Below are 141,723 nucleotides of genomic sequence, written 5' to 3'. Positions count from 1 at the left end.
TCCACATGAGAGGGCATTGTTTGGGCTGGTGTCCCTCTCGCACTTACTGACAATGTCAACATTATTCAGTGACGTCATCACTGTCATACATTGGGGATACCAGCCAATTTTCAATGTTACTACCAAATCTACTATTACCCATGTGAAAGTACTTTTTAATTTTACAAATCTTTGATTTATATGCGTCAAAATAATTACATTATAATTATTTTCCAATTCTTTAAAATATATCGAAACTCTAGTTTGAATATAACACTAAAATTATATAAGAAGTTATAAAGTCAGGTAATATACAGATAAAAATACTACTACTATGGTAACCTCATTAACACTGGCCACACGTGCGAGAGGGACACCAGCCCAAACAATGTCCTCTCATGTGGACCGTTTTCGCTAGTCTGATACGATCACCTTTCTATCTCAGTGATAAGGTTCAATTTAGTATATCAAAAAATATGATTCCGCTGTCCCCTGTAAAGGTCTTTGAAAATAAGCCACAAAATTGCAAAAACACACATGGATGTCTTCTTTCATAAAGTAGACATGTGGAGAGTACTACGACTACTCCAGTCGATAAATATTACAATTAAATACATAAAGTTACAATGTCGCAAAGATCTTCAAAAACCGGCCAAGAGCGTGTCGGGCCACGCTCAGTGTAGGGTTCCGTAGTTTTCCGTATTTTTCTCAAAAACTACTGAACCTGTCAAATTTAAAACAATTTTCCTAGAAAGTCTTTATAAAGTTCTACTTTTGTGATTTTTTTCATATTTTTTAAACATATGGTTCAAAAGTTAGAGGGGGGGGGACACTTTTTTCCTTTAGGAGCGATTATTTCCGAAAATATTAATACTATAAAAAAACGATTTTAGTAAACCCTTATTCATTTTTAAATACCTATCCAACAATATATCACACGTTGGGGTTGGAATGAAAAAAAAAAATCAGTCCCCACTTTACATGTAGGGGGGGAACCCTAACGAAACATTTTTTTCCACTTTTTATTTTACTACTTTGTCGGCGTGATTGACATACCTACATATTGTTACCAAATTTCAGCTTTATAGTGCTAACGGTCACTGAGATTATCCGCGGACGGACGGACGGACAGACAGACATGGCGAAACTATAAGGGCGAAACTGTAAGTTGACTACGGAACCCTAAAAAGGAGTGTACAAGTTTCTAATGGGTCGGCAACGCGCATGTGACACCTCTTGATTTGCAGGCGTCCATAGATTACGGTGACCGCTTTCCACCAGGCGGACTGTATACCTGTTTGCCATCGACGTGGTATTAAAAAAATCATGAAGCTTTTTTATTGCTAGTCCAGAGGGCCTTCTTGGCCTCTGCATTAATATACTGTTACATGACGGTCTTTCCATATAGACATTAGGTATGCATTCTAACGTAATATTGTAAAGAGAAGTACTTGAGGCCTCATAATGACTAAGGTGGCTACATAATACACACAAAGTTAGTACAGTCAAGTGTAAAAATATGGGTGCGTACAACTTATCAAAAATATATCCCATAGCACTTTATGTCGGCGGAATAAGGTCTCGGTACATATTTTTGAGCGGATAAAATCGATACGTAAGTATTTTTGCACTTGACTGTACCTACGTAATATTTAATATTGCTTCAGTTTTATAATAATTTTATTACCCCTATTAAATACCACCAATGAGTTCCTGTAATTGGCTTAAGGTACAGCGAGGCAAATCTCGACTGGGGGGCAATTATAACTGATCCATTTTTTCCATTATTACACTATGATGTTGAGTTCTACATGTATCCACTGAACACGCCTACCATATATAACCGGCGGACACTCTGTTTAATAATAATAATGCAAACATTGTAAAACATGGAAAAAATGGACCAGTTACATTTGCCCTCCAGTCGGGATTTGCTCCGCTGCACCTTATATCATAGCTGTTGGATCTCCAAATAAATAACATAAATAAGTGTTCTGTAACTATACACTAACATATATTATACCTACAAGTTTGACAACTATTTCTAGTACTGGCACAAGTATTATTTGAACTAATAAGTTATAATTTATAATGTAGGCCAGAGTTTATCATACTTAATTTCAAAGTGCCGTATTCCTATTGGCTGCCAATGAGGAGGCACAATCAACAGATGGCGCCACCTTATTAGTCCATTGCACAGATAAAGAATTTCATACGTGAGAGCCAGATCATATTTTTTCTCTCTCTCTCACATATGAATGACAGTGACATGCCCTAGGCACTTGCACAGGCGCCGCCTGGCGGGATAAAATGTCAGTGTGCCTCCTCATTCCCACGCCACCACCGGACATGTAAATCGGACGTCTCTTACCATTACCATATAGACGGCTGAATGTCGTGTAAATCGGTTGTAACTAAAACAAGTGCGAGTCGGACTCGCTCACCGAGGGTTCCAAAAGGGGGTACAAACTTTCAATAGTTGAATCATCTAAATGTTATTCATAGAACTCTACAGATTTGACTAAATCCCTCAAGACTCAATTTCCCACATAACAAATAATATTTTAATATACAATGTTATTGTTAGACAACGTCCAAATAAAATCAAGACCATTCGACAATTTAGACATCAATAGTTTACGACTTACGACATGTCGCAAGGACGCTCCTGAACCGACCTCATTATATCAGGAAAAACGCGATGAATCGGCCTAGTATGGAAGATGATTTTTATGGAATAATAAAATTGACTCTATTTGAAAGCAGGTAATTTTATTATTTTGTTAAAAAATACACGTACAATCATTATATCAGGATACGTGAAAACGCGATATAAGGGGGAGGGGGGGGGGGGAGGACGGTATTTTTTTACATTTTCCTTCATAATTCTTTTTTTTCCACAAAAAAAAATATATAAAAAATAGTTTTGATATGTACCTACAATTTGAGCTCTTTTTAACGATACCCCACTTGACATTTACAATTTGCCCCCCTTTCGTATTGGCCATTTTGTATAATTAATATTAATAAATAAAATAAAAAATCCTCTTCATAACTATTCCAAATTTCAAGTAGATAGCATAAGTAGTTTTCGAGATATTTTAAAAATGTGACAGATGGACAGACGCACACGCACAGAGTCGCACCATAAGGGTTCCTTTCGTACCTTTTTGGTACGGAACCCTAAAAATTAGCTAATTTCTACTTGTTATACATAGGTATTATTGAGCGCTTATATCCGTACCCGTCCAATTTAAACAGCATTTTGGTTATAAACATGTCACGAGGATTAGCTGTCTATAATATATTATTAGTCTATGCCTACCTATTTTTAAAAGTTTTCAATGGCATAGAACCATACACAGTTATTTCGTTTTACAATAAGCACCATTAAATGTCTATTTTTTAGACAATCACACCTTTCTAAATATTACAACGAAATAAAACTTTCACGACTATTCGAGAAAAATACTTATTGGTATTGAGATTTGGTAAAATGATTAACTATTTATCAAAAATTAAAAACTAAAATATCTATCCTGCGAACCATCATACAAACTATGACTTTTATGAGACCACTGCCATTGCACTGACTACCATTTCGCCAGACGGTAACGGCCTGTCAGTTTTTTTATGCGATAGGAAGTAAAGTTCGCCTGATGGTGAGCGATTACTGGCGTTCATGGATATCTTAAACACCAGAAGGGTTGGAGCTGCGTCGCCGGCCTTTAAGATGGGTATGTGCGCTCTTTTCTTGAAGGTCGTATCGGTCTGGAAATACCGAACACGACAGTTCATTCCACAGTTAAATAAAGTGAGTAAAAATTAAACAGTGGCAGCTCAAGCTCCTTGCCGTCCGGAAAATAATAGTCAGTGGGTTCCTTTAGACGGTTAGATACTAATTATTACTTTATCACCTAAATAAAATTAATACCTAAGTTATTTGGTTTCCAGTAACGAATAGTATGATTTCTTCATCATAAACATTACCATAATATTTCATATTTATAAATAAGCATATTTTAAAGATTTAGATAACAAAATATCACCACACGTATGAACAAATAATAAAATTATTATTGTATCTTTCACTAATAAAAATAAATTCCCCAATTTGAACTCAAAGCACAGGCAACACACTTTATGCTTACTGCAGCTACTTACTGGTATAGTCAGAAATGTCAGATCCCAGCGTAGATTTCAACGTATTAAAACTGTAGGTACATATATAGTTGAAATCAATTTGGCCATCGCTATAAATTACTTCATGCATAGAAAAATGCAAAAAGACTTACTAAGATAAAATGCATATGTTATTTCATAAAATGTATTGTTTCATGGAGCTTATTCCAAAAACTTCGTTCTACTAAATTATTAAACCAAAATGTTTTAAATTAAAAACAGTATAATAATAATCAAAATGCAATTGATAGCAACTGCGTTTTATAATACATCCCATCTTTATATTCGATAAACAGCGTGATTTCTCTCTTATATACAACAGTACGAAGCATGACCTTCTGGATGCTTCAGGTCTTAGGCCCTACGCGGTGCTCGGAGTTAGTCCGTTTTCACATTATCCGATCCGATAACGGATGTCGGAAGGATTTCTATGGAAAAACCCAAGATGACGCCTGTAATGTATGGGATATCGGTCCTACATCCGATATCGGATCGGATAATGTATAAACGCACTTAGGCCAACACCTTTAGACACTTACCCCCTATCATAAACGTGCTCTAAAGTTATCAAGCCGATAAAGTTCGTTTGTCCTTTTCTATCACACCAATACGTCGGAAAGGGACAAACGAACTTTATCGGCTTGATAACTTTATAGAATACGTTTATGAATAAGGTAGTAACTATTTATTATTGTCCTGCGTTTGAGCACTTCGGTTCTACGTGGATCTCAGCCCTCGGCCGTCTCTATAGCGGTGGTTCACACCACGTTTCACGCAACCATTGAGGCTGTGTACCTGACGCAGCCTGTCCTAATGTTTCCAGCGACAGAGATTCCTGTGTGGCTACCATAGGTACGTTTCACGTTACTCGATAACATAAACATCACTGAAAATTACATTCAATGTATGCAGGAAGAGAACAGCAACCTCAAATAGTTACCTACTTACTAGGATTGTTACGGCTAGTAATGTATCCTAAAACTCAGGTAGTAGGCATTAGAATATTAATTTATGCTACAAACGTTCGTTCATTAAAAAGAAAATAAGTGGATCTTATCTCTTACTATTAAGGTGTACAATATTGTCATTGCATTTAGAGACACATGAACCCGCCGCCAATAGCAGCACTCCGCCTTTAAATCGCCATTCTTGAAATAAGTAATTGCGAGTAGAATTTTGTATATAAAAAAGTTTTATACTAGCTTTTATTTAATTTTAAGCTGCGGCTAAATTCGCGTGACACTTAACAATCAAGATCTACAAGAGAGAGGCAACTCTTTAAATTTTATACCATTTTTAGAATTATAAGTTATAGTAGATAGCGATAGCTTACTACTATTCAGTTCAAACTTCCTCTAGTAAGGGCTTCTGATCTTTACCCTTTGCGGATTCATCTATAATCGCATTATTTACTGGATTTTTCATATACATTCCCACCGCTATACTGACTAGACATATAGATATCACCGTACCCCAAGTGATCAAAATATTAAACAATAAATAACAAACTACCGCTGTTATAATCAGTTCTAACGCACTGGCGTAAGTTTTCAATATAGAGTTAAGATTCTTTAAGAAAAAGCTAGTCACTATACCTACAACGGCACTATTTACAATAATAAGTATCACAAAAATATTCGCTAACGAGCTGAAATCGTCAAAGACAGTTCCTAGTTCGCCTTTAAGCATAAGTATGAAGAAATTACAGATAACGGAGTCTAGATACATGAATACATTTTGTAAGAATATGTCTACGCTGGCGCCTTGTTTCTTGAGAAGGTATTCGTTGTAAGTGCCGGCTAGGCATGAGCAGAAGTTCTGGAAGTTGATGGATAGGAAGTATATGTTGAATACGTGCGACCAGAGGCTGGCATCTGCGGTCTTGGACTGGACGGAGGCGGCGTCGAAGTTCTTGAGTATGCAGCCGAGGGTCAGGATGCCAAGGGAGACCCATTGCATTAATGTCAGCTTCCTTTGGAAGAGACACTGAAACCAAGGGATTGGCGGTATTGAGTACCTATACCTACTTTCTCTGTTGCTGGCTAGTTTAAGATAATCAGTTATATACATCCTATAGAGGACGGCATATACCCATTCTATGATAAAACTAATGAATGACGATAGTCCAAGTATCTGTTACCATAACTCGAGTCTGTGCTTCATCAAGCCAGAGTTGTAAAGGAAAGTATCAAATCGATTCGCCATACCCAGCTCACGCTTCTAAAGACATTTACCTACTTGGTTACTTGAAACAGTGAGCTCGACCCCGAACTGTAATAGTAAGCAGTAGGTTGGGCCATGGTGGGAGAGAGAGGTTCACAAAGGCCAAGTTGTTGTAGAAGTAGTATATTAGCAGCAGCGGCTTGTAGGTCACCGTAACGTTCGAGTCTAGCCGGTAGCTTCTTCCAGCCGCTAGTACGAAGATATCAAGTCCCAGGCCCAGTCCAAGCCCGTGTAGATATTTTACCTACTTGGTGGTATAGTGACCTACCTGAAATAGTATAGCAGTGAGCACGACCCGGAACTGCAGCAGTATGTAGTAGGATGTCGGGTCGTAGTGCGAGAGGTTCACGAAGGCCAAGTTGTTGTAGAAGCAGTACAGTAGCGAGGGGATGAAGTACAACAACAGGAGCTTGTAGTTCAAGGCCACTGCTCGGAAAATGTGGGGCTTGTCACTGTAACAATGTTATCTTATTGTATAGTAGGTACTATTAACTGGCATGTTATACCTACTAAGTAGTATAACGTACTTTCATATACGTTCACTAAAGTTATCAAGCTGATAATAGTACATTGTGCAACAAGGGGAGGAAGCTGAATATTACTAACGAGAGTAAGTTAAATCGCGACGGCTTGCCGCAGCGATTTAAAGACTCGAGTTAGGTAATATTAGTAATATTCATACTCCCAGAGTTACACACAATGTTTTTCATCACACTCGCAGTGTAACAAATATGTAAATAGATGTAAAAAAGTTAAGTACGGTACAAGAAATTTCATTATTCCCTTGGGAGAACGATTTTTCTATAACTCACGCTCCGCCTGCGTGCAATAGCACATTTAAAGTGCGGTGTGATGAAAAGTTCGTTTGTCCCTTTCTATCACACCAATATGTCGGAAAGGGGCAAACGAACTTTATCGGCTTGACTTTAGTGAACGTTTATGAATAAGGGGGTTAATATAGACTGGTGTTTAGCTATACATGTGTAATTAGACACCAGTACAGCTCAGGATCGTGCAAAGTGGAAAAGGACAAGGAAGGCTGATCTCAAGTAGGTACCTATATGGGATACAGGTCTAGAGAAAAAGTAAAGGAGTGGAAGCCCGCTAACACCCGCGGTAGTGGCAAGCCACCCCTGAGATGGAAAGACGACATCTGCCACAAGCTGGCGAGAACTGGTGGCAGATGGCAATGGACAGGCTTGGAGGAATGGAGAGGAGGCCTATGTTCGAAGACGGGCGCTTTTAAGGCTGGTATAGATATAGATAGATACATACAATCATACATACATACAATCACGCCTGTGTCCCATAAAGGGGTAGGCATCAGAGCACATGAAATTACTAAAGCTTCAGTGCCACTCTTGGCAAATAAGGGGTTGAAAGAAAACGAAACTGTGGCATTGCAGTGACAGGTTGCCAGCCTCTCGCGTACGCCACAATTTAACCCATATCCCATAGTCGCCTTCTACGACACCCACGGGAAGAAAGAGGGTGGTGAAATTCTTAACCTATATTATTAGAATTCTGCCAATAGCCAAGCAAATAAATTGTGGCGTAGGCGAGAGGCTGGCAACCTGTCACTGCAATGTGACAGTTTCGTTTTCTTTCAACCCCTTATTTGCCAAGAGTGGCACTGAAGCTTTAGTAGTTTCATGTGTTCTGCCTACCCCTTTATGGGATACAGGCGTGATTGTATGTATGTATGTATGTATGTAGATAAAGGAAGTTTAATAGGATGGGTCATATGTGTAGAGTAAGCTCAGAGAGATCTTTTTTTTTTTTTTAATAAAATAACGTAAATTGATAGAATAGGTTGTAAGCATTTTATAAAGTAGGGTTCTGTCAGTGTAGCATAGAGTGTAGCATCATTACATGTCTCGGTGAACATTTTCTTCGGGTTACAAGAATTGGGATAAACAATACTAAAGGCCATGTGACTTTAATAAGCACGACTAATTTTACAAAAGTACCTACATTGTCTACTGATAAGAACTACATAAATTACATAGGTAATAAAGCAGCAACAACATTGTATTAGAAAATCCATATTTCAAAACAAGTTAGCACAGACATGGGGTCTCATCCGGAACAGTGCAAAATTATTTCCAAATAGATCTCATAGATGGCGCTAAGTGTCACGATTGACGATTATTATTTTTTTATCAAATAGATTTAAAGGTATTTGAAGCGTCATAAATTAAGTACATTATAAATTAAATACAAACATCGATGACAACACAAATTTAATGCATTATTTTAGAAATTTTCAAAGAAATAATATCACGTAATATATTGCTACTGACTATGACGCAACAACGTGAACAACCTGCGCGCGACAGTATCGAGCTACCTAAATTTTATTGCATATTGTCACTAGATGGAGCTGTCACTATCTACAGTATACTGCCAACGAAACGGTGCGATTGTGTGCGTTCCGTTTATTGAGATATATGTACTACGTACTATAGGCGACGTTGCCAGACGAAAACTCTGCACAAGCTGACAAATGCGCGGAGTGCGCGAAGCGGTAATTTACGCGTAGAGTAGTAAGTCCACCATCAGATGTGACACATTATTATATTCCGCCTGTCAAAATTATTTATTTATTTATTTACAACTTAAAAAATACAAAGTAAGCGATCACTGCCGCCCATGGACACCCGAAACACCAGGGGTGTTGGAGGTGCGTTGCCGGCCTTTAAGATGGATGTACGCTCTTTTCTTGAAGATTTATCTTCTTTTTTAAAATACAAATATATACTTATATATAATAATATATATATAGTGCGGTCAGTTTTTTTGGACAAAGCGTAGGTATCCATTGTTCTCTTTTTTCATGACCAGGCCAAAGAAAACAGCAAAAAGTGAGCGTGCTAAAAATACAATTTTACTCAATAACTGTTACCAATCAATAAACAAATTAACTTTTTTTTTTTTATATTATACATAGTAACATAATTCATAAAGTAGTAAGTAGTAAGTAGTTACCTAATAATTTTCCAAATTGAAATAAATATATTTCGCAAATCTATTAGAGGTGAAACACATTAGTAGGAACAATGAAAATGGCACATCTGCGCGGTTAACTTTTTAGTCTATGATTGCGTCACCAAAATCGCGCAGCCTCGCTCCCGCTCGCGTGTTCGTAGAATATTCAGCTGTCAGCCGATAATATTTGTTTGTGTACGTTAATAATGTAGGTATACGTTTGTAGTAGTGTGCGTGACAAAAATGTCGTCTATTTCTATTAAACAGCTGCCAATGATCGAAATTCAAATTAGTTGAACAATTTCCATTGAAAAAAAAAGTTTGTAATGCATCGGTCCGAATTGTGGATACTAGTTTTATCATCTTTTAGTAGATACAATTGAATGTAAAATTATTTATTTTGCCTGACACTCTTGAGTATTTTTTATGCCGTTATTTTAATTTTACAATATAATATTTGGAATATGGTGCTTATAATTATTAAATATAAAACATTTTTTAAATACTTTTTGATACAAAATCATACTTCATTGATTTGGAACAATGCTTTTTATCGGACCTACAGTCAACCAATTGGAACCCTAGGCCACTGTAGAACTATGTCATAGTAACGTTATAAATCAGATTGTAAGAAACCTCTTACTGCTTGTCATTTTGACATGGTTGTAGAGTGGCCTAGGGTTCCAATTGGTTGACTGTACATCCGACACTATCGGAAGCGTTTATCGGATGTAGGATGTCGATCTGACACCCGATATCGGATCGGATAATGTGAAAACGGCCTAAGCATTAACCGTTAGTGCGTTTTCACATTATCCGATCCGATATCGGATGTAGGACCGATATCCCATACATTGAAGCCGCCATCTTTGATTTTTGCCTTTGAAATCCTTCCGACATTTGCTACATGCACGACCGATGCGATGCATGCGAAATCAAACCTTATCGATATGGAAGTATGAGACGCGACGATTGCCGACTGGCTAGGATTTCCGAACGCACACGAATGCGCGCTCGGTCGCCGATTTGCGGCGGAGTGGGCCTAGACCTCGACGCGACGCCGCACTTGCGTCGCGCGAAGCGCAACAGCATTTTAAAACATTATTTTTGTACAAATATAATTATTTATTAACCACATCAGCCCCCCCCTCCCCCCGACCAAACCAAACCAAAACACACTACATTTTTGCATTTTTCCCCTCGCTAGGTCGGAAACACGCGTTTTGTCCTTCAATACCAGCAGGTAAAAACCCACTAGTGGATAAAGTAATTTGACCTTGAATATAGTCATATAGTGAATCTAGTGATGACGATATGTTTTACCACCTGTGGAACTCCTGGAAGCAGTGATAAACGCGTTTTTTGCGTTGTACTTTCCTCGCTATAGTGAGGGAAAATGTTGTTGTGTATCGTGGTTCAACTATAGAATACTTTCGCTTGCTCGTTTTTCAATTCCACACTCGCCGTTAAAATACAACTTTGCACTCTTGTATAACAAATAACTATGTATTTTATATTTTTGAATATATTTTTTCAGACTGGCACTTAAAAAGAGTTTAAACGTTTTTTTTTTCTAAAAACCTAAATTTTTCAACAAAGGTTACCAAGGCTCGATCGGCGCGCCTAGTGGACGCCAGGCTTAAATTGTCTGGTCTTGGTGTTTTAATAATTTTATGTGTTTATAGTCGTAATTTATTTGCGAAGTATTAATTTTATATCTGTATTTTTAAATTACACTATGTTGTGGTACCGGGAAGCATATTTTAACTTAAAAGGACGTAATGACAACATTTCATACCATGTTTCAGAAAATAAATAGTTTCGGAGTTTAAATTAAGTTTGCAGTGTTTGCACAATTTTATGAATAAAAATATTACTCTCGAAAATGTTTTATCAAATACGTACTTTACATTTTGTTCATTATGTTTACTACATGTACATTCTTAGCTATTATACTTATGTATTTCTTACATAATAATATTCATTTCCATATTTCTAATTAACTACGCGCCTGCTTTAGAGTGCTTTAAATTTTAACAAATCAATGCATCCTTTGGTCGGGGGCTGGGGCCTCTCAACTCAAGGTCGCCGGCGCCGTGGTCGCGGGGCGCGGGGCGTGGGGCGCGGGGTGGGGCGCCGCGGATCTCGTTCATTCAATTCCGCTTACATGTGTTGCGGACAGAGCGAGTATATTATACGTACGCGGCGAGCACACATACAAGCCGCACGGCAACGCCATCTAGTAATGTTCGACTTTAAACGTCCATGTGACGTTATAGGTTTAGTGCGTGAAAGCTAAAACAGATGTCGCAAGATGTTGCAGTTTGATGACTATTTCGACGTAGGATACTGATAAGAGTTTTGTTGGCCACGCGTGGCTACTGGCGCCATCTAGCTCTTTGAGTGTGGATTAAATTTAGCCTACAGGTCTAGAATACTTAGGACGGCGCCCATTTTTAGTATGGGATTAGGTATCTGTACTAGTATTATTTGATCTGTGGCACAGATAACGTATTTTGATGTGCGTTACATTACAACCACAAAGTTGTTTAATTCCTACGTATCTAATTTGTAATTTCATGCACTCGCTACAGTGATTGCTGATAGCAAGTTGGGACGGCTAATCTACTCGTACGATTAAGTACTTATGCCAGTTATGTACATTAATAAAAATAATAAATATTCGGGGCGTTGCTATGTTGCAGTTTGGCGGTTATATTGGATGCGAAATCGCTCCGGTGTGAAAACGGGTTATTCCCAAAGATAGGACGCTTAAAACGAACATTAGGTACATTGAAATGCCTATAATTATCTTTTCCCCTCACTAGCTCGGAAACACGTGTTTTGTCCTTTAATACCAGTGGGTAAAAACGCATTTTATCCACTAGTGGGTAAAGTAATTTGACCTTGAATAAAGTCAAATTAACTGCTTTAAAATTATAAAAGTAGGTGAATCTAGTAATAAAGATGATTTACCACCTGTGGAACTACTAAGAAGCAGTGATAAACGCATTTTTGTAGTTTCCTCGCTATAGTGAGGGGAAAAGTGTTGTGTTACACTCGGGTGCAAATGTATTTTACATCTCGTGTGTTAAAAATCTCGCAAGTTCAGGATTCTATAGAATCCTTTCAATTGCTCGTTTTTCAATTCCACACTCGGCGTTAAAATACAACTTTGCCCCCTTGTATAACAAATAACTATTATCGCTCACACGTTGCTCATTGACGGGACATGATGACGGTCAATGATACCACGCGAGCAAAATATCCATTATGCACTTGCAGTGGAGATAGGAATAGGCGGGTCAATGTACGCAATTCCTATGGCTAAGAGGAAACATATAAATGAATTATGTTAATCTGAGTATGAGTGCTAGGGAAGCATAAGCATGTAGATTAGGAGGACCAGTTTTAAATTAAATTCTAACTATTATATTAATTAAAAGCATAAACACATCTCTCTTGAAGTGAATGTGTGCAATAAGCAGTTGACATGTTACACTACAAAAATACTACTACAAAACAAAGAAATATTCACGTAATCAAATAATCACATATTTTCAGCAGTAAGAGTGCAGCACTTAGAGGAAACCGGAAACTCTTAGAGTACCTTATAGGGTCATTGTGCGTATTTTTGTCCACAAGCGAAATAGCAAATAATTTGTTACTTAGTTTTTGTAATGTGCTAGTACGGAAACATAGTTTTTAGCTTTTCATATAGAAGATAGGTGCCAACATGGATTCCCATAAGTACGGCAAGTAAAGTTCAAAAACACAAACTCTACTTAGACTTATATTGACCGGGATATAAACTGTGATTACCTTTTTTTTTACCCAAACCCTACTATACGCCTAAAATATTTTTCGACAAGCTTTCATAGATTACTTTCACAAACAAATGGTATTGATGAGGTATTGATGCATTGAGTCAGTTTATCTATCATCTGTGTTAGTGACGCCCCCTAACCAAAGTTTTGCATAATACATGTATTTACTATTACTTAGTGTATGTATATAAAGGCCTGTGCATGAAAATACAACGAAAAATTCTACCCAAATGGTTTAATCAATCATTACTTACAATACACTTCATTGGCACCAAACGGAATTTCACATGAAAAGAAATGAAATTTAATGGAATTTAACAGGAAGCTTTATAAAAGTTCTAAAATAATTATTTATTTTTATACAATTTTTATACAAACATTTAACAGTAACTTAAAAATAAGTGCAGTGATATACACACATCAGCTATCAGCTGCTAGTGTATCAAATAATATAATATAATAATAATAATATAGATTGCATAGGAAAATATAATATAAATACTCTATGCTTGCAATTAATGTCCCCACCCTCCTACCTCAATAATAAATATGCATATAAATATAACAACCCACCACCAAAAATTATAGAACTCGACACACTAAGAGGCATAAGGAGCTGAAACATGTTGACTTTCATGCATTACCGCAAAGCCCAATTTCCGCATGGATGTCTAATTCTATTGATTTAGTATTACAAATATAGTTACTAGGTGGGTGAGAATTAACACTTTCATTGCTAGGCCAAAATCAAAGTCCTTCACTGAATGTTGGCGTAAATACAAACATATATATAAGACTCCCCCGTGGAGTCCAATCGCACACACGCAATGAACTCAATGAATAAACAACGCCACACGCTGAGTACTCCGCTGTGGAGTTCATTTATTTCTATGCCGTATGCTAGCGATTCCTCTAGGGAGTCCAGGGCTGTCACAAAGGACAAAATTCGCCATGCATGCATTTAGTTTGCAAAGTGAACATAAAAAATAAAATCCCACGGTAAGGAAAATAAGGCTTGTGTTATGGGTACCAGGCGGCGATGTATACAATACGTATAAACATCCATCCGTTTCATAAAGTTACAATTTACAATGTCACTGTTTGCGTCTCTTTCTATCCAATGTGTTAGATAGAGAAGGAAACAGCGAAATTGCAAATTATAACTTTATAAAACGCGACCCTGTACGTACATTCAGTTAGGTCTCCCCTGCCGACCTCTGGCAGTCGGTTTGTTTGTTCAGATGTTTTAGTACCTAATAAATATTTTTTTACATTTAAGCAAATAAGATTTAATATTCCATTGGTAACGTTATGTAGAAGAAAATGAGGAAAATATGCAAGCTTTTAAATTGTTTTTTTTCTAATTAAAAAAAAAAAAGCACGTGACAGCCCTGAAATTTTCTAATCCTAAAAAACGAGGTAAAGTGACAGCCCTGAAATATCGTAAGTTTCGTAAGAACTCGCTAGAGGAGTAGGATAGCATGGCGTTTAGTCATCTATAATTATATAGTACGAACTCCTCTCAGGAGTCGTGTCGCATGTGGACATAGTTTAAAACTCCACGGTGGAGTTCTTAGCAATGAAAGTGTTAAAATACTTTTTATGTACTGATAAACTAGCCCAATTGCAAGGATTCTTGTAAGAATTTTCAATAACAAACTAGGTGGTGGTCTCCTGTTGTATGAGATATGGATTCCTGTTGGCACTACATACAAACATGCTTCAAATGGGTGCTTTCGGTATAATAGTAATTTGTAAATTTTGTCATTATAAAACAAAATTACTTTAGATAAGTTTCTAGGTGTAATTCTGATAAATATAATTATCATTGCACAGGAATTTCAATGATTGACTTGACATTTCACAAATAAATAGCATTTATTCCTTTAAGCCCCATGATATAGAAAAAAGGTTGAGATGAGAAACAGTAACTGGGAAAATCAAATTTATTCTCTTTGGTTTAAAAATAGAATATTAAGGTTCCAGTCAACAGAAAAAAACTGTAGGAAAAATCCTTCAAAACATTACAGTAGAGTCCATTTATATTAGGTTGTTATATTAATATTTATTTAAGCAATATTAACACTTAATGAGTAAATACCCACAACAACTATTCCACAATGAATGTCTTGTAATAAAAGGAATTTACTTATTATTGATATAATAGTTTAAATGAAATTATTATAAATCATACTTTCGTCTATATGAGTAGAGTGTAGCGGAAGCCACAAGTTTTAACAGCTCAGTAAGAAACACCACCAGAGTCGTATTATATGAATATCCTCCATGCGCGTTCTTAGATGCAGTCACGAACACACCTGAAACGTAAAACAAAACAAAAATTCATGTAACAAAAAATAATACTCAATGCCAAAATGGCCTATTGTAGTACTAGTACTATAGGTATAAAATTCAAATTCCGGGAACGAGGAGAGGAAGTAAGCAAATCGATAACGATATGGTACATTAAACCAGACGTTTTTGATAAGGAAAAATAGTTGCCTACTGTAACGAATAGTGAATTGTAAAGCTTACCTTGAAATACAAATAATATTATGTACAGAGCAAATGTAATAAATCCCTCTTTATTAGGGAATAGATTTTGGAGTTCTTTCATTGTAAGTCCATCACTTCCTGTTCACACACTGTAACTAAGTATAAAACAAAATTCAATTTCAATTTATTTTAAAATCGGTTTTTCTGAAACGAGTCGCGAACTCGCGAACGAAACAAACAGCTAAACAAACAATTGAGCAAGATGGGATACCAGCAGTGGTCCGAATTGAAGAAGACTATGATTAATAATTATGGTTTGTTTAAAATTATATTGATGAATAAATATATACTTACTTACAATTATTCAACTGTATCAAAAACATTACTAAAAAGCCTCTTATTGGAGAATTAAAACATGTTATATATATAAAAATATGAGTCGACTATTATAGACAATAATTTAGTATGATGTGGACTGAGCCCATGTGACATGTGGCACTGACATTTTCGACATCATTCTAGACATTGTTTTAACAGCCGTGATAACCCGAGTTTTTCAACCTTCATTGACAGGTTGGTCTCAGCACTCTCAGCTGACAGCTAGTACTGTCATGTACGTCATGTACATGGCATTGATTTTATTGTTGTTGAAATTTCCTGAAAATGAAATGAATTGTTCATGAGTAAAGTGATATGTGATTTACCATCGCTACTCATATTATATTTGGTGTGGTGTACGCGATTCATCCGTGGTTGTTAAACACTAACAGTGGTTTGGGTCTGTGACAATGGAAGAAGACGACAGTACTTGGTAAATAAATGAACGCAATTGGTCGTCGTGTTATCCAGATTGTTACGATTGTATGCTTGTTATGATGCTAATGCTAATAAAAATGTCTAGCATTTATCTTTTCCTCAATTATTGGTGTATTAAGTATGACCTAATTGATTAAAATGTACATTGTAGGACTGTACTTATGGCAAGACATTTCTTATCTTTCTCGCGTCCATAACGCGATAAGTAGTGAGTGAGTCAATATTAAGCATTTAATTGGCATTTTCAGGTTGATTGAACTGGAATCGGCGCTTCTCGATGGTTGCTCTGCTCACGAAATAAACATGCTCACAAAAGGTAAAAAGATTCCAGAAAGCCTGCGTCCTGACGTTTGGCTCCTCTGTCTCAATTGCCAAGATGCTAGCAACCAGCTGTTGCTCTTCGATGAAATCTTTGATTTGACCAATCAGAACGAACTGAGAGATGATGTGAAGAAGTTTGTAAAAAGTCTGGGTAATGATGATGATGATAAACTCTCAGTCATTTCTGACATTGAATCAATTATCACATTTTACTGCAAGTCCAAATCCATTCAATACACGTCTAATAATGGATGGATTGAAATTTTATTGCCATTGTTGAGTTTAAAATTACCAAGGGCAGATACATACAATTTGTTTGAAAAAGTAATAAACCTATACATTCCAAAAGGCTGTACTAAAAATGGTGTACCATTTCATATACTGCGGTTGGTTCTACAATATCATGACCCAGAGCTGTGTTCGTTCTTGGACACCAAGAGGATAACTCCAGAGCAGTACTGCTTGCCGTGGCTCAGGTCTCTCTTTGCTGGAACATGCAGTTTGGATGTTGTTCTCTTCATGTGGGACTTGTACTTTCAGAGATCTGATCCCTTCTTCATTTTCTTTCTCTGTTTAATAATGATAATAAACTCTAGAGAACAACTGCTCCAAATGAAGAATGAAGACAAATCTGAAATAATTGAAACTCTGAGCAGAATGCCGGCTGATTTGGAAGCACCTGATGTTTCAGATTTTTGCTCATTAGCTCATTATTATTCCTTAAAAACACCAGTTTCATTCCGAGATGATGTCCTAGATGTTTTGTTTTCAACAAATGGCCTCGAGATTAACTCTAAACTTTATTCTCAAGCCCTCTGTCTTCCTGTAGCGGTCCATGAACTAATAGAGAGTGCCACCGTAGATGCATCAGACATAGATAGTGTTAAGTACTTCTTGGTTGATTGCCGGCCAGCAGAGCAGTACAATGCCGGGCACTTGTCTACTGCCTTCCATTTAGATTGCAATCTCATGCTCCAAGAACCAAATGCATTTAATACTGCAGTACAAGGCTTACTCAATGCCCAGCGACAGGCGTTGGCTGCTGGATCATTGGCAGCCGGTGAACATCTATGTTTTGTTGGTTCTGGTAGGACAGAGGAGGACAGCTATGCACACATGGTTATAGCATCATTCTTAAAAAGGAATACCAAATATATCTCAATGCTGGATGGTGGATTTGTAGCCATACATGACTACTTCGGTCCCCACATGACAGATTGCTTGGAAGAACACAATCCAGCCTCATGCTTAGTCTGTGCCCCGCAAAATAACAATGACGGAGTTGAATCACACCAAAGTAACACAAGAGACAATGCACCGGCCATACAGTTGTTTAGCAAACTTTCATCAGCGATGAAGGCTAAAAGTCAAGAAGTGAAAGGCAAGTTGATAGAATATATTGTGAATCCAAATGCTACTGGGGCTACTGGGGAATGGCACGTTTCCGCCAGCGACAGGAAAGAGCAGAGATACCGTAATGTTCCGCCAGTGTTCAGTATTAATGACGAAGACGATGATTCTCGTTCAGATTCCAGAAAGGACCTGGCAGACTCAGATATGTTGGAAGAAACCGTGGATCTTAACACATTCCTAAAAGAGCACAATGTCGTCGACAATTTCTTGTGTCAAGAGGTGCTACTCAATGGTTACATGTATGACTCCTGCCTAGTTGTTACCGAGACACATTTAATAGTTCTGCGGGACATTCCAAACAAGCGGGGCATGTACAAGGTGTTGTCTCGAAGGCCGCTCTCGACCATAGTGAAGATAACGGCAAAAAAGCGGCACCCAGAACTGATCACATTCAAGTACGGCGTGCCCGACGGAGATAACTTGCTAATTAAGGATATGGATCGTTTTTTGATACCCAACGCGTCGCTGGCGACTAAAGTGGTCTCCAACCAGATAGTGCAACAGCTGGACAACAAATAAACCATTTTAATGTAGAAACTAGAATGATTCCAAAAGGTACTATAAATTCGCCTCAGTATTCGACTTTGAACCCAATTAGTGTAGTATAAGCTTTATTATTATTAATTATACTTGTTGATAAATCTAGACGTGGATCTTTAATTTTACAAAATTATAAAAGTATTCGTAAACATTTGATAGGCTACTCAGCGAGAGTTAAAGCAATTTAATAGTTATTTGTTATACAAGGGAGCAAAGTTGTATTTTAACGCCGAGTGTGGAATTGAAAAACGAGCAAGTGAAAGGATTCTATAGTTGAACCACGAGCGAAGCGAGTGGTTCGAGAATAGAATCCTGAACTTGCGAGTTTTTTAACACACGAGAAGTAAAATACATTTGCACCCGAGTGTAACACAAAACTTTTCCCCTCACTATAGCGAGGAAACTACAACGCAAAAAAATGCGTTTATCACTGCTTCCAGTAGTTCCACAGGTGGTAAATCATCTTTATTACTAGATTCACCTACTTTTATCAATTTTAAAGCAGTTAATTTGACTTTATTCAAGGTCAAATTACTTTACCCACTAGTGGATAAAATGCGTTTTTGCCCGCTGGTATTAAAGGACAAAACACGTGTTTCCGAGCTAGTGAGGGGAAAAAATGTTTTTGTGATTACATGTTAATAGATTCACTTTGCTTTTCTTTGCACATACATATTTGATGTTAATTAATATCTTACTACCTGTATGTTCTGATGCATATTAGCTAAGTTACTTATACCTAGGTATTGAATATTATATCTAGATTTAGTGCTTAGTGCTAATAATTAGGTTCCTAGTTCAGAACTAAACATCAACCACTTTGAAGCATCAAATATACATAAGCACCCATTTTAGCTATTATTTGTTCTTGAATGTAGTTACCACCCTTATCATAATTAAATAACTCCTAAGTACCTATTAGTAGGTTATAATTCTACCATTTCATATAGTCCTTGCAAGATTCAATAGTATACCTACGTTTAGTGAATGACAAATCAATAGTAATTAAATTGTTCAATCTTATGGATATCTATGCATTTATTTCAATGTCTATGCTGTAATAAAAGAGTCTGATAGGTGGTAAATATTTTATATAAGGTATAGCGGGACAATTACGACTGGTTTTACAATGTTTGTAACGCGTGTTCAGTGGATACATGTGGAACTCAATAGTGGAAAAAATGAATCAGTTACAATTGCCCCCAGTCGGGATTTGTCCCGCTGTACTTTACTAGTACTTATTGACGCTAGTTTTTCTTGGTTTAGCATATTTTTTAATAAATTAAATGTTATTAACTTGTTGATGGTCACAGTCAGCTGTTGCCTTTATCGGAAAATCCTGCTAAGGAGTCCAAAGACGCTAACGATGGTTACAGCCGACGCGTCGCCAATAGATCACTAGTGCAAAGGGGACTTATACGCGACTCTGTAAAGTTTGATTTCGCATATGCAACCCCTGTAATTTCTGTGGTGTTCAAAGGTTAACCTCCTAAGTCCCGCGTTCCTTTAAAAATAACAAAACATATTCAAATTTTGAACTAAATACCTTACCAGAATTATATGACTATTGTCAAGAGGGACGCTGTTATTTTGATGTATGCGGTAAAAGTTTAGTTTAGTATGAAGAAAATAGTTCTAATGAAATTCCGCAACATGACGCGTAGTCATATTATATTTCCGGCAGGCGAGCATGGTCGCGCGATAAATGATACAACATCAGGCCGTCTCTTCCGCACTATTTGTAAGTGCGATAGGGACGGCCTGATGCTTTATCGTTTATCGCGCGTCCATGCTATCGGTGCTGCAGGGCAATCATGGTCGTGCGATAAATGATAAAGCATCAGGCCGTCCCTATCGCACTATTTGTAAGTGCGATAGGGATAGCCAAATGTTTTATCATTTATCGCGCGACCATAATTGCCTGCCTGGTCAAATGGGTCAGGCTTTACAATAGGATTAAAGTTTCAAATTAAACACCGATAAAATGAGTCTGGGTCTTAGAAAGTTGATTAATTTGTACACACTTAATCTTAATTGAGTTTACCTACCATTCCGATAATATTGCACAATTTACCTATCATACTTCTATGTTATACGTTATAACAATTTCTTGACACTTGTGTTTATTTCCAATGTGTGTAAAGTACCGCGTTAGCACGAAATTCTCTGTTCTAGCAGTTATAAAATTTATTTGGGTTAGCACTTCTACTAATACAAGTATGTATAATTGAATAGGCCCTTAACCCTGTAGACGTCTAGCAACTTTAAAGGCTGTATATACATGTAACATTCAAAGCAAATCTGTTTTGAGTAAGTTATAGAATACAGAATACAGAATCATTTATTTCTCCAACATAGGTGTACATAAGTTGTTACATTAGTACTTTACATTTCAGTTCAGTTTCACTATGTAGCGCCTTACGGCATACAAATTTGAGAGCATGCATGTCAAAATATAAATGAATAATTTGGTGTTGAGTTGAGTAAATTATAAATTAATACCTTTTTGAATTTCAAATAATATATTGTAGACGGGTTGTCATAGCGCGTATATATGTATAATTGTATACATATTGTCGTGCCATAATTTCCGTCAGTCGAAAAAGCTACAAATTTAAAAATGCACTCAAAAAGTGTTATCGTCCCATAGAACGATGTTATAATATCTTCCCTCAAATTAAAATGAATGAAAATTTGCATTTACAGCTCTTGGAAAAAACATAGGTTGCGAGAAACAACTATTTTTATTGGCTAAGTTTATTTATACCAATCAATCCAGGTAGTTTTCATTTTAACAAAGTGCATGGGAAAAGTTTTTCTCGTCTTGTGGCTTTTCTTTTTCGTTCCCATACAATCTATTAATTCTATATAAGAATGGCATAGATTGGCCTTTTGGGTTACCCTCATCTGGCAGAATAATTTTAGTCCGAAACACACTTCGCATAACATGTTTCGCAGAAACACTTTCAGTCGAATGGTAATTTTGCAGAAAACTTAGTTGGCGTTATTACTACCACGCATAAGATACATTTGGCAGAATATTGTTTTACAGAACATTACTTTGGTCGACTTTGGTTTAGCATAATTGTATGTACCATAATAATCTTATAGAATAATATTACATTAGCAGAATTATTACTCGCTATCAGAAAAGAAAAACTGCCCCAGAGTCACCGTTAGGTACGACGACGAGTGAAGCGAGGAGGGGTGTTAGGTATCTTGCATCCCCAACACATCCAACTCGCTATCAAATAGCAAATTACAACTTTATGCCGCCAAATATTATCTGCAAATGTATTGTTCGACTAGAAGACTATTATGCTCATCAACATTATGACAACAGACGATTCGGTATTACAAAAATCTGCGAAATGATTTGTGCCAAAGCATATTCTGCGTAAGGTGTTTCTGCCAAACTTGACTTCTGCCAAGAATACGAATCAAATATATGCGTAAAAAGTTTCTGCCAGATAATAGTGACCTATTATCGAAATAAGTGCAACCTGTATATTACAATCATATGTGAAGTAGGTATACGCAAATAATATTAATGCCACTGTAACGAGTTTTATGGCTTTTCTGCCTTAGAGAAACGGAGCGACTATACCAACTAATTATATTGGCCTGAGCAAAATTACAATAACGATTTTCTACCGATCAGAACCCTCAAAAAATATTGCAGTCAATTATTCCAAATAATATTACTAGTGAATGTGTGTATTGTATTGAACATTCTTTTAATAGTTAAAATGTCCATGTTAGAAAATATAGCATACTATGTTGAGAATGCTGAATTATGTACATAATTATTACATTTTTAATTATTCAATAAATTATTCTTGCGTTACTCAATTTAGACTTTCTTTTCATAATACATAACTAACCCTGCATGTTTTCTTGCGTTGTCATTCTGTTCGTTTAGACGATGAATTTAAAAAACGCCGAGGTGTATGCTTGTATGTTAAAATTGCTTAAACCATGGCTCTATTCTCTCCCAACCCCGGCCTGCTGTGATGTCCACGGTTCGACCCTTGGCAGCGGACGTCTTTGGGCGAAGGCATTTTACCTAATTCAGGCAATCGCGTGTGTAAAAGTGATCCGCGCGGAATTTTCTGAGGAGCACTATACCACAGTATAATAAAGAGTACTATCGTACAGTATGGCCACTCCTTTTCCCCGCTGAAAGTGCCGCCCACCCCCTCTCGGTCACCTCACAGTTACCACCTATCAAAAACGCGAACAGTCGGCCAGTCATACTTCACTCATACATAGCACGCGTTCGTCTACACGAGCTTAAATTGTGTGCTAGGAACGCGCCTCTTTCATATATTTGATCGCCAGTGTCCGAGACGTGACTATACTATACGGCCCTATACAAGTTTGGAGGCCTAGGACTGTACACACGTACCACGTACCGTAACCGAGAGTCGGTACTTTTACCTTACCATATCCAGCTTAGCTAAATTCGGCGATTGAATTTCGCCATAGAGACATGTCATTAAGTATTTATACTTAAAATAAAACAACCCCTTTATTGTAACTGATAAATTCTTTTAATTCTTAATTTAATCATTTAGTTGGATGATTTGAAATGTTTAATTACATAGAGAACTCTCAAAAAGAGTGGATAATGTAGACATAGCTATTTACAAAGTTTTAAATACTAAGCTTAACACTACAATATTTGATATGTTTCCGTTGCGATTCAGGCATCACATAAAATATAGAAAAGTACCTAATATAATTATACTACAGTCAGCGTCAATGATATATGTTGTCCACTATTTGTAATGCACTTTGCATCTTTTTTTTCAAACATGTTCAGTATCAGTGCACGTATATTTTTTAAATATTGCGAGTGCCTACCCAATCATACTTATATTATGCTGTTGACGCTTACTGTGTTACATATACAATATTTCGGGGCCTATAGACATGTGGCCAATCGCTAACGCTCCATGACAAACGATATACTAGAGGTATTTTCTGTCGCAATAGTAGTAGCGATAGAGAGTTAGAGAGAGTTGCGTTGCGTATCGCTCGCATTGCCAGATCGAGCCTCAGCGATTGACCACTTGTTTAACGATCCAGTTCTATCTAGTTTTTTCGTTGACATAAATCACAAGTAGGTACCTAATGATGTTTGTTTCTTAATAATGCACTCATATTAGGATAGGTGCAGACACTATCGAACAGGACATAATATTAATGTAGGTACCTAATTTAATTATTTATTTTTGCAAACAAAAACAAAATCACACATGCATAGATAGACGAGACTATTTTATCACTTATCACAAACTTTATGCGGTAAAATTTAAGTATAGGTACGCTACCTAACTTATCGGAATAGTATATGTCTAAAAAATCTTAGCATAGCAGAATATATATGTATACAATTTTAATAAAAACCACAACTACGAAAATATTTAAACGATAATTGATAGGTACCTAACTAATTGATAGTGTCCAAGCACCTAATATAGTGTTAAGACTGTTAAGAGTCACACGGACACGCTACTGATTCCTGAATAACCGGTCTAAAGTAAAGAAATTTAGGGTTTTTATGGTAAATTGCTAGCACTTTTCGTTGCTACCTTGCGTTTAGAGAAAAAAATAGCGCCAGTAAAAAGCTAAACAGTTTGTAAGATGTTGGAAAAGTTCACTCGCTCTATATAATTTCTTTGTGTTTTGTATTATTACATTTAGGAATGATATCTACTGACAAAAATAATATACGTCACTGGTTATTTCAAAGTGTCGTTATAAATAGAGCTTAACTTCCATTTAATTATCGAAGTTCGGTTTAGGTTCCCGGTACGTGTGACTCTTAAAGTTTTTCTTACTTAGAAATAACTAGGTATGTACATCTTATGCTCAATGAACCATAGCTCTGATTACTTATAATATTATAAACAAATGAATGGCAGTCATTATCACATTACTTAGGAAGTGAAAATGTATTAGTTTACAAGATGACGTCATAAAATCTATTTTATAAAACATACCTAAATATCGCATGGAATCGTTTAAAAATGTTCAAGAGTCATGGGTAAGCATGCAAACGACGTGCATAGTAAATTATACCTAAGTTTGAAATAATGTACCTACTTAGAATGGCTAAGTTGGTAATTGACAGGTAGTTTGTCAGATGCGTTCATTTCTAGATGTACTACGATTTCGGCTTTAAGCTCGGCTCGAGAATCCGTAATATCTGATAAAAGATGGTTGTCATTTGAATCATACTTCATACTAATGTAACACCAAAGATGACAATGTTCTAGTCGCGCGTCGTGTTTGCAAAAACCATGGAGAGTAAGGTACATAGGGCCAGTTGCATCATTTGTTCGTCACGCAGATGAAACTTCCCATACAATAAAATTACTACGATTTCGGCTTTAAGCTCGGCTCGAGAATCCGTAATATCTGATAAAAGATGGTTGTCATTTGAATCATACTTCATACTAATGTAACACCAAAGATGACAATGTTCTATCTGTCCTCGCTTCGCGCGTCGTGTTTGCAAAAACCATGGAGAGTAAGGTACATAGGGCCAGTTGCATCAACCGCATTTGTCAGACACATCATCGTCACGCAGCAGACGTCTATGAAACTTCCCATACAATAAAATTTAACGAACGCTTTAACGGTGACAGACGGTTTGATGCAACCGGTCCTTAGACTCTACTCGGTGGCGTCTTCGCAACGCAACACATATTCCTTGGGTGGATTTTAAACACGACCTAGGCATATAGGTACAGTCGACCAATTGGAACTTGGAACCCTAGGCCACTGTAGAACTATGTCATAGTGACTTTATAAATCAGATTGTAAGAAATCTCTTACTGTTTGTCATTTTGACATGGTTGTAGAGTGGCCTAGGGTTCCAATTGGTTGACTGTACAAGATATAGTGAAAGTGCGTTATCACATTATCCGATCCGATGTCGGACCGATATCCCATACATTACAGGCGTTGGGTTTTTTCTATTGAAATCCTTCCGACATCCGATATCGGATCGGATAATGTGAAAATGCACTAACTAGGATCAACCTTTAGTTTCAGACTTCGGCATACAGGATGGAGGTATTCTTATTGATGTCATATTCGTTTTTTCATCAAATATTTTAAAAACGTTTCATTTTCAAAAATTTCTAGTTAATATGTAAATAAGAACCTTTTTCGGTTATATCCTTCTTTGTAACACCGGAGAAGAATGTCATGTGTTATGACAGTTAATTTCAACAGACGATGTCATGGCGATGTGTTCGCCGAAAATACATAAAAATAAAATATTTAAATTCTATTTTATTTTTATAGAAACAGTGGAAATGTTGTGTGTTTAAAATAATCTGCAAATAATTTTTCAATGTATTAGATTTTCCTTGACAGATTTATTTGATTAGTGACTAAAATGTTTAAAACACTCAATCAAAACTTTTAATTGACTCGTGTCCTGGAAAAATGGTTTAAATATTAATGAGTCCCAGACATTACTTATTAATTGGCTATTTTGGCTAAAACATACCTATTGAACAAGTTTGTTTCGTCATTCGCGAGTGAATATTGTTAGGAATGTTAGGTATCTATTAAGTGAATACCGTAAACGCACACGTAACTGATTTTCCGAAGCTATTAGTGTTCTTATAAACCGGGAAAAACATTGATATAACCCAATATAAAATGTGACATTGCGTCTTGAAAATTGTGGACCACTTGTAGACCATAGTTGTGTTTACTGAATTGGGTTGTGTGGTTTTCTACGGTTCGTGTTTGAAGGCTGTGAGAAATCCAGGTTCTGGCCATACAACATGTAAACTTGGACGTTCAAAAGCCAAAGGTTAGTAAATATTATTATTTAATCGTTATTTTAGATTTGCCGCGTCACTTTTATCCGCTAGTATCGATAAGTAGTAGTTGATGTACCTATCCCCCTTATACAAGGCTTTCTTTCCAGTCCTGTTATTTGTATTATCTTCTAATATCATTCATATAACATTGTCAAGCATCAGCGCTATTCTACTCCTAACATAACTAGCATTTCTTAATATCGCACCCATATCGGTTCTACAAAAATAATTACTTCCGCCAGACATTTAATTTTGTCGTCCCTAGGGGACTGACAATTAAATGACTTTGGTTCTAACCAAAGATTTCAAAAGTAAGGATAAAGCAAGTCATATAATTTTGACTGAACATTCTTATGTGATGCGCTATGATGGAACGTTACAACTCTATGCGATTCTGACACATATAATTATTATTTTTTAAATAAATGCTCATTTATTCCATTATATTACAATTATAAATAATTAATTTAGGTACGAGTACTAGCGGGAGCCTGAAATGGCAATTTCGTTTTATTTTTAATGATTGTCTGGCTTCAAGTAAATAACGGCTGTTTGATATGGTAGGTACCTATAACAAATTCAGCTAATATCTTTATACAAAACAACGTACAACCAACATTTCTTATATCAATTGAAAAGTTTCGTAAATATCCTACAAAAGCACCTAATCACTTAGTTATAATTGATATGTTTTTTTTTCAAAGTACATATTTTGCAATAACGTTCATCTCTATTTGAATCTTTCTCACAGTAAATATCTGATTTATTTAATAGTATGGCTCATCGGCCAATTGTCTTCATAAAACGCGTGCCTTCCTAAATCTTGACGTCGCGTCGGAATCATCGACAATTAACTTTGAAGTGTTATGGCTTGTAAATGTAGGAGCAAAGGTTTAATTCCCATAGAAAATTTAAATTTCGCGCCAATTTTTAGTGCCAAGATTTGGTTGACCGTATAATAGATACGGACCTAGGTTTGTACAATAATCAACGACAATCCATATAAAACTCGTATCATACAAAGCTTACCTAACGTGCATCTTTGACGTGAACAAGTTGAAATGATATTGTGATTTGTGATGATCGCGGAACGGCCATGGCTAATTACAATGAAATAAATGCCTGACAAAATATTTACATGCAAAATCACGCCAACCAGGTTAAGTGAACGCATAAGTTTTTATCACAGCCCGTTTATTAAAATCTTGTCTTTATAGCTACATCTAGACTATGACGCGTATCTAATAACCTCAGTAAAAGAAAACGTCTTAAAATAACAAAAACCAAAGCTTTCAAGTACTAGTATTACCTAGTACTTATAACGTTTATTTTTGGCGTGTAAATTTCATTTTGCCGAGTACCTAACTTTATTGAGTTTCGGAGAAAATTCAGTAAAACGGGCACACCTCGAGGGATCTCAGGTTACGCAGATCTTAGATTAACATCGGAGATTACTGCCTGCCTCGCGTACGAAATCCGCCCCAGCTATATTAAATTCTGAGCATGTTTCAAAATTTAGCGACTAAATATCGTAAATACAGTCAATACAGGTTTACCAGCGGTAGTAAAACGGCACTAAGCCACAGAGGAACAATGCCATACCTACTTGATGTTGGGCATGAAGATTCTCTGTTTTTAGGCGACAACTACTTAGTGCCCTAAAAAAATCTATGAATTTTAGTATGTCCCAAACATTTTTTGTCAACACCATAAAAAGTCATCACGGAAGGAGAAATATTTCTCCTCATGTCCAAGCACAAGTAGGTATGACATAGTCTGTGCACTCCTCCGATTTCCGATGTAATGCGCCAATCGAAATCTGTCTTCTGGTGTAGGTACCGTGTATGTCTGATAGCGAAAGAACGTAAACTTGCATCACGCGTCACAGTCTAAACGCGTCAGCATCAGGCGTGAAGCAGCAGCACGGAGAGCAGCAATGAGGGCAGCAAAGAGGGCAGCGGGCTGGCCGCGGCCGCCGTCGGCTCCGGCATCGTCAGGTTGGCTGACGGCTGCGAGAATGTCGACGGCCGGATTGCGTCCACTGGGGAGAAAAAGTATTATGAATTTATTATAGAAAAGAAAAACATCGGGGCAAGCCAAGAGATACGCGAGGTATTTTCATACTGTCTCTCTTGCTCCTAGTAAACTAATAACGTACCTACCTATTTCTTACGCGATGCGACATTTTGGCCGCGTTGGGTATTCTCAAAAATTAATAGCGACATTAGCGACAAACGAGTGGTTTTGATAGAACGACTAACGCCGTGTCTTGCGTGGGCGACGGTCGCGCGACCGTCGCCATCGCGTCTTATACTTCCATATCGATAAGGTTTGATTTCGTATGCGTCGCATCGCCGACGCGCGACTATCGCGCGACCGTCGCCCACGCAAGCCACGGCGTAAAAATGTAAATTCAGATCTTGGCTCTGTTCGGGCACTGTTTACGAGATATCCTGCCATTTCATCCCTGGATCATACCGCTTTTCTTATGGTATTTCTTTTAAAAGGTAATAGAGACTGAAATATAATAATTACTCAATACTTTCACCTATCGAAGTAAAATTGTTGTCTTTAATTAAGCATCATTGTGCACACCATTTATCGTTTTGGTCGGACGTAGGTATACCTACATCATTCCTCCATGTTTTGACCAGGGACCGGAAAACCCCTTTTTAGGCTTAACTTCATCAATTTGCTTACCCAATCAATTTGCTTACCAAATACAATGGCAAGCTTTTTTAAAGGTAACCTTTTAAAAAGGTAAGCTTATTGAATCTGTTACAATGAGGTTACCATAACTACTAACTAAGTTAACTCCGAAACCCTATCGCGATAGGGTTTTTCAAACCTGTTTTCATTGAGTTATGGTAAGCTTTATCCGTCCCTTGTTGTTTTTCTACATTTAAACTGGTTTGCTATAGATAGAGCTTGTCTCAGACGCATGCACTCGAATTTACGGAGTTATTACCATTTGACTTACGTCATTTACTTTCTGTGTTTGATAGTACAATTATTTACCTACTCGTACTCATCAGGGACATGCTAGAAATAAATATCAATAGTATAAATTGTATATTATAAGGGAATAAAATGAAGTAGGTTTTTACAGCTAGCAAGGTTTTGTACCTACTTTTTAGTTTTAATTTTTATTTATTTTGAACTTCATTATCAGTCTCATAAAAATAACTATAACAATGCATGTGCTCAAAAAGTGCGTTTACAATGCATGTGCTCGAAAAGTACGTTTTTTACGAAGCAAAATCGTGCAGCAAGTTGTAGGTACTTTTAAAGTATTACTTTTCCACACTAGTTCTTTTTACTTTTAATTTTGAACTTCACTATCAGTCCCATAAAAATAGCTATAACAATGTATGTGCTCGAAAAAAGCGTTTTCTATAAAACAAAATCGTGCGGAAAGTAGTACATTTCCGCACTAGTGTTTTTTATATTCCAATTTTATTTAAATTTTGAACGCCACCATCCGTCCCAGAAAAATCTTTCGGAAAGTAGTACATTTTCGCACTAGGGTTTTTTACTTTTAATTTTTTTTAAATTATGAACTTCGCTATCAGTCCCATAAAAATAGCTATTATAATGTATGTGCGCGGAAAGTGCGATTTCTATGAAGCAACATTGTGCGGAAAGTAGTACTTTTCCGCACTAGCGCTTTTTACTTTTCAATTTTTTTTTAAATTTTGAACTTCACTATACGTCCCAGAAAAATCGTGCGGAAAGTAGTACTTTTTCGCACTAGTGCTTTTTACTTTAATTTTTTTAATTATGAACTTCGCTATCAGTCCCATAAAAATAGCTATTACAAATATTACAATGTATGTGCTTCGAAAGTGCGTTTTCTATGAAACAAAATTATGCGGAAACTAGTACTTTCCACCCTAGACCTTTTTAATTTTCATTTTTTTTTTAAATTTTGAATTTCACTTATCGTCTCCGAAAAACCGTGCGGAAAGTACTACTTTTCCGCATTAGTGCTTTTTACTTTATTTATTTTTTAATTTCGAACTTCACTGTCAGTCCCACAAAAATAGCTATCAAAATGTATGTGTGCTCGAGAAGTGCGTTTTCTATGAAACAAAATCGTGCGGAAAGTAGTACTTTTCCGCACGAGTGCTTTTTACTTTTCATTTTTTTTTTTAAATTTTGAACTTCACTATTCGTCCCCGAAAAACCGTGCGGATAGTAGTACTTTTCCGCACTAGTGCTTTTTACTTTATTTATTTTTTTAATTTCGAACTTCACTGTCAGTCCCACAAAGTCCCTACATGTAAAGTGGGGGCTGATATTTTTTTTCATTCCAACCCCAACGTGTGATATATTGTCAGATAGATATTTAAAAATGAATAAGGGTTTACTAAGATCGTTTTTTGATAATATGTTCGGAAATAATCGCTCCTAAAGGAAAAAAAAGTGCGCCCCCCCCTCTAACTTTTGAACCATACGTTTAAAAAATATGAAAAAAATCACATAAGTAGAACTTTATAAAGACTTTCTAGGAAAATAGTTTTGAACTTGATAGGTTCAGTAGTTTTTGAGAAAAATACGGAAAACTACGGAACCCTACACTGAGCGTGGCCCGACACGCTCTTGGCCGGTTTTTTTTAATTTTGAACTTCACTATCCGTCCCCGGAAAATCGTGCGGAAAGTAGTATTTTTCCGCACCAGTGCTTTTTACTTTTAATTTTGAACTTCACTATCAGTCCCATAAAAACAGCTATTACAAAAGTGCGTTTTCTATAAAGTAAAATCGTGCGGAAAGTAGAGTACTTTTCGGCACTGGTACTTTTTACTTTTATTTTTTTATTTTATTTTGGACTTCACTACCAGTCCCATAAAAATAGCTATTACAATGTATGTGCTCGAAAAGTGCGTTTTCTATGAAGCAAAATTGTGCGGATAGTAGTACCTACTTACTTTTTCGCACTTGTCACTAGTGCTTTTTACTTAAATTTTTTTTAATTTTGAACTTCACTGTCTGTCCCAGAAAAATCGTGCGGAAAGTAGTACTTTTCCGTACTACTGCTTTTTACTTTTTTTATAATTTTTTACTTCTCTATCAGTCCCATAAAAATAGCACTGTATGTGCTCGAAAAGTGCGTTTTCTATGAAGCAAAATCGTGCGGAAAGTACTTTTCCGCACTTGTGCTTTTTACTTTTTAATTTATTTTTAATTTTGGACTTCACTATCCATCCCAGAAAAATCCTGCGGAAAGTAGTATTTTTCCGCACTAGTGTTTTTTAGTTTTAATTTTTCTTTAAATTTTGAACTTCACTATTAGTCCCATAAAAATAGCTATTAGAATGCATGTGCTTGAAAAGTGCGTTTTCTATGAAGCAAAATCGTGCGGAAAGAAGTATTTTTCCGCACTGGTGCATTTTACATTTCATTTTTTTTATTTTGAACATCACTATCCGTGCCAGAAAAATAGCTATTAGAATGTATGTGCTCGAAAAGTGCGTTTCCTATGAAGAAAAATGGTGCGGAAAGTAGAGTACTTTTCCGCACTAGTGCTTTTTACATTTCCATTTTTTTTATTTTGGAGTTCACTATCAGTCCCATAAAAATCGTGCGGTAAGTAGGACTTTTCCGCAATAGTGCTTCTTACTTTTTATTTTTTTTTAATTCTGAACTTCACTATCAGTCCCATAAAAATAACTATTGCGATGTATGTAGGTACTCGAAAAGTGCGTTTTCTATGAAGAAAAATTGTGCGGAAAGTAGTAGGTACTTTTCCACAATAGTCACTAGTGCTTTTTACATTATTTTTTTTTAAATTTTGAACTTCACTATCAGTCCCATAAAAATCGTGTGGAAAGTAGTACTTTTCCGCACTAGTGCTTTTTAATTTTCAATTTTTTTATTTTAGTTTGAACTTTACTATAAATCCCATAAAACCAATGTCTTTCAAATTCGAAAATTGTACTAACATAACTTTTCATTTTAATAATTACTAAAGTATTTTGTCTTATTACGTTTTTTTATTTAGGTACTCGCACAATGCATAGTAAAGCATTGTTTGAAAACTTTGAAACATGTGCGCAAAGATGATTTCCGAAATTCCGACTCGTGTCGGCTTATATGACACTCACTGTCGATGAAATGAAATTATTTGAAACGTTGTCTTTGAAATAATATTCGAACAAGTGTCTGTCGGCGATTCAAGGGTAAACCGAGTGTCTCATCAGAAATCACCTACTTTCCGCACTTGTTGCATAAATAGCTATTTTGACATTTTTAACAAAGCCCAATTGAGAAGATGTTTTCAATTATCTAATTGTAAGATATCGATACAATTATTTGCTTTCTTTCACAATATTTTTTTTAGTTAGTTCTTTACTAAAATTTGCTCTCAAGTATGAGCGTCTTTGCTGAGATGGTCCGACGGCCAAACAAAAGGTTGATCTTTAAAAAGCCAAAACTATAATTGTTCGGAAACGCACAGATATAAACATAAAGATAGATAAACAATAGAACGACCCGGCGCGCGCTACGAATGCATTCAATGCCAAAACACACTATGATAATTCAGGTCAGTTATGTTTAATAAGTAGAACTTTATAAATAGGTTTTAAAGTCCAATATTGTTTGAATTGACATAAAGCGACGTTAAAACTTGTTTAGAGACGGACGTATGAGCTTGTACTCGCTATGGTTATTCAATAGTAAGTTGAATTTCAATGTGCGCAGAGATTAAAATTGCTTAAACGGTTTAATAACTAAAATGATAGGGTAACCTTTAAGACTGGGTTTGATTTTGGTTAGAGGTTAATTAAGTTAACTGTATCAGATAGGCTTACCCTATCAAAAAGTTACCCTTACAAAAGGTTACCATTATGGTTGGGGTTTTTAAAACAACTTCTAAAATAAGCCTATGAAAAACCCCGGTTATGGTAAGCGGTTCCGGTCCCTGGTTTTGACTCGCATAAAATGTTCGGGTAGTCCCAAACGCTCACTTACCAAAAAGGTATACATAGACCCAGCGATAAGAGAAATCATCAATATCACGGAATACGGCTTGACGTTTACTAAAAGTTACGTAACTCCAATACCCATTAGCGAGCCGCGATCAGGCAATTTCTATATCAAACTCCAAGTACATAAAACTCGATTCATATCTCCGGCCGAGGGTATATTATCAAGCGCCCGCCGAGAGGGTTCTTGCACAGATAGTGTCACATTATTTTCAAAGTTTCGCCCGCAAGCCCTTTCGGGCAGACCGAGGATTCTTCGCGCGATGAGCTATAAAGAACATCTCGGTTGCTCTTTTGGGGATATCTTGAACGCCAACCCTTGCTGGATTGTGATTTACAGGTTGTTTTCATATCATTTTGACAAAGGTAGACGTCCTAAATGAAAGTCCTGATTTTACTCTAGAAAATAGAGTAGGTGATGTTTTATAAAATGAAGCAGCATTTTGAAGTTAATTCACTCTTATTATTTATACTGCTTTGTGATGACCCCAAGTTTACAACTATCGCTGTTAATTTAACTACCTAGTAAATACGTTAACGATATAGCCGTTCAAACGGGTCGTTAAGATCACTAAAGAAATAAACCAACACCACTAAAGAAATAAAACAACACTACAATGCGATTTACAACCCATATAAACTTCCAAGCATTAAGGAAAGTAATTTAAGTAATGTACGAGTAAGTGCGTTTTCACATTATCCGATCCGATATCGGATTTCGGAAGGATTTCAAAGGCAAAAATCCAAGATGGTGGATCGGATCGGATAATGTGAAAACGCACTAACTGCCCCGCGATTTTCTGCCTATGTATTTGGCCAAAGAGGCGTTATTGATTTTATTTGTGAATCTGCTTAAAACAATATTCTTGACTTGAAATGCTATGGATATGGAACGATCGATTCCAGCTAGATACGCCGTGCGTAGGAAATTTATTACCTCCAATAATAACCAACGCAGCATCGACTGTAGTAGTAATAACAAGACTAGCGTCTGATGCAAATATAAGATTTTGAATATCAGAAGAAGGGCTGTTTTAACTTATCGCAGGTATATAGGTACATAACTGCCTACCTAGTAAATATGCACATGCAAGTCGACTGACAGTGTGCGTTTTTTATCTAGGAGCAAACGCAGCAGACGAAATACCCGGGTAAGTATTTACCAACGTATTTTTTTAGCTACAGAACTCAGAAGGATTTTTTACCGCTTGAAACACCGTCAAATCTTTAAGGACACTCACCAATGACAGTATCGTTCCTCTGGTCCGCGAACCTATCATGGATGCTCCGGAACTCCGGAATGGTGCTGACACACGTGATCTCGAGCCGGCCGGTGGCCACCAGTTGCAGTTCCGACACCGTGACGTACAGCTCCCGGTCCGGCCGGGATCGGGTCCTGCTCCGGTGCCGCGACGACGCATGGATGACGTTCGGCTCGTGGTCGTGCGAGTCGTGCAACTGGAAGTTTATGTAATAGACGGAGAGCTGGCAGGATTTTGGAGTAGGTCCTTGAGGCAACCTGGAAAGGTGCTCAGATGCTTCTCTGATCATAGCCAACATCAGGTCTGCAAGTCTGGCAGCTGGGGAGCGGGGCTTTATCGAGCTATGAATTTTTAAAGATTTAATTTTTTGAGGCCCAAAAAAGGTGTTTGAGGCAACCTGGAATTATTAAAAAGTGAAAATAGAGTTCCTCAGAAGTCGCATAGTATTTATGCCAGATCATTTGGCCGGGTCCTTCACCGTGCCAGAACGGTACAAAGTGGTAAAAAAAAAATTCCAAAAAAGGTTCTTGAGGCAGTCTGTCATTTTTACCAGTGAAAGATGAGGGTCTAAATAGCCATGGAAAAATAATGCCATGACATGAGGTGGGGTCCGTACCCTGCCATTCGATCTTGAAAGTCAATTTTTTAGTTTTTCGTAAATAACTTGCAAACGGTGGCCCACAGCAAATAAATATGTTAAACAGAAAATATCTACATAAAATTTCCTACAAGAAAGGTTATGTACGTTTTTTCGATAGGATCAATATATACATGGATAATTTAGTAAGAAAGTTTTTTTTAATCGATTACATGCTCCGTTTTTCGTCAATACCTCGTAAACGGTGGCCCACAGCAAAAAATTATGTTAAACAGAAAATATCTAGATACAATTTCCTATAAGAAAGGTTATATAACTTTTTTCGCTAGGATCAATTTTTTAGTTGGAAAGTATTTTTAAATAGATATTTGAGCCGTTCTTTGTTGATAACTCAAAAACGGTGGCTCACAGCCAAAAATAATGTTAGACAGAATTAATCTACATAATATTTTCTACAAGAAAGGTTCTATAAGATTTTTCGCTAGGATCAATATTTTAGTTGGAAAGTATTTTTAAATAGATTTCATGGGCAGTTTTTTGTTAATAACTCGAAATCGGTGGCTCACAGCCAAAAATAATGTTATACAAAATTAATCTAAATAATATTTCCTACAAGAAAGGTTCTATAACATTTTTCGCTAGAATCAATATTTTAGTTGGAAAGTATTTTTGAATAGATTTCATGGGCCGTTTTTTGTTAATAACTCGAAATCGGTGGCTCACAGCCAAAACTAATGTTTCACAGAATTAATCTTCATAATATTTCCTACAAGAAAGGTTCTTTAATATTTTTCGCTAGGATCAATATTTTAGTTGGAAAGTATTTTTCCAACTTCCCGGACCGCCGGCGAGTCCATCAGGGACGCTCCGGGCCTTAGGCCCTACGCGGAGCTCGGCCTTCGGCCTTCGCTCGGCTCGAAGCTCCACCGTTGGGCCTTCGGCCCGCCGGTTACGCTTGTTTAAGACACTTTTGTAAGGAAATTGTATGGGAGCACTTTATGCCCGCAGTGAAATTACTTTGATTTGGCCCGGGTAGGAGCCTAAAGGTGAGCTCCGTTCCTGCGGCCCTCCGCGGGGTCGGCCTTCGGCCTCCCACCCTGAAGCTCGCCCTTCGGGCTCGCGAAAATACTTGAAAAAATTATTTTGCCATAACGGCGGCCATCTTGGATTTTCGAAAAAATTTTTTTGACATTTGTATTCTAGGGGCCCATACCTCTCCGTATGCAAAATTTCAGCGCGCTCGGACCAACTAGAAAAAAAAAGTCGGCCATTTTGAATTTTTTTGATGCAACTTTTTTCTACTCGGGCTCCTGTATGACATTTGATCGAGCACCCCCCGGCTATCTCTTACGGTTTAAAAGTTGCGATACAAAAAAAGTGGAAATTTTTTTCCCATTTGTAGCATTTTTCAAATTTTTTTTATATCATTCTAATCTAGACCCTAGAGAGATTCTATGACCAAAATTTGAGCACTCTAGGATAAACTTGAAAAATCGACAAAAAACAAGTCGGCCATTTTGAAAAAAAAATGGCGGCCTCAAAAACTGCCCAGGGTCCTCTATGACATTTGGTCGAGCACCCCCCAATATCTCCCCCCGTTTAGCCAGGCCGTCCAACATTTTTTGACCCAAGAGTCGCAGACCAGATTCCATATTTTTTTCACACGTCTCCCCGCTCCCTCTATACAAAGACACTTCGACCGTCGAAATCGGTTCAGCCGTTCTCCAGATATAGGGAGAGGTTAGAAATCAGTGGGGTTGCAGCTATATATAAGACCGTATGCCTGTTTGCCACCCACGGGATCAAGATTTGTTAAGTCGCAGTATACAGCATTTCTCCGAACTATCTAGCTACTTACGAAAGCAAGGAGCGCCGGACGATCGAACGCAAGTCCGTTGTCTACGACCTACGAGCGCTCGGCGCAGACTGAGCGGGCCCGTATCAACACAGTGTATTTTATTCGAATTTTAGGTGCTTTAAAAAATAAAACCGCCTTCAAAAATAAGCGCGTTACAAAACACGGAGAAACTAAAAAGCCAAAAATAACAAACCTTTGAATTCAGATTTCTTATCAGATTGCAATAATCTAAACATCCAAATTATAAACAAATCAATTATTTTTGAAGTCGGTACCAGACCTGTTTGCCCCTCCCAACCATACGCAGGCTGGCCCCGCCTTCAAAAATAATTGATTTGTTTATAATTTGGATGTTTAGATTATTGCAATCTGATAAGAAATCTGAATTCAAAGGTTTGTTATTTTTGGCTTTTTAGTTTCTCCGTGTTTTGTAACGCGCTTGTTTTTGAAGGCGGTTTTATTTTTTGTTAAAAAGTTAATTTATTTGTTGATTTTTAGTGATATTATATGTATCAGTCCGAATATATGTACAGTAGTGAAAGAATTATCCTTTAACTCCTAACCATTGAGGAGTTGACCTTCCATCATCAGCTCAGCCACATAAAATTACTACCGTCAGGCGTAAATACTGGTGTACCTTTGAAAAATACACTAAAAACCTTACATGTGCCTATAACATTTGAAGAGTTCCCTCGATTTCTCCAAGATACCATCATCAGACCCTTTTTTAGGGTTCCGTACCTCAAAGAGGAAAAACGGAACCCTTATAGGATCACTCGCGTGTCTGTCTGTCCCTCTGTCACAGCCGATTTCTCCGAAACTACTGGACCGATTTACTTGAAATTTGGCACACGTATGTAAACCTGTGGCCCAAAGACGGACATGCAATATAATCAAATGAAATTAAACGAAATTTAATCATAAAAGGGCACTTTTGGGGGTAAAATTGAAAATTAAAAATCAAAGTTATTAGAACTATATTGTGATACATATCAAATGAAAGAGCATTTTATAAGCATTTCAAATATATTTTTTTTATAGTTTTTATTTTGGTAATTTAGAAGTTATTTAAGAAAAATTACCATTCCCCCCCCTTATCTCCGAAACTACTTAGCGTAAAATTTTCAAAAAAATACACGAGATAGCCCTCTACCTGTAGATTACAGGAAAACCTATTAGAAATCTACAGTCAAGCGTAAGTCGGACTTAAGAGAAAAAAACTCAAATTGAGATTTTCACTCACTGCCGCTGCAAGTACTTACTAAATGTTTTGAAATTTTGTGAGCGCCATGGACAGGTAGAAAGAAATTCATTTCTGTTTAGAAATTGTTAAAAATTTTAATCATTTGCCAAAATGACTTAAGTTCCTACTAAAAAAGAGGCGCTTAAGACTGTTTAGAACTGCACTGACCATAATATTGCCCTAATAGGTCCAAAAAATGGTGTATATATACGAAAACAAAAAAATTGTGCCACCGACAACCAAAATCTGAAGTCTATTTGCTCTATCTCTTATAGTTTCCAAAATATACGCAAAATCTTTAAAGTACAAATCTAGTGTACGTTGCTATCACATGTCGTCAGGCGCTCATGACCTTTTTGTATGGAAATGTCGAAATCCGACTCGCACTTTACCGATTTTCATAGAAAGTTGTGTTTTATTATAGTTTTGAAGGAGGTTTCTTGTTTTTAACCACCAACGCAAAAACGACGGAGTGTTATAATAATAATAGGTTTGACGCTTGACATGTCTGTCTGGCATCATAGCTCCCGAACGAATCAATCGATTTTGATTTAGTTTTTAATGTTTAAGGTGAATTCGTCGAGATTTTTTTTTTGTACCACGTAGGTGGCAAACATGCATACGGTCCGCCTGATGGAAAGCGGTCACTGTTACATATGGACGCCTGCCACTCAAGGAGTGGCACATGTGCGTTGCCGAGTCGACTCATTAGAAACTTGTACAAACCTGTACTTAGAAGGGGCCTGGGTGCCGACGACTCAAAGGACCGAAGGAAGGAGGAGGAAGGAAGGAAGGAGGAAGGAGGAAGGATCTATTGTCCTAATTACTTCCGTAGGTCCTCCAGTTGCGATACAGGCTGCCAACATTTTAATTACACTTTGTGCATTTTAATCTTTCGGGCCGCATGACCACGCCGTTGATAGTTCATAATTAATGGAAAAATACTTGAACAGGCATCCACGACTACTTTCCTAGGTTTAAAGATTGATCAGGGCTTAAAATGGGACCAGCAAGTAGATAAACCGTGTGGTAGTCGGGGCAGTGCGTGCTTTGCCTTAGGTCGAGTTGCAAAGTCTGTGGCTCCAGAAGTAGCCCGGACATGCTATTTCGCCACTGTCCATTCATTAATACAGTACGTTGCGGAGGTCTGGTCTGGGGATGTTGTCCTGAATGGGAGAGGGTCTTTCGCTTTCAGAAACGAGCTGTCAGGATCGTTGCTCAGGTACCTGTAGACAGTAGACACTCCGGCCAAAGAACTCTTTAAAAAATAAGAATCCTTAAGCTAGGAACACACTACGCGGACGTCCGTCGTAAATCGACCGCGGACGGGGATCTGGACAATGAATATACACTTAACCGTGCAAACTATCGGTCGACGGACGTGGACGTGGCCTTGAGCGCATGGACGTCCGTTCGAAATCTGGCTCGCTGGATGTTTTGTTCCGTGCACACTGTTCGGTCGCGGTCGCGGTCGATTTACGACGGACAATCGGACATCCGCGTAGTATGTTCCTAGCTTTACACTCATTACACTGCCTGCAATAGTTATCATGCAGGTAGCCATTTATGTAAGAGAGAACTTGGCAGCATACAAAACCAGGGGCGGCTCACTCCGCGATTCTATCGCCGCGCTACAAGTACATGTCAGCGGCCGCGAGTTCGCGGCCCATTCATTGGCGACGACCTTCGCGCGGCGCAATAATAGTTATTTGTATAATAGTTATTTGAAGAATCATGAACTTGCGAGTTATTTATAGAATCCTGAACTTGCGAGTTTTTTAACACACGAGAAGTAAAATACATTTGCACCCGAGTGTAACACAAAACTTTTCCCCTCACTGTAGCGAGGAAACTACAACGCAAGAAATGCGTTTATCACTGCTTCCAGTAGTTCCACAGGTGGTAAATGATCTTTATTACTAGATTCACCTACTTTTATCAATTTTAAAGCAGTTCATTTGAATTTATTCAAGGTCAAATTACTTTACCCACTCACTAGTGGGTAAAATGCGTTTTTACCCGCTGGTATTAAAGGACAAAACACGTGTTTCCGAGCTAGTGAGGGGAAAAATTCAATGTTGGCTGCTCGCGTGCGGTCCGTTTGTTAATGTAGGTAAGAATTTAGAATGGCGTCATCGTACTATTATACATAATATATTCTGTGACAAAACTAACAACATGTGTTCCAAGTACAACATTCGAAATGCCGGAAAGTTAGTAGGTATCGACCGTAAATTGGCGAAATCCAATTTACGGTCAAATTAACACATGTGATGGACCCTGCCGTCTATAATAAATTGCCGCAATATGTGGTTGAAGCGCCTAGTGTGTCGAACTTTAAGTACCTATCGCTTAAAAAATTGGCTGGTCGAGCACCCGTTCTACACTAATGACAATTTTTTTATTACCTAATTAGAAAAATATTTTTGTGCATTTTTTATGTGAATATTGCCTAACTTTTTGTAATTTCAATCTTCTGTCTATTTATTCTCTAAGTATTATTGCTGTATAAATATTATTTTTTTAAATCAAATCTTGACGTGTAAAATGGCGTTACAAATATGAATAAATGAATATGAGTATAAGTAGTATGATTATTTTAACCATTGAAAGTTTGTACGGAACTCGGTTGAAAGTTTGTACGGAACCCTCGGTGGGCGAGTCCAACTCGCACTTGGCCGGTTTTTACTACGAAATTTGAAAACGTCTACCGAAAAAACTGATTTGTTTTAAGTATAAAAAGACATATTTTAAAATATTATATTATGATTAACTAGCTTAAGATATGTTCTTTTAGGAACATTATCAGTTTTTTAAAAATCACTTAAGTATAGTTTCTTTATAGTTTTGAATGAAAAATGTTACATTTTGCAAAAAACGCTCTTCTTTAGGAATAAGGCCTCTTAACCTTGGTTGATTCCGTTTCGCGCTACTTTGATAGAGGGATGCAGGTGGACGTGCTGTACTTTGATTTAAAAAAAGCCTTTGATTGCGTAGATAACGACGTACTCTTAAGCAAATTATGCAGCATTGGTTTCTCGCCTAAACTGTTTTGCCTTTTTGCTAGTTATCTACGTGATAGACGGCAATATGTGCAGCACGGATGCTTTGTGTCGAGTGCCTACCCCACCCGTTCCGGGGTCAGTCAGGGCTCTATTCTGGGTCCTCTGCTCTTTGGTGTTATGGTCAATGATCTGGCCTTGGTGCCTAAGCATGCGCAATGCCTACTCTATGCTGACGACCTGAAACTAATTTACAGGGTCCAGGAAGATTCTGACTTACAATCTTTACAAAGTGATATTGATCGGGTTTATGAATTGAGTCTTGTAAACAAACTTCTGAAACTTCAGTTCAATGTTGACAACTGTGCGGTTATTACTTTTTGTAAAGCGCGTAGTCCCCTGTGTAGGCAGTATCTCCTGGGGTGGAAACCCATCGCCCGTGTCACATTGATACGGGACTTGGGGGTTGTTTTAGATTCCCACCTTAACTTTCATGAGCACATGACAATGCTTGCTGCAGACTGTTACCGCAGGCTTGGGTTTGTTGTCCGCAACGCCAAAGAATTTGACAATCCCAGGGACATAAAGCTTCTTTATACTGCCCTCATGAGAAGTAAGCTTGAGACAGCCTCAGCCGTTTGGAATCCCCATGAAGCGCCCTACATCCTGCTGCTCGAAAAGGTCCAAAAAAACATTTTTGCGTTTCTTTTATAAAAAAATGTACGGGTATTACTATTACCGATTCTTGTACCCAACAAATTTCCTTTTGGGGACGTTGGGTTTCTTCTCGTTAGAAGTTAGGCGTTATGTCGTGCTGATGTCTGTTGCATGTGGTATTTTGAAGGGGGAGTCAGATTGCCCGGTTTTAGTATCCCAGCTGGTCCGTCTATTTGTTCCCTCTGTGACGAAATATGCTTTTCGTGATGCCTACATTCACGAAAAGCATATAACCCCTACTGGCGGTGCCGGCCGCTCGAACCGTGTTTTGCCGCAAGTAACCGCTAGTTCGTGCACTGCAAATAGTGAATGAGTTTTTAGACGTGGCACCTAATGTTGATATTCTTGCGAGCAGATGGGCGTTTATACGTGACGAATGCATGAGGTTTTGTGTGGGATTGGATGCTAGGCCTTCATCTGTTATTTATTAGTTATGTTATGGTATGTAATGTTTTGATTTTGCTGTTTATTTAATATTTAATTTTGTGTTACTTGTTGTAATGTTTATTTGAAATTCACGGTGCTTTAGTTTTGTATACTGTCATACTGTGTAATTTTCTTTGTGTAAATAAATAAATAAATCTATTTAAATATAATAATATTTTTTAACGTTATCATTATCAATTTTAGGATTTTCCTAGCGAAAAAACGTACAAAACTTTTATTGTAGCAAATTTTATGTTTGTTATTCCCGTTGAAGATTGATTTAGCTGTGGACCACCGTTTTCGAGTTATTTGCAAAAAACGGCTCGTGTAATCTATTTAAAATACTGTCCTACTAAAATATTGATCCTAACGAAAAATCATACATAACGTTTCTTGTAGCAAATATTATATAGATTATTTCTGTTTTATATTATTTCTGGTAATGGGGCACCGTTTTTGATGTTATTAACAAAAAGCGGCCCATGTAATCTATTTCAAAATACTTTCCAACTAAAATATTGATCCTAGCGAAAAAACGTATAGAACCTTTCTTATAGGAAATTTTATGTAGATTTTATTCTCGTGAACATTTTATTTAGCTGTGGGCCACCGTTTACGAGGTATTTACAAAAAACGGCCCATGAAATCTATTTAAAAATATTTTCCAACTAAAATATTGATCCTAGCGAAAAATCTTATAGAACCTTTCTTGTAGGAAATATTATGACGATTAATTCTGTATACCATTATTTTTGCTGTGAGCCACCGTTTTTGAGTTATCAACAAAAAGCGGCCCATTTAAAAATACTTTCCAACTAAAATATTGATTCTAGCGAAAAAACGTATAGAACCTTTCTTGTAGGAAATCTTATGTAGATTTTTTTCTCGTGAACATTTTATTTAGCTGTAGGCCACCGTTTACGAGGTATTTACAAAAAACGGCCCATGAAATCTATTTAAAAATACTTCCCAACTAAAATATTGATCCTAGCGAAAAATATTATAGAACCTTTCTTGTAGGAAATATTATGAAGATTAATTCTGTGTAACATTAGTTTTGGCTGTGAGCCACCGATTTCGAGTTATTAACAAAAAACGGCCCATGAAATCTATTTAAAAATAATTTCCAACTAAAATATTGATTCTAGCGAAAAATGTTATAAAACCCTTCTTGTAGGAAATATTATGTAGATTAATTTTGTGTAACATTAGTTTTGGCTGTGAGCCACCGATTTCGAGTTATTAACAAAAAACGGCCCATGTAATCTATTTAAAAATACTTTCCAACTAAAATATTGATTCTAGCGAAAAATGTTATAGAACCTTTCTTGTGGGAAATATTATGTAGATTAATTCTGTTTAACATTATTTTTGGCTGTGAGCCACCGAATTCGAGTTATTAACAAAAAACTGCCCATGAAATGTATTTAAAAATACTTTCCAACTAAAATATTGATTCTAGCGAAAAAACGTATAGAACCTTTCTTGTAGGAAATATTATGTAGATTAATTCTGTCTAACATTATTTTTGGCTGTGAGCCACCGTTTTTGAGTTATCAACAAAAAACGGCCCAAATATCTATTTAAAAATACTTTCCAACTAAAAAATTGATCCTAGCGAAAAAAGTTATATAACCTTTCTTATAGAAAATTTTATGTAGATATTTTCTGTTTAACATAATTTTTTGCTGTGGGCCACCGTTTACGAGGTATTGACGAAAAACGGAGCATGTAATCGATTAAAAAAACTTTCTTACTAAATTATCCATTTATATATTGATACTATCGAAAAAACGTACATAACCTTTCTTGTAGAAAATTTTATGTAGATATTTTCTGTTTAACATATTTTTTTGCTGTGGGCCACCGTTTACGAGTTATTTACGAAAAACTAAAAAATTGACTTTCAAGATCGAATGGCAGGGTACGGACCCCACCTCATGTCATGGCATTATTTTTCCATGGCTATTTAGACCCTCATTTTTCACTGGTAAAAATGACAGACTGCCTCAAGAACCTTTTTTGGAATTTTTTTTTTTTACCACTTTGTACCGTTCTGGCACGGTGAAGGACCCGGCCAAATGATCTGGCATAAATACTATGCGACTTCTGAGGAACTCTATTTTCACTTTTTAATAATTCCAGGTTGCCTCAAACACCTTTTTTGGGCCTCAAAAAATTAAATCTTTAAAAATTCATAGCTCGATAAAGCCCCGCCCGCTCCCCAGCTGCCAGACTTGCAGACCTGATGTTGGCTATGATCAGAGAAGCATCTGAGCACCTTTCCAGGTTGCCTCAAGGACCTACTCCAAAATCCTGCCAGCTCTTGGACCATAACCGATTATTATAATTATAAACTGAAATAGAAATCATGCACGACAGAAAAAAGTAACCAAGCCCTCGAGCAGAGAAAAGTGGTGGTTAGTGCTCTAGGTTGCTGTGAGATAATTCTTGCTTTCTACTTGCGAAGAGCGAAGACTGAGCAGCTGCTGGATTCGTGCTCGAGTCGAGCATGTGGCGAGCACTGGCCGATGCGCGATGCGCGCAGGCCTGTGCCGCCTGTCTATTCTGTCTTCGTTCTGTCACGTCAAGAATTTGAATTGTATGATACATTTTGCGTATGAGTTATTTTCGACTACGTGAGAAGTGAATAAAAAGCTGTTAAGCTGGTGCAACAGTTTTATTCTTAATAACCCGAAAAACTATACTGTAACTATACAAGATTTCCAGAAGCACAAATCCAGCAGCTGCGTCGAGCTATGTCCCACATTGGCGCAGCAGTTTCATCTAGCACATACTTTAGCGTGCTCTCTTAAGGCTGCAGCCGCGAGTTCTCGTACCACCGTGCGAAGTGTGTTAACGTGAGCAGCGGCGGCGGCGTGTTTGACTCATCAAGCCACACTGCACACACTTATCAGTGATGAGTGTGATGACATCGGTTTCATCTAGAACTTACTTTAGCATGCTCTCTAAGGCTGCAGCCGGGAGCTCGCGTAGCAGCGTGCGAAGTGTGTGTTAGCGTCAGCAGCGGCGGCGGCGTGCTGGACTCGTGTTCGAGTCGCAGCCGTCGTCCGTTTCGCTCGCTCATAGGCACGCGGTACTTGTGCGAGTGGGCCAGCAGCTCGTCAGTCTAGAAGAACAATAATATCCGTTATTGTGACTCTAAAATGGATTCAGTAGGCCGGACGTGTTTCTCCGGAAAGGAGGTTGGGAAAGACTCCAGAACTCCAGAACACTCCCAATGAATGGAACAAGTGGTACCTTCTTTCCATTGATGAACCAGGTGATATGAGGCGCGGGGAATGCGGGGGCAGTCGTGCAGTTGGCCCGAAGGGTCTCTCCGGAGACGAGGTGGCGTGTTGGGAAGTCAATGCGTGGGTGATGTTTCTGGGGATCTGTGGAAAAAATATTATTTGTTCAAATAGGCTGATGAATATGCATGTGCATGTATGTATGTAGACACTTTATTGTACCTATGTACATAAGACAAGTTAGGGCATAACAATACAGTATAGTTTTACCCCTTTTTTATAAACGTTCACTAAATATCAAGCCGATAAAGTTCGTTTGTCCCTTTCTACCACACCAATACGTCGGAAAGGGACACACGAACAAAGGTGAATTTATCCCTATAAGGGATCTCTTCCAGTCAATATTTGAGCGAGTATGTTGGCCGGTTGAGGATTGTCACCTGTAAAAGAGAACAACATAACTTCAAATTATTTAATAACTAGGCTAACTATTATTAAAATTAAATATAAGGAAAAAAACGCAAACCCTTTCCCCAACTGGGAGATAAATGATTCACTCCTTAATTTAAAAATTGTAAACGATTTGGGCTTAAATAAAAGGCGCCCAAGGTAAAATATGTGTTCCATCGAGGAACAGAGATTTTTAGTTTTAATTTCTTTTCTTGATATAGTTAAATAGTTATTTCATTTTCATACATACAAGGCAACACAATTTTGAAAGAATACTTGTTTCCATGTATATGTAGCACAGTTTTTTGGAGCTGGCAATTACAGAAGTCCCAAAGCGACTTTCCGGTGCCCCACCACGCCACCTGGCGGATATATAAAAAAAAACTCTCTCTTCGACCGTGCGAGCGCCATGATCTGCGCTCCCGTTATTACGAATTAAAAATAGTTATCGGTGCACCGGCGCGACACAAACGTGAAAATTGACATTTTAAGTGATATTCCGACCAGTGACCTAAGCTTCCGTTTATATGTGACAATCGTTTTAGTGTGAGGATTTTCCCAAAGTGTTTCCACGTGGCCCCACAAGCGCCTCTGGACAAATGTAAGTAGCCTCACCAATTAAACGCCGCTACATATAGTTTTTTGATCCGTTCGATCCGGATTTTTCTTTCTCACGTTGTGTTGCCCGTGTATTTTGCGGTATTACGTACCCATCATTCCAATTACATACGTTTGTAGTTCAATTTTTCATTGTAATTTCCGCCATCTTTGCTCACGGCAAAATGGTACCGAATCCTACAGACGGTGTCGAAACCGACACATCGTGTATGACACAAGATTTATTCGAGCGAGATCTAATTCTCGACGAATTAAAACGAACATTACAGTTCGCAGCAACGAATATAGAACAATTTCGTTCAAGAACTTCCGATTTAACAGCGCACCAGCGAAAGTTTACCAAAATTCAAACTAAGATCGAAAAGGCATTAATTAAGTCTAATAGCTTCAACAAAGAAGCCAACATTAAGATTCGAAATGATTTCAACGATTTATATTACGCGATAGTTACGCATTTAAATAACCTAAAGGAGGTAGATGTAGAAAAGCGGCGAGCGAGCCGCATTCCTGTGCCTAGCCAACACGACACGTTTATGAACGACCGTCGAAACTTGCCTAAATTGTCGCTTCCTGAATTTCACGGTGAACCTACTGGCTGGCCCGCTTTTTTCGACTTATTTCAATCGTTGGTCCACAACAACAATGCCTACACTGACGCGGAAAAGTTTAGGTATTTACTACTTTCGGTTAAAAACGAACCATTTAATTTAATTAAATCAATTCCCATAACGGAAAGTAATTATTCAATTGCGATCGATGTTCTAAAATCCCGTTATGACAACAAACGCATTATTGCGTCACAACATCTAGATAAATTATTCGATATCGATTCTTGTTCCGCGCGCTCATCAGTTGTTGCTATGCGAAATTTGCTTAATGTTTACCACGAAAATATTAAAGCACTTGAAGTTTTGGAGTTTCCGGTTAAAGAATGGGACTTCGTTCTGTTAAATTTATTATTACGTAAAATTCCCGTTAATACGCGAAAAGAATATGAACGTTCTTTAACCAACCCAAGTGAAATACCTAAAGTCCAAACCTTAATAACATTCTTAGAGCGCGAACTTACGGCGGAACAGATGATTACAGTTTCCCATATACAGTCCACAAAAAATAATTCCTTAAGTACAACAAATAAAAATAATTTAATTTCAAATCAAATTACACCTAAACGGGTTTTAATTACGAATACGTCAGACCAAACTCGACCGTATGTCGATACGAATAAGGTTCGATCTTGCGTGAAGTGCAAAGGCTCGCATGCCCTTCACAAATGTTTGGAGTTTTTAAATTTGTCTACTAAAGATAGATTCACATTTGTTCAAACAAATAACATTTGTTATAATTGTTTATGTTCCGGACATGACTTACGTAATTGTAAATCAAGTTTTAAGTGTCGTAAGTGCAATAAGAAGCACCACACCTTAATTCATTTAGATTCGGACCTTACGCGTACGCGACCCTTCCCGGCGAACAATGAAGCCGCGGAACTAGTTGCCGTCTCGCTCGCTCTAACGGAGCAGTCGCAGCCCGGCGCGGGCGCTGTCCCGAGCCCATCAGCTGTTCACGGCGTGAATCAAAATAATCTAGGTTTAGGTATTGAGCCTCATACGGTGTTACTGTCAACTGCGTTGGTTGACCTTTATTACGAAGGTAATAAAATTGCTACAATTCGTTGTATGTTAGACGGGGGCTCACAAGCAGCTCTTATTACTGAATCGTGTATGCAACGATTAAATTTACCGCGACGAAATGTCAGCGAGCCGTTGGTAGGTGTCGGTGATTTACCGCTCAACCCTAGGGGTACCTTCGTGTGCTCAATTTCGCCCAAGGGCAAACAAAGTCCAAGTATTCCTTTGGAGGCTACTATTTTGTCAAAATTAACCCGTCAAATGCCTAGTGTACCACTAGCACCGTACGGGGAATGGCCTCATTTGCAAGGGCTCGCTCTAGCCGACCCTGAATTTCATAAACCTCAGCCGGTTGACATGATACTTGGCGAGGACATTTTCATGGATGTCATTCGCGAGGGTATAGTCAGGGGTAAACCTGGCACACCCACCGCAATCAATAGTGTATTTGGTTATTTACTAGGGGGTAAAGTCAACTTTACTTCTAATATTTCGACTCCACGCCATACTTGTTTTACGTCGTTCGACAACGACAATCTCGAGAAGTTTTGGGAGCTGGAGTCAGTTCCAGAGATGCGGAGTTACACTCCCGAAGAAAAGCTATGCGAATCCTTTTTCCAAAAGACGCATACGCGCGATGAGACAGGGCGATACATAGTTGCTCTGCCATTCAAGCCCGATGCACCGCCCCTCGGCGAGTCTCGGCAAATTGCTCTAGCACGTTTCCACAAACTGGAATACCGTCTAGAACGAAACCCCCAGCTGAAGGCGGAGTATCACGCGTGCCTCCAGGAGTATGTGGATCTTAACCACATGGAGCTCGCGGACGATAACCCCCGCTGGCGCGAGTTATTACATCCCGCACCACTCGGTGTCGAAGATTTCCGACACTACCCGAACTCGTGTTGTCTATGATGCTGGTTGTCGCACAACGAGTGGCTACGCGCTCAATGATGCGTTGCTAAAAGGGCCTAAGTTACACTTAGACATAGTAGATGTACTTCTAAAATTTCGAGTACATAAAGTTGCATTTTGTTCTGATATTAAACAAATGTATCGGAATATTCTTGTACGTGAGAGTGATAGGGACTTTCAGCGCATCCTGTGGCGCAAGTCGCCAGAGGAACCTCTGCGCGATTATAGGCTGCGTACCGTTACTTTTGGTATCAGTAGTTCCCCTTATCTCGCCTTGCGCACAATTAAACAGCTCGCGCATGACGAAGCCGAGCGTTTCCCGCTCGCCTCGCCAGTCCTCCTAAATGACGTGTTCGTCGACGATGTGGTGACCGGCGCAGATACCTTAGCCGAAGCCCTCAATCTGCAGCAGGAGCTGATAGGTATTTGTGCCACGGCCGGGTTCGAATTGCGAAAGTGGCAAAGTAACTCGCCAGCCATTCTCGCTGCCACGCGACCGACAGAGTTTCATGGTGAGCGGCGCGAAAATGTTCATTTTGCCGAAATGGAAAATGACAAAGGGGTCAAGGTCCTTGGACTTCAATGGAATCCAAGATCTGACGCATTTAGTTTCAAAGTTCAAAGTTCTTCGCAGGCCTGTACAAAGCGGGCGATTCTTTCCGAAATTGCAAAAATTTACGACCCCCTCGGGTTATTATCTCCGGTGACATTGTTTGCCAAACATTTAATTCAATTGCTATGGTTAGCCAAAATTCCCTGGGACTCAGAACCCCTATCGATATTATTAACTCATGGACGAGTTTTATTAACGAGCTACCGCTCCTATCGCAAATTTCTTTTCCTCGTCATATTTTCAATACTGACGACTTCGATTCAATCGAAATTCACGGATTTGCCGACGCAAGCAAAATTGCATACGCAGCATGTGTTTATATACGTCTGACGGACAACACCGGGCGAGTTCAAACCTATTTAGTCATGGCTAAAAGTCGCGTTGCACCTCTTCGGGTATGCCTTACTATACCTAGAATGGAATTGATGGGTTGTGTAATCCTATCAAAATTAATTGAAAGAGTTATGCATCTTTACGGTGGTCACATTCACCCCGATCAAGTGTACGCATGGTCTGACAGTTCCGTCGTGCTCGCGTGGCTTCAGTCACCCCCGCACGAATGGAAAACGTTTGTCTCGAACCGCACTAGTGAGATTTTGTCCCGTGTCCCGGCGCGCTGTTGGCGTCACGTCCCGTCAGCTGATAACAGCGCTGACCCGGCGTCTCGCGGTCTGCTCCCCGCCGCGCTCGTACAAAATGACTTGTGGTTCCAGGGTCCTACATGGCTCCAACAAAGTCGCGACTCCTGGCCTATACCAAAACCGGTGGTAAACACGAACGAGGAAAAACGCAATACACATGATTCGGCAAGTCTTAGTTACGCATGTGTGTCCACATTGCCTCCTTCCTCGGACGACGACACTCTTATAACGCGATTTTCGTCGCTAGGTAAATTAGTTCGCGTCACGGCAGTCATATTTCGTTTCTACAATAAATGCAGGAAACATAAACAAACATTCCCAAAGTACGTCACCGTACCAGAGTACAATTTTGCATTAAATCGACTAATATTGATTACACAACAAAAAGTGTTCGAAGACGACATTAAGAGGATTTCGTCAAATAAACTTCCGTCAATTCGTTTGCGGCGTCTCACGCCCATTATAGATAGGGATGGTTTGTTACGCGTCGGCGGACGTATTCACAAATCACTTTTACCTTTTGAATCAAAACATCAATTGATTTTACCTAAAAGACATCCTCTTACAAATCTTATCATTGACGATGCGCATATAAAGGAACTACATGCCGGTTCGCAGTGCGTGCAAAACTCGCTCTTACAGCGATACTGGATTATCTCTGGTCGTGATATTGTTCGCCTCCGCGTACATCGTTGTATCAAATGCTTCCGCGCTCGACCGACTCGCTGCCAGCCGCGCATAGGAATGTTACCCTCGGTTCGGCTACGCCCCGCACGTGTGTTTAGTAAAACGTCTTGTGACTTTTGTGGGCCATTCTACGTACGCGCTAATAAGGTTCGTAATGCAAAAATAATAAAATGTTACGTTGCAGTTTTCGTATGTATGAGCGTTAAAGCTGTACATCTTGAGTTAGTTTCCGAACTTTCCACGGAAGGTTTTTTAGCCGCGTTGCGACGTTTCACGTCCCGTCGAGGATATTGTACGGATATATATACCGATTGCGGACGTAACTTTGTTGGTTGTAATAATTACCTTCAGGAGTTATATACTTTTTTACGTAATGATTCGGTCATGAGTGCCCTTAATCAACAAACTTTAAAACAAGGATTAACTTGGCATTTTCAACCACCTTATGCTAGTCATTTCGGTGGATTATTTGAAGCGGCTGTTAAAAGTTTCAAAACTCATTTACATCGCGTAATAGGTACACAAACGCAAACATATGATTGTATGCACACTTTGACGTGTCAAATCGAAGCTGTATTAAACAGTCGTCCGCTCTGCGTTCTAAGTTCGGACTCCGCGGATCCTTTACCTCTTACGCCGGCCCATTTCTTAATCGGTGAGCCCTTAACGGCCCTACCGGACGTTTCTCTGATAGACGAGAACCCTAATCGTCTTACACGTTGGCGCTGGATACAGCAAGCTGTCCAGCATTTCTGGCGTCGATGGAGTCGTGAATATCTCCATCAACTGCAACAAAGTACAAAGTGGCTTCAAGACCGCGGTCCCGCCGTTCGTGAAGGTACTGTTGTTGTGGTATGCGACGACCACCTGCCGCCGCTGCAGTGGAAACTCGCGCGCGTTCATGCTGTCCATCCGGGCAGCGATCAAGTTATTCGCGTCGTAACATTGAAAAGCGGGAACACGTTGTTCAAACGACCTGTTGTGAAGGTCTGTCCCTTACCTTTAGAATAAACTTATACAATCGTTACGACTCTTAATGTTAAGTTAAATATAAGTTTCATAAAATATTTTGGTATACTTTCGTATGGTTTCTTTTTTTTATTTTCTTTTAAAAGTCACTCCGTGTCTTTTAAGGTGAGCGGCATGTTCCATCGAGGAACAGAGATTTTTAGTTTTAATTTCTTTTCTTGATATAGTTAAATAGTTATTTCATTTTCATACATACAAGGCAACACAATTTTGAAAGAATACTTGTTTCCATGTATATGTAGCACAGTTTTTTGGAGCTGGCAATTACAGAAGTCCCAAAGCGACTTTCCGGTGCCCCACCACGCCACCTGGCGGATATATAAAAAAAACTCTCTCTTCGACCGTGCGAGCGCCATGATCTGCGCTCCCGTTATTACGAATTAAAAATAGTTATCGGTGCACCGGCGCGACACAAACGTGAAAATTGACATTTTAAGTGATATTCCGACCAGTGACCTAAGCTTCCGTTTATATGTGACAATCGTTTTAGTGTGAGGATTTTCCCAAAGTGTTTCCACGTGGCCCCACAAGCGCCTCTGGACAAATGTAAGTAGCCTCACCAATTAAACGCCGCTACAATATGAAACAAAACATCTTCAAAGTATTAAGCAAATTACTTACAGTCAATCTACGGCTCAAAGGATTCCTGCTTGTTTATGTCAAGACTTTAGTAGTAGGTGCGCAGATTATTTTATAAGTATTCCGGCCGGGAGGTGCCGTCATTACGGCCGACGGCCTAACGGAGGAACTTGGGAGTCCGAGAGACTAGTGTGGAAATTCGGTTTTCTTTTTCTTTACATTTAAATATTATACAAATATTATGCAGATTTACGGCTCCCAGAGATATTCGAAGAAAATTGCTTCGTAAGATAGAACATTATTACCTAATTACCAGAGATCGGATTTTTGTGCGTCATCTCATACTAAAAGTCATTAAAATGACGTAAGTCACTAAGAATATCGCAAATCCGTCCGATCTCTGCTAATTACATAGCACCATTTCATAGTAATAATAATACATTACGATACAAATGCGGAAAAAAGAGGAAGTTCGATACGACCGAATACAGTAACGAATTTCCTCCTCGCACGTGTATTATACGACGTTTTTCAGTAATTATATTATGTCTCTTTGAAATTTCGTCACGACAGAAAATGTACTACATAATTTGCAAACTCGTGCGGGAAAAGAAACACTATTATTATTATTTATCATCATAATATGTATTGATAAAAGTTTTTCCACTTGGCTCTCGGTCTACAATGGACGCGGGCTTAACGACGCCGTTAAGAATCGTCGCCGAGATTACTGCTCACAGAAATACTTGACGGAAAAAGCTCCGAGAAAATAGCTATTCGTTTTAACGCACGTGCTAATATTGATACCCGAGCAAGCGAAAGATTCCAACATTGAATCGCGAGCGTAGCGAGTGGTTTAAAAAGTGGAATCTTGAGCGTTGCGTTCAAGGCACGTAGGTTTAACAAACTTTGCCACCGAGTGAAACACAAAAATTTTCACATCACCAACATGAACAAAATACTGACTATAAAACATCAAACTAAATCAAATCCAGCAATCTATTACATATTTATGATTCAAAATAATTATTTGTAGGCCCCGTGTGGTGCCGGGTTTTGGAATTTCACCACCCCCTTTCTTCCCGTGGGTGTCGTAGAAGCCGACTGTGGGATATGGGTCAAAATTGTGGCGTAGGCGAGAGGCTGGCAACCTGTCACTGCAATGTCACAATTTTAGTTTTCTTTCAACCTCTTTTTGCCAAGAGTGGCACTGAAACTTGAGTAGTTCATGTGCTCTGCCTACCCCTTTATGGGATACAGGCGTGATTGTATGTATTGTATGTATGTATGTATTTGTAGGTAAATTCTACCAGCCAGGTCAAGGCATCAAAGTTTTTTTTCTTTTTTTTTTGAAACACAACTTAAACTAATCTTGTTTCATTAAAAACTTGCCAAACTTTTACGTTTAATGGTAAGATGCGCTCATTTTTTAAACAACCTTAAATTGTATATCTTAACCTATTTACATAATTACATACATGCTATAGGTACTTACGCGTAGGCAAAAAAATTTTTTTTTTTTTTATTTATTTAGAACACAAACAGTCACATAAACAAATGAGTTGGTGTACTATTATAATGTTAAGGTTCTCGGCTGTTGTGTTTAAATACGTTAGCTTGCACCTGTTGAACTTGGCTTGTTATTGAGGAGAGAGGACCTCAGTTTCGACTTAAGCATTATTTATTTCGATTTAAGCAAAATTCGTATGAAATTACTTTGCACTCTAATGGATAAAATGCAATTTTGCTGTCCGTTTTCGAAAAGCAAAATTGATCTTTAACTGTTGGTGTGGTGAAATAGTTATTTGTTATACAAGGGGGCAAAGTTGTATTTTAACGCCGAGTGTGGAATTGAAAAACGAGCAAGTGAAAGGTTTCTATAGTTGAACCACGAGCGAAGCGAGTGGTTCGAGAATAGAATCCTGAACTTGCGAGTTTTTTAACACACGAGAAGTAAAATACATTTGCACCCGAGTGTAACACAAAACTTTTCCCCTCACTATAGCGAGGAAACTACAACGCAAAAAATGCGTTTATCACTGCTTCCAGTAGTTCCACAGGTGGTAAATCATCTTTATTACTAGATTCACCTACTTTTATCAATTTTAAAGCAGTTAATTTAACTTTATTCAAGGTCAAATTACTTTACCCACTAGTGGATAAAATGCGTTTTTACCCGCTGGTATTAAAGGACAAAACACGTGTTTCAGAGCTAGTGAGGGGAAAACATTTTTACATAGCAGTATTCAATAGTGTAGGTACTTACTTCATTTACCACTCAGCTCTCGGTCCACAAGGAAATGCAGGCTTAATGATACCGTTTAGACTAGTTGCAAAGATTGACAGCTCTTTTGCTGCTCTCAGATTTTTTCCGGGAGACAACAGTTTTTCGTTGTAGTATTCAACAGTATTTTTATTTCACAATCGGATCTCGGTCTACAAGGGGACGCAGGCTTAACGATACCGTTAAGAATCGTCGCCGAGATTTAATGCTCGCAGAGATATTTGACGGAGATTGCTCCGGGAGACAAAACATTTTTACTCCAATAATATCTGTGGAGCTAGAGTTGAGGAATTTCTTGAGGACGTTGGGGAGAAAATACTGTCGCCTGCGACATTACCTACGGTGAGGTAGTATTTTCATGCAAGCAATCTAAATGCCATGCTTCAATTCTTCAAGTAATTTTGCAGTTGAAACCTATATGATAACCACGCATTTAAAAAAACCTCTTGTATAAGTATACTAATACTCTTGAAGGAAAAAAGGTAACAAAATAAAAATCCCTTAAATGACTATGGTGCTCATGGTAATTTGCATCCTGGCCCCGTAGCCGAATGGCATTTCTCCGACGCCAAACGAAAGCGATACGCCGCTGGCTCTGTCGCGCCAATACGCAAGCGCGATAGAGATAGATATCTACTAGCGCTTCGTTTCGTGAGCGTTTCGTGAGCGATTGTGCCATTCGGCTAGCCACCCTGGTTCCATAACACCTCGCCTACAAGATTTGTCTGATATATGGTTTGAATCCTCTCATCCGTTTTCTGTACTGTAAAGACACACCGGGGTGAAATTTCTTTATATTTATCGTTCTCATGTGTCTTCGGGTATATTTATGCATATTTGCAACGCTTTCCACTCGTTACGCGTTTCAAGTATTCCTTTACGTCATATGAAAAGCAGTGGAAGTAAGCTAAGCACGTGAAGTGTTCAAGATTGTATTCACACCTTGTTTGATTACTCTTGTACCTGCATCTTAAGTATTACGATGGCTTATAGTACGATGGCTTATAGTGCTCATATTTTTATGAAATAAATAGGAAGGAGTTACAATAATTACAAAAATGCGTCATTATTTTAATATTCTATGACCTTGTTTAAATACAATATAAAGTAGTAAAAAAATATACTGAAAGTCTGAAAATGGTAAATATACGGTGTCCAAAATTATATTTCTTGGATTAAAACCTATCACACCATCTCACATTTTGACTGTTTGTATTGTAGGAACATTATATCATGTCATGTTCAAGGCACTAATCGGTCTCTATCAACAAACAACTGAAAACGTTCCTTTTAAAAATGTTTATCATACCAGTGATAGTATCTGCGTAAAGTGAGAATAATAAATCATCTAATTATAGAAGTTTCACAAATACGAGTAATTTCGGTCGGTCGGTCACCCAGATTTTAAACGATGCGTCGACTACGAGCCCTCGGGAAATTTGTCAAGCGTTCGATTTGACCGACAAACCACCGAGTTATTAAACTGCTGATGGGGATGCCTGTCACGAATCTCGCCAGAATAAGCTAGATTTCTTGATTAATGTCTCTGTTTCAAAATGAAGTCTTGTACCTAATTTGGGCACTCTAGTAAAAGACTTTTTAATAATGTACTTGGAACAAGTAATAACGGTACTGCCCGACGCATTAGACTAAGTATAGAGAAGTAATGTAGGTATCTCCATAAAAAAAAAATCCGGTACGATTTTAGCTATTACCAGAAATTGATTATCATCTTTCTGTTTCTGCAAATAGAACTCCTAAGATGCGATGCTTATTTTTAATGGGACCACTAACATAAAAAATATGTATAATAGGTATATTATTTTTAACATAGGCACCTAGGTATGAAAGCACAAGCTTTGCCTAATTACCAATCACGATGGTTTAATGCGGTAGACCTACTATAAGGTAGGTACAGATATTGGTTCCATTAGTCAATTTCCGAGGCCGAGTCATTTTGAATTTGCCATTAGCTTCCGGGGTGACACGGCACGGCTTGCTGGAAACTAATACGTTACTTAACGAGCGATAGACACTATTAGCAGTAATTACTGCGTTTATAACGATTTCTACGTTAAATTAATATTGACTAAAATTTAATCTCCTGCACATGATTTATTCTTACAATAATAAATAATAGAACAAAAACAACGAAACAAGATTATTCCTCAAATAAATATATTGTCATGGAGTTTCAAACGCTCTCGCTAGCATTACAAATGCAAGAGGATCCAATCAACATAGGAAGTAACTCGGGCAAAGGCAGACGGATGGCCCAGCTTGCATCCGTCGCTTGCGACGAATGAGCTCACTCCGACCAAGACGTTTTGTCCCGCGTTCTGCACAATCAGCGGCCCACCCGAGTCACCTCGGCAAATACCAACCCCTCCTTGCCCGCTCGTACAAACGTTAGACTCGGTTACCATACCGCCGTACACTCTAAAACATTCCTCATTTGTAATTATTCGGAGAAATACGTTCCTTACCATAGTGTTTGTAGTCGGGTTGGTCACGTCAGAATACCTTCCGTATCCTGACGCGTAAGCCCAAATGTTGTGTAGGTCAAAGTTTCTCCAAGGCCCCAAGGGCAGCACTACTGGTTGAACCGCGTGAGAGAACTGGATAGACGTAGGCAGGTAAAGAATAGCGACGTCGTTGGCCAATGTTCTGGAATTGTAGTTTGGATGGGGCGCTATGGAAGAAGCACGTGTTCTCAGCCCACCATGGTAGAGGAAAGCTGAGCCGAGCACGACAGTGAACCTCCAGGCTTGGAAGTTGCCGTCGTCCCAGCAGTGAGCCGCCGTCAGGATCCTGGTGTTGGAGATGACGGAGCCCCCGCAAGCCGAGTTATAAGGCAGACCGATGAGGTCCATGATCAGCCCGGCGAGGTACGGGTGTTGGTAGACGGGGGCGATCACTCCGCCCACGATTCTGTTGACGAATATGGCTTGTTCGGTTTGCCTTATTCTTTCTGCTTCTGGAATGCCCACCCTCCGGTGGTAGCCGGACCAGTCCACTGCCTGGGCCACAGTGCCACACAAGAGAATGATCACGAGCGCGCGCATATTTTTTGATATGATTAGTCCGAGGACAGTCGAGTGTTTATATATAAAACTTAATCCTTTATCTTTGGTTAGACGACTACTTGGATTTTGGTATTTTCAGTCTTAATCTGATTCTTTATTGCCTTTCAATCACGAAGACTTGTATCATATCAAACGGTATCATATGTTGTTTTGAAATGGAAAGTTCTCACTAGAAAGGGTTATATTATCATTATTTTTATCACATGTATTTTACCAACGAAAGTGGAATACATGTTGTATTCAGTATGAGGTTGGTTATTTTTAACCGACTTCAAAAAAAGGAGGAGGTTCTCAATTCGACTGAATGGTTTTATTTTTGTATGTATGTATGTCACTCGATATCTTCGAGAATCATGGACCGATTTTCAAAATTTTTTTTTCAATCGATCAGGTATAATTGACTGGTCCCCTGTACTCGAAGCAACCGCAACGGATACCAAAGTAGGTCTCTTTAACGCCACTATATTAAGAATCTTCGACAAACATGCTCCGTTGCACAGGGTTAGGGTCAAGCGGCCACCTGCGCCGTGGATTACTGAGGGTGTGCGCATGGCTATGCGTCGTAGAGACCGTGCCTTTAAGCGCTTTAAGCGAGACCGCACAGACGATAACTGGGCACTCTTTAAGATTGCGCGAAATCGGTGTAACCAGATGGTACGTTCAGCAAAGCGGCGGTTCATCCATCAGAATGTGTCATCATCTTCCATGGCTGACGTCTGGAAGTTTTTAAAATCTCTTGGTCTCGGCAAACCGAATAATACTCCCTTCGACGGTTTATCTTTCTCCCTTTCTGAACATAACAAGCACATTTCGTCCGCTCACTCCGTTGATGTCAATGCTAAAATTAACACCATTTTTGAAGTTTTAGCTCTACCCCCTATTGATATTTAACATTCTTGCCTTAAAACCCTCGCAACGCTCACGATTCCACTTTTTGAACCACTCGCTACGCTCGCAGTTCTTAGTGTATTGGAATATCTTTCGCTTGCTCGGGTATCAATATTGGCACGTGCGGTTAAACAACAACTTTGCCCTCTTGTAAAACAATTAACTATTTTACCTTTTATCCGACGTTTCGGTCAGGTTACACTAGCCGTGTGCCGTGTCAGCGAAATGTCAATGGATATGTAAACAACACCAGAGAAAAGAGACTAACAAAGAATGGGAACTCCGTAGTCCAATTTATATGTTTGACTCGTAAAACAATAGATGGCATTACTATACTCTCGCGACAAATGGTATTGTTCAATTCACGAAATAATTTCATTTAAATGACCCAAGTCGTAATATTTAAAAATTTGGAACTTGATCATACAACATTATCATTATATAACACCGAAATTTACGAAAACAATTAAGGCTGCTTTCAAAAAAAACGTCAAAATAATGTAAAATTGATAGTTTTAGTCGGTGAAATACTACACATTCCGTTATCCAATAGATTCATTTAATTCAAGTTTCAGTTAGAGCATCTTATTATCTTGATTTTTATAAGACTGGATTTTTGAAAACTAACTCACTAAATTAATTATGATTTTTTCTCTAATGCACGTTTAGAAAAACTCACGTATAGAGCTGAATCAGTCGATCTTATTTGTAAAATTTGGACAATTTTGAATACTAAAACAGGTAAATTTATAATTCGTATATCCTGTACTACAATCTTCTCAGACTAGATTTTTATTGTAAGGTTTTGAAAAAGAGTAAACGAGGCTAAGACGAATACAATTTTTTTCAGAAATTACGTAAAATTAAGTGACAATTTCTTTGAAAATCTATATCATATCGAAGTAAATTTTGTACTAAATTTATCTGCAGCGTTTACTTAAATTGCTATTATGCCCTAGTGATTATAAATTGCTATTATTTATTTTTGGCAATTTTTTGAAAACGAGCCTTCACCGGTACAATTATTACCACTTTTGGACATATTCTCATATTTTGTTAGACCAAGTAGAAAAAGTCCTATAATGTGATATATATTTGTAAACTATTTGCAAAGCCCTTTAATTTGATATCACACACGGTATGATCAAGCGCTCGGTTGCGATTTCACTATTTTTCACACGAAAGCCCTCTTAAGTATTTTTTTACCAATCGGGATTACAGATCGTACAGTTCGCATCAGAGTAAAGGACCTCCCCTAGGAAATGACATGTGTAAGCGTTACATTTTTTCGTCAGCATCGGTAAGAGGATAGTTAGTGTAGCGGCTACTCCGTCTGATTCGCAAACGTGAGGTCCCCGGTTCCAATTCCAAGAATGACATATCTTTTTGTATTTTTTCTTGTTTTACTCTGTTACTTTTTTATTATAATATTTATAATTAAGAAAAGTAACAAATTTTCTTTATTATAATATTTATAATAAAGAAATCTTTGCTTAAATGAACATGAGGTATACAGAAAAAGAAAGGCACTTTGCTAAAAATAAAATTATTTATTTACTTAAACATAAATTTTCGTAACGTTTATTAATAAACTTCAAAATAATAACACGAGCTTTTTTATAGTCATACTTGTTATGGAGAATTTCTGGCCAAAAGCTGCACTTTTGGATGGAAGCAAGCCGCTTTGCATGGTGATAGTAGACATCATAGTAAACGATTTTTTCCGAAAATATTGAAATTTCATCCCTTAGGAAACCGAGCGTAGCGAGGTGTTTTATGAAAATGAAAAAAAATTTTATCTTTTTATTGTATCGTCCGATTTTGACAAAACGTATCTCAAATGAAAGGTATTGCTTTATGTAATTAAAAAAAAAATGAATCAAAAATTATTATAAAAAAAAGTAAGAAAAAAATTAAAAAAAGTAAATTTACGTCTCACACTGAATAACTTCAAAGAATGACAGACAAAATGTACAATGTCGATATATGAGTTTTTTTATATCAAAGACAGATAAATTCATAGTTGAAAACTAAAGACCGATTAGCGTTTTTTAAGATACAAGTTGCCAAAGTTGGGAAAATTTGCTTTATATGGCCACTTTGAAATTCCTTTGCCAGAAAGTCAGAAATAATATATTTTTCTTATACCGGAAAGTATATAGTGACAGTACAACTCAAAATAAAATAAAAAATTCCGAGGATATCTTGATATAAAAAAACTCATATATCGACATTGTACATTTTGTCTGTCATTCTTTGAAGTTATTCAGTGCGAGACGTAAATTTACTTTTTTTATTTTTTTTTTCAATTTTTTTTTCAATTACATAAAGCAATACCTTTCATTTGAGATACGTTTTGTCAAAATTGGACGATACAATAAAAAGATAGAATTTTTTTCATTTTCATAAAACACCTCACTACTAGGGAATGCAGAACCGGTACCAGTCCCAGAACCGTGACTGAGATTTCCGGTACTGGGAAAGAACCGGTAAATCCCGGTTCTTCCGTACTTTTTGGTACTGAGGTTTTACTAGTACATTTGTTGAGGTTACATACCTACAATTTAATGTTCCTACTATACAACTCATGATTTAAATAATTCATATGACCTATTATTTTATTCCGTCCTCTTGACTTCGGCGGCAAGTGATTAGAGAGTCGAGTAGGTATAGGACCTATACCTATGGTTTTTATAAACAGACAACAAGTAGACGCGAACAATACTTACTTTTCTATGATTCAACTTCAAATCATACTTATTTTTCTAATATTCAATTATATATATAAAAAAAGTAAAAAACAACAATATAACTGTTTTTCAAACATATTAAATAAAATCCGGACCTGGGACAACACCAAACTACCCGATATCTGAGTATTCGAGGCTGGACTGTTTATTTAGCAGTAGGCAGTAAACTAAAATATGCGAGAGTTCGTCCTTTTACAGGGAGTTGAAGCAATTAAAACATTATCTTTTATCTAAAGTTAAAATAATAATATCAGAGTCGCACGACCTAATCCACCGCTTGACATTTTATTGTTATTAATTACGTTTTAATCTATCGGATTATCAAATTAACTTACTGATTAGAAAAATTAATCCGCTAATACTACTATATAAAATATACCTAAATAGATCTATAGGTATTACGTTAAAAATAAATATTTGCTATCGTAGATTTCGTTGAAACATTGATTGTAATGATTACGACAAGATTCTTTTTTTTAACCCCCGACGCAAAAATGACGGGGTGTTATAAGTTTGACGTGTCTGTCTGTCTGTCTTTCTGTCTGTCTGCCTGTTTGTCTGTCTGTCTGTCTGTGTGTGTGTCTGTCTGTGGCATCGTAGCTCCCAAACGGATGAACCGATTAAGATTTAATTTTTTTTGTCTGATAGCTGCATTAGTCGGGAGTGTTCTTAGCCATGTTTCATGAAAATCGGTCACTATGTCGCGGTCGGCGGTTTTTTCAAAATTTTAATTTTGTGGTTAGGTTATTACAACCTCAAGTGCGTGTTTTAATTAAAGTTTATATGTAGTTATAGTATTTTCGCGTAGAAACTTCTGCTCCTGACTGTACAAAGATAAATGCCCTTCGGAAGACGTATAGCGCTAGCCACGATTTCAGCCTTTGCCTAAGATCCGTCAGCTACGTAGTCTTCATTCACAACGCCAAGAGTATTGCCTCCGGCAGTTCATTTGCGATTACGCATGTAATACCCGTCCCGTGCTTTTAACGGCTGTCCTGTACAAACAGTGCTCTGGGCGGAAGGATTAGTATTATCATAAGTACTTTTCATGCAAGGTTGAGAGAGAGAGAGCGGAGACCAGCGTGTCCGTGAGCTATTCAACCTACCACCAAATAATTTTTAAGAAATAAAAAACCGCCGCTTTTGTGGTTCTGGTGAAAGTTACTTCCGAATGTTGGATTATGTAGAAATGTGTAGGTATTTTTAGGGTTCCGTAGTCAACTAGGAGCCCTTATAGTTTCGCCATGTCTGTCTGTCCGTCCGTCCGTCCGCGGATAATCTCAGTAACCGTTAGCACTAGAAAGCTGAAATTTGGTACCAATATGTATATCAATCAAGCCGACAAAGTGCAAAAAGAAAAAATGGAAAAAAATGTTTTATTAGGGTACCCCCCCTACATGTAAAGTGGGGGCTGATATTTTTTTTCATTCCAACCCCAACGTGTGATATATTGTTGGATAGGTATTTAAAAATGAATAAGGGTTTACTAAAATCGTTTTTTGATAATATTAATATTTTCTGAAATAATCGCTCCTAAAGGAAAAAAAAGTGCGTCCCCCCCCTCTAACTTTTGAACTATATGGTTAAAAAATATGAAAAAAATCACAAAAGTAGAACTTTATAAAGACTTTCTAGGAAAGTTATTTTGAACTTGATAGGTTCAGTAGTTTTTGAGAAAAAATACGGAAAACTACGGATCCCTATACTGAGCGTGGCCCGACACGCTCTTGGCCGGTTTTTAAAACTGCTTTTAATGTAAATCTTTGATTATTTGATGGAAACACAAATAAATATACGTATAAGTACCGTTAAGGTTTGAAGAGTTTCCTCAATTCCTCATGAATCCGATATCCGATTATAAGAAATCGAGCTTGACAAAATTTAAAAACTCAATATGGAAGCATAACAAAGAGAACAAAATCTTCTAACAAATAAATGTGACTGTTCTGAACGTAAATGCATGCTGTTCCTATAAAAATACGAAAGTCACTATAAGTGTGCCGTTCAGATTTGAGGAGTTCCGTTCTGATCATCATCAGAAGTTCCACTGCACCAAATGTCACTGTTCTGAACGTAAACGCGAGCTGTTCTTATAAAAATACCAAAGTCACTATAAGTGTGCCGTTCAGATTTGAGGAGTTCGGTTCTGACCATCATCAGCAGTTCCACTGTACCAAATGTCACTGTTCTAGACGTAAGTACATGCTGTTCTTATAAAAATGGCAAAGTCACTATAAGCGTGCCGTTCAGATTTGAGGAGTTCGGTTCTGACCATCATCAGCAGTTCCACTGCACCAAATGTCACTGTTCCGTACCTAAATGCATGCTGTTCCTTTAAAAACAAGCGTGTCGTTCAGATTTAAGGAGTTCCGTTCTGATCTTCATCAGCAGTTCCACTGCACCAAATGTCACTGTTCTGGACGTAAGTGCATGCTGTTCTTATAAAAATACCAAAGTCACTATAAGTGTGCCGTTCAGATTTGAGGAGTTCCTTTCTGTCCATCATTAGCAGTTCCACTGCACTAAATGTCACTGTTCCGTACGTAAATGCACGTTTTGTTCTTATAAAAACACAAAAATCACCATTATGTATGCCTTTCAGATTTGTTGAGTTCCCTCGATTTCTCCAGGATCCCATCATCAGAACTGGGTTTTGATAAAAATGGGACCAATCTGTATGCAGATACATTCAAAAAATAAAATTCAAAACCGGTCCTGTAAAGACGGAGATATCGTGGAACAAACATTAAAAAAAACATACAGACGAATTGAGAACCACCTTGCTTGAGATTTGGGGCGGTGGTTAATAAAATGTATGAGAATTTGTGGCAAATAAAAGATTGTTTGGCCAAGCTGACACGAACACAGCTGTTTTCGTTCAGTAAATAATTATTATTTGATCTCAGAGCAGTGTTTTTCTCTCTCAATTGGTATTGTACGATCACAAACTAAAACTAACTATTTTGGTTCAGTGATCCAAAGTGAATCTTGGCCTCCGGAATGAGAGCTCGCCACCTGTTCCGATCCTGCGCATAACCATCATACCTGAGTCATATTTTATTAATTTGAATCTGATTTAGCTTCACCCGAGGCGACACTTCTGCAACCTTCAGGAACGTAAACTCAGGTAATAGTGATAAATGAGCAGGCACGACGGTAATTCGCCAACCAGAGCATTAATAACACAAAGCGGGAAGCGGGGACGAATTTAGAAAAGCATGACTTGGTTTTGTTAATATTCAGAGGAACTAAAAAGGGCCGATATTCTTATCCCATAGTATGCTATGGGCACGGATCCGTGCGTAAAATTAGGTCATCTATTTGTATTTTTTTCCGGAACGTTTTTTTTTCACTACATAGCATAGCCGAGGTTGGAACCCACGATTTTATGACGCATCCGCATACGAGGGGTTAAAACTTGAAAAGAGAAATAAATAAACTAAAGAGCACTATAAACGGAACTTGTTAAAACGGACGTAAGACGCGCCCCAGGTGGCGTGGCGGCGGCATGGCGCGCGCCGCGCCGCCTGGGGGCGCGTCTTACGTCCTTCCTATACAAAATGTACTGAGGAGACGTTTTTTGAATTACATTCAGGCGGCGTGGCGAAGACGTCCGTTGCGCTCTGCGCGCGTTAGCCTCTCTCAAGTAGTAGTTGACATTATTTTATTAATGCAATGTAGTTTTAAAACAATATTGTTCATCGCACCAATAAATTGCTCGGATATTTAGAATAAGATGATAATCATAGGTACTACAATGTACATTGTTGACTATTTAAGTACACAATACAATACAAATATTCTTTATTGCTCACCAATATAACAAAATAAACATCCATACTATCCATACTCCATACTAATATTATAAATGCGAAAGAAACTGTCTGTCTGTCTGTCTGTCTGTTACGCTTTCCCGCTTAAACCACGCAACCGATTTTGATGAAATTTGGAACAGTCAATCTTTAGACCCTAAGACAGAACATAGGCTACTTTTTATTTCGAAAAAAAAGGGATGAAGGGGTTGAAAAAGAGGTTGTAAGTTTGTATGGGATTTCTTAATTTTAAAAGATAAATTCCTAATAAAAAATTCGTATAAAATTGTGTATCCCTTAACTAACTCGATTAATCTTTCTACGTTCTAATTCATGATGCCGCAAATCCGTCCGATCGCAACGCGCGCTGTGTTATGTGTGACTGGCGCTGACTGCACAAGCGTTCCGAGGGCGGACCGCTCGCGATGCGCCGGCGCGACGCCGGCGGAGCGCTCTGCCAACGCGCAGAAACAGCTCGCGTGCCGCTAAGCTGACGCAACGCTCTCGAAACGCGCCCGTGTGGCGGAGGCTTTAGATTTTTCGTTCATCGCGACATCTATTGACAAGTAGCAGTACCGATAATTTACGCTAGTTAACGCGTGATTGTCGCTAGATGTCACTTAACTATGCCTATACAAATAACCCGTATTTACTATTTACTGATGTATATAGTTACAACTCTTCCTTTAATTATTCCTCTATGGTGCTTAGGCTACCTATTTTAAGTACTCTGTGTTTTCTTAAATATTAGAATAGGTATTGCAAAGACCGAAAATAATGATTTACATTGTATACACTTTCTTAGTGAAAAGCAATGTAATGAATGAACCCGATTATAAACGTGAATGAATGTTTTGTTGATATTTAAATATAACCAGACAGGCAATTGGATGCTGATAAGCAACAATGTGTCAACCCACACGCCAACCATTTTGAGAAAATGGCGTCTAAAGATTTTTTCTCATTTTTTTGTGTTTCTCTTTAAAAAAAAATGTTTTTATATAGATTGTTTTGTTTTTCAGCTATAATACGTTCAGTAGTAGTGATTATTGTAGCTTAATTTCAAAACAAACTTCAATTTGACGAAATAATGCCCTTTTCTTTTATTGCGAATTGTTCGACGACGTCAAACTTTTTCAAGACTGTGTTATGATACTTAACCCACTTTTGCTAATTGTTTAAAAATATCTATGAGTCTTAAATAAACATGTTAAAGCACATAAATTGTTGTTGTAAAATACTCTACCTGTGCATATTTTTAACTTTATAAGTGTTAAGTAACATATCAGTCATGGTCACTTATGTTATTAGGTATGTAGGAATCAATACATTATTTATTAATCAAACCTTTTAATGATTTTTCTACTCCCGAACTGTTATTCGTCATTTACAGGATTGTGCGTATCGAAAAAACTGAAAACGCATTGTTTGGTTCTGTAATCATGGCAACGCATTGCATTAACGATACTCGTGTGTGCGCGGGAAGGCTTTGGGCAGCTGAGCTGACAGTGCAAACCTTTGCAATACAGGAAACAGTGTGAATTTCGCGAGAATTATTAAAAAAAACTATTAAAAACTAAATGCATGGTCGTTGTAAAAGTATTGTATGCAATGGTGTTTAACTGACTCCAAAATACTCGTGGAAAGTACGCCACTGATATTTCTTGACCTCCTTTAAACGCCTGTTGAATAAAATACTATAAATTAACTATTAGAGTAATGATCATTTCTAGACACATATTTAAATTATCTGTGCTTTTTCAACAAAAAATCGTTACAAAAACCAAATAATCATCTTTAAAAAAAATAAACTACTTATCTAAAATATACAACAAAATATTTTTTTACGCTAAGAAATAGACTAAGTCATTTAAATTATGAATAACTCATGACTTGTACAAGAACAAAACATAAAATATCTTTAACAAAATAATAAACTACCATTCAGTAAGTATTCAAAAATCAAACAATATTTTTATGCATACATTAACACGTCTTAATGTAATTAGTAATTATAAAAAAATAGTAGCTTATACTCGTATTAGATTTTTATATAAAAACATACTTGTAAAAAATGTTTGCAAATTATAATAACGAATATGTATATTCATGACTTAAAATGTTCAATTTCGTACTGAATTTACCATTCATGTGCAAAAATATACTAATGGACTAAGTCATAACTTATTCAAACATAAATTAATATGAACAGTTATATTTTACAATATAGTGTCATGGTACTTACACCAAAAACGAACAATTTATGACCCGAATATAATTTAACAATAATGACTTATGTTTTATAACACGGGTCGTAGCATAAAACAACGAATAAAATATCATTTTGCAATAATCATTCAAGTCTCATAGTGGGTAACTATGTCATTTTTTGCGTTTTGCAAGAATGAGTCAAGTGTAAAAAAATCGTTGAGTCAACCCTCTTAACACATTATTGTAATTTAAATATGTCTTCTGCCAATTACTATAATAAGTTAAGGTTCTTGACACATTAATGCAAAACAGGCAACACACGATAAAGGATTTGTGTTAACCTATTTTTTTACTTTTGGGATAGTGAAAATTTTAAAAATGAAAAGGTCATTTTTGCAAATAGAAGTTTAAAAATCCAGCTATAACATGGCATTAAAATCTCATTTTTTTAGTTTTTGTGGGTTGACACATTATTGCTTATCAGCATCCAATTATGGTCGCGCGGTAAATGATAAAACATCTGGCCGTCCCTATCGCACTTATTAATAGTGCGATAGGGACGGCCTGATATTTTATCGTCTATCGCGCGACCATGCTGTCCGTGCAGGTGTTCCGGACTGTCGATAAAAAATGGACAGCTTGATAAATGTTCCCAATGAAATGGGAAATATAATATTGAAAGTAAAATATCTCTCAATTTCGTGTTTACGTAAAGAAAACTCTGATTAGGCGACGTTAGAGTTGCTTTTTCCTCAAATTGGTGAATTGATATTGGATATTTTGGAAGTGATCAGTAGAAATACAGCGTCGTTAAAAAAAACTGTAAGTGCGTTTTCACATTATCCGATCCGATATCGGATGTCGGACCGATATCCCATACATCACAGGCGCCATCTTGTAATTTTTCCATTGAAATCCTTCCGACATCCGATATCGGATCGGATAATGTGAAAACGGACTAAGACGTGAGCTCGAGTAGGTTTTAATACGTGATTTTTATCGAGCTTTCTGAACGCGCGTCGGAACCTCTAGGTATTTTAGTAAAAACACCACAGAACTTAATTTAGATAGAAGAAACAAATTCATATATTTGTATAGGGGCCGAGCGTGTCAAATTTTGTACTGAAGTTGATTCTTGCCTGTAATTTTAAATATGTCTCAGGCTCTTGATTGTTCATAATTTTTGTGTTGTTGCAATTGAATATCACATAACGAGGCATTTTTTATGTTTTGGTTGACTTCAACTTACAAAAATTGACGCCCGAAAGCTGCAAGCTGCGAGTAAAGACGGACAACTCAGTGGATTTCACTGAGTTCATTTGACACGCTAAGTAGATACGTTTGCTTGATCTATGGTATATATGACATCTGTGAAAAACACAGTCTTTCATACTTACAGTTATCCAATCTGATTAAAAGTGAGTCTGTCTGTCTGTCTATCTGTCTGTCTGTCTGTTTGTTTGTCTGTCTGTCTGTGTGTGTGTCTGTCTGTGGCATCGTAGCTCCCGAACGGATGAACCGATTTAGATTTAGTTTTTTTTTGTCTGAAAGCTGAGTTAGACGGGAGTGTTCTTAGCCATGTTTCATGAAAATCGGTCCACTATGTCGCAGTCGGGGGTTTTTTCAAAATTTTATTACATCCGAAAGTGGCCACCATTTTATGAAAATTTTGGTCTTCCTGCCATCAACCCGCATTTTTTTTTAGTTTCCAAGCGAAAGCGGTGTGACATAATAACAGACATACCCACGCTAGGCGGTGCAAACATTATAAGTGATATTTGTCATCTTGGCTGTAGAACTTGAAAATAAACTATAAGGTGCATTAGGGTAATTTCGAATCACAGAAATGCTCGGGTAATTTCGAATCTTGATATGATGGAAATAATGGTGGTTTTATACGACTTTCGAAATTACCCTAATGCACCTTAATCTCATGTTACATTACAACACACTAAGATTGATTTTTTAAGACACACACGGGTCAAACGCGATAAAATAACATGTGTGTCTCTAAAAATGTGTACAAAACGCGAGAACTTATAGTGTTATACATATACAGTAAGATTTAGACTTATTATATAGAAAATTGGTTTAGTATTTTTATAAGGAAAGTTGTCTGGCTGGCTAAATTGAATCGGAACTGATTCCGCTCGAGGACGTGACTAGTAGTTCGATTAGTAGAAGTCTTTATAAAGTTTATTTTATACTAGGTTACGAGGTATCGGAGTTCAAGTTGGATTCAAAGGCCCACGGCGCAGGCGTGACTGTAGGTAAGTTTTTTTAACAATATTTTAATAGCAATCCTATGAAAATGAGATACAAAAATGAACTCACAATAATAGGTACTTAGTCGTGCAATATGGCGCAGTCTTTTGTGCTAATTTATAACCTTCAAAAAACCAAACGGCTGAAAAAATCAAAACGATTACTCGGTATGTTGTAAAAGCCCCCTGCCCTAACTAACCTATCTTCCCCTTTACCCTACTCAAAAACCCACTGAACTCAATAACTAATCTAACTCTCAAGGAACCCTAAAAGCAAATCTACTTTAACTATCTGTCTCTGTCTTGCATTTAAACGTTTGGCTATAAAAGTGATGTGATCGTCTAGTAAGTAGTAGGACCCCGTAGTTGTACGTAGTAACCCCTGGTTCTTTAACAAGGAGGAGAGTTGCATACCTTACAAAACTGTAATTTAGTGAAACTAAGATAATTAATTAAAGGTAATTTACTATAAAGTTTTAGATCTTAGAAAATTAGATTATATTAAAGTTAGGTTATTATAAGAAGTAGATAAATAACGGAAGCAAAGTAACAAAGAACATGTTTTAATCAATGTAATATAACAAACAAAACGATAATTTAGTTAAGTAATCATTCATGTATTTGTACTATACTGCAGAATCTGGATACTGGAACTCTCGTCAGTCGTTGGAGTTGGTTGACAATAGCAGTAGCTCAGCTAGAGTAGAAACAGTGGTCCTTGTAGTCCTTCCAGGTGCAACGATGTAGATAATAAATACATAAACATAAAAAAGGTTTTTGGTAAAAATCCCCAACTCCTACTTGTGACTCCTGTCGCACGAGAAGCGTCGGATAAGCCGAAGTGACTCTAAAGTTATGGAATTTAATCTAATAAAATCTGAATGCTAAAACTAACGCTTCCTATACTAGGTGGGGTATGGAGTCTCCCTAAACCAATCACTGTGGGAAAGTCCCTTGATTGGGCTTCCTAATCCCTACCTCCCTATTCCTAGGAGTATAAGACTCAGCGAATGGCTAGAAAACGTTTCACAATTCCTAATGGTATTCCGATGATTGAAACGTCAAGTATTCACCAGAAACCCCTACCTACTTCATTTCACTCTAAGCTAATCCCATAACCCATTCCCAAAAGCTGTAAGCTTTGATGGCAGATCCGTAGATCAATTTATACCCTTAGGTAATAAATGCAATAGGCCTTAGCCTTAACATGACCTTAGTCAAACTGTAAGCCTTGATGGCAGATCCGTAGATCATTTTTATACCCTTAGGTAATAAATGCAATAGGCCTTAGCCTTAACATGACCTTAGTCAAACTGTAAGCTTTGATGGCAGATCCGTAGATCAATTTATACCCTTAGGTAATAAATGTAATAGGCCTTAGCCTTAATATGACCTTAGTCAGGAATACAATTCATTAGGTATAAGTTGCGCGAATCGACTGTTTCTATTATACAGTACGACTCCTAACTCTGCGTTCCGCTCGGTTAGTGCACTTAAACCATAAAATGTCCACCTGAACATTATGTCAAACAGCAGCGAAGAAATAATATAGATCTTACTTCGTGCCATCAAGATGAACTGATATTTCATATCAAACAGCAGTGAAGAAATAATAAAGATCTTACTTCGTGCCATCAAAATGAACTGATATTTCATAAATGTTAAAAAACATTATCAAAATTAATTTCAATCAAATATTCAAAATCTTCTAAGTAGAAACAGCTAATAATAATATAGAAAAGAAAATAATATAGATGGTAAAATTATACCAATGATGTTATTCAACATACGTGAGAGAGGATTGTCCACATATGGACTTTTTAGGAATATGGTGCATAATGTATTCATTATATTTCAGTAATGCAATAATTCTATGTTAACTCATCTAACTTCTCGTTAATATTGATGAGTAACATGTGTTCACATTAAATATATTATTTGGGACATAATTCCCCATAAAGAACTTTTAGTAATATGTTGCATAGTGTATTCATCATATTTCAGTAATGCAATAAGTCTATGTTAACTCATCTAATTTGTTGTTATTATTGACGAGTAACATTGGTACACATTAAATATATTATTCGTGACATAAATCCCTATATTCAATATATTTCAGTAATGCAATAAGTCTATGTTAACTCATCGTATTTGTTGTTTATATTGACGAGTAACATTTGTACACATTAAATATATCATTTGGGACATAATTCCCCATATTCATTATATTTGAGTAATGCAATAAGTCTGTGTTAACTCATCGTATTTGTTGTTTATATTGACGAGTAACATTTGTACACATTAAATATATCATTTGGGACATAATTCCCCATATTCATTATATTTGAGTAATGCAATAAGTCTGTGTTAACTCATCGTATTTGTTGTTTATATTGACGAGTAACATTTGTACATGTTATATATAATATTTGTGACATAATTCCCCATATTCATTATATTTCAGTAATGCAATAAGTCTATGTTAACTCATCGTATTTGTTATTAATAGTGACGAGAAACATTTGTACATGTTATATATAATATTTGTGACATAATTCCCCATATTCATTATATTTCAGTAATGCAATAAGTCTATGTTAACTCATCGTATTTGTTATTAATAGTGACGAGAAACATTTGTACATGTTATATATAATATTTGTGACATAATTCCCCATATTCATTATATTTCAGTAATGCAATAAGTCTATGTTAACTCATCGTATTTGTTGTTTATATTGACGAGTAACATTTGTACACATTAAATATATCATTTGGGACATAATTCCCCATATTCATTATATTTGAGTAATGCAATAAGTCTGTGTTAACTCATCGTATTTGTTGTTTATATTGACGAGTAACATTTGTACATGTTATATATAATATTTGTGACATAATTCCCCATATTCATTATATTTCAGTAATGCAATAAGTCTATGTTAACTCATCGTAATTGTTGTTTATATTGACGAGTAACATTTGTACTCATTAAATATATTATGTGTACTCAAATAGTAATCAAAATACATAATAAACAAAATAATCATCTAATCACATGATATTATGATATAGTTATTTCCTTAGGAAAACATCGTAAAATCACTTCTTTTATCAAACCGTAATTCAGAACACTAAACAAAAAAATATCACTCTCTTCTATACTTTACACTCAGTCAATTTGTGTAAGAATGTCCAATAATATTTATTTATTTATTTATTTATCATCTTTAAATTTATACTACAGTATCAAGATTGCTCAGTCTTGCTATAATTCATAATCAAAAGTAAAACTGCTTAATTGTAAATCAAATCAAATCAAATAATTTATCTATTAGCGTTGGAATATAAGCGTTCTCTTTTAACAACCGCTTTACATCAGGCGGGCCGTATGCCTGTTTGCCACCGACGTAGTATAGAAAATACGTATAATTGAATGACACTTACCTACTTATTTAATGTACATATCATATAAAATAACTTTTAAATTCAAATAAACACAGTAACAACACGCCCAGTATAAGTTGACCCCGACGCGCTAAGTTATCTAGTCCTGGACACACAGTGTAGTTTAAAATGGCCGCCCGCCTCGCGTCGCGTCGAACGTGCAATCCAAATTATTATCGACTTTTAGGAATACACTAAGAAATCACTATTCATATACACAGTAAATATTAAAACAACTACTAGATCGCATTGAAACACGATATTGGATTAAATCACAGAATATATATTAGTACGTTAAATAGAATATCGAAAGTACAGAATTCGCGCCCTCTCGCGATACGCGATCAAAATCATCCGCCATTTTTGAAATTCGAAGGTCAAGACCCGCGCTGGCTGGTATCAAATGCACGAGCGGTTTAGTTCTATTACGTCACAGGAATAAATCGCATGTCGTTTTTCGCTCGGTTTAACGCGATGTCTTATTAATCTAAATTGTTTGTAATTGATACATAATGATAGGCAAATACAACGCGAACGCGAACTACGTGGTGAAAGTATATTTGTATTCTATCAGTGTAATAAATGAACTAAGATTGTATTCGCGAAGATCTGATCTTACGGACTTACTTGTTTATTTTGTAGGCACAACACAGAGCCGGGAGGTATAGTTAAATCTTTAAATTATCAACACTTTATTAACTTTTTGTGTAAGTGAAAGATAATGGAAAGCTATAAGTATTGTTTATAAGCTGTGATTGTGTCTTAGTGAATTGTTTAGTGAAATATTTTCTCTATAAAAGCAAGCTAGTGTCCCGACGGAATGTAAACGTACAAAGGTATTTATCTAGCTGAAATAGTTTTATTGCAATTACATACTTAAAGCGGGTTCCTTAAGTTTATGACACACGAACTCTATAGTATTATTTAAATAACACACATAAAAATGCCAATGAAAAACCGTCACGTAATTAATTATGTAGTTCACTTGCGCACTAAAATTATTAAAGAATAATTAGTACCTGTTTTCTTAATGTCGGAAGGTCTTCTTTATGTCGCCTTCGATGACTAGCTCCAAGCTCCTCCATTCTTCATAATTATTGGCCTACTCACCAAAACTCCTTTTTCTGAACTATGCGAACCTTAGCTCCAGCCTCCTCCGTAGTCACAAATTACCTATTCTTATAATGTTATGTCTTCAACGTTCCCGAACCTAATGACCCCATCTGACGCTGCGCTCAGAGTTTTATTCCCCGAATATGACGCATGCGCTGTTCTTGGTGACGCTCCCCAAACTCCCGGGACGCGATTCTCTAGCGTCTCATTGGTTGAAGTTTTTCGTCCAAAGTTCCGCTTTCCTCGATAACAACGCTTACGGCAATAGTGTAAGGAATGTTTGATTTTGTAAATTACGCTAACTTTCATATTTTTATCCCGATTTACTGCTTTCCTCGATAATAACGCTTTTGGCAACAGTTTTAGAAATGTTGATCTTTGTAAATTATGTACGTTTGAATTCCGGGAATAATTATTATTTTTCTATCGTGTGATCTCCCCAGCGTGGCCTTGTGCTGCGGGTAGCAACAGTGATCGTTATGCGGAATGTGCGTGCCCAAATTCCGAGAATTGTTATTTTCAATTTCCTGGAATTTTTGTTTCTAAGCATATTTAATTTTACAAATACTGTATTCAAATAGTGTAACTATTTGATTAGAATATTACTTATTATGAAATCATACAACACAACATTAACATAGACAATTGTCTAAAAGAAACAAAGTCAGATTATTCAATTAATTATATACATAGATTTGTAAGAGGCGAGGACATCGGGTCGTTACAATGTCAACGGGCTGATCCAGCTACACGTAGATATATAGTAATTACGGAAGGGCTAGGATTGGATATTCTTGCAGGTCCGGTCCCTGGATCCGCACGATTCTTCCCATATAAATGCAAGTATTTTTTGCCAAGTTGAAACCACTAAGTTCGGTCAATAAGAAAATCCTTATTGAAGTGCAAGTGCAACTTTGAAAACACAGACAGTCTTAAAAATCTTTAAAAAAAAAACTTGTATGCAATCTGACAGTTCTTAGATTTGAAGTCACCTAAGTTTTTTTTAAGGTTTCAGCGGTTTCATAAAATTTACACAATTTAATAAAAATGCGAAAATACACACAGCGAATCTTGCTTAGCCCATATGCGCCCAACACGTATATTTTTTTTCCTATTTTTTGAGGTGACAACCTCATTCTCCTATTTCAAAAACTTCTTTGGCTTAAATGATGGCGCAGCCCTACCCAATCCTTCCTCCACTTGATAAATTTCCCTGTTTTGTTGATGCTTGATACGTATTTGTAATATTTGTTACTATCTTTTTGTAAATAAATATTTTATCCCCGTTCTCCTATTTATTTAATGAGTATATAGTAGCGTGTTTTCAGCAGTGGGTCGAAAACGACCCTATGGGCATATATGGGTTAAACGTACATATCTATAATTAGAAACATAATTTGAATGTCAAAATATTGCGCATTCGAGAACAAACTAGTTACGGAAGCGTAGCGCTAACGAAATTCGAGCCCTGTCCCACAGCGAAATATTAAGCCATTTAGTACCTAATAAGCGTTTCATTTCCGATTTCGAGTAGCCTCAATCCATTCAGAAATCCCTGCGCACTCGGTGCCAGCCCTGGCTTGCCTCCTATTCCGCCGGCCTACAGTTCAAACTTCAAGAAACCTAGTTTAGCCGAGTAAACTCGCTGTATTTGCTTATTTGCTATGCGCGTCATGGTTGTGCCTCATTGTGAATTCAAATGGACCTTTAATGATGTTGTTTTTGGTGGAAACTGAAATACATCTGAACTTTTGATGCCGGATCTGGAATTGAATGTGGCGACGTGGTATTTGCACAGATGTTTAAATGCGCACGGCATATTTGAATAGGGATGCCGTTATATAAAGATTAAACGTTTTCGGGGAGCGAAATGGAGCAATTTGTTAAACTGAACAGAAAATTGACTGCGCGCGTTTTGGAGACTTGTATGAAATTTTCTTTAATATGTGTCAATCAAATGATGTGTGTGTACTGGCGCGTAATCCATATCGTTAACTGGATACGATACCTACAGCCAATAGGAAGCGTAGTCAAAAGCTATTTAAATAGAAGTATTCAATGAGTTATAGGTTCTGTGAAGTAGGGTAGATTACTAGTTGACGTAATGATCTTATTAGTCCCTGCTCCATGTTATATGTGCTACACAAACGAGTCGTTAAGACGCTACGATACCCCTCATTTCTCCATACAAACGCTCTCGCCTGTTTCCTCTCTGGTTTTTGAAGCTAGATCAATGGTTTTTTCAACACAGACTTTTATTATCATTATCTGTGTCGGACCGTTTTGCTTTTTTTGATATTTTTGTTTTGGCCAAAACGGCTTAATTGAATTTGCCAGAAAGAAAGGCGTGGTATTCAAAACTGAGATCAATTATCCAAAAAACGAAACGGTCCGACACAGATACTTTCCTTGTCATTCTGATTTCCAAATTTCGTAACGATTGGTTAAGTTTTGGAGGAGGAAACAGTCGAGAGCGGAACCTCGATTTTTGCAGTTTTTACGCGGGATTTCGCGCCTGAGCTGCAGTTGTCCCTATCGCACCAAATTTAGGGGCTGGGCTAAGTTTTTATATACGTACACTGAAATAAAGTGATGGGAAATACTCGACATCTAATGTCGATAACCTAGTGATGTGAAAAGTTATCGATATACTACGTCGAAATATCGACATACCGTATTTGACGAACTTTTTAGTTAGAAATACGTACTATTATATGTTCATATTTAAAATTGGTGGTCCAAAAAAGACCAGTCTGCTCCGAGACCACGGGGACAATGCCGTCCTTGAAACGTCGGAGGTTAGTGTTTAAAACATAGTAAATACGCGATTAAGTTTGAATCTGTATTATATATTCTGTGGAAATACTAAGTCCATATTTTTATAAGTATAGGTACGTAACAATTGCATACAGGTATAGGTTTATTTTATACATGCATAACTTTTCTCGTCATTGGTTTACTAGTAACAATTATAAAGTTATGCTGTATTTTACGATAGATGCCACGAATATTAGGCAACTATTTGGTATTCGGTCTTTTCAGCCATTTTGCCGAAAATTTGGTATTCGGTCATCATTGTTTATTTATTACTATTCTGCCGAACACCAATTAGGTAAGTAATATTAATAATTTAAGTCATGTTTTAAAATATTTAAAAAAACGATGGGCCTTATTTAGTAATACATAGTTTGTTCAGGTTGGTACCAGTACCTGCCCTTAATAAGGCCCAGTGCTTATATTTCTTCTAAGTTTTATCAATCATGCCGTTTTGTATATTTTCTTCGCAGACATAGAATCAAAAAATGCCCTAAATAGTTACTTCTCTAAATAAGGCCCATCACTCGCTTCTTAAGTTTTATAACTTTGTGTAAACATTGTGTTCATGAATTCAATCATCAATTTTTGTGATAAGTATTTATACTACGGTCTGTCGTCTAAAACACATTTATTCAGGACTATGCATTTAGGATATGGTACTCTAAATTAGAGGGGTTCAAGTCTTAACAAGCAGTGCGTCAAGGTCAATGTGGTCAAGATAGGCAGACTTTATTTCATATTAAGTTTAAAGGGACAAAATTAGGTACTTAATTAAAGTAGTGTGGGGTAGCCTGCTGTCTTACGGGGCAATAAATATTATAATGTATTGTGTTTATGTGTATTGTGTATCATAAGTACTGGGCGTTTGCGGGGTCGCCTTCCACTCTGAGGCCACCACTCAAATACTGGCGCTGTTGATAGCTCATCTTTGAAGATTATATCATACTCATACTCATATATTTATTCAAGAAACAATACAGGTATTGTGTTATCCGATCCATCTCTATTTCCGTAGCGCTACTTCTTGGGTATCGAAGGTTGTGAACATGTGGACACATGGGCGGCATGGGCCTTATTTCATACCTGCATTAATAAGACCCATAGTTTTTCTGTTTAATAATACTTACTTTTTACTTTTTTACTTACTTCACGAAATTTTTGAACCATTTACACTTATCAAGTTATAAAATGTACATAACATTTCGAAACTTAATAGCCGGGCCTTGTTTGCATTGACATTACATAAGCCCTAGGTAGATGAAATGAGTATTACCAACGTTTTAATTCTGCGGTAACAAAAATGCTTTGCCGAAAAGTATAAATAAGATCTAAATAATAAAAGTATATATACGTTTAAATAGCCTAGGTTTAAATTTAGCTGGCAAATTAGTTAAGCATTTTTATGGTTGGTATGCATGTTGGTAACCACGAAAAAATGCACATTTTATTACATTATGATTATGGTAAGTAATTAAATAATTAAATAAATATTGGGGACACCTTACACAGATCAACTTAGCCCCAAACTAAGCAAAGCTTGTACTATGGGTGCTAGGCGACGATATAGCGCAGGACACCATCGCGAGCGCAGACTTCTGGCCGAAAGGTGTGGTTTTTCGGCGATTCCGGGGCAACTTGCTGAATCCTACACCGGGGCAAACGACGCAACGGAGCCACGCTGTTACGTCATCGCCCAAATAAATTGTTTAGTTTTAAACTTTATTGTTTGTTTTTTTTTCATGTTCTTACTTACTGTTTTTTTTTTTCTTTTTTGTTATCTAAGTTTCGTGACGCATTGGTTTTACTGTAATGTCATGTAAACATGTTTTTACTAATAAATAAATAAATAATACATACTTAAATAGATAACATACATACATAAAATCACGCCTGTATCCCATAAAGGGGTAGGCAGAACACATGAAACTACTAAAGCTTCAGTGCCACTCTTGGCAAATAAGGGGTTGAAAGAAAACGAAACTGTGACATTGCAGTGACAGGTTGCCAGCCTCTCGCCTACGCCACAATTTAACCCATATCCCATAGATAAATACAAAACCATACTTAAATAGATAAATACATACTTATATACATAGAAAACATCCATGACTCAGGAACAAATATCTGTGCTCATCACACAAATAAATACCCTTACCGGGATTCGACGAACGACGACGGGAACCGAAGACAACATTAAAATTAGGTAGTTAATTAAAGTACTTTGAAGTAACCTGCTGTCCTACGGGATAAATATTATAATATATATAGGTATCCATATATTTTTATTCTTTTCCTTCCGGCGATCGTCCTTTGTGACCCATGTTTCACAACTAGACGAAATTGACGAGTGAAGATGCTCTGACTGAAACAATTACTTTTCATATTATTAATGTTTACCATTACACACAGAGCACAATCTCATCGGTAAATATTGTCAATTTTACTTTATTTCGACGTGCGTTTATCATAGCGCTCTTGAATAATACGATTTTGTAAAGAAAATATCTCCTAGATACATACTATCAATTGTGTCGCATAGTTTCAAACTTGGGTACTTAAATCCATTCTGCTTTAAGATTGAATATATAAAAAATATATATTAACCTTGTAGCAGAATGGATTTATCCAGGTTTGAAGTTAAGCGACACAATTACGCTTAATTCGGTATGTAAGAAATACCTTATTTTTTGGTAAGTTACTGATGGGCCTTATTTCATACATGCAGCAATTTGGGAAAAGTGCACCTACTTAATGCACAATTGCACATGGATCCAATTTTTTGACCCATTTACACTTATCTAATTATAAAATGTACATAACATTTCGAGACTTTTAACCGGGCCTTATTTGTATGTAGATTACATTACAGATGCCCTTAGTTGGTAGATGAAATGAGTGTTATATACGTTTTAATTCTATGGTAACAGAAATGCTGATATGTAAGTATAAATAAGGTTTAAATAATAAAAATATCAAAAGTATCTATACGTTTAAGTACCGATACCTAGGTTTAAATTTAGCTGGCAAATTAGTTAAGCATTTTTATGGTTGGTCTTGTTCTGTGCTAAGCCTTGTATTTCTAATGCTAGGTAGGTAATATGTATACACAACCCTAGAAAATTAGAAATATAAGATGCATATGTAGCTTTCCATCTGAAAAAGGTCCTTATGCTTCATATGCAATAAGATTTTGTTTGGCAGATTTTTTGTTAGAATTCTGCTAAAAAGTTCTAATTATCTTGGAACATAATCCGGTGTCTGGTAAGTATAATAGGTACCAAATTGTTACCTAGTTAAATTTTCCTACGCTGTCACTTCTGTCAAACATGTGCAAAAAAAAAGAATAAGATTCACATACATTTTTGGTAGGTAGATACTGTCAACCAATTATGTAGAATCCTAGGCCACTCTAGAACCCTGTCGTATTGACACCGTCTTTTATTTGCTACAGAAGTCAGTTTTACTTTTACTGTGTAAGGGTCTAAATTGGCCTATGACCTAGGATTCAGATTAATTGGTTGATTGTACGTACCTACTCCTATAATATGGCTTCTCTTTGAAATCGAAAAGGTTTTAGCTTTTTACATACCGAATAACTTTATTTCGCTAACAATGTGACTATCTTAAAAGAAATCATCTTTTAAGATAATCACATTATGTATAAGATAAGGAATTGCTTCTACCATTCCTTAAAACATTACAAATTTGCATTTTAGTCAAATCAGTACACTTAATATCTTCACGGAGTCCAAAACATTATGCATCAGAAGTCCGAAACTAGACAAATATAGAGAGCGCTTGAGCGCGAGTAAGTACTCGCGCCGGCGGCGGACGCGGGTGTGTGCGTGCGCCACGCGCACGCACACAGGGCCTCTCTGTGGGTTCCACCCCCGTCAGCGCGACGGCGATAAAGACCTAAAAATCTCAAATTTGAATTCGTGCTTCGGTATCGTATCCTCTTAATGCATCCAAATAAGTATGTACGTGGTAGATATGTGATGGATGATATGTATGTGAAAAATTTAATCGCTGAATAAAATATACCTACCATACTGGGAATTCATTTATTCCTGAGCGTGCTTAGACGGCTATTGAAATCCAGAAACTTACCTAAACTTGGTACATAATTGCTTTTAATAAGGAAGAAACTAGTTTCAGCGCTACAGCGTAAAACGGTGGCGTAAAACGCTTATTTTCCTTAACAAAATATTAAACGATACAAAATTTCCTCGGAAACTTGCTCTATGAAGAGTTATTTAATTCATTTTGAGCGCGATACGTGCCACATTTGTCGTACGCTGTTTGGATACGGGCTATTTGGGATTGCAATAAATATAACTTTGTTAGTACAAATTCATAGGTACTAATATTATAAATAAGATAGTCGTCTGTTTAAATAACTGATAATAAATAAATATTGGTATCTAATCACGCCTGTAGTCCCATAAAGGGATAGGCAGAGCACATGAAACTACTCAAGTTTCAGTGGTACTCTTGGCAACTAAGGGGTTTAAAAAAAACTAACTTGTGACATTGCAGTGATAGGTTGCCTCTCGCCTACGCCACAATTTAACCCATATCCCACGGTCAACTCGTACGACACCCACACGGCACAGTATAATAAAGAGTATTATTATACAGTATGGCCACATCCGCTCCCCGCTGAAAGTGACGCCCACCTGCTCTCGGTTACCTCACACTTCACAGTTACCGCCTGTCAAAAACGCGAACAGTCGACCTGTCATATTTCACATACAAGCATGGTACGCGTTCACCTACACGAGCTTAGAATGTGTGCTAGGAACGCGCCTTTTTCACATATTTGATCGCCAGTGTCCGAGATGTGCCCACGGGAAGAAAAGGGGTGGTGAAATTCTTAACCAGTGGCCACACGGGGAATATACTGTTGATACACTTTAGTTGAAATTTGGTACGTAGATCCCGATTATGGGAAATCATCCCTTAAGTTAAGAGTAAATTAAACAATAGTATCTCACTTCCATCTCGAAAATGAGGTATCTATTAATTTAGTTTTAGGCATCGCCTGTTAGAATTGATGTAAGCATTTTGCTTTTTCATCGAATTGAAATTGTTATTAGGCGCCTTGAGAATTACTCATTCACGCAGAAGAAGTCGTCGGAAAAAGCTAGTAAGACATTATTTTTGGGTTTTAAACGTTTATAGTAGATTTGTCTGTGAACCCACAGTTCCCTTAATGATAAATCTGCGTAAGTACAAAACCATAAAAAAAAACTATCCGAATCAGGCTCTAAGTATGTATACCATACTTACGCACTTTAACAGCTTGTATACAAAACGAAATATAAATTGTTATTTATCGTGACTGCCGAAGCCCAATAATAGAAAACGTGTTGGGTCCGACATAAATCTGGGATTGGAAAGTATTTGGCGCCTCGACGCCCAGTACGAGTATAGAACGTTCCTGTGTGCGTAGCCGAATGCACAAACGCTCACGATAATATCTCTTTCGTAGCTACACAGTATATCTGTCTCTATCGCTCTTGCGTATTGGCGCGACAGAGCCAGACTACCTTTTTGCGGCGTTTCGATTTCGTTTCGCGTCGCAGAAATGCCATTCGGCTACGGCGCCTGGAGATTTTTTCGCGAGATAAAATGAATATAACGAAGATCTTGTCTACGTTCGTTTTGAACTTGAAGTAAGGTAGTAAGCAATGTAAGCATACAACTTACTTATATCATTAAAAACGGTAAAAATTACTGACGAATTGACGAATTAAGAATGCGTGACGAAAGCAGAATGAGAAGATAAATCTAAGAGTGGATTTTGACATTTTCAAGCACTTATCTAAATAGGAGAAAAAAGTGTCCCAGAAGTTCCATACATTTTTGCTACTTTCCTCTTTTGTTATCTCATACAAATACCTACTTAGGTATATGGAAAATGGTAACACAATAGGAACAAATCGCATACGTCACTTTTTTTCCCATTAGGATTGAAAAACTAGTGCTTCTGAATATAAATAAAATCAACGATGCGTTACTGGTAGTGAATTCGTTAAAAAAATTGCTAGGTTTGTTTGTATTTACTACCCAACCAAAGGAAAAGATCCGCAGAAACCCATCTGCTACGTTCAAATATATATATTTTCACAACACTTTTCCTTGTTTCCATTGACAACGTTTTTAGGGTCCCAAGTTTATTGTCGCACTCCTTTTTGTGTTTTTGAAGGGGCGCAAAATATTAAAAGCTGCAGCCCGAGCCGATGGGCACTGAAGCCCAACCATTTGCATATGTTTGCGGTTATAATAAAGCCCAAATAAAAGCCTAGAAACAACATATTTATCATATTTACATAGCTACCATGGTCCATGCCGCTATTAGGCTCATATTTATTTATGAGTAATTTTTTAAAGATTATATTTATTAGGATCTAGTGCTATTTGGCTGCGGTCTTCTGTAAGGCGGAGGTATTCGTTTTAGATTCATGTTTTAAGCTTCATGTTAGTTATTTAATTCTGTTATTCTAGTGTTGTTATAAGACTAGTCTTGAAGACTTTTAAACCTTAAAGACTTGCAAACCCTAAAGGTTCACGCTTTAAAGACTCAAGCGTTAAAGGTTTTAGCTCAGAAACGGTTCATAACCCTAACGACTCAAGCTTTTTATGAGCTCTTAAGAGTGAGTCTTTAAGACTCGGGCTTCATAGAGAGCTCAAGCCCCCCTAAACCTCGAAGGCCTGTGTCAAGCTTTAAGAGCTCAAACAACGAGCTTTATAGTATAGGCAGATAGTATTTATTTTAACCCTTAATTTGACGGTGTCGGTTTGGTAGATTTTAGGGTTCCGTACAAAATGGGTAAAAACGTAAGTTACTAAGACTCAGATATCCGTCCGCCCGGTCACGTCACCACGCTGTATCTCATGTATCTCAGGATACTAAAAAGTACGGAGCTCTCAATGGGCGAGTCCGACTCGCACTTGGCCTGTTTTTTTTACTTCTGTTGACCTTAGGACCTAGTTTATTAAAAGCTCTTAAGACTTAAATGCTACAAACCTTATATACTTAAACCTTCAAAGCTTAGGAGTCTTTAAAGCTTGAGGACTAAAGACTCGAGGATTCTGTGCTCGTAAGCAGCAACGCAAATGTTAGCAAATGACGGGTAGAAGTATGTAAACATTGAATTTAGTGATTGAGATTTGAAGGTATAATTGAGAAACGTTTGAGTCTAGTGATTAACTGATTTAAATGTTCATAGATTATGATTATAATAGTTTATTTAGATATGTGTTTTAAAGTATTTAAATATTAAACTGAATGTATAAAATAATTAAAGATTATTTACTAAAATTATCATAGAAATGTAATATAATGTAGATTAAACAAAGTGTTTAATTTGTGCTGGTAACATTGGTTGCTCTGAGGAATTTAAATTCCCATTGAATTATAGTTTCCTGTATGTACAAAGCTATTCATATTTTTATAAACAACAACTAAGGGTGCCGCCAGCAGCAGGGCGGGGCCCAAGCTGCCGGTGGTTAGGGCTGCCGAGAGAGGAACCGCCGGACTATCCGCGCCGTGTCCAAGATGATGTTCCTTCCTGAATCTGACTATTGATCTAGCCACCTAGCGATAGCCTCTCGAGATGACGGTCGAGTCATAATCATTAAATTTCATAGAAATAAACCTGAATCAATTCTTATTTGTTTACGGAATTAAGCCCCATTTAGATGGTACGAGTTTCTCGCCCGTCTTGGTCGAGAAACTCGTATGACATTATCGTATGCGATAATCACCTGGCGAGTATCGTACCAAAACGTTTACATTAGTGCGAGAAATAAAAACTCGCATACGAGTATCGTATGCGAGACTCGCCAGGCGATTATCGCCAGGCGAAATAGTTTAGACGGAGAGTAGAATTTTCAGGAGATATTTCCATAACATTTCTCGACTCGTCTAAACCGGTTCTCGTATGACATTTTTTCTCGAACGTGCGATTATCGCACGAATCGGAGCGAACCGATTTTCATACGAGTTTTGTTACCTGTTAACTTGCGTGCTTAGTTGCTAATTAATTAATTATAAACACATATATTATATGCTTTTTTATAATATTGGGTATAATTCACCTTGGATTTATTTGAATTTAAGTTGAATAGTACCCAATAATAAAAACACTATAAATGATTTATGAAGGTCTCAATACACACAGTTACAGTTTGGCGAGGATTCCTGTAAACTGTTAATTATAAGTTTATTTTTTGTGAAAAAAAAAAAAGAGAATAATATACAATAGGGAAAATAATGAATTCGACCGTAGCGTTAACTATTAGCTAATAAAATCCTGGTTGCGATACTTGCGATTAGGTTTAGGATATTATTAAACATAGAATATAAATATTTTTTTTTTTAAATCATAGTAGGCATTTTGCCCCATAGATATATGGGGTAAAATGTCAGTAGGTAAACATTAACTGTATAATATTAATAAGCCGAATTTATTTTTGGTTTTAGCAGTTACTGAGAGGCAGCTATAAATATAAAAACACCATGTTTTACATGATTTCTACTGAATTCATTTCGACTGAGTAGCGTATAAACTCGTATACGATTCTCGCATATGTGTTTTGTTTACACGGAGACATATAAATATCAAAGGCGAGGCGATTATCGCCCCCTCTCGTGCGATATCGTACGCATAGTTTACATGATACGATATTTTTTCTCGTACTTCGATAATCGTACGTTCGAGGCGAGAAACTCGTACCATCTAAATGGGGCTTTGCAATTTGTCAGTAATAAATCTAGTGTCTCAACTCTGCAAGCAGAACGCGGCAGTCAGTTTATTGTTTAGCGCCAGTATTAGGTTGCCCGAATTATTAGAGCTAAAGTTATGGCTAAGAAGTTTACACAGCTTGAGCCAACTTCGGAGTTGGATCTTACTGAAATAAGGTTTAAGGATAAAGCCCACATACTTACCAATTATTTATACAGATGGAACTTTGTGTACTCTTGGCATAGGTACACAGAAATAAATGGAAAAAAATAATTAGGAGGTAAATTTTAGATTTCAGGCCCCGTAGCCGAATGGCATTTCTCCGACGCCAAACGAAAGCGATACGCCGCTGGCTCTGTCGCGCCAATACGCAAGCGCGATAGAGATAGATATCTACTAGCGCTTCGTTTCGTGAGCGTTTCGTGAGCGATTGTGCCATTCGGCTAGCCACCCAGTATCATCAAAGTCGCAATATGAATGGTTGTCCAAAAGGACATGTTCACTCGAATATTTCTCGAGAAATTAAGCATTATGCCTATATACCGTTCAGTTTCCACAAGTTTTAACCGACAGGCTTTTCTCAATACAGTTCCCCCGATTTCGAACCTTGTTCCAACGAGTTGAAGAGTGTGTGATTGCGTTTTCGCTTTCACGATAGTGTTTGCGTGGATATGTTTCACGCTCTCTATACGCAATTCCTTCTAGAAAAAACTTGTCATCGATCAACCACGATAATGGGGTTTAGGGTGCCATTTATGAATGGTAGGATTGATAGGGGTTAGGTACCTGTTTTTTTATCAAATTGGAAATTAGGGAAACGAACAGCAATCAGAATAAGTTATTTATTTATTTCATGTTTAAATATCGAATAACAGTTCCTATAAGGTACATCGGGACAATTTCAACTGCAACTGATCCATTTTTTTCCATGTTTTACAGTGTTTGCATTAGTAATTAGAGTCCACTGGTTATATATGGCACGCTTGTTCAGTGGATATGTCGCAGGGAAAGGGATATGATCAACTCACACAGGATGTCAAAATGGCGAATCCATTTCATCATTTCCCTAGAAAATTTCAGTCATTTGACTAAGTCCCTGACTCTGTTTAGTGAAATAACAATAGACACGCCATGTTTTGTCAGTTCACTAAATTTGTTTAGGGATTTGATAAAATCCCTGAACCACGACAGTAATAAATTGACGAAACGAACTCAAAAAGTCAACTAGTTTTGATTTATTAGATTCTTGCCTTTGTCACTTGATTCATTTGATTAAATCCTTAACTAGATTAGTGAAATGGTAAAATAAAATGTCAAAATAGGTATTAATAGTTATTTGTACACGTTAAACTTTCGTGAGACATATTCAAAAAATTAATGAATCTACGGTTGTACTCACGTTATTATATCGCTATTGCTGCGACATGTTTCGGGCCAATTCGGAGGCCCCTCTTCAGGCATATAGGAGTTCACGCGATTGGCCATTTTCTATAATTAATATTAATAAATTGAAAAAAAAATAAATATATACATTCAGTTTGTAGAGGTTAACAATGTTTCATAACTATTCCAAATTTCAAATCGATCGCATAAGTAGTTCTCAAGATATTTAGAAATGTGACAGACAGACAGACAGACGGACAGAGCGGCGCCATAAGGGTTCCTTTTGTACCTTTTTGGTACGGAACCCTAAAAAGGGCAATTTGAAGCCCACCAAAACAAATTGCAATCACGCATAGTGTCGCAAATCGTCCACAGAAAGCTTTCTTTATTTGATAGCGTCAGTGTTGCCAACTCGAAACTTTAAAATATACGAAAAGCCGCTAAAATGTACGCAGTCACAACTAAGACTACTACGAGGGTTCAAAAGTTTCTACATTCAATTCAACAAATAAAATATTATCTCTAAATACGATAAATTAAGTATAGTACCTGAGTAAAATAAGGGTTGAAAATGAAAATATATTTTCCATTTGTTATGTGCCATTATTTGCACAAATTAATTCAATAATTTGAATTGAGTTGATAAATAATATGGACTGGTCAGTGTCAAAAGTGACTTTTTTAAAGAAAAAATCGTATCTCGCCGCTAGTTGCTATGTTGGTAACACTGAATTCTCGGATAGCGTGCCATGTATGGCTAAATGCGTTCTGAAGGTTCCGCTGAAGTCATTTATCAAGCACGCACTGTCGCGTGAGCGAGACAGGAGATAAAGACATGTATACAACTACACATGTATTCGGGTCAAACGGCGATGGGAAAGACAAATTAATAATAAGGACACAGGGTGCGTAGCCGAATGGCACAAACGCTCACGAAACGCTCACGAAACGAAACGCTAGTAGATATCTATCTCTATCGCTCTTGCATATTGGCGCGACAGAGCCCGACAAACTGGCGCGGCGTTTCGTTTTCGTTTGGCGTCGGAGAAATGCCATTAGGCTACGGGGCCAGTCCTTACCAGTCAACCACCAGGGCATCTGTAGGTTTGGGACCAGAACGATAAGCCAATACGTAAATATATACATAACATTGAACATTTCAACAACAATATTTTAAATTCATTATACGCGATTTAATCCGTTTCCATAGTTTTATTTCATAACTATCGCGGTAACCGAAGACAATATTATTGAACATTTGTTATAGAAAATTGGAAATCATATCTAGTGATATTGAGATGCCCAAAAGCGTGACTGAAGATCCCTTTTCATGGAGTAGGTATCTTTTTTTGGATTAAGAATAAATAAATAAATACTATAGGACATTCTTACACAGATTGACTGAGGCCCACGGTAAGCTCAAGAAGGCTTGTGTTGTGGGTACTCAGACAACGATTTTTATAATATGTAAATACTTATATACATAGAAAACATCCATGACTCAGGAACAAATATCTGTGCTCATCACACAAATAAATACCCTTACCGGGATTCGAACCCGGGACCGCGGCGCAGCAGGCAGGGTCACTACCGACTGCGCCAGACCGGTCGTAAAACCAATTGCAGTCCCGTTTTTGGATACACACATCAAATATTGATGTCAGGCGTATTTGTTTTCCAATTATCAACTTTGTACCTACAGAGATGTACAAACTAATATTTTGTTATCTCTGCTAATAAATATACCTAAACTATTTTTAGGGTTCCGTAGTCAACTAGGAACCCTTATAGTTTCGCCATGTCTGTCTGTCCGTCCGTCCGTCCGCGGATAATCTCAGTAACCGTAAGCACTAGAAAGCTGAAATTTGGTACCAATATGTATATCAATCACGCCAACAAAGTGCAAAAATAAAAAGTGGAAAAAAATGTTTTATTAGGGTACTACATGTAGTTCCAACCCCAACGTGTGATATATTGTTCGATAGGTATTTAAAAATAAATAAGGGTTTACTAAGATCGTTTTTTGATAATATATATTTTCGGAAATAATCACTCCTAAAGGAAAAAAAAAGTGCCCCCCCCTCTAACTTTTGAACCATATGTTTAAAAAATATGAAAAAAATCACAAAAGTAGAACTTTATAAAGACTTTCTAGGAAAATTGTTTTGAACTTGATAGTTGCAGTAGTTTCTGAGAAAAATACGAAAAACTACGGAACCCTACACTGAGCGTGGCCCGACACGCTCTTGGCCGGTTTTTTGACACTCAAATGTGTGGTAACTATATGTATGTATGTATGACGTGTGAAGTGACAGTAATTGACTATTGTATTGATTTGTTTGTGAAGACGTTATTTTTGGAAACACGGGTGATTCATAGGTACTTATTATGTAGGCATGTATTTTGCCTGTACAAAAAAAAAACTTCACGAAGGCACTTTGCGAGAAGGCCTTAGGGGTCTCCCTGCCGCCCTTCAGATTATCTTGATGATTCATTAGAAACCTTTCGCTCTTAGACATGTGTCTAGGATGCCTAAAGGTTCATCTGTCACTGAAAAAAGAATTTCGGGATCTTACAGTAGGTGTTTGAGTGGAAAGTCTGCGGCTAAAAAATATTTTTATCCGCATAACGGCGGTATTTTTTGTTACATTTTCCTTCATATTTCTTTTTTTTTCCACTACAAAAAAATATATAAAAAAAGTTTTGATATGTAGTTTGAGCTCATTCTAATGATACCCCGATAACCTAGTAACTTGACTTTTACCGTTTGCCCCCCTTTCATTTTGACCATTATCTGCAATTAATATTAATAAAAAAAAAAAATATACTTTCAATTTGTAGAGGTTAACAATGTTTATATTCCAAATTTCAGTCGATAGCATAAGTAGTTCTCGAGATATTTAGAAATGTGACAGACAGGCAGACAGACGGAACGGACAGAGCGCTGCCATAAGGGTTCCTTTTGTACCTTTTTGGTACGGAACCCTAAAACCAAACTGGGCCATTTTTTTTCAAAGTTGTGCCCCCCACTTTTTTCGATTTTATGTGGTTTCCGCGAGCTCTTTCAACGAAAAGCTCTTTTTCCTATTCCGTTACCATTTTTTCATACATTTTGTATGGCGGTAACGGAATGGAAGGTTTGAATTTGAAAAGAGGGGTGGACTTTGAAAAAAAAAGTGGCCCAACTATTACAAATTTCAGATCGATAGCATGAGATAGTAACGTGATACTCGTGATAGAATGACAGATATTAAACGGGCAGAATCGCACCACCATAAGGGTTCCTTTTGTACCTTTTTGATATGGGAGCGGGAGCTTTTTGATAGGGGAAGAAAAAGACTTATCAGTAGTCCCTCTTTGAAAATACATATATCGCGCATGGTGCCTCTCTTCCACCGTAAGGCCGTAACGGCCTTTGCTATATTAAAAATTAAAAACAAGATAATATATGCATAAGAAATTGAGAACTCACGGAAAACAGTAAGTTGCTTCTCGCTGGACTCCTTGGTGAAGATGGGCGTGTCTATGGACACCTCGCAGGAGTAGCTGCCGCTGGCCGCGAAGTCCAGGTTCTGCAGGATGATGGAGTTCTCTGTGGCCAGTGCGATCTGGAATTGAAGGCGTTGGTTTAGTCTCCAGTCTTGTACAGTCGAAGTCATATTAACGTTGTCTTTATTAATAACTAAAACTATCTAACTATTTTGGCTCCGTGATCCAAAATTAAAACCTTGGCGTCCGAAATGAGAGCACGCCACCTGTCCCGAGCCTGCGCAGCCTCACGCCAGTTACTGACTTGAAGCTGACGCAAATCGGCTGCCACACTGTCCTCCTAGAGATACTTGGGTCCTGGGTCGACCCTCCGGACGGCCAATAGTCGGTCGACCCAAGAACGCTCTCTTGACAGCCCGATCGTCTCCCATTCACATAATATGACATGCTTATATATGTATCTAAAACACATTAAACTTGCCATTAACATGTTTTGTCCCATAATTGTTATAAAAACAAATTAGAGGGCTAACTAGGATTTTTTTCTTTCTCGCACAAGAGCAACGCACGCCATGTGCTATGTGAGTGTTTTGAGATAAAAAAGTTTTGATATCTTGAAAACTAGGCGTGTAGGTATGTCGATAATATTTATTCTCAACGATCGATGTTTGATATTCATTGTGCATCTAAAGTCCAAGCTCCAACTTTTTCTTATTTTTCGTAAGCTAGCTACAAATTAAGCCCAGCAGCGAGAAACTAAAACCCAAGTAAATACTTGAAGCAGTTGTACCATCTTAGCAAACAAGTTTGTAGTCCGACTGAGCCATTCCTTTGTGCTCCATTTTTATGACAAAACATTTACAGCTCAACATTAGTACGGTCAGCAGAAAAACAATCAAAAGTTTACAGTGCCGTAAACTTGACCAAGAGTTCTACTTTCGTGTTCGACATGATAAAGTCAGGAGAGACCGTTATATCCAGTTCCGTTTTATTGCTAATAATCTTTATTTTTTTAGTGATCGAAATAATTTTTCCTTTCAAAAATTTTCAGTTCTACGAGTCAAACTAGCCGTCCATTTTATTTGTAGGTTATACCGAACACTTTTCGTATAAACTTTGTCTTTTAACGATAAATATCTGCAATGAATAGTCGAAATATTAATATTTATGCAAAGCTTTAATAACTTAGCAAAATACAGTTGAATATTGTGGAATTACTTCGGAATTGCATTTTGCAACATTACTTTCCGTTAGCGGGGCGCAAATGCAAATGAGTCCAGTCATTTGCATTCACGCCACCAATCTGCGTGGTGACCAGTGGCGGGACCAACTAAATAGTTTGAGACAGTTATATTTTGTCACAATCTATTTTTAGTTGGTCCTACGTATTTATTGGTTTTTCTTAAACAAGTCTTTTCTTATAGCTTTAATCTACTACGTAACTAATTTCTACTATCTCTCCATATTTAGAAGAAGTAAGTCACAAAAAAAGGCTTTTTTTAAAGTAATATTACAGTTTTTGTTGTCTAATAATATGAATTAAGGTTTGTAGAAGAATCCACCCATTTTATATTCTCGTGCAATGGGAATACGAAAGATAAGAGATCACAATATATTATTCTACCTAATTATTTCTTCATCACACCCGCACACTAAATGTGCTATTGCACGCAGGCGGAGCGTGAGTTATAGAAAAAACGTTCTCCCTAGGGAGCTCCGGCAAGACGTCGCGATTTAAATTACTCTCGTTAGTAATATTCAACTTTCACCCCTTGTTGCGCAATGTACTATTATTCGCTAATACCAAGGTAGCATATTATATTATACTCAAAAGACTTCTTCTTCCTCCTACCCTTATCCCACGTTATGTGGGGTCGGTACAACATGTCAATATACTCAAAAGACTACTGATATAAATTTAAATAATTGTAACATAGTAGAGATAACAGGTAAAGCAGATTTTATACCGAGCGAGGAGCACATTACGTTAGCGCCTGCGTTAATGGAATACGCTGAAGGTAATGAGAAAATAGAAAAGTAGGCTATTTAATAATAATAGTAGATTGTACAACAAGGGCATAAATGACCCATTTTTACCCGAGGCAATTTTTGGTCTGAACGAAGTGAAGACCAAAGTATGTATAGACGAGGGTAAAAATGGACATTATAAACTTTAAGTTCTCGCGCTTTGTACACAAGTTTAAAGTCACATACTTATAGGTCAAACATGATTTTACCTTTTTTCCCAACGTTTCGGCCAGGTTGCACTGGCCGTGGTCGCGGAAGACTGACGTCCCAGCAAAGTGTCACCTCTACAAGTACGTACTACCAACGTGTAAATTCTCTGCAGTTTTCCAATACTTAGTTTAGATGTTTACTGTAGGTAACTACTTACAAGGTAACGCCGTATTGATGTAGATTGTTGTGGAGTGATGGAAGGTGGACTAAAATGTTACCGGAATGGTGGCTGCTTACAAAATTACGGGTCACTACTGGTTGAGACTAGGTCAGGATCGTGAGAAGTGACGTACTAGAAGAGAGGCCTATGCTCAGCAGTGGGCTATAAAGGGTTGATGTGATGATGATGTAGATGGTTCAGCAGACTCTATTAAGTGTAGTATATCCATACTAATACTATAAATGGGAAAGTGTGTGTGTCTGTTTGTTTGTCCGTCTTTCACGGCAAAACGGAGCGACGAATTGACATGATTTTTTAAGTGGAAATAGTTGAAGGGATGGAGAGTGACAGGCTACTTTTTGTCTCTTTCTAACGCGAGCGGGCAAAAGCTAGTAGTATATGAAAAGTGTACTACGTGCGCTAGTTCACTATGGCAACGCGGCTGCATTTAATTCTAGGCCATTCGGCTTGCATGCGCCGCGCGCGTTACAGGCTTACAGCGGAGGGCGTAACAGGTCGACCCGGCTTCCGAACCACTGAAATTTAACACTGTTCTCCAATAACACTTGGGTTTTTCAATTTCTTTTTGTGGTTTTGGATTTAACTGGATCGCTAAAGTGGCTACTAACATGTAGGAGGCTTTGAAAGTGTAAGTGCATGAATCGATTCGGATGGACAAACTGTATCGTTGCCCAGCACCTGTCATGAGCGGACATAATGTTTTAATTTATATGATAGCATTTTTTTCTTCAAACTGGGACGGAAACCTTTGCTTTCGCTTGATTAGAAACGATACCTACAATACTTGACACTTGACATACGATAGGTACTTGACTCACTTCAATATGAACAGTGTGGAATAAATGTACCTACATCTTGTTCATACAATAATAAATAACAACGGAGTATAACTACTTTTTGGACTGCAATATGATATTTCGCCTGTTACGTCCGCTACACATGCGACTGAATTTCGAGTCAATCACTGAACTCATATTATCAAATCAAAACGGGGTTTTATCACGTGAACCAGGAGACTTGTATTCAAAAACATTAATTTTGTATCAATTCATTGTATGCATGAAACGTTTAAGGTTACCGCGAGTGACTGATATTGTCTACATTGGCATTGTCAGTGTCAGTGACTCATTGTTAGAGTAGGTACAAATCTAAATATTATATTAAATGCCCCAACACAGACCCGCCTGTCAACCCATGTTCGCAGAGGCAATGGGACGAACCTCTCTGTCGTCTAACAAGGGACCGCCTTTCATGCATCCGAAGTGCTGGGAGAATTCCTCGCCACGCCAGCCTCAACGATGTCATCCGGAGGGCCCTTGTTAGTGCAAAAGTGCCGGCCGTCCTCGAACCCAATGGACTGGCCAGGGTTGACGGCAAGAGGCCTGACGGAATGACGCTGGTGCCTTGGAGTATGGGTCGGCCGCTTGTCTGGGATGCTACTTGTGTAGATACCCTGGCGCCGTCCCATGTTCCAGGCACCAAAGTTGGTGCTGGGGCGGCTGCATCATTGGCTGAAGACCTCAAGCGTCGCAAGTATGTCACCCTCGGCAGTAGTTACATATTTGCGGCGTTTGGGGTCGAAACCATGGGGCCGTGGGGGCCAAGTGCGCGTTGCCTCTACAAGGAGCTATCTAAGCGCCTTATAGACGCTTCTGGTGACCAGAGGGCTGGTCAATACCTTGCTCAGCGGATCAGCATTGCTATCCAGCGGGGCAATGCGGCCAGCCTTCTGGGCACCTTACCCAACGAGCAAGACCTGGGCCAAATATTTTATTTATAAGTTTTATTGTAAGTTTTAATTTAAGTGTTTATTGTATTATTTTTATGTTGTTTATAAATAAATGAATTATATTAATGATATTCAAAAAATAAATAGGTACTTTACTACTAATACGAAGTTGCACTTGTTAACTAAAATACCGACTGACATTTATTCCCTACTCTCTTATGATGATGACGATGAACTTGCCTATAGCATATGTGGTATAAAACCAGTAAATTACTATTATTGCATATTATTCTTATCCACGTTTATCCAAATCCGCTTGCATGTGTTGAAGATTTATTTATAAATCTTCTAACAAACGTACGCCGCGCGGGGTGCACACAAGCGCGTCGTGTACATACGCAACGCAACACATGCAAGCGGATTTGGATAAACGTGGATAAGAATAATATGCATAATGATATTTTTTGCTGATATAATACCTTTCGGTACCTACTGCGTATTTAAACCCAATTTCTATTTAATAAGTCAGATAGAAATAATAAGTAAGTGAGTTGACTGTGACGTCACTCGACTTGATTTGTTTTGACAATTCTTAAAAAGAAGCTGATTTGACTAGAAGGAAAGTAGTCTAAGTAGGTACAATGTTGTTTTTTTTTTATTAACACGAATACTTGTGCTAATTCGACTATGGTTTTACGCGGTGTGGTGCCAGGGCGGCCGGGAAATTACCTCGCCCACACCATTACCGCCCTGAGCCGCCTTTTAGGTGTGTTCATTATTACGTACACTCCGATACAATATTACCTTCGTCTTGCAGGCATTTGAACCTTCCGTGCTTTGTAAGTTAGGAATAAAATAAAACAATGGGACTAGAAACCTGCCCCTAAAACGCCGTACTAATTATCCATAGCTGTTATTAGTAAAGTCATTTTGCCGTAACCATAAAATTTTTATTATAAGAACGGCTTACCAGGTTGTTAGTAGGTGTGATATGAACAAATTGTGTCTTTATGATAAGCTACAACGTCACATTTTAAGGGTGCTTTAAAAAAAACGTCAAATAATGTAAAATTGATAGTTTTAGTCGGTGAAATACTACACTTTCCGTTATCCAATGGATGTATTTAATTCAAGTTTCAGTTAGAGCATCTTATTATCTTGATTTTTATAAGACTAGATTTTTGAAAACTAATTCCCAAAATAATTATGAAGTTTTCTCTAATGCACGTTTAGAAAAACTCACGTATAGAGCTGAATTAGTCGATCTTATTTGTCAAATTTGGACAATTTTGAATATTAAAACAGGAAAATTTATAATTCGTATATCCTGTACTACAATCTTATCAGACTACATTTTTATCATTTTATTGTAAACGAGGCTAAGACGAATTAAATTTTTTTCAGAAATTACCTAAAATTAAGTGACAATTTCGTTGAAAATCTACATCACATCGAAGTAATTTTTGTACTTAATTAATCTGCAACGTTTAGTGATTATAAATTGCTATTATTTATTTTTGGCAATTTTTTGAAAATGACCTTTCACCGGTACAATTATTACCACTTTTGGACATTTCCTCATATTTTGTTAGACCAAGTAGAAAAAGTCCTTTAATGTGATATATATTTGTAAACTACTCGCAAAGCCCTTTAATTTGATACCACACACGATATGACCAAGCGCTCGGTTGCGATTTCACTATTTTTCACACGAAAGCCCTTTTAATAGATAACTTTACAAATACATCGGCGGGCTAGCATACTCGTAGTACTAGTAACTTGCGTTGTCGCGAGTCCATACATCTAGCGAGACTTGAAGTATGAATTCGCGCGCGAGCGCAAGTTGTGCTAAACCGCCTGATTCACGTCGCGGCGAGATACAGTCACTCCAATTATGTGCTATTTAGCAGTGCTGATACACTGAGAAAAATTTGCGCTATTTTAACCAAAAAACTTGTTGAACGAATATGAAAACTAGTTGTTTTTTCTCTCAGTGTAGATCTGTAGGAAATGAAATCTGAGGGTACACCACCCTCTCTCATTCTAATTGGACTGATTGAGACAGTTGCCAATTATACAGCGTAACTTTTTACCCATCCCGTGATTGTATGAGGTCCCACGATTCAAAGTCGTATCAAAACAAGATTAAAACCTCATCAAATTGTAGCACAGAGTTGGCCTAATAATTTTATTCGTCAACCCTCACAAAATGCGCATCACGTCCTAAACACAAACATGGGTTTCATAATAAACCGATAGACTTTATAGGTAATGACGATGTTTAATGTCCGCAAGAAAAACCAAGGATTAAAAAACCGGCCAAGAGCGTGTCGGGCCACGCTCAGTGTAGGGTTCCGTAGTTTTACGTATTTTTCTCAAAAACTACTAAACCTATCAAGTTCAAAACAATTTTCCTAGAAAGTCTTTATAAAGTTCTACTTTTGTGATTTTTTTCATATTTTTTAAACATATGGTTCAAAAGTTAGAGGGGGGGGGACGCACTTTTTATTCCTTTAGGAGCGATTATTTCCGAAAATATTAATATTATCAAAAAACGATCTTAGTAAACCCTTATTTATTTTTAAATACCTATCCAACAATATATCACACGTTGGGGTTGGAATGAAAAAAAATATCAGCCCCCACTTTACATGTAGGGGGGTTACCCTAATAAAACATTTTTTTCCATTTTTTATTATTGCAATTTATTTGCGTGATTGATATACATATTGGTACCAAATTTCAGCTTTCTAGTGCTAACGGTTACTGAGATTATCCGCGGACGGACGGACGGACGGACGGACGGACGGACGGACGGACGGACGGACGGACGGACGGACGGACGGACGGACGGACGGACAGACAGACATGGCGAAACTATAAGGGTTCCTAGTTGACTACGGAACCCTAAAAAGACCAATGCCGAGAAAAAAAGGGTCTTCATAGGTAGGTACAAACACTTAAGGCTTGGTCATAATAGTACATTACTACAGAGGCCGGGACAAATGGTCATCACTCCTTTTTTGAAGAACTCCATATTGTAGACCCTCGGGAAAACCTCGACATGGAGTTCATTCCACAGTCGGAGTGTGCGCGGGAATAGGAATGAATATTAGGTCTTCCGGTTAGTTTTAAGGGAATAATTAGAAATCATAAATTACACTTTTCATGAAGAATATATTTTATATTTTAATCAAAATATCTTCCATTATTAGCTACAATCTTCTCCCATTTTTCGGGCAACAAGTGGATTCCAGTATAAAAGAACTTCTCATCTTTTGACGCGATCCATTTATCAATCCATTTTTGGACACTTTCGTACGAATTGAAGTGCTGATCAGCGAGGCTGTGCTACATGGACCGAAACAGATGATAATCGGAAGGTGCACAGTCGGGCGAGTATGCGGGGTGTGGTATCACTTCCCACTGAAGATCTGAAAGTGTATCTTTTACGGTCTTTGCAACATGTGGGCGAGCATTGTCGTGCAGTAAAATTACCTTTTGTTTTTTATTTGCAACTCTTGGTCGTTTTTGGTCCAATTCATGACTCAATTTAATTAACTGATGTTTGTAGCGCTTAGCAGTGACAGTCTCATTTGGCTTTAACAGTTCGTAATAAATTACACCTCTCATATCCCACCAAATGCATAGCAAAACCTTATGTCCATGAATATCGCGTTTCGGGGTCGAAGTGGACGGCTGACCTGGATCCACCCACGATTTTCTACGTTTTAGATTATCGTAGTAGATCCATTTTTCATCGCCAGTGACGATTTGGTGTCGAAAAGATTTCTTTTTATGACGAGACAGTAGAGAAGCGCATATGGTTACTCGAACTTGCATCGCTAATTCTGACAAATCGTGTGGAACCCATTTCCCTTCTTTTTGAATTTTGCCCATGGCGTGTAAACGATCAGAGACTGTTGATTTGCCTACATTCAACTTTTCAGCCAACTCTTGTAGTGTTTGAGTCGGGTTTTCGTCCAATAACGCCTGCAATTCGCTATCATCAAATTTTTTCGGCTGCCCTGTACGTTCTTTGTCTTCCAAATTAAAATCACCACTTCTAAATTTTTGAAACCAGTATTCACATATTTTTAAAGAAGGTGCACATTCATGATAAGTATTTGTAATATGTCTATGAGCTTCTGCTGCAGTTTTCTTCGAATCGAAAAAGTACAGTAATAAATGAGGAAAATGATATTTATCGCGTTCCATATTTTAACTGTATAAAAAACATGCGTGCGTTTACGATGACTTTGTTACTTCAACTGTTTACACAACAAACTACAAGACATCGCATCCAATATCCAAATAACTTTTATAAACATGTCGCGACAGGTACTTAAAACTTTCCCTCAAAACTAACCGGAAGACCTAATAGTTACATTTGTCACATGACATACATATGAGTCAGCTGGAAATATATTGAGTACATACTTTTTTTTGTCTCGATACGTTATCTGGAAGATAACAGATACCTAGTTGGGTTTTTATCTGTCAACTGATACGTTTACCTACATAAACATGCGACTATTTTCCATAGCTTTCATTGATATTGATTACTTTAAGAGTATAAAACACTACATGTTTTACCTGAAATAGTGTAAATATTTATTACTATTTGTCTACAAAGATATGGGTATTTTTTGTGATATAAATTTGTGCACACCAGCCGACGGGAGATATTTATATAAACCAGGAAGCATCATATCCGGGGCAATAAGATACTGTCTGGACGAAGACTACGAGTTTACTTCAATAACAGTTTCTTTAAAGGGACTTGGTCACCTCTACTTAAAAGATACAGAGGATAAGAAGGAATATAGTGAAGAAGAAATATACGTTGATTTAAAAAACGTTGTGTACACTAACGAAAAAGGAGAACCTTACTCAAAAGGAGAATACGATACTCAGTTCAGTTTCCAGCTACCTTATAATATTCCAGCTTCTATAGATTACAAGAAAAATACGTCCCGTTACAATGTTCTTTCGCACGTTAAATATTTCATAAAAATTAAATTTGAGAGGCCAGGGTTTTACAGACTGAACAAAAAGTACAAAAAAGAGATTACTGTGGCTTCGGGACAGACGCCACGACTGACAACGGAGCCTTTGGTGTACGGGGACCAAAAAAGTTTGATTCAATTGAAGTCATTGTTTTCAAGTAATAAAGGTGTTGTCAACTTAAAGGCTGTTATTGCTAACTCCGTCCGGTCACCTGGGGAATTTGTCAAAGTTGATTATGAAGTCTCCAACAACACGAATAAATCAATCAAAGATATCAAAGTGAAGTTCATGGAAATTGACCAGTATACTATTGGGGGAGGTCGTGTGGTAAAAGTTCATACAAAAGTAGAAGGTACAAAATGTAAATTTGAAGGAGTAGCAGGCGGCGAAATAGGTAAATTTACTGCTGAAATCATGGTTCCTGAACATTGTGCTTCTTTCGATAATTGTAAGTTTTTGTTCCGTGATTATTTAGTAATGACTCTGGTTAGGTTACCTGATCCACATAAAAATCTAGCACTAGAAATCCCGTTTCAAGTTATTGAATCTTTATGTAGCAGTTACGAAGATAATGCCTTCTTGACGAGTGATGCTTTACCCACCGATGAACCGCCAACGTATTGGCAAGCGATGGCTGAGGATTCAGAGGATATTCCAGAAAATAAAAAAGTTGAAGAAGTGTCTTCTGTCAAAAGTAAAGAAGTTGAGGAGTTTGAAGATGACAATGAAAATAAATGAAATAATATAATAGGAAGTATAATAACAAATTTATAAGATACCTACATTTATTCTAAGAGTCGTTCGGCCTTCTTTTCAAACAATAATTGATCAGCGATGATTCTCCCACTTATTGGCAAGTAATGGTCAAAGACACTAAAGATACTCTAGAAATTGAAAAAAAGTAAAGAAGATGATTGAAGAACTATAAGAATTGAGTGAAGTTCATTTTTAATTACGTGGTTCATATTTTATTAATAATGATCTTCACAGAGATAACAGTGACAATCACGTGTAGTTAAATTAGGTATATCTGTCCCATTGAAGTTGTGTTACTTATTATTTTTGATTATCTGAACTGATCTAAATGAAGTGCGATTAAATCTGACTTAGAGGCTAAACTTAAACAGTTATGAGCCTTAAATCTCGTTGACCATAAAATCACCCCACTCGCCACCTGCATCAGAAATTTGGGTGGCTCCACTTCTTAAATATTTACATATAGGAACACAAATATATTAATTCTGGAAAAGAAAATCTTTTGTTCACTCAACCCCTCTGTTGACCTTATTAAAGAATTTTACAAGGTTTAAGAATTTGTAATGCCATTACTATTTTGAAGTAAACAGTTTTAATAATAAAAATAAAACCTTTTTTAGCTCCTGCACGAGCAACTATTGAGTATTATTCATTAAAATACAGTCTAAATATCCAAAAAATACTCTTGCCTGCGGTTGAGTTTTTTCACATTAAATATTTAACATAATAAATTAACTCCACCGAATTTGTTCACGAACGTGAACTTTATTGATTATAGTGAATCAACGGAGCCTACCAAAAAAAGGGGTGGTCCGAAGATAAAAGAGGACATTACCGTAAACAGAAACAAACTGTTCCGCCCGATTCCGGAACGTGGACGCCGCTCACTGACCGGAATAATTAATTCCGGAATTTTAAAATATCCTTTAAGTTCACAATTCTCAGCGGGTGCTTCGGTATTACCTACCTGCGGTCAACTCAATTGAATTGACAACATTTCATATTTTTGAGTACAACTTTTTATTGTTTGGTTTGAAAGAACTCAGTACTAAAAGATACACGTATTTTTTTATTTTTCCAAAAACTGCTATTTTAATGAGAAAATCCCTTCTTATTACTACTTCGAGCAGAAAGAGCGTAAGTTACAAACGTCAAGACAACAGCTTCGTGACGTCACATGTGTTGTTTCATACACCTAAGAAAACGACAAAATCATTTCTAAAAAAAAAGTTTTAACAGTCAGCTCAAACAGTTCGGTATGTCTGACTGTCAAGTGACTCAAGTGTCACTGTCAACCATAGTGAATGACTACGAACCATAGACTAAGCCATGAAATTTTTAATATCTTTGCTACGAAGAGTGATAAGTCCTTTCCCAACTGGAAGATTTTTTTGTTATAGTGGCAGCTCTAAATCAGCTATTTGACGTCACTTCCCCTTTAAGCTATTTTTAAGATTTTTTATACTAAAAATACGGAAAAAAAAATTAAAAAAATTATTTATGTGATCTACAAGCGTATATCTCGAAATGGTTTTCGATTTAGGGACATTGAAAATTTTGAAACGTTGTCAATTCCGTGCCATTTTAATTTTGCATGTTGCGATTTTCAAGATACGATATTGATTTGACTTTAGTTTTAGTAAAACAATGTTGAAAGTTACTCATTTGGAGTGTAATGAGTGTATATGTACTTGAAGGTCTCTAAATTATATATCTACTAGCTCTTGCCCGCGGCTTCGCTCGCGTTAGAAAGAGACAAAAAGTAGCCTATGTCACTCTCCATCACTTCAAATATCTCCGCTTAAAATACCTCGTCAATTTGTCGCTCCGTTTTGCCGTGAAAGACGGACAAACAAACAAACACACACACTTTCCCATTTATAATATTAGTATGGATATGGATTTACGGATGTAGTGCGAAAAGAGTTGCCTTCGTATTGTTACGGAAACGTACGAACGTGTCATGCTATTTCAGTCAATGTCAGTACAAGATGTACTGACATTGACACTGTTTTCAGTTTTTTTATATTTCCATGAAAACCGTAAAAGCTACAACAATAACGTCTAAGAGAAGTATATTCTCTATAAAATTCTCTACAATACTGTCTTTGGAAGTATATAGATAGAACTTATAATTTTCAAACTATGCTCATTTTCCCTTTGCCATATTCGTGTTTGGTGACCAGTAGGATAAGTAAGGCCAGCGACTTTGCACTTTTGCCTGTGGCGATGCTGCTTGGCAAAATTGTTCCTTGGGTCAAACTGATCCGATTTATTCCAATAGTCATGAAATCGCACGTGACTACTCCCTACAAAGAGAAGGGTAAGGGGCCGGTTCCCTCGATGAATTCTATGCAATACTTCTTCTTGCTCTTAGCGACTAGGGCCCATAATGCCCATAGGCTGTTACAATTAAATACATAAAAAAAAACATTATTTTGTTATAAAATCGTTATTTTTGTATGAAAAGGTACAACGATTTTTTCAGAAACGATTAACACATTACACGGAAATGATATACGATTTGCCCTAGTCGCTAAGAGCAAGAAGAAGTATTGCATAGATTTCATCGAGGGAACCGGCCCCTTCTCCTTCTCTTTGTGGGGAGTAGTCACGTGCGATTTCATGACTATTGGGATAAATCGGATCAGTTTGACCCAAGGAACAATTTTACCAAGCAGCATCGCCACAGGCAAAAGTGCAAAGTCGCTGGCCTTACTTATCCAGCTACTGGTCACCAAACACAAATATGGCAAAGGTAAAATGAGCATAGTTTGAAAATTATAAGTTCTAGCTATATACTTCCAAAGACAGTATTGTAGAGAATTTTATAGAGAACATACTTCTCTTAGACGTTATTGTTTTAGCTTTTACGGTTTTCATGGAAATATAAAAAAACTGAAAACAGGGATACAAAAGTGGGGAGGAGGGGAAACATTGACACCTCGGCGTGTTTCTACTTCAATTTTTTCTTATAATCCTATAAGCTATTATACATGCCAAGTTTCATGCTTTCTGCCAGACGGGACTATAGATCAGGCATCCACGACTACAGATCACGGCTTAAAATGGCACCAGCAAGTAGATAAACTGTGTGATAGTCTGGGCAGTGCGTGCTTTGCCTTAGGTCGAGTTGCAAAGTCTGTGGCTCCAGAAGTAGCCTGGACATCCTATTTCGCCACTGTCCATTCATTAATACAGTACGGTGTGGAGCTCTGGGGACGTTGTGCTGAATGGAAGAGGGTCTTTCGCTTTAAGAAACGAGCTATCAGGATCGTTACTCAGGTACCTGTAGACACCCCGGCCAAAGAACTCTTTAAAAAATAAGAATCCTGAGACTGCTTGCAATAGTTATCATGCGGGTAGCCATTTATGTAAGAGAGAACTTGGAAGCATACAAAACCAGGGGTGGCTGACTCCGCGATTCTATCGCCGCGCTACAAGTACATGTCAGCGGCCGCGAGTTCGCGGCCCATTCATTGGCGACGACCTTCGCGCGGCGAAATAAAATGCAATGTTGGCTGCTCGCGTACGGTCCGTTTGTTAATGAAGGTAATAATTTAGAATGGCGGTATTTTGTGAACATCAAAGGAGTGAGCCTTCTGTACTTGTATATATTCTGTGACAACACTAACAACATGTGTTCCAAGTACAACACTCTAAATGCCGGAAAGTTAGTAGGTATCGACCGTATATTGGCGAAATCCAACAAGTTAACACATGTGATGGACCCTGCCGTCTATAATAAATTTCCGCAATATGTGGTTGAAGTACCTAGAGTGTCGAACTTTAAGTATTGCTTAAAAAATTGGCTGGTCGAGCACCCGTTCTACACTTATGAATTTTTTAGTCTTCATGTGTCGTGGCGAAAATTCAAATAGGTACCCTTCCGGCTCTGACGGGGTTCCCGCCGTAGGGACTAATAGTCCAATCCATCTGGAGAGAAGAGGTTCTCATCATCATCATGTACTTATCTACCTACTTAATGACTTAATAGTTAGGTAAAATGTGCGGGGTCATTGATTCGGGTGTACCTTCAAATATAGGTACTAGGTTGGCACACTGCTTTGATTTCGTTACTGTGTTTCCACTGCAACTCTATGCGGCTTTAAGCGCGAAATGTATTCACTTTATTTGCCAAACTCAATAAAACTGTCGTTTGAAAGCTGCTAAAAGCCGGACTGATATACTTTAGTTTCGGCATCCGGACTTCATTTTATGTGGAAATTACTGGTATTGTGTTAGCTACAAACAAACACGACATGCACAAAATAATTTACTCGATATTAGGTTTTTTATCATTGTACTTTGCACTTTGTAATCAAAACTTTTAAGACGATACGATACAGGTCAATTCTCCATACAAACGCTCTCGACTATTTCCTCCCTGGTTTTTGTAGACAGAGCAATGATTTTTGCAACACAGATTATTATTATTTTTATGTGTCGGACCGTTTTGATTTTTTTGCCATTTTTATTTTAAAAGACGCTAGAGCCAATCAAAAATTTCTAAAAACGGCCTTTTTCAATATGGCTCAAAAAAAGGTATGATACTCAAGATCGGTAGCAATTACCCAAAAAATCTAAACGGTCCGACACAGATTATTTCATTGTTATTCAGATTCTCAAATTTCGTTCCGTTTAAATAAGTTTTGAAGGAGGAAACAGTCGAGAGCGGAACCTCGATTTTAAAGATTTTTTCGCAATATCTATTAACTCTCTTTCTTAATGGACATTTTTTTTCGATAAATCTAGTTAATAACACTAGTATATTTAACTGAAATTCCCAAATTGAAAGTGGGACTCCTTTCCATTTTAGCATTTTCGCTCCCGTAGCGTCTTAAGGACGTACAATTAATATCATGTGTGAAATACATAGCGCTGTAAACGCATCTGTAATTTTCCCAACATTGTATTGTCGTGATCACTTGTATAATGCGTTTAACATGCACGTATGTACAGTCACCGGCAAAAATAAGTGATGATTTCTGTACCTTGTCGCTTTTAATCATTTGACAACTTCGTACGACATTTCAAACAAGATGTTAATGTGACAAGGTACAGAAATCATCACTTATTTTTGCCGGTGACTGTACAATTGTACATTGCCTATTGTCTGTGATACGGTGCAGTAAGAAGCAGTCTTAATCGAATCCTAAAGAAATGGCACACTTCAAAACATATTTGGCATCTATCAGTATCGTCATCGCAATCCACCATACATATATATTGGGTCAAATTGAATTGATGGCGCTATGGAAGTATTGAAATGGATAATTTTATTTTACCATTTTTGATGTCGATTTATTTTTAAATGCTCGAGAGGTTTTCGGGTTTGACACTTAAAAATAGATCGAACTAGCTATCTGACATTGACTGACCCGCAAAGCCACCGAAACCAATATGTTTCACCCATATTTTACTAGGTGTCGAGCAATACGCGGGGAGTTTTTTCAATACGTATGTATGCTTCATCCATATGAAATGAAGCCTCGACCCGAATTTGTTTTGTAAATGTTCCACTACCGTTTTATTTTATGGGATTCGGAAGAATCTATTTCCGTGTCTAATAAATATGAGCGCTAACGTTGAATCTGAAGCGGATAGGGTTTCGGTGAACCCAAACTCGAGTTGACGGGCGTAAGTAATGAGGTCTAATTTATTGTTTTAGTTAATTGTTTTGTTTCGAACTGACACAGGTTGCCCCCCGTTTTTTGTCTGTTTCTGTTGTCTTTTGAGATAAGTACAATACCTACTTTTAATGTCATTTTATTTTAACTTTGTTTGTGTTACATCAACTGTCTAATGTTCATTCCAGGATAAAACAGAATTTTTTTATGTGACAGGAGGCAAACGAGTAAACAGGTCACCTGATGGTAAGCGATCACTGCCGCCCATAGACACCCGAAACACCAGAAAGGTAGGAGGTGCGCTGTCGACCTCGAGTAAGATGTCACTGCAATATTAACACATTTTAGTTTATGAAAACTACAAAAGTGACGTTTTCATAAACTAAAATGTAATTTTCGACACACCGTGTCTGGATCAAATTGTAAGTGCCATTCGTCTAAATATCCGAGCAATAGACGAATGAAATTGACCTATATTTTGAAATCAAATGTAGCAGCAGCATTTCTGTTGTCATGGTGATCATTTAAACTTCGCTTTCGTAATTCCCCGAATCACTTCCGCGTAAAAGGGTGAAACAAAACAAGTCGGAACATCAATCGAAGTAATCAAGCGAGTAATGATTAATTTGGGTTAGCCGTTGATTTATCGTCTTGCCCTTAATTGCGGTAAAACACGAAATTATCAGCATGAAACTTAGATGTGGTGGAACGATTTATGTGTGCCGCGCACTGATCTCTGTCTACTATTAGACGGAGCGGAGCAGACGTTTTATTCGGGTCATCACTCATAACAGTCATAAGTAATTGGTAACAAAGTTTCAATTCATGGCAGCGTAGTCGCGGTAAAGAAAATGAACGTAATAATGATAGGTAAAGCAGACGGCAAATTATGGTTAACGATGCTATGAAAATAAACTGTTGTTATCAATCACGTACCTTAGTGCGTTTTCACATTATCCGATCCGATATCGGATGTCGGACCGATATCCCAAACATCACAGGCGCCATCTTGGATTTTTTCCATTGAAATCCTTCCGACATCCGATATCGGATCGGATAATGTGAAAACGGACTTAGGCTCCTCATTGGATGCTCCAGGAATAAAGTTGTGGGTGGGTAGTAGTGTATTACAGCCACTATTTAAATCCCACCCCCTTGCTCTATGTGGATTAAGGAGATATTAGTTATTACACACTTATAGTTAAGCCTGTAGTTATTTTAACGTACCGTACTATGGCGCACATAGAACTTTATTTATATAGAAGAAACAAGTTCATCTATTTGTATAGGGGCCGAGCGTGTCAAATTTTGTACTGAAGTTGTTTCTTGCCTGTAATTTTAAATATGTCTCAGGCTCTTGATTGTTCATAATTTTTGTGTTGTTGCAATTGAATATCACGTAACGAGGCATTTTTTATGTTTTGATTGACTTCAACTTACAAAAATTGACGCCCGAAAGCTGCAAGTTGCGATTAAAGACGGACAACTCAGTGGATTTCACTGAGTTCATTTGACACGCTAAGTAGATACGTTTGCTTGATCTATATATAGTACATATGACATCTGTGATGGCGCAAGTACAATTCTTTGTACCTCATATTATTTGGCAAACGGTAAAAGTTCACCCACCCAATAGTTAGTAAACAGAGACAAAAAACCGGCCAAGAGCGTGTCGGGCCACGCTCAGTGTAGGGTTCCGTAGTTTTCCGTATTTTTCTCAAAAACTACTGAACCTATCAAGTTCAAAACAATTTTCCTAGAAAGTCTTTATAAAGTTTTACTTTTGTGAATTTTTTCATATTTTTTAAACATGTGGTTCAAAAGTTAGAGGGGGGGGGACGCACTTTTTTTTCCTTTAGGAGCGATTATTTCCGAAAATATTAATATTATGAAAAAACGATCTTAGTAAACCCTTATTCATTTTTAAATACCTATCTAACAATATATCACACGTTGGGGTTGGAATGAAAAAAAATATCAGCCCTCACTTTACATGTAAGGGGGTACCCTAATAAAACATTTTTAAAAACGGTGCTGTTTACTACAGTTAGTACTAAGTAGGTATTTTGTTTTTCAATCGGTCATCTTGGTATGTAATTATTATTGCCTATGTACCTATAGGGCGGGTTGTAGTTCTTTATTTGTTTGTTTAGCTGTTGTCGTTGTAGTAGTGCAATAAAGTATTTTATTATTATTATATACTTACCTACGGTAAGTATAACCAAAGCGTCAATTGTTTGTTTTGAAAATTTGAGCCTTGGTATGAAAGTGTGATCGGGATCTAGCCTCAGGTAATCTATGTGTGTCCGCGCGTTGTACGGACAAAGGAAAATGTAACGTATGTGGCCTGAATCGTTGGCCTTCCTACTTTAAATCTTTTATTCTGGTTTTTATTACACTATAAATTGAGAGCTACAACCTGTGGCACTTTTTGCTTATACATACATAATGACGTTGTCCTGTATATTGAAGGCACCTACACTTTGGATCCGTGCGACATAACTATCAACTGCCGAGCACTTAGTTCACGCAACGACTACGCAGTACAAACGCAGTGTACACGCTAGGGCGAATAACACCACTACTTACATTTAAGACGCCGCCGGGCGTTCTTAAGTTCCTATAGGGAGGTTTTCGGTCCCGAATGTACTGGAAGATCTTGGTCCCGTGGCGCAGGAAGACGACCTTGTCGAGCAGGTGCGGTGGCACGTCGTGCACGCAGCGGAGCCGCACCACACACGCAGTGTTAAAAGTTGTATATACTTACGTTGAGGACGGCGCCGGGTGTAGTAAAGTTCCTATAGGGCGGTTTTCGGTCCCGGATGTACTGGAAGATCTTGGTCCCGTGGCGCAGGAAGACGACCTTGTCGAGCAGGTGCGGCGGAATGTCGTGCACGCAGCGGAGCCGCACCACACACGCTAGGCGAATAATACTATTACTTACGTTGAGGACGGCGCCGGGCGTAGTAAAGTTCCTATAGGGCGGTTTTCGGTCCCGGATGTACTGGAAGATCTTGGTCCCGTGGCGCAGGAAGACGACCTTGTCGAGCAGATGCGGCGGCACGTCGTGCACGCAGCGGAGCCGCACCACACACGCTAGGTGAATAATACTATTACTTACGTTGAGGACGGCGCCGGGCGTAGTAAAGTTCCTATAGGGCGGTTTTCGGTCCCGGATGTACTGGAAGATCTTGGTCCCGTGGCGCAGGAAGACGACCTTGTCGAGCAGGTGCGGCGGCACGTCGTGCACGCAGCGGAGCCGCACCGAGCCGCCGCGGGCCGCCCAGCGCTCCATCTGGAGCTCCACGCGGACCTCGGTGTGCCCTCGAGCTGGAACAACCGGTATTGAGTTATTTAAACAATCCATCTAAGAACGCAAAGTTTATAATCTCTAAGTTCAAATCTGGCAGATAGTCATAAGTTTTGAAAAATAATCATCTCAGCAGTCATCAAGTTGATTGGATGATTCACGTTACATCGGTTCACGTGGTCGGATATCGCTTGGTTTTTGTATAGAAAATAATCTCGACGTGTCATATCAAAAATCCCTTTGTGATTCTAAATACGAACCAATAGGATAAAAGGGAAACTTTATTAGGAAACACATATTTAATCAACCGCTTGAGACTTTCCCCGTGTATTTACCTCCAAATATAGTGAGAAATATTAGATACTTATCGATCGATCGAATATACCTGCTTTATTCCCAGTACGAGCGATACTAAATACCTATACCCTATACATATAATTATCTCTTGTGTTTAATTACACCTTCGAATCCACGTTTTAGCGCCGCCGTTAGTAGCCTTTATTCCTATTTTAAATTAGCCGGAATTATTGTAAACAAAGGTGTGGCCGGTGCTATAAAAAAATTGCACAATTCGAGGTATTAACATTGCCGATATTTTACAAGTTTATTAAAAATCTTTACATATTCCATTACACAAATAATGACTCTTTTAAACGAAAATAAATTTCAACACAAAACGTTATTGCTATATTTATTGAAATAAAAAAGCCGTTTTTGTCGGGTAGTTTGTTTATTGCACTGGTATCACTGTGAAAATGTACATGGGCGACCAAGTAGCGGGCCGCTAAACATTATTTTTCAGCAACTTTCGAGACTAGGTGGTAGTGATTTTTCCTTTGTTCCTCGTAGATAACCAAGTTTGATAACTGGTTTTGTATGAGGAAAAATAATTCTTCCCAGCCAACTGGGTTACGAAAGATGATTTTTTATTTCTTCGTAGATAACCATTATTTTTTGCAGTTTTCTACGAAGAATTTTTTTCTTCTTTGCTGACCCGGTTATGAAATGTTTTTTTTTCCTTGTAGATAACCATTAACCAACCGGTTAAGCTTAGAAGAAAAAAATCTTCGTAGAAAACTGCATACAATAATGGGTTTCATTGAGGATAAAAAAATCTATTTTAAAACCGGGTAAGCTGAGAAGAAAAAAATCTTGATAGAAAATTGCAAAATGATTTTCTACGAGGAAAAAAAATCCCATTTCATAACCGGGTAAGCAAAGAAGAAAAAAAATTCTTCGTGGAAAACTGCAAAAAATAATGATTATCTACAAAGAAATAAAAAATCCTCTTTCATAACCCAGTTAGCTAGGAAGAATTATTTTTCTTCATACAGAACCAGTTATCAAACTTTTTTATCTACGAGGGACAAGGGTGATTTTTAATAGGTAATAAAGGTGCGATGATGCATAAGAAGGTGGTTATAAATTTTGATTATTGGTTTTGTAAGTATCTGATATGACAGAACTTCGTCAATTTGGGACCGATTTTTATTTTGACTTGCATAACATAATATAACAGTCACCGTGTTCGATCAATTCACGATTTTAAGTGTGTAATAGAGTGATCGTTAATAACTGGTTAAAAGTTATTTGTTTTTCTGTCGGCCCTTACTTTGAGAACCCCTGACTTGAGCTACACGTGTTACTTTGACAGTGACAGCAGTTAGTTTACGTTTATTCCGTTCAATTCGTAATGGGAATATAATTATGGTTATTACAGGTCATCGTAAATTGTACGTGGTAACAACAGCGGACGTTGACAGTCGGCATTAAAAGTAGTATTAATTGTTCTAGAAGTTTTTTATTTTTTTGTCTGTTTTTTTTTCCAAATCCCACATTTGTCCAATCTTGATTTCCATTTTATAGCCGGTTACGTATTGGACCAGCCGGCGTATCATGCTGCCAATTTTATCACTTATCCACGTGGATAAGACATCTGTCACTCTCACACTGACATACTTGCTAAAGCGTGACGGATGCTTTATCCACGTGGATAAGTGATAAAATTGGCAGCATGATACGCCGGCAGAGTAGTACCGTTTGGTAACAGTTTTGTAACTGGCTACAATATGGGAATCAAGATTCCCAGTTTGTAGCCGGTTACGTATTGGGCCAGCGTGGTACCGTTTGGTGACTAAAGTTTTGTAACAAGCTACAGACAGGAATAAAAAAATTCCCTGTTTGTAGCCGGTTACGTATTGGGCCGGAGTTTATTCTATCAAATCGAAACTATGACGGTATACATCTACGGACAGACGGACAGAGCGAAAATATAAGGGTTACTAATCAACCTAGTTGGCTACGAAACCCAAAAAAATGACTCAATGTCAGCATTATTCGAATAAATCATATATTCATGACGGCAAAAAAATCCCATTTTGTAACCAGTTACAACATGGGAAATATTTTCCCGTTTGGGAGCTGGTTACCAACCATGGCTACGAAACGGCAAAGACTTATGTAACTCCGTATAGACCGATAAAGTCTAAGAAAAAAACGTACCTCAAAACCATACAGAAAAAGGTACGGTGAGCTAGATGGCGATACACCTTTGGGGTACGCTCGGCTAGATGGCGCTAATATTAATATTTGACATTTTAACACATATCAAGCTAAGAATATGGGCCAAATTGTCAAAACGGAGGTTCAAAAGTTTTAAGCCTGTGTCGAGAGATGGCAGTCTATGTACTGTTATTACACATTTTACTTTGACAGTAATTCTATATAATACTTGATCCTCTTTGGAAACGGTAATGATTTAGTCTCATTTTGTAACCATTTACAACAACTGGTTCTATTTCCTGTTTCGGAGCCGGTTACCAAATCCGTAATGAAAAATTCCCAATTTGCAGCCAGGTACGAATTATGGGTTTTTTGCCGTTTCGAAGCTGGTAACCAATTTTTAGTTACGAAATGGTACTAAAGGCCGAACCGCTACTTTACATACTGACTATACATATAGGTACGATAGTGTTCTATCAAAACAGGCGACTTATTTAGTTTTACCAAAAATATTTTCCGATGAAATATTTGATCAGGAGAATTGGAACGAAGCAATTTCTCAGATACGTGACAGAGATCGTATAAAAGGATAACAATCGCAATTGGCGAAGACTAGAGAATGAAAACCTTGTTGACGAATCTGAAAAATATTTCATACTACATACAATACGATACTCTTTATTGCACACCTCACATATAATAGTTTACAAGTAATACACAAGAAACAAAAACAAATTAAACAGAGGTAACAAGGTAACAACAGCCAGTCTTATCGCTACATATTAATATATGGTTTATTCTTTATTTACATATGTATAGTCCCTTTCTTCCCCCGTGTGTCTGTAGACATATTATTAATTTCACCACCTCCTTTTCTCACGTGGGTGTCGTAGAAGTCGACCTGTCGAGCATTCAACCTGTCACTGCCATTGCCATATCACAATTTTGTTTACTTTCAACCCCTACATTACTAAGAGTGGCACTAACAACTTCAATCGTTTAGTTTTTAGCAAATTATGTATTATCATTTATTTTACTCAACAAACAATTGATTCATCTACTCGTTCTACATATTCGAAAAAGTTTCTACTTGCGTAAAAAATAGCGTAACATTCATGGTTTGAAGATTTTTCGACGGTTATTTTTGTATTTCTCAATCGGCATGATTGAAGCAAGTTTTTCAAAAATTCTACGTCCTATCGAATTGCGATACAAAACCAAACTAAGTATGCATTCTGTATACGTTCCTGGAGAATACATGATTTGTCAAACTACGGGACTTCAAAGTCAACAACTAAAATCTAATTTGGCCGATTCACAATACCTACTGGAGCATGGGGATTCCTTTATTTGGGTCCATGTGCCTTTTATTTGATTTTGAAGGGTATGTTGCAGAAGCGACCTGTATTTTTTATGCCGTGATGCTATTTGGGGATATCAAATATAAACTCGAATGCCAAGCTAAAATACCCATATTTATGTGTTCATTTAGTACGGTCACAACTCGGACAATGTCGATCAAATATATGAAAAAAGCGCTTTCCTACGCAAGTACCCACACAGTCTAAGCTCGTGTAGACAAATGCGTACCATGCATGAGTATGAGTGAGATAAGATAGGTCGACTCGTGGCGTTCTTGACAAGCGGTAACTGTGAGGTAACCGAGAGCGAGTAGGCGGCACTTTCGGCGGAAAGCAGAGAGTGGCCATACTGTAAGAGACTCTTTATTATACTGTGGTACGGTGTAGCTACCGTGAGTACAGTATACTTACGTCTCTTACGAGTACTTAACGAATTCCTTACTCATGGTGAGAGGAGTGAAGTGAAGAGTACCCTGAAATGGTTACTTACTGGAACTAGAAGTTATTCTTGTGTTTTTAAGTTTTTAACTTTTTACTCTTCCCGTGTGGTCACCACGGGTTTCGACGGTGGGGTAAGGATACAATTGTGGTTGTTGTGGGCTACCAACCTGTCACAGCAATATCACAATTTAATTTTATGTTACTCCTTAGCAATCAAGGTTTTTTTTTAATTATAAATGGCCTTACTCTTGGTCACAGACTTGCCAAAGGCAAACACGTGGCCTACGATGGAGTGAGCTCACGCAAAAGATGCCTGTTCACACTTGATTTGCAGGTTGTCGGATAAGAGTGGCACAGGAGCTTGAGCAGTTTCATGTGTTCTGCCTACGCCTATGTGAGAATACAGTTATGGGTTTATGTGTGTGTGTGTGTGTTTATTAAAAGAATAGTCTCATTCGTGTTTCCGTATTTAAATATGTATATTCCATTATACCCAAAATAGGCATTTAAACTACTGCACCAATTCCCTAATACCCATACATTAGGCGTCGGTCTCATCGCTTAGCCGGCTTATTTAATTATTTACCCCGCCGGGAGGCAGCGTGCCCTAGTGCCATAATTTATCAAACGTTGTCCACGGTGAATAATAGCCCGCCGGGCGATAATGCCGGCATTACACACTGGCTATTTAATTTGTTGGGATATTAGCCTGTAACAGAGGTGTGCTGCGAGCGACGTCTAGTTAAACTGATGTTATGGTTTAGATTACTATACTGGAATAGTCACATTACATCGGGAAATGTAGTAGGAAATAACGTACAAACACATGTCTGTATTCCCAAAAGCATAAGAAATTGCTGACGTTCCAGTACCAATTACGAAATAAATCGAATTAAACGATTTTTATTTTGTTAATTTTTATTTTATTTTATTTGAAATATAAACAATATTCTGACATATTTATATTCACGCATTCACTGCGATACGCCCGCCAGGCGGTCTCTCTCTCTCTCTCTCTTATACGCTTTTCGATACATGCGATTTTTTCCAAGTTATCGCGTCATTAACAATGACGCGCAAATTTGACAAATCTGCCCTATGATGGTCTGACAATACGAACCAAGGCACTAGTCTTCATGAATGGCACGATCTACATCGACTACGCTCGTAGCGCGTAGCAACTACAAGCGCTGACACTGAACTTGAATCCCCAAAACAATTTATTTGTCCATTTTTTCTGGCATACATCTCTTGACACTTGGCTTAAAACTTTTGAACCTCAGTTTCGACAATTTGGCCCATATTCTTAGCTTGATATGTTTTAAAATGTCAAATATTAATATTAGCGCCATCTAGCTGAGCGTATCCCAAAGGTGTAATGCCATCTAGGCCACCGTACCTTTTTCTGTATGGTACAGAGGTACGTTTTTTTTCTTAGACTTTATCTGTCTATACGGAGTTACAGTGCTGGACAAAATGCATCATACACCGATATATAAAATAAACTTTCTATTATAATTTCTTTACCCTTAAACTTAATATCACAGTTGTATTGGAAAACTTTTAGCTAATTTCATGGCGTAAGATATACAGATAATAACGTATCAATGATCGTACAATTATTTTTTTAAATGAGTATAAATATAAATATCAGTACTTTAGGCTCTGGACAAATTTGATCATACAGTAATTAAAATACGAATGAAATGCAATGTAGTAGTGTGTATGGCTTTCATCTGCTTTAGATATCGCTGATTGTCTCAGAGGAACATTTTCTGTTAGAAACTGAAGGTATTTATCTAACCCAAGCTTTTTCCTGTGTGTCTACTAAAGTAGGCAAAATGGGTATAATTCAGAATGACATTTGATATTTTCTTTATTTTTCCAAAAACTTCCTTAAATTTTGGCTTGGATTGATTACATGAGACTATGCTAGCCATTAAAGCTATTCATTCCTATTAATCATAACAAACGCATGAGATATACATACTGGTATTGTCTTTCAGCCATCGCCCGTCTGAATATATATGATGTGTTTAATAAAGATGACTGAAAGAAAATACTAGTATGTCTATTTCATGCGTTCGTTGTGATTCATAGGATTAAGTAGCTTCAATGGCTAACATAGTCTCATGTTATCAATCCTAGCCAAAATTTAAGGAAGTTTTTGGAAAAACAAAGAAAATATCAAATGTTATTCTGAATTATACCCCCTTTGCCTACTTTAGTAGGCACACAGGCAAAAGCTTGGGTTAGATAAATACCTTCAGTTTGTAACTGAAAATGTTCCTCCGAGACAAGCAGCAATATCCAAAGCAGATGAAAGCCATACACACTTATACATTGCATTTCATTCGTATTTTAATTACTGTATGAAGTAAATTTGTCCAGAGCTAAAAGTACTTTTTTTTATTTATTTATACTCATGTAAAACAATAATTGTACAATCATTGATATGTTATTGTCTGTATGTTGTACGCCATGAAATTAGCTAAAAGTTTTCCAACACAACTGTGATGTTAAGTTTAAGGGTAAAGAAATTATGATAGAAAGTTTATTTTATATGTCGGTGTATGATGCATTTTGTCGAGCACTGTATATATGTCTTTGTTACCATACACTGACTGTAATTAAGTGATTAACGTTTGTGTGCTAATGTATTGTTGATTAAATATTTTGCTACATCACTTAAGTATTCGTATAGACCGAGTTATGACAGCAGCACTCGCATGAATATTAAATTATAAACAGCGTTAGTAATACGACTAATACTAGATTAAAGCGTCTTAAAGCCCAGTTTCCAAGCTTGTCTACATCTAGTCCTGTCTCACATCATTTTACATGCCAACATAATGGAGCTGTATTCTTAGAACATTATTTTCATACATTACAGAAACCCTTGAAAATAGGTAAGGTACAGCGGGGCAATTTACAAAACGTTCCATCCCCGGGAGACCAAGACTGCCTTGGAGTTGTTGAATCAGGATCTCGATCGTATTGATGTTTGGTCAGGGCAGTGTGACTTAGTTCTTAACCCCAACAAGACAAAGTTTCTGGTGCTTGGGACTAAAGGCCAAGTAGACAAGGTCACCAGTTTTGACCCTAACGTAATGCTCGGAGAAAGTCGCCTCGAACGTGTCACCCAGGCACGAAACCTTGGACTACTCTTAGACGAACGTTTACGCTTTGAACAACATGTACTCGATGTAACTAAGAACTGCTTTTATCGACTGAGAGTATTATACCAGGTTCGTCAATACCAAACTGAACTATGTCGATACTGTGATTAACGGTTGCTTGCTCGCTCGTTCGAGGGCACTCCTTCAACGCATCCAGAATGCTTGCGCCCGCTTTTGTTTTCCCATCCCTCCACGTACTCATGTTACTCCTTATCTTAATAGTGGCAAGATGTTAAAGATGGATTCACGTCGGTCTTTACACTTCGCGTCCTTACTTTTTGGGATAATAAATTCCAAGCAACCTCATTACCTATTTGAAAAGTTATCGTTTTCCTCCCGCCCAATGAGAGAAGCGATTCGGCTCCTCTGTTCAAGACACGGCAGTTCCGCAGCATTTCGTGGCAGTTTTCGCTACTCTGCCACGAAGTGCTGGAACAACATACCCCCTCCCATACGCAACTGCAAAACATTATTCTCCTTCAAACTTAAATTCAAGCAATATCTTTTTAGCTTGCAACTGCCGTGTTCTTCGCGTTCCGTACAACACATTTAGGTAATTTAATGCAAGTAGCCTTTAGCCGTAACACTGTGCGTACCTACTACCTAATACCTACTTAAATGATTTTCTATATGTCAGAACGGCGTTACAACGATAATTATGAGTATTTAGTTGTTTAAAATATGATGTCTATTTATCAACTACGTAATATTTATATATTTCACTATATATTATATTTAATACATTCACAGACCTGTTTATATATTATTCAAATAATTGCTATCCACTTCCTTATTTTAATCAAATTACTTTTTTTTGTTCCTTATATTGACACTGCCTTTAGTTTTCTGAGCTATCTTCTTAGTTCCTGGGCTTCACGGAAGACCAGCGCTGTAGCATTATATGCTGGAGCATATGCTGAGTGGAGTCCTTTTGTGGCCTCTATCTGCAGCATCAGCATCTTTTGTTGTATTGTAATAAGCAATATAGTTTTAAGTATTTAGTTCATAAGATCTCTCTTTTTCTCTCTTTTTTTTTTAAATGTATGTGATGCTGTATGATGGTTTCTGCAATAAACGTTTTTCTATTCTATTCTATTCTTCTATTCAATTTCGACTGGGGCAAAAGCAACTGATCCATTTTTTTTTTCATGTTTTACAATTTTTGCATCGTTAATTGGAGTGTCAACTGGTTATATGGCACGCGTGTTCATGGATATCAGTGGATACATGTGGAACTCAACTTACTTAATAGTGTACCTAATAATGGAAAAAAATGGTCCCCCAGTACATGGAGAAATTATGAATGAATTCATTGATAAATTCGCCATCCACTTTCGCAGCTGATAGTTAAGTAGGTACCTTACTAATTTGTTTTATCTAGAAATGAATATGTGTCGTTTAGTACATTTTACTAAATATTTTCATAAATAATAATTTAATTTCTTCGTCTATTATAACTGACAGGTTTTCCTTTTTGGTTGAATGTCCTGTTGAAGATTGTCCCATACATTGAATGTTCCGTGTCGTTTAATGCTATGGAATAAAAATTAAAATTTTGAAAAATACCCCGACCGCGACATAATAGACCGATTTTCATGAAACATGGCTAAGAACACTCCCGACTAACTCAGCTTTCAGACAAAAAAAAACTAAATCTAAATCGGTCCATCCGTTCGGGAGCTATGATGCCACAGACAGACACACACACAGACAGACAGACAAACAGACAGACAGACAGACAGAAGGACAGACAGACAGACACGTCAAACTTATAAAACCCCGTCGTTTTTGCGTCGGGGGTTAAAAATATTCGAAATTCAAAATCTCAAGGTAGAGGCTTGTTTGGGTCGCTTGCGGTACAGATAGCATCAAAAGTTGCGGATCAAGTAAAACTTAGGAAGTACACCTTCAGTAGTACCTTCACGAAGAGCGTACACCCATTTTAAAGGCCGGCAACGCACCTCCAACACTTCTGGTGTTTCAGGTGTACATGGGCGGCAGTGATCGCTTACCATCAGGCGACCTGTCTGCTCGTTTGCCTCCTATCCCATAAAAAAGTAACTACTATTCTGTAACCGCTTAAGAGGATACGGTAGCGAAAATGCTAAAATGGAAAGGAGCCCCCCTTTCAACTTGGGAATTTTAGTTAAATATACAAGTGTTATTAACTAGATTTATTGAAAAAAAATTGTCCATTAAGAACAACTCAGTCAAAAGATATTTCAAAAAAATCTTTAAAATCGAGGTTCCGCTCTCGACTCTTTCCTCCTTCAAAACTTAATCAATCGGAACGAAATTTGAGAATCTGAATAACAATGAAATAATCTATGTCGGACCGTTTAGCTTTTTTGGTTAATTGTTACCAATCTTGAGTATCACACCTTTTTTTGCGCCACAATGAAAAAGGCCGTTTTTGGAAATTTTTGATTGGCTCTAGAGTCTTTAAAAAGCAGAATATCAAAAAAATAAAAACAGTCCGACACAGATAAAAATAATAACAATCTGTGTTGAAAAAATCATTTCTCTATCTTCAAAAACCAGGGAGGAAATAGTCGAGAACGTTTGTATGGAGAATTGACCCCTACCAAGAGATACATTGTGTCGTGTGTTTACGCATAGGTATAACGAATGATTAAACTTTGGCATTTCTAACAACGAACTTCACAAATGTATCCATACTAATATTATAAATGGGAAAGTGTGTGTGTCTGTTTGTTTGTCCGTCTTTCACGGCAAAAAGCAATAAATTGACGTGTCTTTTTAAGTGGAGATAGTTTAAGGGATGGAGAGTAACATGGGTTACTTTTTGTCTCTTTCTAACGCGAGCAAAGCCGCGGGCAAAAGCTAGTTTTCTATAATTAGAAAAGTTAGTCAGCATGTCAGATACTTTTGGTGCGTTGTTTCATCAGCTACTATAGATGTTGACTGTACAATAGGTACACGTGGAGTAATTTTTGTGTCGTGTATCTTCTTAGTTATTCTTGTCCGTAGGTTTTATATGAATAAATGAATATTGGTTAGAAAACACGTGTAGAAGAAACGTGTAACGCCGAGCTACCTGTTGAGTGTTCGTTAATATTCAAACGTTCGCTACTTCACCGTACTTAACATCCACATGTCACTATTACACCGAGGCAACAAAACTGTACTTTTTATTTAAGGAAAATAACGCAGTTAGTTACGGCTTTGCTTTGTGAAGGCGCTAATTCTAACGACATAATTTTTAAGAAAAAAAAACCGTCGCCTTTCGGGTTCTGGTGAAAGCTACTTGCGAATGTTGGATTATGTAGAAATGTGTAAGTATTTTTTAAAACTGCTTTTAATGCTTTAATTATTAGATGGCAACACAAATGAATATACGCATAACGTTAAGGTTTGAGGAGTTTCCTCAATTCCTCATGAATCCGATTATATTATAAGAAATCGAAGCTTGACAAACTTTGACTTGAAAACTCAATATGCTTAACAAACATAACTATGTAAATAAATGTCACTGTTCTGAACTTTAAATGCATGCTTTTCTTACAAAAATACCAAAGTCACTATGAGTATGCCGTTCAGATTTGAGGAGTTCGGTTCTGACTATCATCAGCAGTTCCACTGCACCAAATGGCACTGTTCTGGACGTAAGTGCATGCTGTTCTTATAAAAATACCAAAGTCACTATAAGCGTGCCGTTCAGATTTGAGGAGTTCGGTTCTGACCATCATCAGCAGTTCCACTGCACCAAATGGCACTGTTCTGGACGTAAGTGCATGCTGCTCTTATAAAAATACCAAAGTCACTATAAGCGTGCCGTTCAGATTTGAGGAGTTCGGTTCTGACTATAATCAGCAGTTCCACTGCACCAAATGGCACTGTTCTGGACGTAAGTGCATGCTGTTCTTATAAAAATACCAAAATCACTATAAGCGTGCCGTTCAGATTTGAGGAGTTCGGTTCTGACCATCATCAGCAGTTCCACTGCACCAAATGGCACTGTTCTGGACGTAAGTGCATGCTGCTCTTATAAAAATACCAAAGTCACTATAAGCGTGCCGTTCAGATTTGAGGAGTTTGGTTCTGGCCATCATCAGCAATTCCACTGCACCAAATGTCACTGTTCTGGACGAAAGTGCATGCTGTTCTTATAAAAATACCAAAGTCACTATAAGCGTGCCGTTCAGATTTGAGGAGTTCGGTTCTGACCATCATCAGCAATTCCACTGCACCAAATGTCACTGTTCTGGACGAAAGTGCATTCTGTTCTTATAAAAATACCAAAGTCACTATAAGCGTGCCGTTCAGATTTGAAGAGTTCCGTTCTGGCCATCATCAGCAGTTCTACTGCACCAAATGTCACTGTTTCGTACCTAAATGCATGCTGTTCCTTTAAAAACACAAAAATCACCATATGTATGCCTTTCAGATTCGAGGAGTTCCCTCGATTTCTCCAGGATCCCATCATCAGAACTGGGTTCTGAGAAAAATGGGACCAATCTGTATGCATATACATTCAATAAAAAAAAAAATCAAAATCGGTCCAGTAACGACGGAGATATCGAGGAACAAACATTAAAAAAAAAAAAAAACAGACGACTTGATAACCGTCCTTCTTGAGAGATATGAGGCGACGGTTAAAAAACCGAATTGTACAACATTGTTGTGTTGTAGCGTTTTGTAGCAGCAGATAGAACTTTTGTGTGAATTACGTGAAGGATAAAATGCTACGATATCCGTCATATGAATCGCTACATTCGTAGAACCCATAGCAGTCTACGAGGTTTCGTAGCCGGTGTATCTTAGGAACACATGTTTTAACTTTAATAAATGATTATCTATGGACAAGTTCTGGGTTGGATTTGCCTGTGCCAAAGTGTCCTTTTTGATTCAAATATGCTGATGTAGCATGCCTGGTGCAAAACGAAAACGAAACGCCGCGAAAGGTAGTCTGGCTCTTTCACGCTAATACGCAAGAGCGATAGAGATAGATATCTACGAGCGTTTCGTTTCGTGAGCGTTTGTGCCATTCGGCTACGTACCCAGGTGTCTTTACATAAGCAAGTAAGCGAGAAAACTAAAAATACTATCAGTAATGCAAATAAATACAATATATTCAAAGTAAATATTCAAATGTAAACTCTCCGCTCGGCTAGGAACCTTGCACTAGTTGCACAGCGCGACATTTCATCTGTACTTGTTGCAGCGGAACTCGTAAATCGTGGAAATCGTAAAACTGCCAGCGAGCGGGTGTTTTACGGTCACACTTCGTGTATTCCCTTGGTGAGTCCTCGCTCTAATATCTGACGCTTAAGGCTCTGTAGGTTCATACCATGTTCTTTTCACTTTCATTAAGGGTTGGTCCGTTTTCACTTTATACGATCAGATATCGAATATACGAAGGATGTCAAAGATGGCGCTTTTCATGGGTGTGTGATGTTTAAGGGTCACAGTTCTAACCTAACCTAACCTATTTTTCTAGTAGCAGCGCCTTGTTTGTGGTGGTCACAGTTCTAACCTAACCTACTTTTCTGGTAAATGATGGATCTAATTTATTGTGCAATTTTATTTTATTCTATCTGTGCTTTAGAAAGAATTTGTGTTATACAATTTATTTATTATTGGAAATAAGCATTATACTCAAAGTATGTTATAATAAATGTTATTCGAAAAAATGATCGTTATATTAAATAAGAATTATACAATTTGTTAGTATATTATTTGTTGTTATATTATTCAATAATTATATCAAATGATCGTTATAATGACTAAAAATATATCAAAAAAAGTTATATCGATCGATACGCACCCGCTTTTCATGTATAGAAAACGGATAATGTGAATTAAATAATAATGTGAAAACGCACTTAGCGGTAGGTGGCTAGTACAGTTTAGGTATAGAGTAATTATGAATGAATTCATTGATAAATTCGCCATCCACTTTTGCAGCTGATGGTACGTGCGGATCGTGGATATAATTATATCAAATTTTGAATCTTGATTTGTTATCAATTTAAAAAAAATGTAATCAATGAGTTTTATAATTTTTTTAAGCTATTTCATATTTTGTTTTAGTGTTAAAATTACAGATAATATTTATAGACCATTTTAGACTACTGTTTGTGAATTTATACTTCAAATGACGGTAGGGCTTTGATCTTTAACCAGGAGGTATCAGAAGTATCAATCATTAAAATTATTATTAAAAAAATAAAATGTTTAAATAAGTTGCAATTATAATTTTGTTTAAAAAAAAAAAATTGAAATACGTTTATTTATATTACACTTAAGCACAGTTTTAAAGCAGAGGACACGTTCAACCTATCTTTCGTATTTCTGACTTTACATTTCATTTTCGGTTAGTTCGGTGGGTTACCTTTTAGATAGAAGGGGTGAGCGCTATTCAGTCAGTCCCGTATCAGACTTCAATCTTTTAGTAAGCAGATGAAAAGATGTTTTAATTAAAATGATGTAGCCTGTGTGGTGACGGGTTAAGAATTTATAGAAGGCGACTATGGGATATGGGTTAAATTGTGGCGTTGGCAAAATACAGTTTCGTTTTCTTTCAACCCCTTATTTGCCAAATACTGAAGCTTTAGTAGTTTCATGTGTTCTGCCTACCCCTTTATGGGATACAGGCGTGATTGTATGTTGTATGTATGTATGTATGTAGACCGGTTTAAATATGCGAATAGAGATGTACAGTCAACCAATTGGAACCTGGAACTGTAGAACTATGTCATAGTGACGTTATAAATCAGATTGTAACGAATCTCTTACTGCTTGTCATTTTGACATGGTTTTAGAGTGGCCTAGGGTTCCAATTGGTTGACTGTACATATTGGTTTATCCTCAAATTTATCCGTAAATTAGACACTAAATCGCTCCTTACGTAGCTATTCTGAAAGTGGGGCTTCTTCTGCATTCAATTCTGGTTTATATAAACAAAGAAGACCAGCGACACGGACGTCTTTTTAAATTTCAAATTGTGACAGAAACAGAAAAGGAACAGGGAACTTGTGCTGTTGTGTGGGAAACTGTTCCAACAAGTTATTTGTAAGTCACGTGTTTTAGAACTTCTGCATTGTCCGATCGGATATCTGATGTAGGACCCTTCATGTTTGTGGTCAGGCAGCGAAGATGCCCTATTTCAGCGGTCACACACACTTCAAAAAATAGTGCCTACACATTCATACTTTAGCAAATGATGGGTACCAATATCATAATGGGTCCGATAGCAGAGTTGCCGGGGTCTCTGACAGACCAACATGGCTGAAATTATCGAAAGTACCTTTCCGATATCGGATATCCGATATGGAAAGCGTTACTCTTAGTTTTGGTGGCAACACAGTATTTTGGCTTAGTAAGCGCAGTCAACTATTTTGAATCCTCGACCATAACACAGTAGAACCTAGTAGAACCTTTACACAGTAAACGTCAATGTGACTTCTATGGCAAATAGAACACGGTGTCAATAAGACAAGGTTTTAGAGCAGTCTAGGATTGAAATTGGTTGACCGTACGTATTAATGCCACGATTACCATGTCCCTTAATCCATTTTCATTGTTGATTAATTATTGTGGTGACATTTCCAGCCTGTTTACAATGTTCATAACCGCAATCAATCTACATTCATATTTTGTTGATTGTAATACAATTTAGTAATGAAATGATTATGGTTTGTTTACGTATGGACGTGATTATTACAATCATAAAATGCCGTATTGACCATCAATAATTCGATGACAAATGTGACCTTCTTCACAAAATATTGTGTTTTTCCCCTCATTATAGCTCGGAAACACGTGTTTTGTCCTTTAATACCAGCGGGTAAAAACGCATTTTATCCACTAGTGGGTAAAGTAATTTGACCTTGAATAAAGTGAAATTAACTGCTTTAAAATTGATAAAAGTAGGTGAGTCTAGTAATAAAGATGATTTACCACCTGTGGAACTACTGCAAGCAGTGATAAACGCATTTTTTGCGTTGTAGTTTTCTCGCTATAGTGACGGGAAAAGTTTTGTGTTACACTCGTAACGTGTGTTAGAAAACTCGCACTTGCTCGTTTTTCAATTCCACACTCGGCGTTAAAATACAACTTGTATAACAAATAACTATTTCGATAACTCTGCGTAAGTAGTTCTTATCTTGAGTCCAGTACGATGGATGTGATAGTGTTAGTTGTGATGGTGTAATTTTTAACCCCCGACGCAAAAACGACGGGGTGTCACAAGTTTGACGTGTCTGTCTGTCTGTCTGTTCGTGTGTGTGCCTGGCTGCCTGCCTGTGGCATCGTAATAGCTCCCGAACGGATGAACCGATTTAGATTTAGTTTTTTTTTGTCTGAAAGCTGAGTTAGTCGGAAGTGTTCTTAGCCATGTTTCATGAAAATCGGTCGACTATGTCGCGGTCGGGGGTTCACCGAAATTTTAATTTTCTATAGTGTACAGTCATGGATTTTAATTGTTGATCTACTTGTAGCTCATTTTATACTAAAACGTCATAGCTAAACTATGCTTAACTATGAGACATCCAGTATAAAATGAGCTAGAAGTGTATTAACAATTAAAGTCCGTGACCATACCTATCTATTAGGTACAATTGTCATCAGATATACTATATCGGGGCGGTCAAGGTGCTCACAAAATATCTGGACATGCCTTATCACCTTGTCAATAGAGGCATGTTCAGATATTTTTGGACGACCCGGCCGCTTAAATATATTTGATGGCGACTGCACGAGTATCATAACTCTTACACCACATAATAACATTTAATTTAATTACCTATACTAAATACACCGGAATCACTACATAGCGGTTTAGCGGTCCGCACGTCAGTTTAAGCATAATATTTTGCTAACACCTAAGTAAAGATTTTATATTAAATTTATTATTAAACTGGCAGTATTATCAAATTAAAATTGAAAAGCCGAATAAAAAAAACACTATATTCTGTAAACATTATTATCTCAAGAAAGTTTTCATAAGAGAACTCACGGAACTTGTTTGCATTACCGATGCTAGCGAATATACGAAAGCGCACACACTAAACATACTTCAGGCATCGCAGTATCGGATTTAGCTGCAAATTGAATGTCAACATCGGGACTTATATTGCGTCGTCGTGTACGACGAGGTAAGTTTCCTGCTAGCTTGTTCTTAAATACTGGCTACTGGGTAAAAAGTACACTACAATACTAGTGCGTAAAAGAGGAAAAATACTTTTCAGTACAGATGGTGCTTTTTAACCCCCGACGCAAAAACGACGGGGTGCTATATATGTAAGTTTTACGTGTCTGCCTGTCTGTTTGTCTGTCTGTCTGTCTGTCTGTGTGTCTGTCTGTGGCATCGTAGCTCCCGAACGGATGAACCGATCTAGATTTAGTTTTTTTTTTATCTGAAAGCTGAGTTAGTCGGGAGTGTTCTTAGCCATGTTTCATGAAAATCGGTCTAGTATGTCGCGGTCGGGGGCTTTTTCAAAATTTTAATTTTGTGGTTAGGTTATTTACACACTAGTGTGAGAAGTAGGTACTTACCTATACCTATTAAGTTTCATGCAATCTAAAAGTTTGGCTTATTCGACGAATGTAATTACGCTCATGCATGATGTTGAAATTACACTCGCGAGTATAATTTGTTACAATGGAAGTAAATTTGGCGACGTTAACTGAAAAGTTTCCTTGTAGAGAAACCGTCAACCGAGCTAGCCAAACTTTGAAATGACATGGATTTCGCTTTAGAAGAATATCGTTGATTTGAATTGAAATCTGCGCCAAATGTTCCAAAATGCACTCTTACATAATGCTTTTTTGGTATATTTTGCATTCTTTAGATTATTACGATGATTGCCAATTGCGATACCTGGGTGCGTAGCCGAATGGCACTAACGCTCACGAAACGCTCACAAAACGAAACGCTAGTAGATATCTATCTCTATCGCTCGTGAGTATTAGCGCGACAGAGCCGGACAAACTGGCGCATTTCGTTTTCGTTTCGTCGGAAACTGCTGGGACCCATTTCTCAAAACTGAAAGTTACAAGACTTACAGGTTACAAGCGGAAGTCTCTTTCCAACTTGTCATATTAGACATTGACTACCACTTGTAAATTGTAACTTGAAGCTTCGAGAAATGGGCCCCTGATGTATTGGATGAAAGAAGAAGAAAAATATATATGTAACTACAATCGCTTCCAGTTTTTGTCTTACCTGCTTTATATGACGAGTTACAAAATTTTCTCCTTCGAAATCACTGAACATGTAGCTAATTGAGAGATGCTTAAATGCTAGAAATATGTCCAGAAACGGTGCACCGTTTACATACACGAATTTTGCTAGTGTCAACGACTTGGGTAAACTCGCCTCATTCGGTGACACGCCTAATTCGGTGAAACAACCAAAAATCGTCTTTCGGAATAGTGCTTCAAAGCTTGTGTCACCGAATTAGGCGTGTCACCGAATGAGGCGAGTTTACCCTACCTATCTGTGTAAGTTCCAGCAGTTTAGATCCTAGCATTTAGATTGATATTTCGTGACAGGTACAGGTATCACATAATATATTACGTGATATGTGATATAGGTAGCTCGCAAAAGGGAATCACACAAAACGGACGGTTGCAGTCGACAATCGAGGTAACCTTAATTACAATAAGTTTTCATAAACGTCTCGCTGCGGCCGCGGCGGAACCACGAATAATAGCGCGATTATTCTGCTCAATGGCCCAAACGGCTTCTGGGATGTCACATACGGAATGCTAGGGGTGGCTCGCGGTTTTCAGGCGTTTGGTAAAATGATCGTCGGTTTTGATTACAAAAATAATTTCTATGTGGCTAATATTCATAAAATCTATTATAAAGTTACATCATCAACTGATTTTTATTTTTCGCACCGACATTTACAGACCTTAAACAGCGTCTTTTAAGCGTTAGTGTATAAACGTCATCGCTGTGCTGTTGCGCCTAAGTGTAGGCCTGGCCCCGTAGTCGAATTTCTCCGACGCGAAACGAAAACGAAACGCCGCGAAAGGTAGTCTGGCTCTGTCGCGCCAATACGCAAGAGCGATAGAGATAGATGTCTACTAGCGTTTCGTTTCGTGAGCGTTTGTGGCATTCGGCTACGCACCATGAGCACTCGACGGGGCGTGCAGCGGGGTGGGCTAGCGTGTGTCCACTACGCAGCGTCGACTCAGGACACTTGTAATGATGTATGCGCTTCAATTGTTTCACATGCACGTCGCACGCCCCGCCCCGCTTCACGTCCAATACTAGCGTGCACTCAGGTCTTATACTAAGTTGCGACGTACAGCAGCCATCTTGTCAAGTTGTCCAAGTTGACTAGACTCCGACGCACTAGAGACGCTACGTAGTGTGGCGTAGCCCTTACTTTTAAAAGAAAAAGCTTTATAAATTTCGTTGTAACAAAAACGGACGTAGTTAGTAGGAATACGATTACACTGGGACCCCTTTCTTTCCCATAAACTTTTTGGTCAGAATTTCGTTAGTCATAAGTTGTTATTCATATATTTTGTGGTCATAAACATCACTAGTCATAATTTTTGTTACGAATAATGCTTAATGGTACTAACATTAACAACCCATAATATTGGATGCCATAACCTTAAAAGTCATAAAGTTGATGAGTATAAAATTGAAAGGCATAACAATAATTATCCAGAAATATTACTAGGCATATTTTTTGAAGCCCTACTGATTGTTCTGCATACAGTTTTAAGGCATAAACCTCATAAGTCATAGTCTTTGTTACGAATAACTTTTAATAGTTCTAACGTTAACAACCCATATTATAGAATACTATAATCTTAGAATCAAGAAAGTTGATGAATATAACATTTAAAACGGATCCCTTTGTTAGCCAGATTATCATTAGTCATAATTCTGAAACGGTTTCATTAGGGTCACCTATAGATAGGTTAGGTTAGGTTTGTTTTATGGCAATCCTGAAAAGTTACGCGTTTTTGAGAAAAACCAAATTATGACTTACGAAAATGTGGACAATCGATACATTATACCTTATGACTTTATTGGTAGTCCGCATTTACCTCGCGTCCATTAGAACGGAAATAGGACCCCTGCCCCCCTTCTACTCGTTGACGAAGCCGAATACTACAAAAATCAGCATGCAAAGGAAGAAATGGCGGGAAAATCAGTGAGCTCATTGAGTATTTTAATCCTCATTTCTCAGCTAGGTTCGCTAGTTACCTTGTGTCATTCAGAGCAAAAATAGAAGCCCCGCATAGCGAGGCTCCGGCGAATCGCTGGCGGGCCCTAATACTTTTAAAAGCAACATGAAAAAATAAAACACATAACATGTAAAAGACGAAATGGCGGGAAAATCAGTGAGCCCAACGAGAAAATTTTCATTTCTCGGGTAGGTTCGTTAGTTACCTTGTGTCATTCAGAGCAGAAATAGGAGCCCCGCATAGCGGGGCTCCGTCGAATCGCTGGCCGGGCCTAATATTCTTAAAAGCAACATGAAAAAATTAAACACATAACACATAACATGTAAAAGACGAAATGGCGGGAAAATCAGTGAGCCCAACGAGAAAATTTTCATTTCTCGGGTAGGTTCGTTAGTTACCTTGTGTCATTCAGAGCAGAAATAGGAGCCCCGCATATGTAAAAGACGAAAAAAGTATCTTCTGTGAAAAACTAAATTATGACTAACGATAGTGAACACGAACAAACAAACATTATGACTTCAAACTTAATGAAAAATAATATAGATCCCATTGAATGTTATGATTAAAGTTAATGTGGACAGTAATCATTATTACTTGTGAAAATATACTTTACGACAATTATGACAAACATGTTTATTGCTTTCAACATTATGTCCATAATACAAAATTCAATTTGATTATTATGCCAAATAATGTTTATGACTAACAATAATGATGACTTGCAAAAATCTGACCTCCAATTTCTGACATTCAACTTTATGACTAATGATAATATGACTATTAAAAATTATGACTAACAACGTTATGGATTGTAAAAATCGGATTAAAAAAATTATGGGAACCAATAGAGACCCGATTACACTACATCCAGGTTTCGTTACTCTCGAATGTAATTACACTAATTACGAGCACCGTTTCGTGAAACGCTAGTCTGCCCAGATTAGTCTAGCCGCCTAAACGTGATGGCGGCGGCAATTAGCGCGACGAATGAAATTCAGACAACACACGAAGTGGGTTACAATAAAACTATTATTTTTGGAGTATGCTGTGTAACTTGTGTTGTGTCTTGTGCTATAATAGGTATATATCTATTTTTGAAGATCACATTTTGTGGCGCATTTCGATAATAAAATACACACAAGTTTTTTTTGGTGGCAGCCCTGCACTTCCCGCCGTTAAGGATGGTGTCATGTCCCAAAAATCTAGAGATGCGTATACAAAGTTATGGTACACAATTGTAAATATAATGTCCCGTGTAAACGTAACGTGATCCGTCGTAATGCTCGTATGTACGTGCGGGCAAAATTGAGTGAAACGCTTTTATTACACTCGTAGGCAGAGACGTAGTAAGCTGTGTTAGCGAGCGTATCAGGGTTTTGACTTTCGCGGCCGTAAGGTTTTGTGCGGGTTTCTGAGGGACTAAAAAATTCTTCAGAAAACGATCGCATGGGCACGTAGGCAATGTGCATGTATCATATAAAAACTGTAGGTGTAGGCATGCACTATCGTATGTTAGTACAGTGTGTTAATATGTGTGACTTATGGAATGTACCTACTTAATAGAGCATGGACGGTATGGACTCTTTCCTGACTTTCCAGATGTTAGGGTAGTTGTTGAAAATTGCATTATAATTTTAGATTGATACGAGCGCTGTAATTGTCAATTCCCTTGATAAAATGTATATTGGACGTTTATATTTAGTTTTTTTTTATGAAATAGGCAGCAAACGAGCAGACGAGCCGCCTGATGGGAAGCAGTCATCGCTGCCCATGAGTAAATTATCAAAAAAATAAAAAGGGTAGGTACTTTAAATACAAAAAGTTGAATGCTATCATCTCTTGAGCAGTTGTAAATGTTCTAATTTACCTACACCTAACAAAAGTCGTGGAAAGCGGAGCACCGTCGTCGGACAATAAAAGTGTCTTAAACTAAAATAAATTGTGAAAGTCTATTCTTGTCAACAATAACCGCAAAATATTTTCTTGACTCCGTCTAGACTTAAAAGAAAAAAAAACACTTTGATAAAGTTCCACTTAATATTTTATTATTGCTGTGTAGGATGACTGGCGTGTGCACGAAACTAAGAATTATTGTAAAATGTTAGCCGCTATTTGATTAATTTTGAAAGCAAATAGTAAAACCAAAATTTTATAAACTTAATTTCTATTTATTGTTTAGAAGATAAAAAACAAAAAATGTAAACTTAAAAGTTTCATTACTAAAGAATAATTGACGAATCCCTTCAATTGTGCAGATTGAATATGCAATATAAATATTATTTAATTGATTATATCTATGAAATAAAACTATGGAAACGGATTAAATCGCGTATAATGAATTTAAAATACATCCCGACGTTCGAACTCTTTACAGCGTAGGCTAAGGAGAAGCGATATATACCCAGAATGTTGCGAGAGGCCATTGAGATCAGGAAATATCCAAACTTTAATAGAGAAGATGGCTTTACTTTACCACCGGCTTGGGATCAGTAGTACATCTGATAATGGAACAAGCACGACAAAGGCTGTGAGGCATTTGTGTTGTATGGTGTTGGACATTTTGCAGTTTGTTTTTTGTCAATTTTGTATTAGATTAATTGGTTAATTATTTTTTAACATAGTAATGCAAAATTTTTTGAATATTGTATAACTAGCTTTATTAATAGTGTGTGAACCTGCCTTAGAAATCTATATTATTTGTGGTCATGGTTCGTTAATATTTCTTCTATGTGGGTAGCTTTTGCACATTGTAATTTTTCCTCAGTCACCCGTTGACCACGAACGCTGTAAAGAGTTCGAAACGTCGGGATGTATTTTAAATTCATTATACGCGATTTAATCCGAATCCATAGTTTTATTTCATGAGTAACTATCGCGGTAACCGAAGACAATATTATGATTATATCTACTTAATAAATTAGTGTGACCACTTTCACAAACACAAATAAAATACTTATTTTATTGTTATATGTAAATTTTCCAAAGTTGTTCACAAATGCATGTCCAAAAACAAGTTTTGTACTTTCAGCACACGAATTATCTTTCTCTACTTTGGTGCTTATTGCCTCTTTTGTGCGATAATGCTCGCGTCTCGTCAGGTGTTCGCCCTGCTTTCACAATTTATTATCTCACTAACACTCTTCCGCACGTATGAATATTAAAAATAATTCTACCTCCGGCGCCCCGCGGCATCTATGCCGCCTCTCGACCTAAATTTTGAGACGTTCCAGGCGGATACGATCTGTTTCTGATGCAAATACTCGTACCTCGTGGGGCCTTACTGGGACAACTGTTGTGCACGCCGGTATTGTTTTCTGGAAGAAAATGCGGGAACGGTGGAATTGCGTCCTGAATACATGTAAGTAACAGCTTCTCCCGAGTTCCCGCATGTCCGGGTCAACAGTTTTACTAGGAAATAAAACTAAAGCTACCTATATGGCGTAGGTAGTTTACACTCGATCTAATAATTTTGTCTGTAACATAAAATACTATAAGGGAAGATTAATTTCATATAATATTAGTTCAAACACTCCTAATAAATTCGATGTCAAGACTGATTTTGTAACCAGAAAAGTGTAGGTACAGATGTCCATAAAAATAGCGAAATTATAATCTTGCCTTGTTAAACTACAAAGCTCTCCAAATAAGTTGTCATTTTAGTTACTCGTAAATACATACTACATAGGCGGTAAGCACACACGGAATCTATAAAAAAACTGAAATGAGTGATCTAGGCTAAGATATCGTGGCTAGAAATACAAAAGATAAGAACAATTCATGGAGTCGAAGCAATTTGCTGTAACATGCGATGTTATATTTAAATGTTTAGAAACTCGTTAAATGGTAGGTTAAAGTAATTCCCCTTTGTTTGCAGGTATAGGTTTCAAATACAGCTGTGCTGTGCAATATCATTACTTTTTGTTTTAGTTTTTCAGTAGGTAACCAAACAGTCGTGGCAAATGGTTTTTTGCTTTGCAAACATCAGCTACTGAATGTCGAGCCCTAGAGGCATACTCATATAAATAGGCTAATTTGAACGTGTGCTAGATGTTAGGTAATATTTCAGCTTACTGCTAACGCGGATTTCAGTTAACTGATAATCAAATATCGATTTGATGTAATTGCATGTTCGAATTGGCCTTGCTAGTTTTCTGTTTTTTTATTACAAAATTTCAAATGATCGATTTGCATTTATTTGTGTGATAATTTGTTCCCGAGTCATGGCTGTTTTCTATGTATATAAGTATTTATATATTATATATATCGTTGTCTGAGTACCTACAACATAAGCCTTCTTGAGCTTACCGTGGGCCTCAGTCAATCTGTGTAAGAATGTCCTAAAATATTTATTTATTTATTTATTATTTAAATATCAACTCTAAGTATGATCCATATTTACCTAAGATACATAAATAAGCGTTGATGACTTGAAACAAAATGCCTTTGCCATCTGCCTGCAATGTTTTATTCCTTATTTCGTCGTCCTTGAATATAATGACATCATTTGTTTGAACACTGTGTGGAGTACGTTACTCTTCGCATTACAGCCATAAAGATGCCGCTTCGACTTAGAAAGTTTTCACCATCGACCTACAATAGGGACTGAGCTCACACTTTTTTTGCCATACTAAATTGAACCTTATTACCTGCGCATAAAGGCGTTCTTGACAGACTAGCAAAAGTGTGTCCACATGAGAGGGTCAAAGTTGGGGCTGGTGTCCCTCTCGCACGTGTGACCAGTGTTAAAAAATTACTATAGTAGTAGTATTTTTACCTGTATGATAACTAAGTTTATAAACTTCTTAAATTATTTTCGTATTATATCGAGGCAAGGGTATTAATACCTTGTAACGAATTGGTAAGTCATTATTATGAAGCCATAAAACCAAAAAATTGCGCAATTATTAAAAACCTTTAATTGGGTATTAGTAGATTTGGTAGTAACTTTGAATATTGACTGGTATCCCCAAATGATGACAGTGATGACGTCATTCAAATGATTTTGATAGTGGTAATAAGTGCGAGAGGGACACCAGCCCCAACTTTAACCTCTCATGTGGACACACTTTTTGGCCTAACAACTCATTCTGGTTTAATTATAATTCTGTGGTTTTCACATTATTAATGGATGTCAAAGGCTAAAATCAAAGATGGAGCCTGTAATGTATAGGATATCGGATCCATCCGATATCGGATCGGATAATGTGAAAACGCACTTAGGCTAACATATCAGTATTACTGCTACAGTCTATGCAGCCGATACTGTTCATGATACGCAGCGTGAGCGCATTAGAACTCAATATCGACTGCTCGCGTGCGGTTCGTTGATAGTGAGCTTTCTGTATTTATTCTGTGGTATCGCGTATGGGATACTTTTTAATACAAAATGGCGGACCTCGCAAGTTACCGTACCATTTGAGACTTCTTACCGCACGAGGGATATATTGTCCTTTGATGTCCGTGTTATATCTTAAGAAAAATGAAATATTTAAAATATTACTTAATGCGGATCTCCGAGTCGCATTTCTTCGTTTTTATTAGCACTCCGTCGGTAATACCAGTGTTTCATTGTCAAACACCCACGCCGGGTAATGTTCGTGATGTATACGCCCGTTATGCCGTGGGATCAACATTTCATTCATTTCTGAGTTCTACTTTGATACACGAAAATGGGACCTTTTTATGTGGTTATATACTTATAAGATGTTCACGAAACCCGGATCATTTTAACTACGCATTTCCGAAAAGAGTAAATTAGTGTTAACTACGGTTTCTATTTTTTTAAAGTGGCGCTTGCAATCTTAGAAAAAACTTAGAAAAAAGATACATTAAAAAAAATAAGCTCTATTAGCCCAAGTAGCACAAAAAAAGAGTCACAGGAATGGTTATATAATAGATTTTCTCCCAAATATTTGGGTATTATGAAAATAATTTCTAGGAAATCGCGGGCAGAAGTAAGTTCGTTAAAAGCAAAGTTAAACACACAGGTCCAGTTTTATTACTCTATAAAATAGCAAAAGTACATAATTATGAATGTAGGTATAATTATTGTTGTTACTACTAGCGTGTTTACTCAGCATACGTCGCTAGCCAACAATTATTTGAATTGCATATCAAAACTCAAACTGGACATAAAACTGCAACTTAATTATTGGTAGCTTGGATAGCAGTGTGACCCCATAATTATTAATAATAAATAATTAATTCATAAAGTATAATTTTCGTAAAGTAATAATTACCAACAGACAATTCGCCTTTAATTCAGCCTATACGAGTACATATGTCATAATACATAAAAGAATAAAAAACAATGAGAAAATTATAGAAAACGAAGACAGAGAATGCCTATGGAAATCTCATCCAACAGTTGTTGCAGATAAAATGTTTGTACTGAATGCTTCGTAAACAGTACATGCAAACTCAGCTTCGTATTTGCTATATATAAATCGAGGTTGTAGCCAGATTATGAATTCAAATGAGATCGGAAAGCCCCCAGCTGAGGATTTAGCTGCTTCGGGCACTCTAAACAAAAATATCCTATCTTCCTACTACTCTCATAGGAACATACGACATTTTCGATTTAAAGACGTTGCATCAATACTGCAAACAGGTGTTCAATTTAGGACCTTGTTCCGTGGAAATAAGTGGCACTACGAATGGTTCTTGTCGGACATGACTTTACAGCTGCATGTCCGGTCAATACGGGCTGAGCTTAAGACTCATGAATACCTTCACAATAGCTTTAACTGAACATTGCTATTCACAGAGTAGGTATTGGGAGCTTGAAGTTTAGGTTATTGAAGTAACACTACTTGCTTTGAATAAAGAATGTGTTTGCCTTATTGCTTTAGATTTTAGAAAGACTTGTGTCCACAGATGTCATATATACCATAGATCAAGCAAACGTATCTACTTAGCGTGTCAAATGAACTCAGTGAAATTCACTGAGTTGTCCGTCTTTACTCGCAGCTTGCAGCTTTCGGGCGTCAATTTTTGTAAGTTGAAGTCAACCAAAACATAAAAAAATGCCTCGTTACGTGATATTCAATTGCAACAACACAAAAATTATGAACAATCAAGAGCCTGAGACATATTTAAAATTACAGGCAAGAATCAACTTCAGTACAAAATTTGACACGCTCGGCCCCTATACAAATATATGAATTTGTTCCTTCTATCTAAATTAAGTTCTGTGCTTGTGTCCAATTATAAAGTGACTAAATATAATCTAAACTGTAACAAAACGTGCGTGAAACTTTTACACTATCAATATTACCTAAGAACCATCTTCAAATTTTCGTTTTGAGTCAAAATACCCATATTGTGTTTGTCATGATATAGTTAATCTGACATATTGCATGCGTGCTTGTCTCTCGTTAGGTAATAATTCTTACAGCCGACACTAGCAACACAACCCGATTACCATAACGCTGTGCTGACTAATTTATGCAGCTAAACAGCTAAACCTAAGCGGAATTCATGACATTTCGTAATTACAGATTTTACATGGTTATTGCTCGTACACCCTTATTAATAGTTTACACGGCTAATGTCTGTTTGTACAACAAAACAAATTCCACCGTTGAGCATATTCCTCTATTCGTTATATATACTTATACTAGTCCAGTGTGTGTATAGTATGAATTTTCTGAGATGAACTTTTCGGTTTTGCCCTAATCTGTTAAACAAAGGCCTTTGTTTCTATTATTCGCGGTGGTTAGCTCCCGTTTCCACAGCATTCAGTGTATAAAAAGCAACTATCATGATAGCAATATGGTTCAAATTTATTAAACAGTTTGCAGTGTGCAGGTAACTTTTTTTGAAGATAAACGTGTTATCTCCGAAAGACTTTTTATGGATTTGAACCTTATTGCTATCATGATAGTTGCTTTTTAACTACACTGAGACTATACCACGTGCCGTTTAAACGGGAGCTAACCGCTGCGAATAATAGAAACAAAGGCCTTTGTTTAACAGATTAGGGCAAAAGCGAAAAGTGCATCTCAGAAAATTCATACTATAGTCGAATGCCCAAACGAGTACGATTCGCTCATGATTCGTTCATGATTCGTGAGCGTTTCGTGAAGCGTTTGTGCATTCGGCTACGTACACTGGTAACCAGCTAACGTTACAATCGCTTAGGTAGCACTTCATAAGCGTATCATAGTTAGTTCTTATTCCGTAGTGGCGCGACTGAGCCAGACTGCATTTCGATTGCCACGACGTAACATGATTGTCACTTCGGCTAGACCGCCCGAGCTAGTCAATCTTATCGAGAAGTGCCCCTCTACCTTCCGAATGACGTCATTCCAACGAGATATCGGGGGCCTGGCCTGGCGTAAGGAAAGGCAGCCACCAATCCGTCAATTTTGGTCCATCTGTCATCACCCCTGGCTAGTAACCTGTCCCGCCCAATTCCATTTTGGCTTAGTAATGACGAATCATGGACATTGAAAGTCGAAAAAGTGTTTTCTATCTTTAAAATATTACAAAGGAATAAATCCGAATTTCAAAACCTTATGTAGGCTACAAAAAAATGTTAATTGCGCAAAGTAGACGATAGGAAAATGATGTCAACACTTGCATCGATAGGGCTGTCAAAATCGCTGCCAAATTAGTTTGATATGCCTTGACTTTAATTCATTAAATATAGAAATATCATTTCAATATACATGCACAGTCTTCATTTATAAGTTTTATAACTGGAAATTTTTTAAATGTCAAAAGATTGAGGTTCTTAATTCGTCGATTTATACTTTTTGTGTCCATGTATTATCAGTCGAAAGATTTAATTTAGTTGAATTTGTGGCAACCCGACTATGGACATGGATGGCTGAATCGAATCGTATCGCTATTTAATTGAATTATTTATGACAGTAAAGCTCTAGCGACGCGCCGAATGAATAATGTATAGCATAGCTAGGTTTAAGCGTTCGATGGCTACTATATCCAGATATGCATTGAATATTTAGTAATAATTTAGCATAAAGTGAGTTAGATTGCTATTTGTTGTACTTGCCACCTGTTGTCTTCATGAATTCTGACCCTACATTTGGCAAAAAATAGTCATGGTCGTAGGTTCAAGCCTCCTTGGTGCTCAATTGATAGGTCTAATGATTCTTATTCGGAAAAAAATACAAAAAGAGGGTCTAGTTATGATCATGTTCGTCAGGGGGCCGATTTTTGAGTCTCACTGTCACTAAAATACCGGTTGAAAACGGTGAATTGCCTATTATTTTCAGTGACAATTTTCTGAATTCGAACGCCGTGAGACTCAAAAATCGGCCCCCTGGTCGAACATTATCCAATTAAGGGTACTAAAAATTCGCTTTGTTGGTAGATTTTTTTTTTTCAGTTAATCGCGTCCCTATATACATACATGCTATATGCTATGTCGATGGAGTTTCTGTGGACTATGTTTTATTTAATTCCCATCCCAACAATGTATCAGAGCGAGCGTGATGGATAATGATCTTGGCAGAGTCGGATGCAGATGTCACATGCAGATCCTAGGCGCTAGGCCTAAGTAGCCGGAAAGTATCTGGCATTTCAAAACACTTTCTTGTCGCTTTTCAAATTATCTGTGTCGACCTAGGTGCCGTGACAAGATGACGGTTTCTTACGGTCTGTAGATACGAGTAAGGGCGAGACAAGAAACTATTCGTTTTCGAAGCGATAGCGAATTGTAACTTTAGCTAGGCCGGCTGACCTAGTCCCGTTTTGGTAGCAGTATCCGTCCAGATACACTGTTGCACTTTATGCCCAAGGACTAATACATACGTATACATGTTTACGACACTGGCGCCACGAAAGGTCACCTGACACAAGCATTTCGCTGAATATTTAAATACCGTGTTTACGGACGGCACCCGGCCCGGAATAAATGATAACGCCATATTGGCGAGTTTCGCCCGTGTAAATTAATTTTTGACCGCCTCTGGAGATGAAAAAGCCACATTTTGTACGGTGCATTTAAGTGCCTAAATGTTAATTCATTTTGCAATATGCGAGTGCGACATTATGGCACTTCGGGGTTTTTGTAATTGTACGGCTTTAATTATGGCTTCGTATTTTTATATTAAGATATGGTTATCTATTTATGCCTAGAGCTTATCACAAAATTGTGAAAATAAAATCAGTTGCTCCATAGTGGCATACGATTCACCGAAATGTACCTATGGGCCAGAATCTTTCTTAACTTTCTTTGCGTTTTCATTCAATCACTGCCTCAAGGCAAATCACAGCAAACTATGTAGGCTTCAGCTTCAGTGCAACAGATACCTAATTACTTAATTTATTATTCGTAAGCCTCCCTAAAAATGTACAGGCTCATAAGCAGTTTACCTAAAACAATCGCTTGCGCGCGGCATCGCTGGTCATCGCAATGTTATATGTACATATGCATAAGTTGCTCAAGTCACAGGTATGTCGAGCGAAGTTTCATGAAATCGCACGACTTCGCCAGACTTCGCTACAGACAAAAGTGGTGCGATGTCGCTAGCTAAATATGTAAGGCGATGTTTCGTGAAGTAGCACGACTTTGCCTGACATCGCTATGGGCATAAAATCGCCAAAAGTGGCGCGATGTTGCAGTTAGTCAGGCGAAATTTCATGTCGCACGACTGCGCCTGTCATCGCTCCTGTATTTCTGAGTCCTTCAAGCATAGCTATAAACGTCCTATAAATATGCATCCCTGCGGCTGATGCATAAAGCTTTAATATCGCAATATTTATACATAGAAGCTAGAGAAATGAAGGTCATTACGGGCGTTGAGGGCATCAGTCGGCGTCGGAACGCCGCGACGCTCGAATCTATCAGCCATACGCGCGTGAGCTTCATGCCCGTCAATATTTTATGGCCGAGCCAAATAGGCCGATATCTATCGCGTAGCGGCCCGAAAATTGAGCGAATCATAAATAATGCTATAGGTTTAGATAAGATGTTGTAAATAAAGATCTTCCGATTTTCATGATCAGTGGATGTATTCCCTAATAAGAAGATTTTTTCAAATTTAAAAAGGACCTTGAGTACCTCACTTTAAGAATCTATTGTACACTTAAAGTTATTTAAACCTGCTTATTAAACGAAACTCTAAAGGATTGCATGTGACCGATGTAGGTCAAGACAACTGAAAACGTTTTGTTACGGTACTAAATACTTAGGAGTTTTTGAATCTTAGCCACAGAATATATAATAGTACAATCTTAGCTAACAAAACTAAGCTAAGGCGTACGTAGGTACTCAGTCTTACATCGTACTAAGAGGCTTAGAGGGTTAGGTATTTAAGCTTGATTTCTTATATTACCTTCCTATCTTAGTGCTCCCTTTCTGTTTAGACAGGGCTTAGGGATTTAGAAAGGTTAAAGGTTAGAGGGCCGGGGCGTATTTAGCAGCGCCCGCACCAAAGACACGATTTGTGATTGTTACTTTTTGTCATTTAAATATAATTTAATATTAGTAATTAAAAGAATACATATACCATGGTATCAGTGGCAGCTGTTGAAAAATTTTGCTAGGCAACACTGAGCAAAGACACCTAACTTAACATTAGGTACAGTCGAGGTCAAAAATACCTTTCTTTACAGTTGAGTGTTACAAAAATACCTTTACATTTAAATAATTTTACACACTGCATGACAAAAATATGCTTCCAACACACATGACAGATTCATCTTTTCACTTATCGCACCAAAGTTCAGTTTACAATCTGTCTTCCATAGAAACATTGTCACAAATTGCGACATAATAGGTTTACATTGCATGTT

General features: G+C 37.5%; 3 protein-coding genes across 4 annotated transcripts; 1 reads left to right on the top strand and 2 right to left on the bottom strand.

Annotated features, from left to right (window-relative positions):
• Positions 1 to 2,846: 2,846 nt before the first annotated feature.
• LOC125231152 (UDP-galactose transporter senju) lies at positions 2,847 to 15,916 on the bottom strand. 2 transcript variants are annotated; one of them, XM_048136517.1, is made up of 5 exons: positions 15,735 to 15,916; positions 15,394 to 15,517; positions 13,454 to 13,459; positions 6,653 to 6,836; positions 2,847 to 6,147 (listed from the first exon to the last, which is right to left on the bottom strand). In XM_048136517.1, exons 1-5 carry the CDS (start codon positions 15,814 to 15,816, stop codon positions 5,506 to 5,508), a joined length of 1,038 nt encoding a protein of 345 aa, XP_047992474.1. In that variant the 5' UTR covers positions 15,817 to 15,916; the 3' UTR covers positions 2,847 to 5,505. The 2 variants fall into 2 exon arrangements, with proteins under 2 accessions (XP_047992474.1, XP_047992480.1); XM_048136523.1 differs by lacking the exon at positions 13,454 to 13,459.
• A 404-nt stretch (positions 15,917 to 16,320) lies between these two features.
• LOC125231065 (TBC1 domain family member 23) lies at positions 16,321 to 18,967 on the top strand. Its single transcript, XM_048136411.1, has 2 exons — positions 16,321 to 16,506; positions 16,760 to 18,967. Exons 1-2 carry the CDS (start codon positions 16,484 to 16,486, stop codon positions 18,762 to 18,764), a joined length of 2,028 nt encoding a protein of 675 aa, XP_047992368.1. The 5' UTR covers positions 16,321 to 16,483; the 3' UTR covers positions 18,765 to 18,967.
• Positions 18,968 to 25,743: 6,776 nt separating this feature from the next.
• LOC125242552 lies at positions 25,744 to 110,362 on the bottom strand. The gene is made up of 6 exons (XM_048151314.1): positions 109,752 to 110,362; positions 91,424 to 91,559; positions 45,991 to 46,124; positions 45,686 to 45,859; positions 34,865 to 35,081; positions 25,744 to 28,676 (listed from the first exon to the last, which is right to left on the bottom strand). The coding sequence occupies exons 1-6, from the start codon at positions 110,349 to 110,351 to the stop codon at positions 28,540 to 28,542; spliced, it is 1,398 nt and encodes a 465-aa protein (XP_048007271.1). The 5' UTR covers positions 110,352 to 110,362; the 3' UTR covers positions 25,744 to 28,539.
• Between the last annotated feature and the right edge of the window lie 31,361 nt (positions 110,363 to 141,723).

Source organism: Leguminivora glycinivorella, chromosome 1 (genome assembly GCF_023078275.1).
Source record: "Leguminivora glycinivorella isolate SPB_JAAS2020 chromosome 1, LegGlyc_1.1, whole genome shotgun sequence".
Taxonomy (NCBI): domain Eukaryota; kingdom Metazoa; phylum Arthropoda; class Insecta; order Lepidoptera; family Tortricidae; genus Leguminivora; species Leguminivora glycinivorella.
This window is presented reverse-complemented; position numbering and strand designations above follow the sequence as displayed.

Coding starts and splice junctions, on each gene's coding strand:
- LOC125231065 (XM_048136411.1), top strand. CDS start 16,484: ATGGAAGAAGACGACAGTACTTG. Junction 16,507..16,759: donor GAAGAAGACGACAGTACTTG/GTAAATAAATGA, acceptor TGGCATTTTCAG/GTTGATTGAACTGGAATCGG.
- LOC125242552 (XM_048151314.1), bottom strand. CDS start 110,351: ATGGATTGTTTAAATAACTCAATACCGGTTGTTCCAGCTCGAGGGCAC. Junction 91,560..109,751: donor CACCCGGCGCCGTCCTCAAC/GTAAGTATATAC, acceptor CTTCAATTCCAG/ATCGCACTGGCCACAGAGAA. Junction 28,677..34,864: donor GAGGAACGATACTGTCATTG/GTGAGTGTCCTT, acceptor TTTTCTCCCCAG/TGGACGCAATCCGGCCGTCG.
- LOC125231152 (XM_048136517.1), bottom strand. CDS start 15,816: ATGAAAGAACTCCAAAATCTATTCCCTAATAAAGAGGGATTTATTACA. Junction 15,518..15,734: donor AATATTATTTGTATTTCAAG/GTAAGCTTTACA, acceptor TTTACGTTTCAG/GTGTGTTCGTGACTGCATCT. Junction 6,148..6,652: donor TCACTGCTATACTATTTCAG/GTAGGTCACTAT, acceptor CCTTGGTTTCAG/TGTCTCTTCCAAAGGAAGCT.